This window comes from Bubalus kerabau, chromosome 1 (assembly GCF_029407905.1).
Source record: "Bubalus kerabau isolate K-KA32 ecotype Philippines breed swamp buffalo chromosome 1, PCC_UOA_SB_1v2, whole genome shotgun sequence".
Classification (NCBI taxonomy): domain Eukaryota; kingdom Metazoa; phylum Chordata; class Mammalia; order Artiodactyla; family Bovidae; genus Bubalus; species Bubalus kerabau.
In genome coordinates, this window is record NC_073624.1 from 7512148 (window position 1) to 7615077 (window position 102930).

The 102930-nt window shown below is 53.5% G+C and overlaps 2 protein-coding genes and 1 non-coding gene across 8 annotated transcripts; 1 reads left to right on the plus strand and 2 right to left on the minus strand.

Moving 5' to 3' along the window:
* Positions 1-6965: 6965 nt before the first annotated feature.
* TEF (TEF transcription factor, PAR bZIP family member) lies at positions 6966-30489 on the minus strand. Of its 2 annotated transcripts, none has more exons than XM_055566396.1 (4): positions 30340-30489; positions 16477-16794; positions 11889-12109; positions 6966-10539 (listed from the first exon to the last, which is right to left on the minus strand). In XM_055566396.1, exons 1-4 carry the CDS (start codon positions 30440-30442, stop codon positions 10324-10326), a joined length of 858 nt encoding a protein of 285 aa, XP_055422371.1. In that variant the 5' UTR covers positions 30443-30489; the 3' UTR covers positions 6966-10323. The 2 variants fall into 2 exon arrangements, with proteins under 2 accessions (XP_055422371.1, XP_055422369.1); XM_055566394.1 differs by lacking the exon at positions 30340-30489 and adding an exon at positions 20201-20476.
* Positions 30490-37180: 6691 nt separating this feature from the next.
* Positions 37181-93134, minus strand: ZC3H7B (zinc finger CCCH-type containing 7B). 5 transcript variants are annotated; one of them, XM_055566399.1, is made up of 23 exons: positions 92903-93134; positions 71548-71606; positions 67840-67873; positions 67504-67701; positions 66517-66675; positions 63581-63661; positions 62418-62474; positions 59475-59517; positions 58693-58886; positions 58091-58412; positions 57211-57299; positions 56316-56415; positions 54407-54568; positions 52180-52385; positions 51087-51187; positions 49861-50042; positions 44972-45057; positions 39965-40101; positions 39754-39859; positions 39514-39622; positions 39167-39300; positions 38876-39039; positions 37181-38534 (listed from the first exon to the last, which is right to left on the minus strand). In XM_055566399.1, exons 2-23 carry the CDS (start codon positions 71598-71600, stop codon positions 38288-38290), a joined length of 2964 nt encoding a protein of 987 aa, XP_055422374.1. In that variant the 5' UTR covers positions 71601-71606; positions 92903-93134; the 3' UTR covers positions 37181-38287. The 5 variants fall into 5 exon arrangements, with proteins under 5 accessions (XP_055422374.1, XP_055422384.1, XP_055422381.1 ...); XM_055566409.1 differs by having other exon boundaries at positions 39965-40098; positions 57211-57269; positions 92903-93133; XM_055566406.1 differs by having other exon boundaries at positions 57211-57269; positions 92903-93133.
* Positions 85099-85171, plus strand: TRNAG-UCC (transfer RNA glycine (anticodon UCC)). Its single transcript has one exon. It is a non-coding gene; the product is annotated as a tRNA-Gly (tRNA).
* Positions 93135-102930: the final 9796 nt, after the last annotated feature.

Genomic DNA, 102930 nt, shown 5'->3' on the forward strand with positions numbered 1-102930 from the left:
CTGCTAGCTTCCAGTTCTGGAGCTGCCAAATCCCTCAAAGGAAGGGGCCTCAGGCAAGACACAAGTTCCCTGGGCCTCAGTTTTCTCAAATGCAAAATGAAATACTCCTGAGTGTTGGGGGAGGAGGGGCCCCGGGCAGCCCCTCTGGACGGTGACAACCTAGGCTGGCTCTCCCCAAACGCAAACAGCACCCAGGTGCAGAAAGGGCAGATGAGGACCCCTCCGCCCTGCTGTGTCCCCACCTCCAGCCCTGGCAGGGACATCCTGTGCCCCGGTGATGTCACCAGGGCCTGGGAGCCGTGGCCGGCTGTGGCTGACAGCACTCAGGGTTTATTTTTAAACTCTCAGGGCTTAGTCAGCTCCTGCCCCCTCCGACCCCACCCCACCTCACCCTGCCTACCCTGTCTCCCACAGCCCTGCTGAGTCCCCAGCCCTTCCTTGAAAGTTCTCTCCACATATGTTCTGCTGTCTGACTGCATCCACCAGGCTTCTGAGGGCCACAGGGAGCCAGGCCATTGGCTAAATATCTCTGACCACCAAATCCAGACTTGCCAGAGTAAACAGATGGGCCCCTGGAGGTGGATCACAGCCCGCTGTGCCTCCTGGAGCCCAGAGAGGGTAAGGGGCTTGCCAGGGTCCCACTGCTAAGGCTGGAGGGTCATCAGGCTCTATAGACACCTGAAATCCTTGACTGGGCCTTAGGGTTGTCACTGAGGATTGATTTGGATTCATTTTTAGAAACAGCTTGTTGCCTGTGGACCTCAAGGCTTTCTGAATGCTGCTCAAACAAGCTGCAGAAATAAACTGGGTGCTGGGGCAGCTCCCAGAGGCACCACGGCCCTCACCCACACCCTGGGCAGGGTGCGTGTCCGTCAAACTTGTCACACACTTACCCTCTCAAGTGACTTTACACTGAGGACCTGTCAGCACCCTGAGCTTGGAAACATATGCTGATGAAACACCTCTTTTATATCAGTTTCATATGCTGGCCTTCTGGAGAAGACTGTGGCTGAAAACGAGACTCTACTTGAAAAGTCCATTTGAAAATGGCAGCCTTGATTCCTCACACTGTTCATGGGGTTCTCCAGGCAAGAATACTGAAGTGGTTTGCCATTCCCTTCACCAGTGGTGATAGACAGGGAAGCCTGGCATGCTGCAGTCCATGGGGTCCCAGAGTTGGACACAACTGAGTGACTGAACTGTACTGACTCCTTACAGCTGCCCTGGAAGGCTGGGCAAGGGCTGATGTCCTCTTTGGGGCTTGTCAAAGTCATACAGAAGACAGAGGAAGGTGGAATGCAAACCCCGGCTCGATGGGCAGACTCTCCAGAACTCCTCATCCCAGACGCCTTGCTCCCATTTGCTGAGCCACCCATTCTCCCCACCCCACTATCTCAGGCTTACATATCCACTCCCTCCCCAGAGAGAGCCTAGAAGTCCAGGCCCTCGGAGGCAGACAGCTTTCCCTTCCTTCCAAGGCTCTTTGGATGCCCCTAAACCGTGTCCGCCAGTAGCAGCTGGAGGGCAGGCTGGGCGGGGCCAAGGCAGCTGGTGCCTCTCAGCACCGCCTGGCACGGGAGGCCGTGCTAGGTTTGCTGAGAGGATGAATCTGGAGGCTGGACCAGAGGTCACTGCCCAGGGATGTGTCTGCAGCGCCACCTTGTGGTGGCAAAGGCACTCCTGCTACACTGTCCCTGGTGAGGTCATCCTTTCCCTTTAGGTTCAGCGAACGAACTTAGTGAGGTGGTACTATGATGTGGGGATGGCACCACCAACTCAATGGGCATGAGTCTGAGCAAACGCCAGGAGACAGTGAAGGACAGGGAAGCCTGGCGTGCTGCGGTCTGTGGGGTCACAAAGAGTTGGACACAACTTAGCAACAGAACAACTATGTACCAAGCACCAGGCAGGCCAGGCACAGAGAATGGGGTTGGGCTGAGAAGATCTCGGGGACAGCACTCCACGCAGACAGAATGGCAAGTGCAAAGGCTCTGAGATGGGAAGGGCTTGGCCGTGACCCAGGAGGAGCAAAAGGGTCCAGAGGAGTGGAGAGGGTGGGGAAGTGCATGGGGTAGGTGGCCAGGTCTCAAAGGGCCTTTTAGGCCGTGTTGACAAGTTTGAGTTTGTTTCTGAGCGTGCTGGGAACCACGGGATATGACGCAGTTGTAGGCAGCTGTGAGGAGGACAGGCTGCAGAGTAAAAACAGGCAAGCCGGAGGAGGCTACTGGAACCCAGGCAGGACATACGATGGCTCATTCACCATGGGGTGTGTTTGGGGGCAGGGAGACGTGGCTGGATTCTAGAACTGACAAGAACCGTGGACAGATTGGATGGGGCTGTAAGATAAAGCAGGTGATCTAGGATGACCCCAGGGCTCTGTTATGAGCACCCGAGGGACGGTGGGGCCCTTTCTTTTGAAGGGAAGACTGAGGAGGAGCAGGTGTAGGGAGACCAGGTGCCTCTGGGCAGGTCAAGGCAGAGCTGGTGAGGGAGCGGGAGGAGGCACTGAGTCTGCAGCTTGGGGCAGAGGGTGAGGCTGAAGACACCAGAAGAAGTTGCTGGGGTATGGATGGCGCTCCAGGCATGGAGCTGGCCACCTGCTGACCCTGGGGCTTCTGATATTTAGAGTTCAGAGGGACAGGAGGAACAGCCAGGGAGGAAGGTGAACCTGGAGCTGGTGGGGAAAGGGTCTCAAGGAGGCCGGAGTGGGCAGCTGGGCTGAACGCTGCTCAGAAGTCAAGAAAGATGAGCTTGAGACTGACCCAGGTTGATGTGGCTACACCAAGGGAGTCTCCAGGGTGACCCTGCGAAGGTGGCTTCAGTGGACGGTGGAAGTCTCAGGGGGCCTGTGGAAGTTCACTATACAGGGAGCAGATAGATGGAGGTAGCTGGGGAGCCGTGAGGACTCAGTTATTTAATTTTTAGGATGGAAGATCTTATAGTATGTTTTGGGCTGACAGAATGATCTTGTGGAGAGGGACTGATGACCCAGGAGAGAGAGAATCTCAGGGGCATTTCCCAGGTGCATGGAGACAGGATGGGTACCCTCGGGGAGGGATTGGGTTACTGGAGGCAGGGAGGCTGAGAGAGAGGGCCCTGGAGTTGGGCTGTCTGTGTCCAAATCTTGGCTCTACCACTGACAGGAAGTGGAATTAGAACAAGTCGTTTCTGCTCTCTGAACCTCGGCTTCCTCACCTGTCAAATACAGGTGGTGATGAGAGTAATAGCTGGCACCTACGGCGGCTTGCTTCCCTGGTGGCTCAGCTGGTAAAGAATCTGCCTGCAATGTGGGACTCCTGGGTTGCAAAGATCTCCTGGAGAAGGGAAAGGCTACCCACTCCAGTATTCTGGCCTGGAGAATTCCATGGACTATATAGTCCATGGGGTCGCAAAGAGTTGGACATGACTGAGCGACTTTCACTTCACTTTTCATGGCTGCTTGCTCCGTGCCAGGCACTGTTCTAAGCATTTCACAAGTTTTAACTCATAGTATCTTCACCTCAGGGTAAGGGAGGGACTGGGCCTAGCTGGGGGGACCTGCCAAAGAAGGTGTGGTGTGGGACCATGCAGGAGCAGCTACTGGTTCTCAGTAGTGCTGGTGAAGCCTTCCTGGTGGAAGTGACAGCTGACTGGGGCCTGGAGGAATGGAGAGGAGTTTGTGAGGCAGAGAAAAGAGGAAGGGTAAGGCTTGGCTTGCCCAAACACCCCATGCAAAGCCCTGGGGTGTTCCCCAGTCTAGATATCAGTACTGAGATCCACAAGTCTGGTGTTTGGGGCAGATGGGGAAACTGAGGCCCCAAGCAAGAAGGAGCCTAGCAAGTCTGGTGGGTTTGGCACTGGCTCCCAGCTCAAAACTCTGATCCCAGCTTTGGGCACCACCACTTGCTCTAGCCACACCCCAGAGGCCTTGGAAGGCTCTAGGGTGGGCTCCTAGGGCGATCTGAGCTTGGTCTAGCAGTTCTTCAGAGACCTGGACTTGGAGGCATGCTCCAGCCTTCAACAGGCCTGGGTCAGACCCCAGGAAAACAGTCACGCTCTTCAGACCCGAGCAACACGGCCCTGCTGACTTCCAGCCCATTCTGTTTCCCACAGCCCCCAAGCCCCCACCCCACTGGGACTTGGACTCAGCCTGGAGTATAGGCGGGAGTGGCTGCCCCCTCCACAGCCTGGAGGCCCCTGCAGCCTGGGAGCTGAAGGAGGCTGAGCCTGGTGCACCGCGCAGCAGCCCCTGCCCCTCTGGGTTCAGGCGTCGGCCAGCTTGACTGGCAGGCTTTGCCGAAGCGAGACGCTGAGGAGGGCACAGGGAGGGCTGGCTGGGGGGCTGTGGGCACCCGCCTTCAAACCTGTCTTCCATTTCCTCTGCTGCTCAGCCCCATCTCTGGCTGGCAGCTTTCCTGGATTAGGTGCTGACATCAGGAGCTGCCAACTGGGCTGCTGTGGTACGGCCGCTGGGAGGTGTGTGGAGCTGTATGGTCACTGGGTATAATCAAGGAAGGGGGCATGTGTCCAGCTTTGGGGGATTTGTCCTCCAGGGAGGTGGGCGGGAGGGAGCCCTGTGTCAGGTACTCGAACATTATCTATGCTGCACGTCCTTGCTGTACAGAGAGGGAAATAGCTCAGGGGGTGGGGCCTGGGAACCCTGGCTGGATCCCACATCATCCAGTGGACACCCCCTCACCCCCACCCTGCCCGCTGCGCCATGGCTGACGGCCACCAGGCCCTAAAGGCTCATGTCCCAGTCGGTCAGTACCCTCTGCAGCATTGCCACGGTGGCAGCTGCCACGTGGGGAGCACCCGCTCTGTGCGAGCTGCCTGTGAGGCTGGGGCCCATTCTATAGATAAAAAACCAGAAGCCCAGACAGGGGAAGTGACTTGCCCAAGGTCACACCCCAGATTGGTGATGGAGGCGGATTTGAACCTGGGACTAACTCCAAGCCTATATTCTTGCATGCCACATGCTCGCCAGGCCATAGCCCCTGTGCTTCCTGAGACCGCAAGAATCTCCACTCTGGGTGAGAGCATTTGCACCCAGAGCAGAAAACACAGTGATCACAACAGATCTTCTCCAGAGACCTCAAGGGCACAAATCTCAGGGAATGGCCTCATAGGCCCAGCTGGGTCACATGTTCATTCCTTGACCAATCAGCTGTGCCCAGGGCTGCATATGTACTAAGTTGCTAAGTTGTGTCTGACTCTTTGCAACCCTATGGGCTGTAGCCACCAGGCTCCTCTGTCCATGGGATTCTCCAGGCAAGAATACTGGAGTGGGTTGCCATGCTGTCCTCCAGGGAATCTTCTCCACCCGGAGATATGACCCGTGTCTCTTAGGTCTGTCTCCGGCACTGGCAGGTGGATTCTTTACCACTAGCGCCACCTGGGTCAGCTAACCATGTGGGCAGCCCCTGGAGGCCACAAGGTGGCTCAGGGGTGGGGCAGGCCTGTACAAGGATCTGTTTGCCTAAAGATGTGACCCCTGGGCCAAAGGATCTGTTTGAGTTACATCTGCCTCCCTGGGCCTCTTGGCATCTTATTCCCAACCTCAGTGACAGGAGGCTGGGGTGTCAGGCTTTCACGCACCCTGGGCCCTCTTGTAACTGCTTTCCTGTGTCCACTCCTTCGGCCAGCTGGTTGGGTCACATCTATCCGGGGAACTGAGGTGTGTGGATGGGGTCAGAAGCTGCCCGTGGACTTGGCTCTGTGACCAACTTGTGTGGCAGCCTTGGGGGCAGGTCACATCCCTTTATCCTCTGGTGTTAGCTTAAACGCCACCCACAAAGAGATCTTCCCTGCCCCTCCAATATAAATGGTCTCTCCCAGACTCCCCAGTCTCCTCAGCCGCACCACTTACTGCATCCATCATTCTTTTCTGTGTAATGTTTGTCTTTCCAAGCTGATTGTGGAGGCAGGGTTGACACAAAATAGACATTTAATAAATATTTGCTGAATGACGTCTCTCTAAACTTTGGTTTCCACATCTGTGTGGGGTTTTGAGTGGGGGGGACAACATTCCTGCTGTGAAGTTTAAATAAGATAGTGCCTCAAAGCACCCAGCCCAGGCTCACAGTCCTGGGAGCAGGGAGGAGGGGAAGGCTGAGCTGAAAGGCTCTGTAAGTCGTCAGGAATGGGAAGACCCGAGGGTGCAGCTGGTGGGAAGATGGGAGTAAGTGACACTGCCCTGAGCCCAAGGCCAAGGACAGTCTAGGAATGCTTTTCTGAGCTTCAGTGTTTCTTGTAAAATGGCCATTTAAAAAAAGTCCACCTTGCCGGCCCATCTCCAAACTCCAAACATAGGTTTTTTCCTCTTAGAAATGAAATGATTACCGGTCCCTTAAACCACAGGAGTACGAACGGCGTGCAGCATGGGAAGCAGGGAGAACGGCCATGGCCGCACACAGGCACCAGCTCCAGGCACGCACACGAGGACGGAGCAGATGCAGCATCAAGAGTGGGCGGAGATGTGGGAAGGGCGGTGGAGTTGGCAGTGAGCACGGCCAAGGGTGGGACACCCTGTTCTGCCCCCACCCCAGGAGCCTGGGCCTGTCCTGAGCAGGGGACCTGGGGACGCCAATGCTGAGTGGCTCGGCCCGACAGCTCCAGTGCCCAGCAGACAGCTGCACCGTGTTTAACCTTGTCTTTTAACTGTGACGGTCTCATGGTGTAGACAGAAAATGTGGCAAAAGTAAACAAGGAAAACCTCAAGAATCCCCCTCCGAGCACCGTTGAGGATTCTGTCTGGGGACACTTCTCATGAGCAGTTCCCTGGCCTTCCAAGCAGCCGTGCTGCACTTTCATTTGTTCTAACTGCTGAGGACGATTCCGGGGCCCGGCACTTATCCCTTCTCATGAACTGTGTGGCTAAGGGGGCAGGGATTACTTCCACCTGACACGTGAAGAAACAGGCACAGACTGGCTCGGGCGGCTCAGCCTTGACGTGGGAAGGAGGACAGAAAAGACAGCCCCGTGATTCTCGTCTCAAAATATTTAATTTTGTTTGAAAAGGATACATTCCCGGCTTCCCTCCCGCCGCGTCACTCGGGCCCACCAGCAGTGGCACACTCGCACGCACACACGCACATAAGGCCAGTGGGCTACGCTCCGCATCTGCCCCGCGCCGGCCGGGGAGAAGGGGTTTGCGCCGTGCCTCCTTCCCCGACACGGGTGAAGGAGAGAGGGGCCTGCTGGAATGCCAGCTCCCGGGGGAGGGCGCAGAGCCCCACACACTCTGTCACATCACATGCACTTAGAAAAATAAAACCAAGTGGTGCTCTGGCGTCCCCAACACTGTAAGACAGCAATATCCACCTGGAAGTCATCTTTGCCATTTTCTAGAAAAATTTATTGCACTTAATTAACAGATGTTAAAGGAGCTCTGGGGTGGTAGGGCTTTGCCATGAAAACCAGGGGGCTTTGAGCCCTTTGCTCCCAGGGTCACGGATGGAGAGCTGCCCAGCACAGAGCAGCCCTTGTCAGCTGGCCCCCTCGCCTGCTACCCTACCTCTGACTGGACGACTGCAGACGCTGCCTGCCAGGGCCACATCAGGTCCCCCCTGACCAGGGCGATGCTTACCCCGAGTCAAGGGTCACTGCTACGTGCCTTCCCCAACCTCAGGCCCCAGACAGGCAAACCCTTTGCCTTGGGCCAAGGTAAGAGTTACCCGGGTCCTCCACAAGACTGCTGGTCACTGTGAAAGCTCTCCCTAAATATATACGTATTCTATGTCTACAAATACATTTATTATATGCATATTCTTGCAACATTCCAGCTCATTCATGATTTGTCTGTTCGGAGGCTGCAACTGAGGTGAAAGGGGGTGCTTAGGAAGGGATGGCCCGTCCCAGCCCACTGCAAGCCCAGGGAAAGCCACTCACACTGGCGTCTCTCGTCTCTGGTGCTTTGCAGAGGGTGTCAAAGACATGAGGACAGGAGCCTCAGTTTTTGGCCGTTAGCCCTAAGATGGAGAGGGCCCAACAGGGAGTCAAGAAGACTCCCAACTCCACGATGGAAACTGAGGAGGCACCACCTCTCCTGCAAGGACTAAGAAGACACGCTTACCTGAGCACCCTTTTCCCCAGCATGTCAATCTCCACGGACCTCTCCTTCCTGTCCCCACCAGACTCCTGACTCGAAGGGGCTCTTCTAGAAGAGGCCAGCAGCCACGCTCTTTCCAAGTGAGCACTTTGGGAAGGAACCAGACACCCACTGCCTGGGGGGGCAGGGGAGGGTTGGGGGAGGTGCAAGGGGAGGGCACCCAGACAGGCAGAAAGTGGGACAGAGAGAAGAGACAGCAGGCCATCACCACACCTGCTGGGGTCGGAGAGTGGACGCCACCCAGAGACTAAATGTCCATCCCTTAGAGGGGGGGAAAAAACCGAGAAAACACAAACCATACACTTTCTGGCCAAAGAAAATGAAGAGCTTTTAAGCTGGTGGCTCTTCTCCCAATAACAAAATGAGAAGTGCCCTCTGGGTGGGTGGCCAGACCAGAGCGAGAGTGCCCGGGCGGGCGAGCTGCCCAGGGCAGGACACGGACATGCTGGATGCAACTGCCCTGCTGTGGTTATAAGAGTGGAAAGTGTTAACATGGTTTTCATAGAACCACGAAGTCAAAGTCGGGGGGAGGGGGGAGGGGCACCAACATCCCTCGGCCTCGGGGACCTTTGTCAAGTCCCCTGGAGAGGTGGGGGTGCAGGTCCCTGGAGGGCCGTGTGTTCCCCTGGGGTGTGGTCCACAGCCAGTGGATGGCTTCCCCTGCTCTTAACATCTGTTATAAAAAGTCTTTAGGGGTCAAGGCCCAGGACTCAGAGCCACCACTTTAAATAAAACCAGTGGTGAACGCGACAAAAGTGTGCCTGTCACCTCTGACCCCTCCTTACCACAGGCTGCCCGCCCTGAGCAAATAAATACACCCATCTCCAGGTGCCCGGCTGACCACAGCGAGCAGAGGGTTCTGCGGATGTCTGTAACGAGTCTTCCGGGCAGAACTGAAGGATGAGTCCAGCCGGACATGAGAGGAAGGAGCAGCTGCGAGGTTGGCCCCTCCACCCACGCCTTGGCCGGGCCTGCACAGCTGGCCGTCTCCTAGGACCCGGATGGAGGGGTTTCTAGCCTATGTCCAAGTCCCAGGAGCCTGTTCTTCCATATGAGCTGGGTGGGACCCGGTGACCGGGGCCCTGCCCGGGGACGCCCTCTAGGCTGCTCACACTTGGGTGGATCCTGAAGTGAGAACCAGGAAGCCCTCTTCTGCTTTTCGGGGAGAGCGGGCTCGGGCATGGCCCGCACGAGAAAGCAGAGCAAGAAAGAACGGGAGCTTCTAGAGAAACATGCCCGGCTCTCCACCCGCGGTGCTGGGGGAGGGTGGGAGGGGCCGTGGAGGCCAGGTATTTGAACACCATGCAGAAGGTGCGTCTCCGCTCCAGGAAGTTAAGCTTCCCAGATGAGGGGACTTTTCAGGTAAAATCCAAGATCTCAGCTTGATCACTGGGTGAGGAAAAACAGCAGGCCCAGAGGCCCAGTCTGGTGGGACAAAGGAGACTCAGGCAGCCTCCATGAGTGCCCCGGAGAAGAGTAGATGAGCACGGTGACCAGGGCGCAGAGACCACCACCCTGGGAGTCTCTCCCAGTAGTGGATGGAACGCACAGGGAGCCCCTCACCAGGGCCTCCTCCTCCCAAGCCTCGAGCCACAGAGAAACGGGGTCAGGGAACCAGGAACCGCTGGGTGACCTTCTGCTGTAGGCCCAGATGCAAAGGTCATCCCCGGCTGCGTACAGACCACGCCCCCATGGCCTGGTGCCCACACGGATGCTACAGAGGAGCTGGCATGTCTTTCTACCTCTGAGGAAGATGGGAACAGAGGCTTCTCTCTCTAAGACTTTCTGGGGAGGATGACAGACCCGCCCTGCCTAGAAATGCACCCAGCTACCTGAGAAGATGTAAGGGCGACAGTCATCACCACTCATTCTGCAGATACGGGCCTGGCTCGGCCCAGGCTGGAGAAGAGGAAGAGTCACGGAAGCCTGGGCCCCCTGGGAGAGGAAGGCCTGTGCTCCAGAGGTCCCCTCCTGGGCCAGCTGCGACAGCCAAGGACAGAGACGAAGGCTGATTCACCGCCTCGTAGATTCTCTCGAGTCCCGCCAGGGAGGAGGCTGGCCCCCAGGGAAGTCGCCGCACTGGTCGTGTGTGATAATGAAGCTTGAACGTGAAGGCTCCGGGGCAGGTGCGCCGCCATGCGCCCACGACGAGTCATAAGTCTCCACGCAGGGGTGGGTTTCAGGGGCCCCGGGCAGAGGTCTGAAGTGAGGCAGCGCCCCGGCGGGGGTGCGTGTTACAAGGGCCCATACTTGGTCTCATACTTGGACACGATGGTCTTGCACTTGCCCACCTCCTTGCGCAGCTCCGCCACCTCCGTCCGCAGGGCCGTGTTCTCCTTCTCCAGGAAGGCTGCCCGGATAGTGATCTGATTCTCCTTCAGGCGCCGGGCATCCCGGGACCGCTTGGCTGCCACATTGTTCTTCTTGCGTCTCGTCCAGTACTTCTCGTCCTGTGGGGAAGCGTCTTTGGTGGGTCTCTCCTCTTTCCCAAGAGAGAACCCACCCCTCCCCTCCTGCCAGCACTCCACCCCACCCACACCGATTCCTCTTTTAACCCACATGGTGCAGCTGGGACCTGGGGACTCCCAAGGGCCCAGCCCTTACACCCAGGGAGCATTATCCACAGACCCCACAGAATCCAAGTGGGACCACTGGTGGAAGGATGGGCCCTCCTCTTACCAGTGGTCTCTCTCTGCTGCTCCAACATACAGCACTGTCTGTATTCCTGCCTCACTTAGGCTGTGGCTGAGGGTCTGCACCCTGACTCCAGTTCCCGGAGTTCACATCTTGTTCTGCCACTTTCTAGCAGTGGAACCGAGCAAGTTCCTTAACCTCACAATGTCTCCCCACCTCGTCTTTACAATGGGGGGTAATTACAGTAACTACCTCAGAGTTGCCTGAGAATTAGAAGAGTTAATATGTACAAGGTGCTTATACCAATGCCTGGCTTATAGTAAGGACCCCATAAAGGTTTACCATTTTCATCGTTATTATTGTAATAGCCTCAGAAACCTCTCAAGAGGCAGGTATGGTTATTCCCATTTTACAGATGAGGAACCTGAGGTCTGCCTGACTCTATAAAGCTTAGGAGAAAAGTCCCTTTTCTGAGTTTTTCTCAGTGGGGAAGGGAAAAACTACAAAATCCTCCTCTCCTCCCAGTCCTGTTGCAAAGAGCCGACTCAATGGAAAAGACCCTGATTCTGGGAAAGGTCGAGGGCAAGAGGAGAAGGGGACAACAGAGGATGAGATGGTTGGATGGCATCATCAACTCAACAGACCTGAGTTTGAGTAAGCTCCGGGAGTTGGTGAAGGACAGGGAAGCCTGGTGTGCTGCAGTCCATGGGGTCGCAAAGAGTCGGACACAACTTAGTGACTGAACAACAACTCCCATCCCAGCTCCTATAAAACCATCAGCTTGAAGGCTGCTGGCTCATCCCTGTCATGGCAATGTACAGCTATCTTTTGTCCTTCAAAGTGAGGGCTTGTTCAATCCCGGTTTCTGTGGCCAACTGAGCTCTTGCCCAGGGGCTGGGCTGAAGCCAGGGAAGTGGGAGCACGGGCATAGCCGGCAACTAGAATGGAAAGAGATGTTGCAGGGAGTCAAGCTGGGGCCAAACGCCACCCAAATGCCTTTCTCTCAACTGCTGCGGGATGTGGCCCAAAGCTCTGAATGCACGCCTTTCTCGATGTGTCCCCAAGGAGGGCGGGTCCTCCCGGGGAAACTGAACAGCAGCTGGGGAAAGCCCCTTGACCCCTGAGCCCACGCTGCACCTTCACCACTGCAGATGCGCCAAGTTACCTTCTGCTCATCAGGGACAAAGACCTTCTTGGCCTTTTTGATCATGGGCTGGGGCTTCAGGTCTTCCTCAGCAAACTTGTGCTTCCGAGGGTTGAAGAGCTCCCCGCCGGGCACACTGGAGAGGACCAGGTCGGCAGGGTCGGGATTGAAGTTCACATCTACCTCCACGCAGTTGGGGTCGATGGGACTGGGGGTCTCCCTCTCCTTTTCCAGGGAGGATTCTGAAAGACAGAGAGGCAGGTGGTCCTGAAAAAGCCTAGACTCACTAAATAGCCAAGGCTCACGTCACATACCCAGACACCTACTTGAATCTCAAGGTCACAGAAGCGACTGCTGCTTGGAGGGAAGAAAATCTGTAAGAGCACCGGCCCCTCACAAGCCAGATTGGCATATGTGATTCAATTCAACAACGCAAACACGGAAAGAATTCTTCCCTTTAGGAACAAAATGCTCAAAAGGAAACAGGGGCCTTCGAAAAAGACAAGATTTTCCAATTGTATTTCCCCCCAGAAATGTTAAGCAAAACATTAAATCATTATACCCCCTTAACTTCCTGTGGTTTCAAGTTCTCAAGTAATGAGAAGCAGCTGAATCTCACCAGGAACTATAATGGTTTAGGGACACAGACTGAATAATGAAATGGCTTCCATTTCTGAATCCCCTTGAGACGAATCAGTGGCTGTGCTCATTCAGTCTCATGACAACTCTGAAAGGGAGACGGGTGTTAACCTAATTTTACAGATGAGGAAACCAAGGCTTGGAGAAATGACAAGGTTTTCCTAGGATCACATGGATGGTAAATAAACTAAAATTTAAGTCTGGCCAAAAAAACAAAAAGCAAAACCCTGTTCAAATCTTATGTGTTATTAGGGATAAGTTATTTTTTTAAAATCTATACCTTTGGCCTACTTGCTCAATGCTACTTATAAGAGGACACAAAATAATTATTCAGTCAATAGATACGTTGCTGCTGCTGCTGCTAAGTCACTTCAGTTGTGTCCAACTTTGTGTGACCCCATAGACGGCAGCCCACCAGGCTCCCCCGTTATTAAACATCTACTATATGCCAAGGACTGTCCTGGCAAAGACAAAGCAGTGAACAAAACAAAAATCCTTGCCTTCATGGAATGTTATCCTATGGGGAAGGATGACGTTACATAAGATAAATTACAAACGTCCATACAGAAGTGTTGGATGCCATGTGGATATTTGGGAGAACATTTCAGAAAGAGTGAACACCAAGGGCATGGTCTGTGCACAGGCAAGTACTGGGAGACTTGAGAAGGGCAGAGGCCATTGCGGCTGGGGTGACTAAGAGCGAGGAGTAACAGGATAGGGACAGAGAGCGTAGGACCTTTAATCCCAGTAAAGCAGTGGTTCTCAGTCAGGTTTGTTCTGCAGGGGACACGTGACCCTGTGAGGGTGGAGGGGTGTGTTCCACTGGCATCTGGCGAGTAGAGGCCACGGATGCTGCTACACAGGCTGCGGTGTGAGGACAGCCCTTCTCCACCCCCAGCAAAACCATCTGGTCCGGACGCCAACAGTGTTACTGATTTTGACTGTCCCCTGAGGTGAAAGAAGTCACTGGAGGGTTCTGAGCAGAGGTGTGACATGATCAGACATAGGTTTTAACTGGATTGTGCATATAAACTACTTGTATCCTATCAGACAGGTTAATTACAAACAGGGCTGAGTGTCAAGAGTGAGTGGCCAGGGACCAACATGGTAACTATAGGAATAAACAACCAACAGCCAAGGTACCAAAGCCTGGCCACTAGACCGCCCCTGTACTGCTGGTGGGAGTATAAATGGCAACAGCCACTTTGTATCCTATTTGGAAACATCTACAAAAAGCTGACTGGGTGCAACTCAGGCTTCCCTTCCAAGGAGTATTCTGAAAGACAGAGAGGCAGGTGGTCCTGAAACAATCTAGAGTGAGTCTAGGTGCAAGTCAGAATCCTTCCCATCGAACACTGGGTATCTGATGACTCAGCTGCTCTACTCCTCGGAAAATGCCCAACAGAAAATGCATACAAAGACTCACAAAATAAGAATTAAAAGCAAAAAAAGGACTCACACACAAATGTTCATGGCAGTGCTATTAGGCGTAACCCCGACCTGGAAACATCTCTTGTGTCCATCCACTAAAGAGTGGGTAAAAACTGTGGTGTGGCCATGCAATACAACTTGGAGGGACTTCCCTGGCTGTCCAGCGGTTAAGACTGTGCTTCCACTGCAGGGGGCACAGGTTCGATCCCTGGTGTGGGAACTAAGATCCCAAATGCCGCATAGTGAGGCAAAATAAAACACGGAATACCATTCAGCAACAAAAAATGAATACAGCTCTGCTACAGGCAACAACATGGATGATTCTCATACACGGAGTTGAGGAAAGGAGCTAGTCACGAAAGCATACAGACTACTTATTACAGAGGAACTGAAAAATGAACTGTTTCATTTCTACCACATGTATAACTTCAGTATAAATCTTACTTTATTTGTATCATGGTTTTTCTGTCACGGGAGTAGTCCATAAGTATGTTCTATAAATCTATTTTTAGTCACTGATGCCCACATGATTTGTATGTTACTATAAAGCTAGCTATAGGAAGCTATAAATGTGAACTTGTAAATGTAATTTACTTAAAGAAAAAGAGAACATAATATACAGTTCCATTTACAGAATGTTCATCTATAAACAAAATGAATCTCTGGTGATGGAAATAAGGATGGTGGTTACCCCTGGGGAGTGAGGACTGAGTGGGGTCAGGAGGAACTTCCAGAATACCGACTGTTCTCTGCCCTGAATGGGGGGTAGTTACATGGGCGGGCTCACTCTGAAGATTCATCGAGTGGTGCACCTATGATAGGGGCACCTCTGGATGCCACACTTCATTAAGGTCTACTTAAACACAAAATCAGAGGGAAATTCCACCTAGGTGGCCTCAGGTATAAGAAGAGGGCTCATTTCCAGCTCTGTCCCCTACCCACACACGGAACCAGCCTTTCAGGATAACCTGACCAGCACAAAAATGAGCTGCCTTCAAACAAGAATTCAGCTGGAATCAGCTGAAGCCTCTGAAGCTGAATGGTTTACAGCACAGAAAGGAGGGACAGAGGAGCATGTTAAAAGGCAGTAAAGGGATATAACCAGAAAATCCAGCATGTGTGAAACTCTACAGGCCAAACAATTCAGCTTCCTCAACAAACTGCAGAGAAATAAAAAGGAAAGGAGACCCCACAGACTACAAGAGATTTAAGACACATAACTAACTGAAATGTGTGGGTCTCATTTGGCTCCTGATTCAAGCAAACTGTAAAACAGTAACATTTATGAGACAACTTTTTGGAAATTTGAATGCTGGTGGATTTACTGTCCATTTCAGATGTAAAACTGGTATTTCTGTTCTTAAAAAAACTATACTTTATATATACATTTGATTGAAAATAATCAGGTTAGGGGAATGAAGGAGGTTATAGAAAACAAGACTGGTTATGAGCTAATTACTACAGAACCTGAGTGATGGTTACTGGAGGTTCATTATAGCAACCCTTCATTTTCATATTTGAACATTTTTCCATTATAAAAAGAAAAAAAATAGAGCATGAGAATTCCTTGGGTGCAGGTTTCCTGGGTTCCACACCAGCTCCTGGGGTCTTTTCCAGGAGACATCTGCCTATACACCTTGAACTGAGCCTGTGGAAAGCTTTGCAGAGCCCCTGAAACAGGGACCATGCCTGCTCTGATGGGTTCATGACCCAGGGGCATGAAAACCAACCAACTGGAGGTAAAACAGAAAAAGGACAAGAGGATGAAGCAGGAATCCCAAAGATGGTATTGGTCCTGGCAGTGGAAATGCCTTCTTCGTGGTAGTGCCTGAGAAGTACCTGGCTAAACAGTCAGACATCCTGGGTTCAAGTGCTGCCTCCACTTCCCATCAGCTGTGTTACCCTGGGCAAGTGACCTAACTTCTGAGTTTCCTCACCTAGAAAATGGGGGTAACAGCGGACTTCCCTGGTGGTCCAGTGGCTAAGACTCTACACTGCCAATGCCTGGGTTTGATCCCTGGTCAAGGAACTAGATCCCACATGCTGCAATTAAGAGTTCACGTGCCACAACCAAGACCCAGTGCAGCTAAATAAATAAAATAAAATGGGAATGAAAGTATCAATCTCATAAGGAGGTTTTGTGAGGATTATGTGTTAGTGCCTGGCACAGAATAAATGTTAAATAAATGTTTGCTGTTGTTATTATTATTGCCTGAGCTTCCTAAGAATCTGAGGCAAAGTGCACACGGCGGCAGAGAGCAGTACTGCGGAGAGGCAGGATGGCACTGCTAGCCTATGAAGCCTCCAACTGGGACTGCTCACTCCACTGGGCTGACCATCTGCAGCAACCAAAGACAGGAAGGCTCCGGCTGCCGCTGAGGGGATGGCTATTTTTATCTCCAGCCGTGGGGGACTGTGCTGAAGGGTGGGGGAGCAGAGGGCTTCTGCTCATGGTAGGTCCAATGGGACCACGCAGCCCCCTGGGAAGTGGATCTCCTTGGATGAGGCAGGTGGCCCTGCCCGAAGGCTCATCACCAACCTGTGCTGGACACGGTTTCCGAGGGCTGAAAGACGGCGGTGGAGGAGGATGGTGGGGACGCCGTGGAGGAGCTGGCTGACTCCTTCCCTTCTAGCTCAGCCACCGGCAGCAGCAGGTTCTGCACCAGGTGGGTGGGGCTGGCGGGGATGCCATTCTCCAGCAGGAACTCATCCAGGTCCATGTACTCCAGGTGGAAAGACTCGCCATCGTACGGGATGGTTTTGTCCCAGATGGGCGGCATGAGGGAGGCTGAGACGGCCATGGTGCTGGCTGCTGCAGCCTCGTCTTCCTCCAGCTTTTCCTTCCCCTTTTCCTTATCTGTAGACACAAAATCTGTGATGAGACATCTCTTGAGAGAGTAACTCAACCCCAGGAGGCACGTGGTGAGCCTCACAGGGCAGAGCCACCTCTCTCGGAGTCCTGATCCATCCATGCATGCATTTCAAGAGCCCACATTATTCTCCAGTTATAACCTGGTGCTTGAACCAGGACCACTGGTCTCCTTTAGAGATGGCAGCATACCCTCATGTGCTGCACATCCATGCCTGGGCTTCCTAGGATGCTCGCCATCAGCTCTGAGGCCTGATGTAGTCCCAGGGTTAATTCAGAACGGGCTGTGGGATTATCATCTGCTGGAGAGAGGCTATCGGCGGGGGTCAGGGGGCGGGGAATGGGGTTTCTGATCCTGCTATCTTAGGAAAGGGCTGACTCCTCAGGCCAAGAACTTGCTTGTTCTTCTGTCCTGTCCCACCCTGCCTGCCACCCACTGCAGTGATGTGTGACCTTAGCCATGTTATTTAACCTCTCTCAGCTTCAATGTCCTCCACTGTAAGTAAGGATAAAGCTCCTTCTTTGGTGAAGACTAGAGGTAACATTTGAAAGTGTCTTGTAGAGCTCCTGGCACACCCCAGGCATTCATTATTACAGTGAGCTTGCTCAGGGAAGGGATTGTGTTTGATTCATTTCTAGATTATGGGGACCAATACAGGAGCAGCCAAGACAGCAGACCCCAGGAAGATGAGTATACTGAATGAAGAAGGCTGGGTTTGTAAATAGAGAGGGCCTGGAGCTGTGTTTTCAGGACCTTTTTCAGAGCAACCATTTCCAGAGACCACTTGCTTATCCCTGAATGAGCAAAGACTTAAGGCAGGCTTTTTTTGGAAGAAAGAGACGCATGGAGCTGTAGAAGAAAGAATGCTCCCATTCAAAGCAAAACTAATCAATCAGTGGGGACATGAACCCACCTAACTGTCTCAGCCCGAAAGTTATACACGTGGATGGATATCCAAGAAAAGGCAAATTGAGAAAAAAAGAGGAAAATGTGACAAGGTTGGAAGAAAATCAGAGTGACAGGGAGGCAAATGAGGGAAGTGGGAGATAAGATCATGACAAGCTCATAATGGGTTTTCAAATTGAGGGCGACAAATTTGAACTCTGGTTTCTGAAATGAAACAGAAATCAAATACAATTATGTTGGAAGTAAACCAGTCATGCATGGATGCCTAGACCTCAGACAGCCAAAAAGCAGCTTGTTGGTTCAATAAAAATGGACACACCCAGTGAAAAGGTGGAGGTTTTGACAAACAGAATTTGGTCATGGCTACTAATACAAAGTAACTCGAATTCTTGCAACTGCCTTCTGTACCAGGCTTTGGTTTAAAACCAAACGGGAAGTAAGAAAGCCAAGCTTTGGTGGGCTGGGTGGGCCAGATGGCCTCCCTGTTCTCCTTCCCTGAGACACTGACTCTACATTCTGTTCAGAGATGACTGAGATTCCTGTTGGGTGGGGGTCGTGGGGATTAAAAGAGGAAGAAGGGAGGAGACAGACATACTGGAGAACTAGTACCAAGTTCCAGGGTTTGTCTGGCCTAAGCAATTAAGCACACTGTTAATGAGTGTTTTTATAAGATGGAATTTTAATTGCAGGAGATGTTCATCAGTGGTTACCAGTGATACAATGTAAGGACTGGTGACGTGACCTTAAGGAAACATCCTCACCGCTCTGAGCCTCTGCTTTCTTCATCTGAGAAGTGGGGTAATACCATATAGGACGGCTGCAGAAGACTGAATAAGATTATGTCAAGGGGCTCTGGAAGAATTCTGCAAATGTAAGGTGGAATTATTATTGTGGATGGTTATTAGTCGGTAATCTGACAGAACCTGACAGATTTGCACACCTGTCCCGGGGCAGCTTGCCTCAGCCCCAGATTTGGAACAAAGCATTGCCTTAAAAATAAACAAAAGGGTCTGTGCATATGAGGTCCTGAAGCGGAAGGAGAGAGCCTGGCCTCACCTAATGTGCTGAAGCTATTTATAACCCGACCGTGATAGCCATAGGGATGGGAGTCTCAGAACACACCCAAGAAAGGAAGAGAAATGGCATTTTTAAAAAGAAAATGAATTCCCCAAGACCGGTAATTCACAGAAGGCCCATTCCTTCCCAAATCTCTGAAAGACACCAGTGGTTCTTGGAAATTCAAATCTCAGAAGACGGAAAGCATACCTCAGTGCCCCCTGAAACTCCACTATAGGTGGTATTCCTGCTGCTCCCTGAACCCCATGCTCTCAGACCAAAAACAAGGCCAAACTTGCTTTCCACAAAAGCCCCAGGGACCTCTGTAGCCTAGGAAACAAGACAAGGGCTTCCCAGGTGGCCCAGTGGTAAGAATCTGCCTGCCAGTGCAGGAGACACTGGAGACCCGGTTCGATCCCTGGGTCGGGAAGATACTCTGGAGGAGGAAATGGCAACCCATTCCAGTATTCTTGCCTGGAAAATCCCATGGACAAAGGAGCCTCGTGGGCTACAGTCCATGTGGTTCCAAACAGTGGGGACTTGACTGAGCACACACAGCAGCAAACAGGACAAAGACCAACCCTGTGGCCTCCAAGTCCAGGGTCAGTCCCAAACAACCAGGTAAAGGGCCTCAGTGGCCTCTTTCTGACCCTCATCCCTCTACCTTCATCCCAATCTCCCCCTCAGAAGGCACCTCCTGTCTCTTCTCCTGACACCCCTCTCCACCTCGGCAGCAGCCCTGAAACTCATTTCCAAGACATCTCCAGTGAGGACCCAGAACCTGAGGATACTCACACGCAGTGAAGAAGGCAGGTCCTCCTCCCCGCTGGGAGGAGGACGGCCATAAACGAAAGCAGTTCGCTACAGTATATCAGGGCATCTCAAACTTTAGCGGACTGTGGAATCACAGAAGTGGGGTGGTGCCCCTTAAAATGCAGAGTCCTGTCTCTGAAGCCGCAGATCCAGTGAAGGGTGATGGGTGGGGCCCAGAAATGGGCATTTTAAACAAGCATCTCAAGTGATTCTGATGCAGGGGTCCCCAGGGCAGGCGCCCTGGAGTGTCACTGGAATAGCTGCTGCGACCCCCATCAGCCTCCTCGGTAATCCCTTCACGTCGCGCGTGCTCCGGACCCTCCCCAATGAACCTCCTCCCCGCGACCCCCACACGACTGCCTCCCTCCCCCACCCATCCCCACCAACCCCCATGTGACTCCGCCTCTCTCAGCTCATCCGCGACCCCTTCCTACCCCCTTTCGCCTCGCCCTCCCGTCCATGAATCCTTCCTGGCCCCATCCCCCAGGCTGGACCACTTCACCCGGATCTCCGACCTCCCCGGCCCCGCCCTCACAAGGCCCCGCCCTTGCAGAAACCCCGCCCCCAGAGGAGCGCGGAACCCCCTACCCCACCCCATCCACCGCCGCCTCCCCTCACCGAGGCGTGTCTCGCGTGGGGGGTTCTCCATCAGCTTCTTGAGGACCAGAGGGAAGGAGCCCGGCAGGCCCCTTTCCCCGGCTGCGCGCCCCGGCCCCGGGCCCGGCCCCGCCTGCGGCTCTACAGGCGGCTTCTTTCCACCGCCCGCGTCGGACATCGTGCCCCGCGCTCGGCTCGCGCGCGCCTCGCCTCGCCTCGCCTCCCCCGCCCGCCTGCCCGCCCCCCGAGATGGGACGGAGCCGTGCGACCCGCCGCAGCTGCCGACACAGGCAGCTACTGCGCAGGCGCGCAGAGGCCCCCCCACCTCCCCATCCATCCCTACCCCGCAGGCGGACAGGCTCTGGCTTATTAATTATTCATAAAGCCAGGCCAGCTTCCCCGGATGGCGACCTTGGATTGGCCCATCCCGCGAGAGGGGGCGGGGGCAGGCGCAGCCTTCCGGATCGTGATTGGCTAGGCCGCCCCTAGGGTAAACGCCACACGTGCGGGGCCAGGTGAGAAGCAGGGCCGCAGGCCCCGCCCCGTCCTCCTCGCTGTCACCTGATTGGCGCCTGCCGAGGCCTGGGTCTAGGGGGCCCTTTCCGGCGACAGCCCGTGCCCCTCAACCCACGCTTTCGCCTTCGCCGTAACCCCTGCCCTTCTCTCGGACCATTGTAACCGCTCTCCCCTCGCATCCCAGTCTCGCCACCTTCCGGAAGCGCCACCCAGAGGAGGCGGGGCTGGCAGCGGCCATGCCGGTGGGGAGGTAGCCTATCAGAGAGACCCCTAGGGCTCCCCGCGGCTGTTTACCCCTTCCTCTTCCCTCTCCCTTCCGCGGGTCACGTGGAGCTGCAGCCGAGTCCCGCCGCGTGGGGAGCGGGGGGACAGGAGGAAGGCGCGGAGCAGCCAATAGAGGGCGGGGGGCGGGGCCCGGGGCGGTGCACGAGGCGCAGCATGTGCGGGGCTGCGGCGGGGAGGGAAGGGGCGGGCCTTTCTGTTCTAGGGACTCTGCCCAGGGTCGTGGTACCGGGACTCACAGCGCAGCCTTTACCCAGCCTCTCCCCCACCCCACGACCTAGAGGTTGGCTGAGGGCAGGGTCGGGGACGGCGACCTGCCCGCCCGTAGGGACGTAATGACGGACGGAACAGGCTTGGCTGCCGCTGAAGATGGTGTCAGATTCTACCCCCTGATCCCGGGTTTCTGGTGCGGGCGTGGCGGCCAGATAAACACTAGCGTGGAGGGCGCATTCTTGAGGCCGCGGGTACAGAGAGAGGGCCTGGGCCCTGAGCCAGGGCGGGAGTACGCGCTTCCGTCCTCGCGCTTAACTAGCCTGTGACCTTGGGAAAATCCAGTTGCTTCACCCGAGCCTGTTTCCTCGTTCATAAAATGTAGGGCTTGGGCTGGATAAATCTCAAGTCCTAAACAGCTCTGAAATTCTGTTTCTCTCTAGGACATTCCCTTCTTTTTCCTAGGGAAAAACACACACACACACACACAATTCCTCCCTCTCAAAATATATGCAAATGTTTCCTAGGAGTTCATCAGGAAACGGCGGGTACAAATGTCAAACGTGAGGTTGGGTGGCGGACACATGCCGAGTCCTTCTAGGAACCTGCTCCTACAGGTCACCCAAACTTTGTACCTCTTGATAGCAGGAATCATACCCTGCTTTGAACCAAAACAATACTAGGTACTCCCTGCCTGAGAGGGCAGGGACTTTGGCTTACTTGTCCCTATGAGACCAGTGACTTGAGTTTATTTGTTCCTGTGAGACCAGTGACTCTTGCCTTCCAGGAGCGAGGCTGCGAGATGCAGGGCACAGTCCTTGATTCATAGAGTAGGTGTGTGATCGCGACACCCAGCTAGCTGAAAGTTGTCAGCCTGATACAATCAGTACTGGCAGTTGAAGAAAGAGGCTGGGCACCTGAGCAAGCCTGGAAATCAAAAGATTTGAAGGAACTCTGGATGGTCGTGGAGGACAGGTGACAGAGCCTGACTCCAAAATTCAAGTTCTCATAGCCTCATTACTTAGACTATAATCACTTTCTGAGTCTGATAGCTCCAGCCTATTGCTTCATCTCTCCAGGCCACGTTTCCTATTCTTTGTCTGAGAGAGATGGGGAAGGACTGACCTTGTGAGGCTAGCGTAAGCCAGTTCATGTAAAATACACAATTGTTTTTGTTTTGTTGTTTAGTGGCTAAGTGGTGTCCGACTTTTGTGACCCCATGGACTGTAGCAAGCCAGGCTCCTCTGTCCATGGGGTTTCCCAGGCAAGAATCCTTCTCCAGGGGATCTTCCCAGCCCAGGGATTGAACCCATGTCTCCTACATTGGCAGGTGGATTCTTTACCACTGAGCCACTAGGGAAGTCCTAAAATGCACAATTGCAAACATGCAGTAAACAAATGGTTTTCATAGCTTTGCTACCCTTGATGGGTACAAATCCACTGCTTGATGTATCCATTATCCTAGAGGAGGTACAGTGCCCATGTCACTCTCTAGTTAGTGAAAGTACTAAATTATGTACTGAACATCTGTTGTGTTGCAGAGTTGTTATTAGTGGGAATTCTTTATGTGGCTAAACTAAGATATCTTTAGGATAAACTGACCTAGAGGTTTTTAGAAACAAATTTCAAAGGACAGTCCAGGGAAATTGATTAAAACAAAGCATGAGGAAAAAAAGTATGAGTTTAAAAAAGACAATGGCTAGTTTGGCCAGGGAGAGACTTACTGGATTACTGTTAAATGTATATTTTCATAGCTAATATGACACTATTGAAGGGGAAAAAATTCTTAAGGTATTAGAGGAGGATTTATAGTAACAAAACAGTGGAAAGTTGTAACATTTGTTTATGACAAAGGTGGTATGTAGTATGAGATTTTAGATTTAGGGTTTTTTTTTTAAGATTAAAAAAAGTTAAACAAATTTTTTTAAATCTTCAGTTATTCAAAAGGGATAATACCCACTTCATTTACCACCCAGCCTGGAGCAACTGATCTAACAGGCAAGTGGCACTGGTAAGCAGGTTAAGAAGCTGGGTAAACAGGTTAGGGCTTTAAAACTTTGTTCTGATTTAGTCCTCTGTTCATGTACTGACACTCCCCAAAGAGGGTTTTTTCCCCTGGATAACCACAGGGTAAATGGTGTGTCACAAACACCGCAGGAACGTCATAAACATGTTCTCTCTCGTGCTTACTTGCAGGCTGGGGGGTTAGCCACGCTGCCGACTGGCAGCATTCAACAGCACCATCCAGGAGGCGGGCGCCATTATGTTCTTGTCTTCATTCTCCAGCGGATCTGAGAAGACCCACAGCGTCCTCTCTCTGCCTTTGTTTCTTATCAGTAAAGTGGGAGTAACATTGCAGCCCCTCCTCTTAGTGGAGGAAAACGTGTGAGAAGCAGTTAGCTAATTTCCACAGTGTTTCATAGTGTTCCATAGTGTAATTTCCATAGACAGCCCTGACAAAGAAGTAAACTCTATGAAAAGAACATGTTGTTACATGATTAAGATGTTAAAACTGTGAAGTAGCACCTTTGTATTCTAAAGTATTAGGGTTTCAATGCAGCAGCTTCTTGAGGAAGGTGGGGGTCCTGGGGCAGCAGTGACTTTGTGGGGATGAGATGCAGGCCTGGGTAGAGACCCTCCTCAGTGGCTGCCTGACCTCTTGTCCAAACAAGTGACTTCTGCTGCCTAAGTCTCATGTATTTTTCTCTTGGAAACAGAAATGGATCTGCCTACCTCACAGGGTGGTTATGAGAATTACGTGTGGGAAGCAATGTCAAGTGCCAGCCTGAATGGTGTATGGCATGGATTGTGTGGGCCTCCACCCTTCCGCTTCATTCAGGCTGTGTTGGGTGAGGAGCAGGATTCTTTGAGGTGGGGGGACAAGGTGGGTTCTAGAGTTGAGAAGGGATATGAAATGTCCATTTTCCAGAGCTGGTCTGGCTTTAAATTCTACTCTTCAGTGTTCCAGAAACTTGCTAACCAACCCAAGTTAAAAATTTAATTCAATTGAACATATGCAGAACAAGGGCCTTACATGAAACCATTATGCCAATTTGGGTAATTTAAACTTGAAGCTCAGAGGAGCTAAAACTCCAGCATGGGAGCCTTTGGCCAGATACCCCATAATGACTCTTTGGCCTCATAGTCAGCGTCTTGCAGGACAGTATGACCCTCTCTCCTGACTTACTGCAAAATGTGACATGAGCCTAGTGTCTGCAAGAGCAGGATGATGAGAAGGCTTCCACTGAGCACTAACAAAGGCCAGTTATCTGTGTGCTTTGCAATCCCAAATGCAGGAGAGCACAAAGCTTTGTTCAGGGTAGTCACCCACTAAATATTTGTTGGCTTACTTTGTTGTTGGTGCCAGTAGGAGGGCTAACAAAAACTTTCCAGAGCTAGGTCATACACATTTGGAACATTACTAACATTAAATAACACTTGTTGTGTTTAATTCACAATCAAACCTAGAATAGTAAATAAAAGCCACCCTTATGGCAAGTCCTCCACCACTGGCCTTGCCAATGACTGCCTCCTCTTGAGCCCACATACCTGTGGCTGCATAGTTCTGGGCCGCGGTTTGTACCATGGTCTCAGTGTATTCTAGGGGAGAGGTGGTGGGTGGAGGCCCTTCACCAACTCTTGCCCATCTCTCAGTACTCTTAAGAGTACTTAGTTTCCTGTTTGGCTTGCATTTTGTCCACTGCCCAGCTTAGAAATATAGAATGATATCCACCCTAAGAGTAGTATTTCCAAAGAGAAACTCTTACCTCCAGGCTCTGCCACGTCTCAACAGCCACTTTCTGAGAGCTAAGGGTTCTCCAGTGGAGGCAGTGTTGGTAGGGAGTGGACTCTGGAGCTGGAACGTGTAGGTCTGATTCTTGCTTAGACTACTTCCTGTGTGACCTTGGGCAAGTTACTTAACCTCTCTGAGCCTGAGACGGAAAGGAGCAGTTCAGGCACACTGCTGAGAATAGCACTTGGGAGCATAACACGCACTCACCTGAAGTTTATCTCTGACTACAATCCCATGTTGGGTTGCCCTGGCAACACCCCATTCCTCCCAACCGGCCACTTCCCCAAGAATAGTTGGGGGAGGGTGGGACCTTGTAGTCAGGGAGAAGATGGCCTCACTCTTCTTTATGACCTTCAAGGCCCTGCAGTCTTTCCCCTTGCGGGTCTCTCTAACCTCACTCTTCCTCCTTTCCCATGTATTCACCTTCTGCAGCCACAGTGGCCTTTTATTCCTCAGACACGTGTCGTTCTTGACCCAAACAGGGCCTTTGCAGGTGCTGTTCCCCCAGCCTGAAAGTTCTTGGTGTAACTGGCCCTTCCTCACTCTCCAGGCCTTGGCTCAAATGTCCCCCTGTCTCTCTCCCCACTGGAATGCAAACAGCAGGCGAGCAGGGCAGTGTTTGTCTCACTCGCTCCCGTGCCACACGTTAGCAAGCACTCAGCATGATGAATGTTTGGATGACTGGGGAGGTGCTGCCCTGAGACATGGTTCTGGAGACCTCGGGGAAGCCTGTGGGTAGGGAGGAGCCTAGAAGGAGGCCAAGCTGGGTTGGAGCCCCTTGACAACTGTGTGGCTTTCCCATCTCTGAGCGTCAGTCTCTTGGTCAGTGGAATGGATAATCACACCTCTCTTGCAAAGCCGTTTCACAGATGGTAATGTAAAAGCCAATGGCACTCCACTCCAGTACTCTTGCCTGGAAAATCCCATGGGCGGAGGAGCCTGGTAGGCTGCAGTCCATGGGGTCGCTAAGAGTCAGACACGGCTGAGCGACTTCACTTTCACTTTTCACTTTCATGCATTGGAGAAGGAAATGGCAACCCACTCCAGTGTTCTTGCCTGGAGAATCCCAGGGATGGGGGAGCCTGGTGGGCTGCCGTCTATGGGGTCGCACAGAGTCGGACACAACTGAAGTGACTTAGCAATAGCAATGTAAAAGCACTGAATATAGTTCCCAGCCACACCTGGGAAACGGGCCATTAGAACCAGGATTCATTCCCTTAACCTAGCCTTGGGACAGGCCCATTAGGATGCAAAAGTCATCTGGATTGCTGGACACTGCTGTCAGTGTCTGGCACTGGGTGAGAATGAGTTTCTCACATTTCTCTGATTGAGACAGGTAGAGAAGAAAGGTAAGCCCCTGACACAGGAGGTGGAGAAGAAGCTGGCCTGCATACTGGCCCTGAGGGTAGCCAGTCCTCTGAGTGTGTATCCTTACCATTAGGAGATGGTAGTGAGGGTTAGGGGCTTCCCAAGTGGTGTGGTGGTAAAGAATCTGCCTGCCAATGCAGAAGACACAAGGGACACAGGTTTGATCCCTGGGTTGGGAAGATCCCCTGGGGAAAGAAATGGCAACCCATTCTGGCATTCTTGCCTGGAAAATTCCACGGAAAGAGGAGCCTGTTGGGCCACAGTCCATCTAGTCTCCAAGAGTCAGACACAACTGAGTGACTGAGCACAGCACAGCACAACAAGGATTAGAGATAACACGTGCAGTACATGTAAGGCCACTTCTCCAGGCTCTTTTTCCATGGAAGCAAATTTCATGATTTCTTGCTCTGGTTCCCCCAGGCTGGGAGTGGAGGCGACCACATAGACCATCACTGAGGCCAAGCCCAGGACAGCCCAGGCTGCTCTGAGTCCACCCTCTCTCCTGCTCACCTCAGTTCCCCAACGGGAGGTTACCCAGACCCCTGCTTCTGCCCCACCAGGTCCCACCAAGCCAGCTCAGCTGGGCTGTCCTGCTTGGCACAGGGCTGATGGCACCGTGACCCTAGGAACCTCAGCACGTGTTTCTATGGAGACAGCCATGCTTGTGTGCCCACAGCCTTGCCACATCCACTTCTTTCCAGGAGAATATCCACGGAAAGGAGGGAGTGAGGGTCAGACGGCAGATGTGATGTCCGTGGAAGGAGCCTAACCAGGCCCAGCTGCTGCTTATCTTTTGCAGAGAAAACAGCGTGGCACTTCACAGTTTGCAAACGCTTTCATCTGGGATATGTCATTTAATCCTGGCCACAAGCCTGTGAAGCAGATATTCTTTTCACAGATTGGGGATGGAAAGAGGCATGTCAGGGATACCTGCTGGGTAGCCCACAGTGATTCCAGTTAGAGCTCCTGACCTGGGGACCCCGCCTGCCCAGCTCAAAGTGAAGGCCTTGTTCCACCTCCGGTGTGCTTTCACGCTCCGTGGTTCCCTGAGAAGGAGGCCTGAGTGGCCAAAGCTGGCAGAAAGATGAGGTGCCAGCCTCTGAGCACAGCCAAGGAGTTGGGGAGTAAAAGTGCTAACCATGTGGTTTGAGAAGCCGCGTCTTTCTGTAAACTGGAGAAGAAAGTGGAGGGTGAGCAGTCTGGAACGGAATGCCTCCTGGGAGAGGATCCACAGGAGAAAAGGCAGGCAGGGGAGCGGGAAGAACAGGGCCCACAGACAGAGGGGAAACTGAGTCAAGGCTTGGGGCACAGATCCACTCTCTTGCTGGGCAGAGATTTCTCTGCCCGCAAGAAAGCTGGTTGCCTGGGTGGCCCAGAGTGACAGGCCACTGGGTGGTGGTTGTAGCCTGAAGACAGGGAGTCTGGAGCCTGGTCAGCTCTGTTGGAGAAAGTCTGTACCCCAAGGAAGTTGGGGAGGGGGAAGGGAGGCCCAGGGGCAACAAGAGCCAGAGGCCCCACGGTCGGGGTTCAAGGAGCATCGTTGAACACAGTCTGCAGGGCGAGCAGGGTCTTGTGAGGGCATGGTTTCACCATCCCCAGGACTCTCCTTGGATGTCTCCTCCCTCTGGACCCCAGGTGTGCTCTGCACGTGACCCATGACCCCCACGTGAGCTGAAGCACAGGAGGCAACCAGACCTCTGTCATCCTCCTCCCGGGGGGATTGAAGCCAGCATGAGGAACGCACACGGGGAGAGAAGCCCCTTCGTCAAGAACTTTTAAAGCACAGGTTGTTCCTCGAACAACTCGGGTTTGAACTATGCGAGTTCCACTTATACGTGAATTTTTTTCACTAAACACATACAGTACTACCCAATCTGCGGTTGGTTGAATCTGAGGATGTGAAACCATGGATCTGGGGGTGGCCATAAAGTTACAGGCAGATTTTCAACTTGGGCCCTAACCCCTGAGTTGTGCCAGGGTCAAGTACACTTTTTCCCTGCTGGCTGGGAATTCCAGCTTTGATGGCCTGTGCCCTGTCTTCACCAAGGTACACTGCCTTCAGGTGGATACTTTCATGAAAGATTTGGAGATTCTGGGAGCTTTGGAAAGTGGCGACAGCAGATGGAGGGCAGTATTAAGAGTGAGGTCTTTGTGGGGTGTACTGGCTCCCTTAAGTCTCCAATCCTCACTCCGTCATTTTATCCACCTGTCGGCATCTCTCAGTCTGTCAGGGTCTCATGCCTCGGACCCTCAGTGAGAGGGCACATGGAGAAGAGACAGGAGGTGGCCTGAGATGGTCCGTCTCCCATGGACCAGCCCGGCTGTACCAGACCCACCGTCCTTTGTCAATTTCCCAGCTCTTGACAAAGCTCTGCCTGAGACCCTGGCGAGGGGGGCGGGTTTCTGGGCCTGGACTTTGCCATCCACAGTGACTGATGAGGACGTTCCACAGGGCTCTGGGGACCAGGTGGGATCCAGGAACCAGCAGCTGCTGCCACACTTCATAAGCCTTGTTGCCCTGGTCTGAGGAGCTGCACCCTGAGTCGCCCCCAAGAACTCTTCCCTGCCCAGGTGGGAGCTGTTCTCGCAGACCCACCAGCAGCCCAGCTGCCCCCTGTGCCTGCCCTGGGCCACAGGCCCACCCTGCCTTCTCTAGAGCTCAGACCAAGAAGGGAGCCCTTAACATCCAGACGTCCTGCCTCACCTCCCCACACAGGACATTCAGAGATGGTAAGAAAACATCAGCTGTGGTTCTTTTCCAGGCCAAGCTGTGAGTTTCAGGAGGGGATGGGCTTCTCCCAGCGAGCAGCCAGGACCCTGAGTGCCGGGAGGGCACAGACTGCCGATGGGTGAGGTCCGAGGGGCCCAGAGCTCCATGGGAGAGAGCCCACAGGGGACCCTGCCACAGGCTCTGGGCGCTGCCTCCCTCCCTCAGGCGGTGTCTCCGTGCTCAGAGCCTGCCACCCTCCCTTGCTGAGCCCGGTTCCCTGAGAGGCGTGTCCAGGCAAGGGGCTGTGGTGTGCGTCCTCGGGCCATAGAATTTGGGAGTGGGCTAAGGGTCCCGTGGAAGTGGGGCCTGCGGGCCCAGCCAGGGCTACCTGGTGATGGGGTGGATCAGGTACCTGCAGGGGAGGTGAGGTGTGGGGAGGGGAGGGAGAGGCCTGAGAAAGGTCCCCTGAAGGGCCACCTGGACTCAGGTCAGGCTCTGGCAGCCAGGGGGAGCTGGGCTCCATTAAAGGCACCCCTGGGGCTTGAGCAATGAAGACCTGACGTCTCAGAACAGAAGAGATGAGGGGAAATATTTGTCGGGAGGGAGCGCCCCGAGCAGCTGGCCCCCAGAGTTCTCGTGGCCCTGGGGTTTCTCAGGCGGGACTCGGGAGACACCTGGTGCCGGCTGCTGGCTCTGCCCCTAGTCCACACCCTCCTCCACAGGCTCCCTCGCCCCGTGTTTGCCTGTGGTATCCTAGGAACCGGGGCTTCCAGCCTGTGGTCCTGTTACATAACAGCCTCCATCCCATCGCCGGGTCCAGCACCTCCGGCGAGCAGGAGCTGAAGCAGGCGCCCGGAGGCCAGCCTCTCCTGCGGGACACAGGCGGCCGGCCGCCCGAAGCCACAGCTTCTGCTGGTCCCCTGCACCCCAACACGCAGAGGGGGGAACGTAATAAGCCGTCAGTGTCCGGAGCGTTCCTTCAGCAGGGGCCTCTGGTCCTGTCCTGGTCCCGCGTGAGCCCCGCACCTGTCAGTGGCCGCATGCTGGCCACAGCTTCCCAGGGCCAGCAAGCCTGGGGGTGCAGCCCCGGAGAGGCAGAGGCCCTCCCCACCGTGACCCTCTCTACACCCCAGCCCTTCCTCGCCCGGGGAAGAAGCCAAGGGAAGACCCCTGCTGAGGACCCTCCCTAGCCTGGAGATGCCTGTGGCCACAGTGCCCGCGGCGGCCCCCACCCCTCGGGCACCTGGGTGGCTGGCCATTGCAGGCCACCTCCGTTCCTACCTGTCCTCTTCTCTGGCCAAGGCAAAGAGTGCTCGAGCAGGGACTTGAGGACCTCCGGCATGTCCATGGCAGGGGCCACTCCGATCCGGTCACAGCTCGACATGGTCCGGCGGGAGGTGCTCGCTGGGGGAGTTTAGAAGCAGCTGGAGAGGCAGGCTCTGGCCCAGGAGAGCCGCAGGCTCTGGAGGCAGGCGGGGCGGGAGCCCGAGGCAGCCAATGGGCAGCACGGGCCCCGGCCCGCCCGTCCACCCCCGGCTCGGCCACCTGCCAGCTCCGGCTGCAGCCAGGCCTTCCCTTCCCGCTGCCTGGCAGGGCGGGCCTGGCCCGGCGCCAGCATCAGCACGTGGAGCCACAGCGCCAATCCTCTGACAGAGAGCCTGGTGTTATCTAACTTTGCAAAGGGAAGTTCTCCCCCAGGCTGGGAGCCAGAGCCGGGCCTGCCAGGTGAGAACAGTGAGCTGGCTGCCCGCCCACAGTGAGCGTGCACTGCATACTCAGGCCCACTCGGCAGAGAAGCTTCAGAGGCCAGGCCCTGCGGGACCCGCAACCCCGGCCGCAGGCAGCTGGGCACAGAGGATGTACTGTGTTGGCGAGCACAGGCCCACAAGTGGGCGTCACGCACTTACCTGCGAGCTTGTGAGTCTCGAGGGGGTGTTGGTGTGTTTTGATGCTGGTCTATAGGCTGTGTACATGCACACGTGCCCTGCAAGGCACACGGTGTGCGTGTGGCATGGGTAATTGGGGCACGCTATCTGCAGAGCCTGAAGCCTGCTCTTCTAAGGGGAGGGACAAACCTGCAGCCTGAGATCCCTTTGGCCTTCACGGACGGAGGGGAGGGGGAGATGAGGCAGGTGCCCAGCGGACAGGTACTGGCAGGCAGGCAGAGTAGGCACCACTGAAGGGGAGCGGCCCCGCAGATTGGCTGACTCTTTCTGGGACACCGTCCTGCTTCTCAGCCTCTGCCCCAGCCTGGGGGCCTGGGCAGCAATTGGCTGTTTGCAACAGTCCCCTCCCTGGCCCTCTCACTGGCCTCTGTGGTCCCTGGGCCACTTACTTGAACGTGAGGTTGAAGCCATAATTCCGTTTGGCAGTCTCTACAAAGACCGATGCCAGCCTTGCCCGAGCTGGGGAGGTGGCGGGGGCGGGGGGTCATCGGGCTCCTCCCCTCCACATGTAGCATCTTGAACAAGCTGTACTGCTCTTTGGAGTCTCAGCTCCAAAACCACCAAATGTGGTGAACTTCACGGCTCCTTTCAGCTCTGGTTCTGTCTCTGACACTCTGGTTTGGGTGCAATAAGCCTTTGGTTCCCCGTACTTGCAACTGATTTCTATGTCATCCTTCCCCACTTTCCAAAATCCCATTTTGCCCAAACAGCAGATACGTCAGGATGCCTTCAAGCCTCTCCTTTTCCCAACAGTCCCCAGCTTATTCCCCAGTTACCCTCTTTTCCACCCCAACGTGTGTGTGTATGCGTGGTACTCAGTTGTGTTCAACTCTCGTGACTCCATAGACTGTAGTGCACCAGGCTCCTCTGTCCATGGGATTTCCCAGGCAAGAATACTGGATTGGGTTGCCATTTCCTCCTCCAGGGGATCTTCCTGATCCAGAGATAGAACCCACATCTCCTGTGCTGGCGGATTTTTTACCGTTGAGCCACCTGGGAAGCCCCTTTCACCCTAATCAGTTCAGTTCAGTTCAGTTCAGTCGCTCAGTCGTGTCCGACTCTTTGCAACCCCATGAATCGCAGCACGCCAGGCCTCCCTGTCCATCACCAACTCCCGGAGTTCACTCAGACTCATGTCCATCGAGTCAGTGATGCCATCCAGCCGTCTCATCCTCTGTCGTCCCCTTCTCCTCCTGCCCCCAATCCCTCCCAGCATCAGAATCTTTTCCAATGAGTCAACTCTTCACACGAGGTGGCCAAAGTACTGGAGTTTCAGCTTCAACATCATTCCTTCCAAAGAAATCCCAGGGCTGATCTCCTTCAGAATGGACTGGTTGGATCTCCTTGCAGTCCAAGGGACTCTCAAGAGTCTTCTCCAACACCACAGTTCAAAAGCATCAATTCTATGGGGAGGGAGGAGGGAGGAGGGTTCAGGATGGGGAACACATGTAAACCTGTGGCGGATTCATTTTGATATTTGGCAAATCTAATACAGTTATGTAAAGTTTAAAAATAAAATAAAATTTTAAAAAAATAAAAAAAAATAAAATAAAAGCATCAATTCTTCGGCATTCAGCCTTCTTCACAGTCCAACTCTCACATCCATACATGATCACAGGAAAAACCATATCCTTGACTAGACGGACCTTTGTTGGCAAAGTAATGTCTCTGATTTTGAATAAGCTATCTAGGTTGGTCATAACTTTCCTTCCAAGGAGTAAGCGTCTTTTAATTTCATGGCTGCAGTCACCATCTGCAGTGATTTTGGAGCCCCCAAAAATCAAGTCTGACACTGTTTCCACTGTTTCTCCATCTATTTCCCATGAAGTGATCCACCCTAATAGCCCTCCCCAAACTATTTGTTCTTTCCCCAAATTAAAAATTAATTTCCATTATTGAATACAAAAAACAGTATGTGGCTCAAAGCTCAAAGCTTTTGATAAAGGTGCACTTCAGGAATCTCATTTCCCTCCCTGTTCCCCTTCCTCATAACAGATTCAGTTTATTTATCCTCCCAGTTCCCTTTGCCTCTGTGACCCTGGAGGGGTGGGGGCGGAGAGTATGGAGGACCTGGTGTGCAGGTTGCCTCAGTTTGACCTGTGACTCGCAGGCTGGGGCTGGGGCTAAGTCGGCGCATTAACCATCTCTTGGCCCACGAACACTTTCATGTGCCAGACTGGCTTTACCCCAGTGGTGAGTGGGCAGGTGCCCACAGAGTGTGATTTGGGAGGCAGCAGGAAGTTGTCTCAAATGTGCCTGCCTGCCGTGTGATATTTCATTCTCGGAAGTTCGCTCCTGTCAGACCCCTTCCAATGCACGAATGTACGAAGCCTCTAAGGCTGTGAATGATTGCTCACTGCATACCTGGCACCAGCCTAGACCTTGTAAGGAATTCAAAGCTAAATAACAGACCGGGCCAGGCAAGGCCCTGCCATTAGGGAATTTTCATGCCATGGAAAGTCAGTCTATGTGGCACCCCCACTCACAGTCAGTGTGTCCAGCTGGCAGCATCACCCATGGCTCACACAGGGGCCACATCAGCAGGACGCTGGGTCAGGCGGCTGGGGTGGGGGGGCAGAGGCAGGGGAGGGGCGGCACACGGAAACCTGGACTCGTCCAGAGGGCCCACATGACAGCCGTGCTGGGATCGTCCGCACGCACTGGGTCTCCTGGCTCAGAGGTCTGGTGGCTGTGCCAGTGGGGGCTGTATGTGCATGCAGTTTGGGCAGAGTCCCCTAGATGCCCAGGCAGCCTCTCACAAGCAGCTTCCCCGAAGGCAGGAAGGAGGAGCTGGGGAACCATGGTGATGGCGGTACGCACGGCGGCCCCTAATCACAGGACTAAAGGCCAGAAATGGGCCTATGTTCAATATCTGGGTTACTTAGCTCAAGCCAGCTCGGGCACCTTGATGGATGAAGCCACTGACCATAAATATCTAGGTTACATTGGGCATTTCTAGGTTACATGTCACACATGGAGATGCACATGTGAAATGCAACCAAGAAAAGGGAAGATGCAGAGTAATAAGTACACATTGATTACGATGATACAATCTTTTTAAGGCTCAAATCCAGGATCACCTCCCCCCAGGAAGCCCTCCCCAGCTCCCTAGCGTGGATGTGGTACCTTCCGTGGCACCTGGTGTCTCCCACCACTGTCTGTCACATCATCCTACACTCTTCCTTAGAGGCCCATCTCCACCCCACAGACTGGATTCCCGGAAGGCCACGTTTTGTCTATCATCTTGCATCTGTAAGATCTGAGATGGGACGAGTGTTCAGCTAATGCCTACCAACCTGAGCTAAGAGAAAACTGGATGAGAATTTAGGGGAATTTTTGAGAATTTAGTCCACTCGGTTCACTGAAGTATTGCTTATCTTATTCTTTGACTTTCTAAGTTTAAAGGAGGTTCTGATGCATGTTAACGATCTCTTTGGCCTGAGGACGGGTCTGCATTTTCTCCTGAGAGCTGGACCTTGACATACCCTGCTGGTTTTTCACAGTGCAGCCAGGGGTGCTGGGAACCCCAGAACACCAGTGCTGAAGGGACCCTGCTGATCACCCAGTTGCCACTGATCCTCCATCTTTTTTGTCTCTTTTCTGAGGGTCCTTGGAACCCTTCATGGAACCTCTGTGAGCTGAGATGTGGACTCCAAATGTTCAGGTTGCTATAGAGACAGACTTGCTATATCCACAGTGCCTGGCATGCAGAAGGTGCTCCATCAAGTCAGCTGCTCCTGTTATTCATCTGGTCATTTATCAAGCATCTGAGCCCCTACTGAGTACCCAGCCCAGATGATTCCCTGTCCTCAGAGGATTCACAGACCTTCAACCTCTGTCCCTGGAGCCACTGCACCATGTAGTTTGAAATTGTCTGGCAAGAGCTTACTCTCAATGATATTTGCTCCCGTCAGGACCCCTTCCGTCACCTGTAGCCACACATAATCCAGGAGATTTGCAAAAGGGCCTCCGGCAGATACAAGGATCCCCAACTGAGAATCCTTGATCCAGTTTGCTGTCTCTTAAAGATGAGGAAGCTGGTCCCATGTGACTCAGACCTCCCTCAGGCACCAAGGAGTCCAGGCTGCACAAAGGCTCACGTTCCAAAGCACGTCAGAGCCCCTTACCTTTCTTGAATAAGCCACCCCCAGAAAGGGCACAGAGATAGTACAGGGTAAAAGCAGGAAAGTGTGGGTACTGCTGAGTCCCCACACAGAGGCCATGAGCAGACAGGCTGCAGAAGAGCCAGCAAAGGGTGGCCCATGGGGCCACTTAAACCGAGAGTAGTTTGTCCCCGCCAGCGAGGCTCTGTGTGAGCCAGGGTCAGCGGGCTGCCTTGTTTGCGCAAGGACACAGACCTTCTGCCCCTCACCCCTCGGAATTTCTGCCTTGGGGCATGCCAGCCAGCCGGCCAGCTCGTCCCACAAGGGCCCCCTGGCACAAGTGCTAGGAAGGGAGGAACAGGAGTGACACCTCGGGGACAGAGGTCAAAGTGCACGTGTTTATTTTCTAGAACAAAGGCTAAAAGAAGCAAGTTTCTTTCATTTTATTTTAAGAAGGACAAAAATTGTTATTAAAACATCTACATTATTATCAAGATACTAGACCTTATGAATATTTAATATTAAAGTGTGGTATTCTTAAATTTTTAATACACAGACATTTTTAAAGGACCATTAAGTTGATTACTGCCCACCTGAGAAACGCAGCCTCCCTCCCAGCCCCATCCCTAAGGGACCCTCACATCAGGGGTGCCTGTCCCCGCTTTGCCGTATCTGCCGTGATGTCTAGTCCCTGCCTGCTGGCGGGGGGGGACACAGGCCCGCTCCAACTCTCTGAGCCTCTCGGTCGGGTTCACAACTGAAATAAACACACTCATCATTCAGAGTACACGCCTGTCTCCCACCCCCACCTCCTGCTCCCTGCCTGCCTGTGGCTCTCTTCCAACCCCACGGGGGAATCCAGCTCCGGCCAGGCCAGGGTGCCCCCAACATCCCAGGGGCCTCTGCATGGATAACAGGCTGGAGAAGAAGAAAAATCTGGATTCTAACCCTATTCCTTCAGGTGGGAGACAGACACCAAGCCCTTTTCTTTCCCTGAGCACACGTGCTCCCTCCCTACTCAGCAGGGGTGGTCTGGAAGCTCTGAGGCAGAGCTGAGCCCAGGCAGGGACCACTTCTGCCCCTGCTGCCCAAAGTACCTGCCCTCCCCACCCCACTTCAGTCCCTCAATCCTTGCAAAAGGCTTGCTGACCCCGAAAAGTCCTCCTCGTTATGCCAGGATGGCTGCATTTTCTGGCCAAATGCTTTATCTTTAGCCCTCATTCTTTATCATTAGATGTGATTCCTCGGATACCACACACATATATAATATTATATAGAGCGATATATTTAATACCTGTGTATATATGCATCACGGGGGCGACATATATACACACTAGAAACAAGGCTGGTGACGACAGACTGCAACGCACGGATCAGGGGAAACAAGCGTCATCAGCATTCACGGCCACGGCCCCCACCTCGGGTCTCTCCTCCGCCCCCAGCCACGCCACCAGCACCCAGACCCCTCAGTGCTGGCCTGCCGGGGGGAGGGGCGGGGAGAGGAACGATGCATGCCACAATTATCAGGAAGAGGTCGGGCAGCGGCGGCGAGAACGGGGTTCTCTGTGGCCCAGGGTGCCCGTCATCATATCATCGCACACTCGAAATTCTTGTTGGAGGGGAAATAAAGGGTATTCCATTCTCTCTGTCTCACCCCCCACCCCTCACCACTGACTCCAGCCTTGGTCCTCGGCTCCTTCCGGGGGACCCCACCTCTTGTGCCAATGGTGGGGCGTTCTGGAATGTCTAGGGAACCGGGGGAGGCTGGGTCTGCCCACAGTGGGTGGGATGGAGAGGAGGGGGTGCACGCAGACACATCAGACAGGTGGGATGGGAGAGGGCTTGGTTGGGGGGGGCGGGTGGGAGTTGGGGGTCAGCTGGGGTCCCAGGCAGCTGGTAGGGCCAGGATCAGGGAGGGGCTGGGATGGATGGTCCTAACTGTATGTCTGGGTTGAGGGGAGAAGGTGGAAGGACTCTGCTGAGTCCCTAAGAAAGAGGGGCTGTGTCTGATCCTGGAGCAGCCCATGGTGCCCACGGTCAAGTCTCCCTTCTCCCCACGTCCCATGACTGCCCACCCTCCCAGTCCCCTCCCCCCCAGGACCTTGTGCAGAACCTGAGCCCACAAGCGCCCTGCCAGGTAACCTCCTCTCTGGAGCAGGCCATAGGGAAGTGACCTTCACTGCTACACTCCTTCCGACCATCCTCAGAGGGAACTGTCCCTCTACAGGGTGTGGACATGACCCACCCCTGGGTGGGGCTGCCTGGGATCCCAGCTGCTGATTCAGAGACTGTCACATCCCTGCCGAGAGCCTGGAGGCTCCAGCTGGTAACTGGCCCTGAGTCTTGTGACCACATGTGCATCCCAGCTGAGCCATGCCGTGTGCTGGGGATGCTGGGCAGATCACTCCCCTCTCCTAGGCCTCAGTTTTTCTATCTGCAAAATGGTGGTTGGGGGTGTGTTATCTCTGAAGGCTCCGATGATCTACAATCTACATTCAGTGGCCCACAAAGAAGAAGGGCTGGGCAGATGGCCTCAGCAGAGAGCCAGGCTCCCCAGTCAGGCTGCAGAGACCATGAAGTCCAGCAGCTCCCATTCTTCCAACCAGAGGGGAAACTGAGGCCCCAGAGGGTTAAGTGACCTGTGCAGTGTCTCCAGTCCTGTCCTGGGGCTGTGTTTTAAAGCTAGTTGGGGGCCTCCTGCCCTTGTTGTGTCCTGATCTGCCCCCAGGGGCGGGGAGGGTGGGGTGGGAGTGGGGCAGGGAGAAGGACCCTCCTGCTGCAGATTCAAGTGGGGGACCCCAGGCTCCCCAGCCCTGAGCATTGGGCCCCCTTGAGGAGCAGACAGAAGTTAAAGCTATAGGCTGAAGCTGGAGGGGTCAGCCAGACCCCTCCCTCCACAACCAGGAGAGCTGGGGTCGGGGAGGGGAGGCACTGCCCAGGGCTTCGGTAGGATAAGAACCCTGGGACCAAGGGGTAAGGGGGAAGGCTGCAGTTCGTGCACCTGGGTATGCACGGGGGCGGTGGTGGGGGTGGGGGCAGAGAGGATGGATGGGGCCCCGGGGTGGGGGGCTGCCCAATGCCCCCTGCCCCCAGCCCTGGCTGGCCCCAGTCCTCCTAACAGCACTCTGTTTCCACCCCTGACCCCTGATCCTAGGACTTCACTTGTGGCCGAGAGCTGGCCTAGTCCCCGGTGCCGGCGGCAGTGGCAGGGGCCTCCGGGGCGGCACCAGGGGCGTTCCCATCCTCCTGTAGCAGGAAGTTGTATTTGCCGAAGTCGTCGTCCCGCGGGCACAGGAGCATGTCCTTGCGGGCCTTGGCCAGCTTCTGCTTCAGAACCTCACGCCGGTCCAGCCACTCGTTGAGCTCCTCCTGCCCGTGAGCGCAGCGGCACTTGTCGCCGTCCGGGCAGGTCTTGCCCTTCTGGAGCCTGCGGGCAGCAGGAGGCTCACTGCCCAAGCCCTGCGCCCTGGCCTCCACAGGCTGCCCGGCCTGGGGCTGGAAGTCCCCATTCCCCCCAACGACAAGGCTCTCCCCAGCAGCGTCAGCCCCAGGACAGCAGGCCTGGCCCAGCCTTCCCTGAGGATCTCACACATGGAGGAGCAGTCCCCGCCTCCAATGCCCCCATGGTCCTCATGCCAGGAGTGACTGTTTCTGGACACGCCACCCCCGTCTGCCACCTCCCGGCCAAACAGAACCAGAGCCAGCCGCCCCACAGCCCTCCAGGCCCTGCCACTCCGGCCCCCCGGCCCGGCCCTCCCCGGGGGGCACCTGTCACAGAGCCGGAACTCGCCCATGGGGAAGCGGTAGGCCCAGCCGCTGGCGTCGCTGTCGGACGTGAACACCTTCTCCTTATGTTTCTCTGACTGGATGTGCTGCTGCCACTGCTTCTTGCTGTTGCTATTCTTGCCACAGAGCCAGCAGTGGTACCCCATCTGGGGACACGGCCACCGTGGGTGCCCACTCCCCGCCCCTCTGCCCAGACCACTTCCCCCAGGAGACTAAGGCCCTCCCCTCGGCCCTGCCAGGTCAAGCTGGGACCAGCCTGCGGGTGGGCGTTACCATGATGTCGGCGTAGTCCGTGGGCATCTGGATCTGCTTCTCTCCTTCCCGTGAACCGACAGGCGTCCCTTCCCCTGGCTTCCCAGGGTTGTGTTTCTTCAGCCACATGTCATAGGTCTGCTGCATGTCCAGGACTGGTGGGCAAGAGGGGACGGAGGGCCTGGTGAGCATGGATCCTGCTTCCACTCTGTCCCACGACCCCTGCAGGACCCCAGCTGCGGGGCTGCCTGGTCCACTGGAGACCCAGAGAGGGCATGGCCCTGGCAGCAAAGTGAGGTTCAGCGGGTGCCCTGGGGCCTGCCAAGTGGGGCTGTCGGGGTCAGTTCTGCCCCACCCTGCCCACTCACTCTTGTTCTCCTTCATGAACGTCCACATGTCCCTCTCCTCTGGGCTGTGTGCGAAGGAGCAGTTCCCCACGTACTGGCACTTGCGGCCGTTCTGTGCGTGGATGCAGAGCTGCAGTGGGGGCGTAGGGAAAGTCTGCTGAGTCCTGCTGGACAGTGTAATGGCCCCAGCCAGCGGGCAAGCCCTCCTGGGCCCCATATCTGAAGCCCTGATGCCACCCTGCACCCCGCCCTGGCACTCACATCGTATTGCTGTGGGAAGTTGCGAATGGACGGCAGCGGCCGCACCGATACCCACTTCCTCTTGGCCTTGGACATCACCAGGAGGACCCGCCGCTCCTTGGTCCAGCTGCAGGACACAGCGGGCTGTGTGACCTCCTCAGAGAGCCCGGCTTTCTCACCCGTGGCGCTTGCCCCGTCCACCGCCCGTGCCCCTGCCTGGCGCCTGGCTCACCAGTGCCGCGCCTTGGCACTGCAGTACTTGAGGTCCTTGTCGGGCTCCACCACCTGCCCATTCCTCCAGCACTGGCCACACACAAACTTCATCTGCAGGTCAAAGGTGCTGGGCCCGTGAGTCCGTGGGGCACCCTGCTGGTGAGAGGGGCTGGTGAAGCCACAGGACCAGGCTGAGGCCCCGGGGTCTGACACACAAGCTGCCTGGAGCCTCGGAGTCAGCAGTTCCATTCCCACTTACTGGTGGGAAGTGAAAGAGCAGAAACATTAAAAAAATTAAGATAATGGCATCCAGTCCCATCACTTCATGGCAAATAGATGGGGAAACAATGGAAACAGTGACATTTATTTTTTGGGGCTCCAAAATCACTGCAGATGGTGACTGCAACCATGAGATTAAAAGACCCTTGCTCCTTGGAAGAAAAGCTGTGACCAACCTAGACAGCATATTAAAAAGCAGAGACATTACTCTGCTGACAAAGGTCCATCTATTCAAAGCTATGGTTTTTCCAGTAGTCATGTACGGTGTGAGAGTTGGACTGTAAGGAAAGCTGAGTGCCGAAGAATTGATGCTTTTGAACTGTGGTGTTGGAGAAGACTCTTGAGAGTCCCTTGGACTGCAAGGAGATCAAACCAATCAATCCTAAAGGAAATCAGTCCTGAATATTCGTTGGAAGGACTGATGCCGAACTGAAGCTCCAATACTTTGGTCACCTGATGTGAAGAGCTGACTCATTGGAAAAGACCCTGATGCTGGGAAAGATTGAGGGCAGGAGGAAAAGGGGACGACGGAGGATGAGATGGCTGGATGGCATCACTGACACGATGGACGTGAGTTTGAGCAAACTCCGGGAGTTGGTGATGGACCAGGAGGCCTGGAGTGCTGCAGTCCATGGGGTCGCCAAGAGTCAAACATGACTGAGCTACTGGACTGAACTGACCCCCTAACTCCAGGCCCCACGGCCTCTCAGCATGGGGGCCAGGCCTGGGACAGGGCTCTGGTCTCCTGAAGGAGTACTTGTCACCTTATCTGGCTAGTCCCCACGGGCCTGCTCTGTGGAGCTGCTGGAGTGTCCCTGGGCATGGCTTGTGACCTCGCAGCTCCCTGCTTTTGCACATGCCTGGAATGCCCCTCTCTATCAGGCTTGTTCTGGAAACTTCTGAAATTCAGCTTAAGCACCACCTTCAGGAAGCCTTCCCTGAAGTTCTCCTAGGTAGCAGCTGGCCATCCTGTGGGCTGCCATAGTACCTAAACCACCTCACGCTGACTGCCTCATCTAGTTATGAGGGCCAGGCCTGGTGGCGAGCAGGTCCTAGAGGGTGGGGCTGGAGGAGCCTGCCAGCCTATCTGTGGGACAGACTTCTGAGCAGCCCTGGACTCTCTCTTTTTTTTTTTAATATTTATTTTTATTTGTTTGTGTCAGGTCTCAGTTGCGGCATGCAGGATCATCAATCTTCGTTATGGCCTGCAAGATCTTTTAGTTACAGCGTATGGGATCAAGTTCCCTAAGCAGGGATTGAACCCGGGACCCCCTGAATTGGGAGCATGGAGTCTTAGCCACTGGCGCACTAGGGAAGTCCCAGCCTCTCTGAAGCCCTACCATGTTCCTTCCCATTCTCTGTCTCAGCCTTTCCTTTGCAGGCAGAGGGCCTGCTCTTCTGCACTCCTGCCTGGGGCAGGGTCGGGGGCTGGGCGAGAGATGGAAGGAGTGCCCATCAGCCTTGTCTCCTACCACTTGCAACCCCTCGCCCAACTGTGCTGGCCACCCTGCTGGCCCTCCTGTCAGCAAGACCTTCCCAAGCTCCCTGGGGCCTCAGATGTGGGGTCACCCCTCCAGGCAGCCCTCTCCTCTTCCTCTCCTGCCATGGGAGGATCCTCTGTCCCTGGCACTGCCTAGACCAGGGCCTCCCCTGAGCAGGAGGGGGCTCTCACTTTGTTGGATTTTTGTTTGTTTGTTTTGGCCGTGCCACCCAGCATTTGGGAGCCTAGTTCTCTGACCAGGGATTGAACCCGTGTCTCCTATGTCAGAAGCACAGAGTCTTAAGTGCTAGGTTGCCAGGAAAGTCCCTCCTGTGTGTTGAATGACCCTCTTGCTGGGATTCATGCAGCCTGGCTCAGCCCCAGGTTAACACACATCCCAACAGCAAGGTAAAATCCCGCCTTTGTAACCTGGCTAAAGCTACCTGGCAGGCCCCTATCCGCACCCTCTAGGCCCTGCTCTCTATTGGGCCTGGCCCTCACAACTAGACGAATCAGTCAACACGAGGTGGTTCAGATCCCACGGCCTGGCTAAAGCTGGCAGGAAGTTTACGTGTCACCAGTGATTTCGAGATGTCCCATTGATTCCTCACAGAAGTGTGAGAGGGCCCATTTCACAGGTGAGGTAAGTAGAGTCCAGGGAGTCCCAAGGCTTAGCCACTGCTCTAAGGAACAGCCACGCTGGCCCACAGAGTTTCCTTTTCAGAACTGCAGACTCAGCATCTTCTTGCAGCAGACCTGGGGGTAGGGGTCATTCCCACTGAACTGAGTGGAAGCAGAGGCTCAGAGCGGTCACTAACCCTGCCGCGGGTAAGTGGCCTGAGGACAGAGATCTGGTGTGAGGCAGGTGCTCCCGCTCCCCTGTACGGTGGCACAGCTGCACCGGGAGCACCAGGCCCGAGCAGCTTCTACCCTGGCATCCTGTCCTTGACCTCAAGCTGCCATTGGCCCCACCCTCTGATGGCAAGCGAGACACCTCATGCCCGGGCCACAGCCAGGCCTGGCACAGAAGGCCTGTTCCTGAGCCAGGCCCAAGAGTGGCATCTCAGGGGGGCAGGATGCAGGGGGGGTCAGAAGAATGGCGGTGGTTCAGACTTGGTGTTCTCTCTCTAGCAGACGACGTTGCAGGTCCAGCCTGAGTCCTGCATTGCTTCCCAGCTGGGCTCCTGGCCAGCAGCAAAAATAAACTGCATGGCGGGTGGGGAAGAGGACTGAGTAGGAGAGGGGCGGAGGACAAGAACCACTAGGAAGAGAAGAAAGAAAAAGGACCAGGAAGGAGCAGGTAGGCCAGGAAACTGAAGGCCGAGGTCAGCCAGACTGGCCCAGGCATACCCCACTGGCCAGCCTGCCTGCTCCCTGGCTCCCAGCCATACCCAGGCCGGCCTTAAGAGGGGCCTGAGGCCCAGGGTCCTCCCTAGGTGACCAGTGGGTGGGCCGGGCATGGTGGGAGTCATCCCCCACGTGACTGTCTCCTGGGCCCTAAGACCACCCCTCTCTCCCCTCTATCAGATAGAGTTATAATGACCCCTGCCTCTTGGGGAGAGTGTGAGCTTCAGGGGTGATGGGGTCCCTGCGTGGAGCAGGGACATGGTCAGCTCCTGTGAGCCTCACACTGGCCCTGGAGATGGCAGGCAAGATTCTGATCCGCGGTTTATGAATGAGGTGCCCTCAGGCTGACGGGGATGGAGCGGCTGGGTCGGGAGCAGAGTGGACTCTAGACGAGCCGTCAGAGAACCCAAGACCACCTCTGCTGCTCTCCCAGGCAAGTCTCTAGCGTGTCCTGAGCCTCAGTCTCCCCTCCCGAAAACACCACCACGCGCCAGCTCACGGCAGGGGACCCGGGTGAGGATCCAGAGGGATAGGAAGTGATATGAGCAGTGGGGGCAAAGGCTGAGGGACACCAGGACGTTTACAGAGTCTCAGAGGCCCTCCAGGAAGACAGTCATTCATTACAAAGGAGGAGAGATCAACTTCACAACAGAGAAAGCTTTCCAGTAGAGGCACCTTTAATCAAGTTACCGGGGAAGGGACAAATGGAGGTGACATGTCTCCAATCAGACAATCCCAAATAGACAGGCCTTTTACAAAGCATCTGGTTCTTCAAAAATGTCAATGTCAGGACTTCCTTGGTGGTCCAGTGGCTAAAGACCCTGTGCTCCCAATGCAGGGGCCCTGGACCCCTGGTCAGGGAACTAGAGCCTAAAGCTGTAACTAAAGATCCTAAAGCTATAACTAAAGCCGTAACTAAAGATCCTAAAGCTATAACTAAAGCCATAACTAAAGACCCAGGTGCCACAACTAAGTCCCAGCATAGCCAAATAGATAAAGAATAAATATTAAAAAAAAGTCAATGTCATGAAACACAAAGACTGAGTAACTGCTGTAGATTAAAGGCGATCAAAGACACACACACACACACACACACAAGACAATAAAGGAATACAATGTGTTGCTGGGATCTGGGGAGGAGTCACAAAAATTTGAATAATAGTACATCACTGGAGGAGGAAACAGCAAGCCACTCCAGTATTCTTGCCTGGAGCATCCCACGGACAGAGGAGCCTGGCGGGCTACGGTCCATGGGGTCACAATGAGTCGGACATGACTGAGCAACTAAACACGTGTGTACAGTACAGCACAATCCGGATAATCACCCCAGCGTGAATTTGGTGATGTTGGTAACTGTACTGTGGTTATTATGGAAGAGAGTGTCCTTATTTTTACACTGAAGTATTTTGGGGTAACGGGGCATCATGTCTCCATCTTACTCTCTAATGGTTCAGAAAAGTGTGTGTTTCTATAAATAAATGTATATGTGTGTATGCACACACACACACACACAGCACAAAGTGAGTGTGGACAGTTGTAAAATGTTAACATCAGGGGACTCTAGAAAAAGCTATACACAAATTCTTTGTGTTCTTCTTAAAATTTTCTGTTAAATAAATGACGACTAGGTAAAGAGATGGGGGCTTCCCTGGTGGCTCAGATGGTAAAGAATCTGCCTGCAATGCAGGAGACCTGGGTTTGATCCCTTGGTCAGGAAGATCCCCTGGAGAAGAGAATGGCAACCCACTCCAGTATTCTTGCCTGGAGAATCCCATGGACAGAGGAGCCTGGGGGGCTACAGTCCATGAGATTACAAAGAGCTGGACTCTCCATTACATAAAGATAAACCAAAGGGATGGGGAACGGGGGATGCCCCTTGTGGGGGCTGACCCCACCCCCTATGCCAGCCCAGGGTCTTACCAAGCTGCTGCTGGCTTTCCCTGTGTGAGCCTCCATCTGCTGCCAGTATTTCTTGGATTCCTGGACGATGTCTTCGTGGGTCATGCCTGGAAAGAGAGAGGGGGGAAAGACATGGCATCCCTGGAGCTCAGTGAGGAGAAAGGCGGGGGGTCCAAGAGGTGTTGATGCCACCCCAGGCCCAGGGAGGAGCCCCACTTCCCAGTTAGGCCAGGGAAAGACGAGGGGAGCAGGGATACCCTGCATGCTCTCTAGGCCCGTTGGTTCATCTGCTGCTGGAGACAGAGGCCTGATTCCAGGTCTTATTCCAGGTCCCACAGAGAATAAGATGCAGGAGCAAGATGTGGGCTCTGCAGGATGACAGGGGCCTCCCTGTACCCACGCCAGTGTCTCTGTCCCTCCCCTGTCCCCTGCCTCCCTCAGTGGGGACCTCAAGTCTGACCCCTGCTCGGTGGCCTCTAGCCCACAGGTTCTTAGGGTTTCATGTCTGGCCCAGCCCGGCTGCCCCGCTTACCAAGGGGCCAGGACTTCACTGCCATTTGGTAAAGGACAGATACCCAAGCCTGGTGGCCCAGACCCTCCCAATCTGACTGTGGACACTGAGCGCACCTCCAAGGGGCAGCTCACAGCCTCTTCCACGAGGCCTGCCCTCCTCCCAACCCAGCTCTGGTCTTCTAGATCCTTCTGCAGACCCACTTCATTTGCAGTCTGGCCCTGTGGATATCGCTCCCCCACGGCAGCTCCCCAGTAGGGCCTTACTCGGCCAGGCATCTGCTTGGCACCCACCTTCTTGCTGATGGATGCATCTCCAGCCCAGAGCTCTCCTGGGACCTTCCAGACCCCCATCTGGCTTGCCTGCTTGACCTTTCCACCTGAAGTCCAACAGGCAGCTCAGACCGCCCCACATCCCACACAAGCCTAGACGTGATCCCCTGACCTGCTCCTCCCTGTCTCAGCCCACAGAGTCCCCACTGGAGTCAACCTGATGCCCTTTCTCTGTCTCTTACATCATGTCTGGTTCATCAGCTCCCGCTGGCTCCACCATCAAAATACCCAGAATCCAATCACTTCTACAACCTCCACCGCTGCCACCAGGGCCTGAGCCACACCCCCGGACCCCCCTCCATCTGCCCTTGGCCCCTCTGTTCTCCACCCAGTAGCTAGAGCGAATTCTTAAAAACACTGATCAGGTCATACAACTCTACCCGCTCAACCCCCGACCCCCGAACCCTGCACATTGTATTTAGAACAATCTCAGCTGGCGCTAGTGGTAAAGAACCTGCCTGCCAATGCAGGAGACATAAGAGACTGGTGTTTAATCCCTGTCGGGGAAGATCCTCAGGAGAAAGGCATGAACACCCACTCCAATATCCATGCCTGGGAGAATCCCACGGACAGAGGAGCCTGGCGGGCTACAGTCCATAGGGTCACAGTCAGACGTGACTGAAGCGACTTAGCATGCACACATGCATGCAACTATTTCTATTTCTGTTATGATCTCGAGACTTTTTCACCTCTTAGGCCTCATCTCTGATACTGCCCCTCCCCCCAGCACGGAGCTGCTCTGCCCTCACAGACGTCCTTCCTTCTGTATCAAGCTTGCTCCTTGGCTGCCAGCCTTGCTGATCCCTCTGCCTGGAATGCTCTCTCTGCCCTTCCTTGCTCAAATGCCACCTACTCCGAGAAGCCCTCCCAGACTTCCTAATCCCAAATGCCCCATCCCGAGTCCCTCTCCGTCTTCCTGCTCTGCTTTCCTTTCCTCATGTTACTGATGTACGTCTGAAATTCTATCACCCTACTCCACCAACTCTCAGAAGACAAGGCTTGTTAGATGCACCGTTATTTTATGCTGCACACACAGAACAAAAATGCTGTTAAGTGAACGATGACAGGCAGCAGGGGACAGTGTGCCTCCTGGAGCAGAAGGATGGAGGGTCCCTTACCTCCCCGTCCGACTGTCTGCCTTGCTCTCATGTACATCCCAGGGCCCTGAGGCCAGGGGCCTCCACATGCTCACTCAGGACCCTGATGGAGTAGGTGCTCAAGGAATCCCGTCAGGTGAGCCAGCGAGCAAGTGAATGGCTTTTAACCTCCTCATTGCTGAGGCGGAGCTGACATCACTGCCTCACAGAGGAGCAGTGGGGCTCAGTGAGGGGCTGCTGGAGACCAGACCACCCAGATGGCCCATGGAGCTCTGCCTCCTGGCTCCTCTGCACTGGCTCCCCTAGCAGTGCCCACACAGGGATAAACCCAGGGTCTTCTGGGCCTGGAAGCCCCCTAATGCAGAGCCTTTGAGTCCTAGGATGTCCAGGAAGTACTGGTTTCTCTGCAGCCCCCATCACAACATCACTGCCCTCCTCTGAACCCTGCAGTCCTCTCACCCTCACCTGAGCCCCCACCCGAATCCTCACCTGAGCCCCCACCTCAATCCTCATCTGAGTCCCCACCTGAGACCTCACCTGAGTCCTCACCTGAGCCCCCACCTGAGTCCTCACCTGAACCCTCACCTGAGTCTTCACCTGAGCCCCCACCTGAGTCCTTGCCTGAGCCCCCACCTGAGCCCCCACCTCAATCCTCATCTGAGCCCCACCTGAGACCCCACCTGAGTCCTCACCTGAATCCTCACCTGAATCATCACCTGAGTCATCACCTGAGCCTCCACCTCAATCCTCACCTGAGCCCCCACCTGAGCCTCCACCTGAGTCCTCACCTGAGCCCCCACCTGAGCCCTCACCTGAATCCTCACCTGAGTCCTCACCTGAGCCCCCACATGAGCCCTCACCTGAGCCCCCACCTGAGCCCCCACCTGAGCCCCCACCAGAATCCTCACCTGAGCCCCCACCTGAGTCCTCACCTGAATCCTCACCTGAGTCCTCACCTGAGTCCCCACCTGAGTCCTCACCTGAGCCCACACCTGAGCCCCCACCTCAATCCTCATCAGAGCCCCACCTGAGCCCTCACCTGAATCCTCACCTGAGTCCTCACCTGAGTCCTCACCTGAACCCTCACCTGAGCCCCCACCTGAGCCCCCACCTGAGTCCTCAACTGAGCCCCCACCTGAGCCCTCACCCGAATCCTCACCTAAGTCCTCACCTGAGCCCCCACCTGAGTCCTCACCTGAGCCCCCACCTGAGCCCCCACCTGAATCATCACCTGAGCCCTCACCTGAATCCTCACCTGAGTCCTCACCTGAGCCCCCACCTGAGTCCTCACCTGAGCCCCCACCTGAGCCCCCACCTGAATCATCACCTGAGCCCTCACCTGAATCCTCACCTGAGTCCTCACCTGAGCCCCCACCTGAGTCCTCACCTGAGTCCCCACCTGAGTCCTCACCTGAGCCCACACCTGAGCCCCCACCTCAATCCTCATCAGAGCCCCACCTGAGCCCTCACCTGAATCCTCACCTGAGTCCCCACCTGAGTCCTCACCTGAGTCCTCACCTGAACCCTCACCTGAGCCCCCACCTGAGTCCTCAACTGAGCCCCCACCTGAGCCCTCACCTGAGTCCTCACCTGAGCCCCCACCTGAGCCCCCACCTCAATCCTCATCAGAGCCCCACCTGAGCCCTCACCTGAATCCTCACCTGAGTCCTCACCTGAGTCCTCACCTGAACCCTCACCTGAGCCCTCACCTGAGCCCCCACCTGAGTCCTCAACTGAGCCCCCACCTGAGCCCTCACCCGAATCCTCACCTAAGTCCTCACCTGAGCCCCCACCTGAGTCCTCAACTGAGCCCCCACCTGAGCCCTCACCCGAATCCTCACCTAAGTCCTCACCTGAGCCCCCACCTGAGTCCTCACCTGAGCCCCCACCTGAATCCTCACCTGAGCCCTCACCTGAATCCTCACCTGAGTCCTCACCTGAGCCCCCACCTGAGTCCTCACCTGAGCCCCCACCTGAGCCCCCACCTGAGTCCCCACCTGAGCCCCCACCTGAGTCCTCACCTGAGCCGCCACCTGAGCCCTCACCTGAATCCTCACCTGAGCCCTCACCTGAGCCCCCACCTGAGTCCTCACCTGAGCCCCCACCTGAATCCTCACCTGAGTCCTCACCTGAGCCCTCACCTGAGTCCCCACCTGAGCCCTCACCTGAGCCCTCACCTGAACCCCCACCTGAGCCCTCACCTGAATCCTCACCTGAGTCCTCACCTGAGGCCCCACCTGAATCCTCACCTGAGTCCTCACCTGAGCCCCCACCTGAGTCCTCACCTGAGCCCCCACCTGAATCCTCACCTGAGCCCTCACCTGAGCCCCCACCTGAGCCCCCACCTGAATCCTCACCTGAGTCCTCACCTGAGCCCCCACCTGAATCCTCACCTGAGCCCCCACCTGAGCCCCCACCTGAATCCTCACCTGAATCCTCACCTGAGTCCTCACCTGAGCCCCTACCTGAATCCTCACCTGAGCCCCCACCTGAGTCCTCACCTGAGCCCCCACCTGAATCCTCACCTGAGCCCCCACCTGAGCCCCCACCTGAGCCTCGATCCTGAGCCCCCACCTGAGTCCCCACCTGAGCCCTCACCTGAGCCCCCACCTGAGTCCTCACCTGAGCCCCCACCTCAATCCTCACCTGAGTCCTCACCTGAGCCCCCACCTGAATCCTCACCTGAGCCCCCACCTGAGTCCTCACCTGAGCCCCCACCTGAGCCCCCACCTGAGCCCTCACCTGAGTCCTCACCTGAGCCCCCACCTGAATCCTCACCTGAGTCCTCACCTGAGCCCCCACCTGAATCCTCACCTGAGCCCCCACCTGAGCCCCCACCTGAATCCTCACCTGAGCCCCCACCTGAGCCCTCACCTGAGCCCCCACCTGAGCCCCCACCTGAGCCCCCACCTGAATCCTCACCTGAGCCCTCATCTGAGCCCCCACCTGAGCCCCCACCTGAGTCCTCACCTGAGTACTGCTGCAGGAGCCAGACCTTGAGCTCGATGAAGCTGTGGGCGAAGTGGCAGCTGTCCTCGCGCAGGCAGCCGTATCGCACCTCGTGGCGGCACACGTCGAACTGGAAGTGCTCCTGGAACTGGCGAACCTTGGAGTACTTGAGGGAGGTGGAGCGGACGATGTGCACCAGGCACCTGGCGGGCGGGGGGTGGGGCATGAGCCAGTCTGCAGACCCCCATCCCTGGCCGAGGCCCCCTCCCTGTATCTGTGCCAGACACTTGATGAGGATCTCCTACCCGGCTGCCTCCCCCTATTCACCACTGGCACAGGAGGGAAGGGGCGGGGGTCCTATGCTCAGGCAGGTCTACTGCAAATCCCAGCAGTGTGCCCTTCTCCCAGCCTCACCCTGGAGATGGCTTAGGAAGGAGCTGCACCAGACCCCCAGAAAGGGCATCTCCCTTGGGTTCCCCAGCTTGATGCCCCAGAGTTGGTCTTGCACCCAGAGGGATGACGCCTGAGCATCTCCTCTGGGCTGGGAATTTTAACTACCTTCCCAGTAACCCTGGGAGATGGGGATTAACATCCACATTATAGAAGAGGAAACCAAGGGTCACAGAGGTCAGAGGATATAAAACAGACCAGTGTCTGAGCTGGGGTTTGGACCCAACTCTGATTCCATCAACTCAGGCTGGGGTACAGCCAAGAGAAATCAGAGGGACCATATGTGGGTGCTGGACCCCACCAGCCTCTCACACTCACTGTCCAATGCCTGTGTCAGGACAGTGGAGGGCGCTGGATGGGAGTCAGGGATGTGGCCCTCACCTGCTGTCTGAGTAAGCAGCTTCTGAGCCTCAGCTTTGTCAACCATGTATCAGAGACACTCACTCCTCCACACAGGAGGACTTTAATGACTGCTGCTGCTGCTGCTAAGTCACTTCAGTCGTGTCCAACTCTGTGTGACCCCATAGACGGCAGCCCACCAGGCTCCCCCGTCCCTGGGATTTGATTATTAAAATATGTAAGAAAATGCTTGGACTATAGTAGATGCTCAGTACATGTGGTTCTGTCCTTTCCAGGTGGATGCTGGATCTGAGTCTCAAATCCTGCCCCTTGCCTTGACACCCTAGGCCCACCCTATGGCCACAACTGCTCCCCAGGCATCTAAGCTGCCCCAGGGGGCTTCTCCACCTGCTCCCTCCCTGATCCAGGCCATGGGTCTGGCTGTGGGCCTCACTCACTTGTTGTTGTAGAAGCTGTGCTTGGCAGCCAGGTTGGAGCAGACAGACGGAGAGTCCTTGGTGCCTTTGCTGATGATTCGGGGTTTACTGTCAAAGCAGATCTGCCCAGGGAGGGGGTGGGCTGGGACCAGCATGGCCATCCCAGAGGGACAGACTGGGTCCCTGCAAGCCCTGCCCTGAGTCAGGGGGATGAGGAAGGGAACCCCAGGGTCTTTGGCCCCCACCTCTCTGATCCCACCACTCCAAATGCCTGGGGCAGGAGTTACTCCTTATCTCTGAGCCTTCATTTCCTCAGCTGTAACCCAGGGGAAAACCACACCTGCTCTGTCCCACGGATCCACTGTGAAACCGAAGAAGGATCTAACAGAACCGCAGGTGCTTTGTGACGTCTATGCACCCACTAGGCTGCAGGCTGTGGTCCCCTGAAGGGAGCGGGAGGCCCACCTGCTCTAAGTCAGAGGGAAGGGCTGGCTGTGTGAAGGATGGGGGCTGGCCGAGCAGCACCAAACCCTGCCGGCAACCCAGACCCAGTGCCCTCACTTCCCAGAGATGGAGCCTGTCCCTGCCCGCATCACGTGATGCCTGGTGGGGAGGCAGGGGCCAGCAGGGTCTCCTGTGACAGCTCTGGGGAGGAAATGAACAGCTTGGTGGGGCTGCTGGCATCACCCTTGAGACTCAGAGGGTCCAAGACGCAGAAACGTGGGGAGGGCACCCCGGGGAGAGGACCTGGCCTGGACACAGGCAGGGAAGTGGGCCGGAAGGTGCCATGGGCATTAAACCAGCACAGCTGAACAAGGAAGTGCGGGGGGCTTAGCATGAGTTCCTAGGGCACTGAGTCTGGCCTATGGTGGCCGGAAGTCAAGAGCCAGGTGTGGTTCCTTTTCTTTGTGGCCTCAGTTTCCACCTCCGCAAAATGAGGGGACTGGATGGGATCTGGGCTCTAGTGCCATAGGGTCCTATGGGCCTAACTTTATGACAGTCCCAGGAACCTACTCATTGGAAGGACAGGCCTCCAAAACCCTCAGGTCCCCGGGCTCATCGCCCACCGTGAAACCCACCCCAGTCTGTGCATGGACTGGGGAGGGGCTGGTACCTCACAGAGGAAAGTGAAGATGCCCTGGTGCTCCTTGAGGAGCTTGGCGATGGTGAGGCTGCCGCGCTTGACGCCCCCCAGCGGGTCGAAGAGCAGGTCGCGGTTAAGGGTGCCCTTCCGCTCCTCCGTCCACACGTCGATCTCCTCCTGATGGTAGGCGAAGGTGCAGTTATCCCCGTACTTACAGTCCTGCTTGTTAATCATGTCTGCAAAGAGGCAACAGGACACACTGTCCGCCAGGCGGACGGCACCGCAGCACCCTCACAGCCACTGCCGCGGCTGGAAGGACAGGCAGCCACCCAGCGGGGCTTGGGAGAGTATGCGGTCATCCCTGCTCCTCCCCTGCACAGACCTGCTGTGTATGGGCCAGGCAAGATGGCAGGCACAAATGGTCTTTGTAGACATATAGAAAGTGAAAGTGTTAATCGCTCAGTTGTGTCCGATTGTTTGCAACCCCATGGACTGTAGCCCACCAGGCTCCTCTATCCATGGAATTCTCCAGGCAAGAATACTGGCATGGGTTGCCATGCCCTTCCTCCAAGGGATCTTCCCACTCCAGGGATCAGGGTCTCTTTCATTGTGGGCAGATTCTTTACCATCTGAGCCATCAGGGAAGCCCAGACATATATAAGCCTCTAAATAAACATGGGAGGTTTTATTATTATTATTATATTATTATTAGTCACAAGGAAAATACCCCTGGTGATGGAAAGCATGGGCCTTGGGGTCTGGCAGACGTGGCCTGGGGATTCCTTGTTATTCCTGAGCCTCGGCTGTCCATGAAACGAGAACACGGTTGTTGTAGGAATTAAGTGAAATAATATATAAAATAAAAAATAATGATAGTAAATAGAATAATAATAAATAAACTCCTGGGGGCCAGGGAGCTGGGAAGGCAGCAGGTTTATAACCTGGAGACCAGCCATTTCCTGGCAGTGGGAACTGCTTTTCTTTCTTCGTCCCCCTCCCTTACACTCTAAGTCGCCCCTGGCCCCTGGCCAGGCACACAGGGATGAGCAGGCCGGTGGCCAAGTGACCCCACAGACAGTGGGCTCTGCATTGTGACCAACTCTGAGTCCATCGGGGAGCCCTGGGGGGGCTCCCAAGATCTGGGCACTGCTTGAAGGAGGAGCAGAGGACGATCAGGTTCCCAGGGCACAATGTGTGCAAGAGTCAGGGTTCAGTGTATGTGGCGACTGCTCAGGGCCGACGGGGGACTTGTAGGCCTCATGGAATCGGGATTTCATCCACACTGGCTGGGCACGACCGGAGGAGACCTTCAGGCTCAGAAACGACAAGTCTTTAAGATCCAGCTGAGGGACTTCCCTGGTGGTCCAGTGGTTAAGAATCCACCTTTCAATGCAGGAGGCACAGGTTCAATCCCTGGTCAGGGAACTTAAGATCCCACATGTGGTGGAGCAACTGAACCCGTGTGCTACAACTTGAAAGAAAAGCCCACATACTGCAAAGGAAGATCTCGCAACCAAGACCCGACACAGCCAAAAGTAAGTAAGTAAATATTAAACAAAATAAATCTAGCTCTTAGAACCAGCCGGGAAGACAACGAGCTGATCCAGAAAGCCTGAGTGGGCTACTGCCACGGGCTGGGTTGGGGGACAAAGGCGGAGTCTGGGGCGGGCTCCCAAAGCCTCAGTTTCCTCACTCAGAGTTGTCGTGAGGATGTGTGGCGGTGGCAACAAAAGGGTGACACTCTAAAGCTCTGAACACTATCAAGACTGTTCAGGTCTTGGACCCAGATGGCACCCAGACGCTTGGTTGGGAAGAGGAAGAAAGCAAATGAGGTACCTGCCGAATATCCACAACATGTCAACCCAACGTGAGCCAGAAGGGAGGATGATGACAACACACGAGTTTTTAAAAGCTAGTGTCTGTCAAGCCCTTACTATGGTCCAGTCTCCAGTGCTTTACATAGATTCTCTCCACATCCTTCCCATAGCCCTTTGGGGCCCAGCAGCAAGGATCAGAACTCTCTGATCCTCCCACCCAGGAGCCACCGAGGCCCCAGCTCGAGTGTAACACCCAGAGGCTCTCATCTGTCTGCAGAGCTGGTCAGGGCCGGGGTTGCTTGTTCTTACGTGGACTCCATCCTCTCCAGACCACCCCTGTCTTGTCTGCCTGTCTGCCTGCAGTGAGGCGCAGAGCCGCAGCCAGCTGTGGGCAGCTGGGCCCTCGGCCGTGCCGCCCGCTCCTGCGGCGGCCCACCCACCTTTGCACAGGTAGTAGGAGCCCACGAAGCTGGTCTTGGTGGGCCGGGGCCGGATCCGCTTCCACGTCTGGTCCTCAGCGCTCCGGAGCCGGCCGAGCAGCATGTCCCTCTTGCACTTGTGCTCGAGGCCCTCGCGGTAGGTGTAGTCGCCTGCCCGGGGGCCTGTGGGGGAAGGGAGGTCTGGGACTGTGGTTCCGGAGGCAGAACTGAAGGGGGATGGGGGACTGGCCACCCCAGTGCTGCCTAGAAGCCCACCTCCTTCCTCCGGGCCTCCCGCCTGTTCCTTGCCTGTGCTCCCTGTGGACAGGGTGTCGGGGCTGGCCGGAGATCCCCTCTGAGGAGCCCCTTCTCAGCATCCACCCCCTTTCCACCACCGCCCTGACTCTCCAGTCAGAGAGCCTGACCATGTCAGTGTCTGCTTGGAACAAATGATGAAGACAGAGCCCGGCAGAGAGCAGGCTCCGTCTCCTCCTTTTCCTGCCCACGGAGGCGGGGCCAGCTTTCCTTAGCCTCCCTCCCCTGCTTCTTTTCTTCTTTCCCCTGGTCCTCCTGAATCTTCTGACCAAGGGACTCCTCTCTCCCAACAATGGAGTGGGGTGAGTCTCCCCAAAAAGACCAGAAGGACCAAGGTCCCTCGTGGGGACCTACGTGACATGGCTGGCCAGCACCTGGTGGGCAAAAGCTCTGCTTCCCTAGCAGGGGACTGCGGATCAGGGAGGGGATGCACTCCGTACAAGGAAAAAAACCTCCTCGTGGGCACAGACACCCAGCTAGACGGCCTTCTGTCCCCTGGCCCTGTAGGGCCATGGGCTTCGCAGGATGACTCTGGCAGGCGTGACATGCATGTGATGGGGAGGGGGTGGATGACAGCAATAGATGATCTCTGAGGTCCTGTCAACTCCAGCCCCTCTGAGATGGAGAATTCCAGGCTGGGAAGATTTGTAACCCTGAGATACCCAGAGAATATTATTCTGAAACATCAGGACTGTGGAATTCTGGCAGATGAAATGAAGTTGAGTCTAGAAATCTGAAATTCTAGGTGTGTTGAAAATTGTTTACCAACACCAGGTACCTATCTGGAATTGCTCCTACAGTCTCCTTTGGGTTCGGGGGCGGGGAGCCCAGGAAATAACCTTTCTCAGGCTCCTCTGTCCTCTGGATTCTAGGCAAGGTTTGAATTCACCCAGTGAGAGCTGGATGGAGAGGTGAATGTGGACAGAGAGGCAGGCTGCACTTTCTCAGCAGATATGTTTGCAGCAGCTAGCTAGACCCTGCCTTCCACAGCCAGGAACCAGCCTCTGGGCTATGGGATAGCCGTGATACTGGCCAGCAACCCCCTGAGCTCTGTGTGAGCAGCATACCCCACTTCTGGGCCTCAGCTTGTGAAGAAGTAGCCTACAGGCTCGATGGTGTCTCCTGGCTTCCACCCCTCCAGCCTTTCTGGCAGTTTTGAAAGTCCCTGCCCTACCTGACATCCCTGTTGCTGCTGCTAAGTCGCTTCAGTCGTGTCCAGCTCTGTGCGACCCCATAGACGGCAGCCCACCAGGCTCCCCCGTCCCTGGGATTCTCCAGGCAAGAACACTGGAGTGTGTTGCCATTTCCCTCTCCAGTGCATGAAAGTGAAAAGTGAAAGTGAAGTCGCTCAGTCATGTCCAACTCTTAGTGACCCCATGGACTGCAGCCCACCAGGCTCCTCCATTCATGGGATTTTCCAGGCAAGAGTACTGGAGTGGGGTGCCATTGCCTTCTCCCCTGACATCCCTGGCTGCTCTAAATAGCCAGCAGGGCTTCTGTCTTCCCAGACTTCTCTCTGACGGGTGCACTGGGGTTCTGTCATTCTGGGATTCTATGCTCCTGAGACCCCTGCCATCTCTGGGCAGAGGGGTGGAGCATGGAGGTGTGGCCTTACCTGTTTTAGGGTAGCAGAGCTGACAGGCCTGCTTAAACTCGTGGGTGGCAGCCAAGGGGTTCTTGATGAGCAAGGCGGTGTTGGGCATGGAAGGCTCTGGCTGTAACAGGAGGAGGTTGGCCATTTTAGGTGCTGGACAGTGGCCGGAGCCACCAGGGCCAGCCCGGGCACCAGAAGTGTGACATCCCCCGCATCCCACCCAAGAGCCGAACCACAGCCTGGGACCCTCCTCCATCCCCCAGCCTCCCAGACGGGGAGGTCCTTATAACATGATCCAAGAATCCAACAGGGCTACTTCAGCCTAGTCAAGGTGCCTGGGTGACAGTGACCTTGGCCTAGAACCTTTACTTGAGTCAAAGTCCAACATAAAAGGAGTGAACAGGAGTGGCCCTGACTGGGGCCTAAGCACAGCCCGCCACCAGCCCCTCCAACCCATCCTCTCTCCCAAGCCCCCACAGCCTCATTAGATGGGAAGAAGGCAAAACTCAGAGAGGTTTAGTGGCTTCCCCAGGGCCACACAGCTACTGTCTTGGCTGAGGCCAGAGTCTAGGTCACTTGAGTCCTGGACAGATGCTCTCCTCAACTCAAAGCTGGCTGAATCCTGAGATATGGGATGTTAATGACCCTGGAGAGATCACTCAATCCTCTGAGCCTCGATGTCCTCTCTGGTCAGAAAAGCAAGGGCCAAGCCCTCTGCTTGCTCCCAGCATGCCACCAGGCCAGGAAGGGTCTGGAAGGGCCAGGAAGAGACCATCTCTAGCCCACCTGCTCTTGAGGGATGCTGGACCTCATCCCACGCTGAGGGCTCACCCCCACTCTGGAGCCCACAGGGCTTTGCCTCCACCCCCCGGAGAGCACGAGGTACCTGGGCACCCATCTTGGCCGAGTCACTCACCGAGGGGGCTGGTTTCTGAGTACCGCTCGAGGGACGATGGTCCTGCGTGTTGGTGTCCTCTGGGCGAGAAGACAGAGGGGTCACCTGCCCTGAAGGGTGTAAGGGGCCCTCTGTATTTCTGTATTTCTAAGTTGGAGAAGCCATCCAGGCCACACATGCTCTCCTATGTGAGCCATCGCCCGGGGACAGAGAAGCCTCCCAGCTCAGGCACGTCCACCCCGCGCTTACACCTTCTATGCCCTGACAGCCCCCGGGAGAAAGCCTGAGCTCCTCAGCTTGGCTCACGGTCCTCTGAGACCAGCCTCAGGCCTTCAAGGCCCCCCAACCCACCCACCCTGTGGGCAACGCCTCTGCTCATCCACCAGACCCTCCAACACCAGGCCTGCGTAGCATCGCTCCGTCGGCTGGCAGGCAATCCTGCTAGCTGTCACCTCCTCCAGGAAGTCTCCGTGAAGCCCATCTGTGCCCCCTGGGAATTCCCATCAACAGCGAGCACTCTAGGCTAGGTCTGTCGGAAAACTGGTCTCACAGAGGCCCAGGAAGGTCTGTTTCCTTGCAGGGTCCCAGGTCAGAGTGGTGCTGGAAGAGCCCATGGCCTTGCATTCTGCCCCCAGCCCCAGGATCATCCTCCCACCAGTCTGGAGATCCCAGGGTCCTGGGAGGCTGGGCAGAGAACACCAGACTACATCTCAGCCCTGCTCTTGATCTTAAGCAAGTCACCCAGCCCCTGAGGTCTTGGGCCCACGCTGTGGTGGGCATTACAGGAGACGCAAAGCCAGGGGCCCCAGACCAGGAAAGAGTTGTCATCCCAGCTGCACTCCCCAGAGACTAGAGACAGACGGCATTTTGCCAACTTTCAGGTGGTGGCGGAAGGCCTCACCCACGAAGGAGCTGGGCTTGTCCAGGGAACCACGGGATGACCCGAAGCTGTCAAGGGCATCCAACCGGGTCTCCGAATATGGCAGCAGGTCCAGGGAGTCTAGCCCTGAGCCCGGAGGCTCCAGGGCATCCAGCACAGAGGCTGCCAGCTTCTTGGAGGGGTCCACGACGAGGCCAAAGGAGGCAGGGGGCAGCGGGCTGGACACGGGGATGGAGCCCCCCACCACAGGGGGCAGCAGCGGGGTCCCGCCGGGGAACACGGGGATCAGCTGGGGCAGCTCGCTGGGCACACCGCCGCCAGGCAGGCCACCCTGCACCAGGGACTGCAAGATGGGAACAGAGGGAGGAGTTGGAGGAGAACACCAGCGAGATGCGAGTGCCCAGGCCCGTTCTGCGGGGTGGACCTCAGTCCCTCCTGTATGCGTGTTCTGTACTTTTCTTGTTTCATCCAGCGCAAGCAGCCTTCCCCTAGGCCTCAGTCTCCCCACTGCGACATGGATGCGGGCCTTCCCTCCACCTCACCTGGGATGTGAGGATGTGATGGGGTCCCAATGGGGAGGGGGGAGAGGGGTTCTGGGAACAGGAGGGGACAGCCCCGCTCACCAGCGAGTCCAGGAGGGTATCCAGCTCTGGACCGAAGACGTCCCCGTCGGAGAAGTCATCCAGGCTCTCAGTGCCAGGGAGGGCCCTGCTGCTGCTGTCCAGGGGGGCCAGCAGGTCCAGAACGTGAGGGAAGAGGGGCATCGTGGGGATGGAGGGGAGCAGGGCCGGGGAGCCTCGCAGGTCCACGTAGCAGTCTGTGGATGGGGGTGGGCTCAGTAGCTGCAGGGAGTCCCATCTGGTGGGAATGGGGGAGCTGGCCCGGGGCCCGGGGCTCCTCAGCCACCACCTGCCCTCCTCCCCTGCCTCCCCGGAGCCTGGAGCCCTGCCTCCCCTGTGGCCTGACCCCACGGGGAGGCTCAGCTGGCAGAGGGGACTTCAGTCTTGTAGCATCTCCCAGATGGGCCAGGTCAGTGCCCACCTCTGGGGTATGCAACACCCCCTCTCAAGAACACTTTGTAACTGTGACCTCTCCTGGAAGCCAGTGAGGAAGAGAAAGAAAGGAGGACTTCGAGAAAGGTAGACCCCCAGCTGGGTCCCACTGAGGTGACCCCATACCTCCCAGGCTGGAGACTCGCCCTGCAGGGGAGTCTGTTTTCCTGCACTCACTCTTTTCTTTCATACTTCAAGCAGTCCCCAGGGCAGGGAGCCCCCAGGAGCCCTGTCTGCAGGGCCAGGGATCTGCAGGGGCTTGACCAGGCTGACCTCCTGGAGTCGTGGGGGGGTAGGGGCTGAGTTCTCCCCAGGGCGCATCTCCACCCCGTCGTCTACATCAGGGACACTACCTGTCTCGATGTCATCTATGGACCCCAATCCATTGGAAGTTCCCTGTAGAGAAGGAGGATGGGGCAGGTCAGACAGACACGGGCTGCGAGGGCCCCCTCCCTGAGTGACCTGCTTGTGTTAACCACCAGGCCGGCTGGTCAGGGGCCTTGTGTCTGCCCCTCACCAGTGTCCTCAGAGGGACGGGACGCAACCTCTGAGCTGGTTCCTTGCCCGTCACAAGGGGGTGTTTTACTGAGCCCTCCATGTACATGCCAGGCGTGGACAGGTCACAGCTCAAAGCCTAAAACACCAGTCTCCTGATTGACCAGTGTCCCCTTGCCCAGTTATAGCCCCAGGCCCAACCGGCCCAGGTGGGGCTCCCCTGCCACCTGCGGACCTCCCACTGGAGGAAAAGCTGGGCCCAAGCCTGCGCTGTGGGCCTGGCCAAGTCCCCCACCCTCTCTGGGCCCCCTTCTTCATCTGTAAAATGAGGACAGCACAGTCACCTCCTCCCCGGGCTGCTAAAAGGATGAGATCACGTGACATTTGTACAGCGCTTAGAACAGCGCCCGACACACAGGGCATGCTACATGTGCCAGTCGAATGTGAAGCATCAACTTTTAAATCCAGGCCACCAGGAGGTTGGCCTGGGGAACCTGGCGTTCTCGTCCACCGGCCTCCACGCCTGGCCCGAGTGGACTCGCCTGGCTTGTGCCCAGCACTGGGCTGTGGCCTGCCTTTCCCCACCTGCCTCCAGGTGCTCAAGTGAGTGGCTCCCTCCTCTCCACCTGCCCGCATCCCGCAGCCTGGCTGCTCTGCGAAGTCCAAGGTGAGCAGGAGGCCAAGGCTGCCTCAGGGCTCTGTCTAGTCCTGGATCTCACAGTCCTCCTTGCGTCTGGCTCCCCAGGCTGCAAGAGTGCCCCGGGGCCTCACTGTCTCCAAACCATGGGGAGCGCCCTGTGGGCACAGCTCGTGCCATCTCTGCTCCCAGGCATGCGGGGAATGACTGCCTGGCTGGCACCTCCACACTGGAGAATCTGGTGGGGAGCCCAGCGGTCAGGCTCACATGCAGCATCTGAGTGAGACCTCTGGAAGGTCAGGGGATCCGGCTGGGCCCCTCCTGCCCTTCCGTCCCATGTGTGTCCGCAGGCCACTGTGTGTAGGGGGTGGTATGTGGGTGTGGGAGTGTGTGGTGGATGTGGGGGGGTGTGTGCACGTGTGCACATGTGTACGCACACATGGCACCATGCTAGCACAGGGAGGCAGGGTCCTCTCCACCGTGGAGTCCTCTCTGCCTGGGCTTCTTAAAGGCTCCCATCCCTGTGACCAACATGTAGTGGGGGATCCATAAGGTTGCAGGGATGGGTGGCTGGCTTGCCAGGGGCTGGGGTGCCCACTGCCATGCATGGCACCCCCCGGCTACAGACTCAGTGGACACCGAGGGTTGGCAATTGTGGAGCTGAGCATCCCACCGATATCTGCTGTGCCCCTGTGGCCATGATCATTCAGTCATTCAACAACTGTCTTCTCAGCAGCCACTGTGCCTGCCCAGCGCCACTCTGCCCGCTGTGATGAGCAGATACACCCCCTCATGGGCCCCAAGGACCTGCAGGGGCTCCCCAACACTGCCCTGGAAAGACCCGAAAGGCCCAGCCCTGCCTCGGGCACTGCACCCCCTTATGCCAGCCACACACCCACCCAGGGACTCGGGCACCAGTGTCCTCTCCATCCTACAGCGGGAACCTAAGGCCAGGACATGACGTCATTTCCTTTAGGCCATGCCACCAGTGACAGCAGGAGACCCTCCAGTCTCCAGAACTATGAGTAATAAATTTCTTATTTGTAAGTCACCCAGTACATGACTGGTTTTTTTTTTTTTTTTTTGGCCATACCACGTGGCCAAGATCTTAGTTCCCTGACCAGGGATGGAACCTGGGGCCCCAGCAATAAGTGCCAAGTCCTAGCCAGCGGACCACCAGGAAATTCCCCGCATTCTGTTACAGTGGCCAGAACAGACTAAGACATTCCCTTAATTTAAATTTTTTTTTGAAGACCCGGTATGCAGCAGACCTAGCAATTCTGGTTACAAACCATCCTGAATGCTACACAGGCAGGTCCACATGTGCCTCCCTTGCAGCCTGCCAGGCCCCCAAGGGCAAGGACACGCCTGTCTCAGCTCTGGCCCAGCGGCAGTCCAGAGCCAAGAAGGGGTTCCCTGGGAGTCTGTGGAATAAATGAGTGAATGAGCTGTCCTACTGTGTGGCGCTAGCCAAGTCCCCTTGTCACTCTTGTGCTCAGTTTCCCCCTACGTACAACAAGGAGGCAGGACACCAGCCATGGTCAGCTCTCACAGCCCGTCCCCCTCCCCAAGTCCTCCTGAGCAGTTCCTGTGTGGTGGGTGGTGGGGGATCTGATGTGTGCAGGGCCCTGCCCCGCCCCCTAGACAAGGCCTGGTGGTCCGATCTCAACCACCTTTCTCTCTCAGTCCTACTCCCACTCTTCCTGTTGCCATTGGCTTCTTTCTCGGGGTCCACGAGTGAGGGTACCCCCAACGGTCCCCCTGCAGTGACCTAACTCTGACTCTAATGTGTAGGGACCACTCCCAGCACCACAGACACACTCCATACCCCCACTCTGCCCCTGTGGTCCCAGAAGGCCCCTCCTGGGATGGGGGAGGTGCTCTGGGTCCCAGGGCTGCCCTCAAGAGCCTGGTGCAGGCCCAAGCTGTCATCACTCCTCTTCTCCAGGCAGGGACTGGCTGCAGTGGTGAGAATGGGGACAGATTGAGCCCAACCCTTCAGTGTGCTGCCTCTGGCTCTGCTGCTTGAGGTTGTTTATATCCGAGAACAAACCCAAAGCTCTCATGATGGATGAACCAAGATAGGCTAGTCCTGGGCAGGGGGTGGGGTGCGGGGCAGTGGTACAGATTGTGGGGATCGGCTCAGGGTCCTGCCCCATCCTACCTGATCTGCCACACCAGCTGCAGTGCCGTTGCTGAGCAGAGAAAAGGTTTCCAATTCCTGCCAGAGATTGGAGAGAGACAGGAAGAGATGGCAATTCTGCAAAGGTGCTCAGCTGCTCCCACCAGCTGGGGCTGCAAAGGAACCCCAACCAGGCGGGTGGGGTCTGCGGTGCCCCCCCAAGCTTCCTGCCCCCAGGCTTGCAGGGAGTCACCCACCCTGTCTCTCTGAGTTCCATTTGGATGTTTTCTTCCTGCAACCACGACCAGGGCAGAGGACTTCTAGGCACACACTTCCTGTGTGTGCCTGGCACAGTCTCAAACACTCTCTCCCTGTGATCCTCCCATGAGCCCTCTATTGTTGTTTACTTGCTAAGTGTGTCCGACTCTTTGTGACCCCATGGACCGCAGCACACCAGGCTTCCCTGTCCTTCACTGTCTCCTGGAGTTTGCTCAAACTTGAGTCCACTGAGTTGGTGACGCCATCCAACCATCTCATCCTCTGTCGCCCTCTTCTCCTCCTGCCCCCAATCTTTCCCAGCATCAGGGTCTTTCCCAAGGAGTTGGCACTTCTCATCAGGTGGCCAAAGTACTGGAACTTCAGCTTCAGCAATTCACTGAGCCCTCTGAGAGGGGACACGATTATCCCCACATCCCAGATGTGGAAAAGAAGGGGGAGAGAGAGGAACTAACTTGCTCCAGGTCACAGCAGAGACTCTAGAGCCATATCCTCTCCTGCATGTGGCTTCCTGGCCCAAAGTGGGAGCCAAATGAATACACGTGGATGTGAATGAGCCAAACAGATACCGACAATTCAAACATGCACCACACGGGGGTTATTTGAGAACAGGAGGCCGAAGGACACCAGTGTCAACTGAGGCCATCTCTGGGATGTTAAGGTCGGCCAGGACAGGGGACTGAGCAGGCTTTAACAGCTGGTGTCTAGGGTGAGCTGGGAGCTTTGGCTGTTCTTTCCTCTTCCGAGAGGCTCTGAAAGCCGTTCCAGGGCTTTCAGCCAACAGACAGGGAAGATTACCTGCTGTCACCCCTCTGTCCTGGCCTGGCCCCAGCCCCCCTCACCTATGTCTCTCAAAGGCGCCTGGTCCCCCTCTACACTTATTCCCACCCCCAGCCCCACCCAAGCCCCAGCGCCCAGGGCCCACCTACCTGGGGCCTCTTATATGCCTTCCGAACTCGAAGCCCAAGTTTCTGAGCCAGCTCCTGACCAAGCTGAGTTACACTTTCATCCTGAGAAGGCAAGACACAGGTTAAGGGGGGGTAAGTTTGCTCCGACTTGCGAAGCTGTGCTCCAAACACTTGTGCAGCCCAGCAAGGGGGGACAGGGTCCCCATTACCCCAGGTTATGGGTACGGAAGCGAGATCCTGGGAGGGGACGCTAGCTGCCCAGGTCACACGGCCAGTGCGTGGGGGGCTGGGGCCAGGAACCCGTGCTTCTGTTCCCTTTATTATGGGGAGTAGAAAGGAATACGTTTGGGGTTTCATTTTAATATTATCTTTTTGTTTCCACAATTCAAGTAACAGTCACTGCAGAAGGCAGAAATGTCAGAGACGGAGCAAGGACTCCCCTGGACCCTCACCCTAGACTCCCACCCCCATAGGAGGAGCTTAGCCAACAAGGGTGCTGTGTGTCCCTACAGGTCTCAGCTAGGGATGGATACACGTGGATAACAAAGGATGTTTAGCTTTGCTTTGTGGGGATTTTCTCTTTCTTTTTGTATATAAGTGAGATTATATTATGCCTGTTGCTTGTTCTACAATGGGTTTCTTTTATCAAACAGTGTCTTGGAGCTCTCTGCAGGTGAGGACGAGCAGATGGAGCACAGGCACCAAGGAACAAGGCCGGGTGAAGCCTAGAAGGAGCCTGGCCCACGGCTGTGCTCAATAATGGCACCCAGCACCCCTTCCACCCTCCAGGTCTGTACCACCGCCTGTGTGCCAGGCATAAGCTGGAGGCCAGGGACACCGCAGTCACAGAGCAGGCGGGGCCCAGGCCTCCCCGAGGCTCCAGTCCAGTGGGGAGACCAGTCAGCGAACAGAGCAACAGCGACTGCAGTCCTGGCTTCAGACAGGCACTGGGGACGCTGTTCGTTCATCCACCTCCCCACATCACGGACAACTCCTGGAGCCCAGGGTCTGGATCACCTCTGGTCCTGACGCCCAGCACAGAGCAGGGCCTGGTCAGCATTTGCCCGGGAAAACGGGGGAATTCTCTGACTCAAAGGCAGAAGTCCTTGTGTGGGTACGTCCCTCTAGGGAGTTACCAGCCCTCACAGGTCTGGCTCCCTGGCCTGTACAGCAAGGTGAGAGCCACCTCTCCTCCTATAAGAAGGCAGGCCCAGGACCCAGATGTGGACCTGCTGCAGATGCTGAAGAACTCGGTGGAGGTCGTTGACTAGGTCATAAGAGAGTTTCTCAATGGTAGAGTAAACTGAATTGGAGAAGCAAGAATAATAAACAGAAAGTATAAGAACAGTGAGTGTTCTGAACTCTTACTGTGTCCAGCCACTGTGCCCACTGCCCTGTATGATTTTCTGATTCCGCCCTCAGCACGGCCCTATGGTGCATGGTATACCATCACCCCCGCTTCATGTCATTGCCCCCACTTCAAAGGGGTGCAAACCAAGACTCAGAGGGGCTAAGCCCTGTGTCCAACGGCACAGAGCTTGTAGATAGCAGGCCCAAGATTAGAACCCAAACCCAGACCAGTTCTCTGGCACTGACATTCCTGATCACCCTGCCTCCAGCCTCGTCTCTGCTCTGCCCACTCAAATCTTTCTTGCTTCTTCCAGCTCCACTCAAGCCCTGCCTCCTCCTGGGAGCCCTCCAGGATCCTGACCACTCCTGAGAGCTCTCTTAGTCCTTCCTGGGCAGCATTTACCCTTCTCCAAGCCCTTTCACACCCACGATTCCAGAGACAAAGTGGGAAGGGCACTTTATAGACATGGAGCTGATCTGCAGAGAGGGGAGGAGGGGCTTTGCCAGGATCATGTCAGGCTCCGTGCAGCCCAGCCTAGACCTCAGGGCTATTTCCATGTGTCTCCCTCCAGAATGTGGGTCCCTGGAAGGCACAGATCTGGACACTCTGTGGGCGCTTCATAAATATTTGTTAAGTTGATGGATAAATGGGGAGGGGACATGTGCCCAGCTGTGCGTGAGCTGGGGCAAGCAAGACCTTTGACTGGATTTTCCCATTGACCTTCCCCACCTAATGACACCCTGGACATCAGGATCCCACACACACGACACCCCCATTAGGTGCTCACTGCAACCCTGGACTCTAGGAGATGGGTGGAGATTAAACAGTCAGATTGCTCAGGCTTCCCTGGGGGCTCAGTGCCAATGCAGGAGACGTGGGTTCAATCCCTGATTCAGGAAGATCCCACATGCCCTGGGGCAGCTGAGCCCGTGAGCCACAACAACTGAGCCTGTGTTCTAGAGCCCGTGCTCCCAACTTGAGTAGTCCCCACTCGCCGCAACTAGAGAAAGCCTACTCAGCAACGAAGACCCAGCGCAGACAAAAACAAATAAAAGTGAAAGTCGCTCAGTCGTGTCCAACTCTTCGCGACCCCACGGACTCTACAGTCCTTGGAATTCTCCAGGCCAGAATACTGGAGTGGGTAGCCGTGCCATCTTCCCAACCCAGGGATTGAACCCAGGTCTCTGGCGTTGCAGGCAGATTCTTTACCAGCTGAGCCACAACGGAAGCCCCCCAAAATTATATATATATATATATGTGTGTGTGTATGTATGTATGTATATAAAAGGAGTCAGACTACTGGGCTCAAGTCTCGATCCTGCCACCCCTCGCTGAGATCTTCAATAAGTTCCCTCCTCTCCATGCCTCTGTCTCCTCATCTTTAAAATGGGGATAATGAGAGCGTCTATCTCACAGGACTCTCTCAAGGGTTAAGTAAGTTAATATAGAACCTGAATATTAAGTAAGTTGATACACAAGTATATGTTCAGCAGTGCCTGGTGTTAATACCAGCATCTCAGCGGAGGACAGCAAGGCTCAGAGGGGTGAGGCGCTTGGGCCCAGGGAGGATGGGGAGCCTGGCCTCCGCGAGCGAGGCAGCACTCACGTGGGGCAGGGCCAGGGAGCAGCGGCTGCTGCACGCGTAGGCCTCCTTGTGGCGCCCCAGCTCGGTCAGGGCCCGCGCCTTGCGGAACAGCGCCCGGATGTTCTCGCTGTCCAAGCCCAGCGCCTTCTCGCTGTCCTCCAGCGCCTTCTCGTACAGGCCCTGCCAGAGAGGAGCAGGGGGCCGCCCGTCAGCCTGTTACCCGCCCTCCCTCAGCCTCAAGCCTCCACCGGGACCGAGGACCAACCTCCTCCCTTCCTCGCAGACGGGGCGGGGGTGAGGGCTCCAGGAGACAGCTCTGGTGTTCAGACCCGATCAAGGATGTTTGTTGTCCAGCCAAGGAGCCCTGGCAGGACATGAAGGGGAAGGGCCTTCGAATTCTACAGTCATGAGCCCGGCCACTCAAAAGACCACGGACTGGGAGTAACACAGGCATCTCCAGAGGAGGTGACATCAGGAAGGTGGCTCAGCACACAGAACACAACGTGAACGGGCATCTGGTAGACCCGTTCATCCAGCCCTGACTCCCCTAACCCTAACCCTCGGCAGAGCCCACTGCACAACCCGGTAGGATCTGGGGAATGACTGAGGCCCTGAGCGAGGACAGGCAAGAGGAGAAGGCTGGAGCTGCAAGAATGAGGGAAAGGCAGAACCTGAAGTCTGGAGAAAGGAGGAAGGTGGTGGAGGATGAGGAGGGGGTTTGCAGAAAGAGATGGTGATAAGGGCGCCGGTCCTCAACTCTGATGGTCCACAGACTCCTGCCAGGGCCCAGGCCTTCCGGAGAACCTAACTTAACTCATCTGGGGCAGGGCTTGGGCTCCATATCATGACAACACTTCTTATTATGTATTAGTCCTTTAAAAGCTCTCCAGGTGAGTCCATTGTGTGCTGGGGTTGAGAGCCCTGGGAGCAGAGGGCGGGGGCGAGGGGCATGGTGGCGGAGCAGCCATGGCGGCGTGTGGGTGGGACCAGTGGGTGGGGGGAGCTCACCATGGTGAAGTAGCAGGCGGCCCGGTTGACGTGGAGCTTACACAGCAGTTCCCGGGGCAAGGCTACCTGGTCGGAGGCGGCGTAGTCGGCCACGTTCAGCCCCTCCATGTACTGCACCAGGGCTTGCTTGTAGTCCTTCTCCCGGAACAGGTCATTGCCCTCAGCGAACAGGTTCTGCACCAGCTTGAGCAGAAAGGCCTGCCGGGGCAGGGCATGGGGATGAGGGTGCTCAGGGGGTCTTCTGCACCCAGCTCTGGCCCTGTCACCCAAGACCCATGTCCCCCACCAGGGACACCCTGCCCTTTGCCTTCCCCCAGCCCAGCCCCTGATGCTCACCTCATATTCTTCTTGCTTTAAGGGTAGGGTTGACCTATGGGAAAAGGACACAAGGTCTGGACGGGCCCAGGGTTCTCAGCCTCCCAGAGACCCAGGAGCCAGAGCCACAGGTTACAGACCATGCCTGGGAGCTGGTTCCCCCAGCTCAGACCTCAGACATCACCTTGTGGATTGAGATGAGGGGACAGCAGTTTGTTTTTTTCTCCCTAAATCAACACCACGCTGCCCGTCTCTTTCCTACAAAACAATGGTGGAAGGTCCTGCTTCTGCCCCAGGCCTGGCAGCCAGGCTTTCCCAGGTGCTGCTGTGGTTGTTCAGTCGCTAAGTCATGTCCGACTCTTTGGTGACCCCATGGACTGTAGCATGCCAGGCTCCTTTATCCTCCACTATCTCCCAGCATTCGCTCAAATTCATGTCCATTGAGTCGATGATGCTATCTAACCATCTCATCCTCTGACACCCTCTTCTCCTGTTGCCTTCAATCTTTCTCAGGATCAGGGGCTTTTCCAATGAGTTGGCTCTTCGTATCAGGTGGCCAGACTATTGGAGCTTCAGCTTCAGCATCCATCCTTCCAATGAGTATTCAGGGCTGATTTCCTTTACGATTGACTGGTTTGATCTCCTTGCAGTCCAAGGGACTCGCTAGAGTCTTCTCCAGCACCACAATTCGAAAGCATCAATTCTTCAGCGCTCAGCCTTCTTTATGGTCCAATTCTCACATCCATACATGACCACTGGAATAATCATAGCTTTGACTGTATAGACCTTTCCAGGTGCACATTGCTGAGAAGGAGCTCTGGCTGGCTGTCCTCTGCCTAAGAAACCAGTCCCTGGGTACGACCATGTCCCCGCAAACCAAACTTGCAACTTCAGATTCGCAGGCAGCACCCAAAGTCTACCTTGGGGGCCATTCATTTGGGAGTCTCTGCACTTTTTCTGTCCCTGCCCACAAGACACACACAACCCCAGCCAATGTCCAGCACATAGAACCTAACCCTTCCTGCCAAACTCAGCAAAGTAGGTGGGTCCTTAGGCACCCTCTCCTGTCTGTGAGCTGCCAAAACAATGCCAGCTCAGAACAGCTGAGCCCAGGAGAAAGTGTGAAAGAAAGGAAGGGAGGGGAAGGGCCTTCAGGGAGAAAGGAGAAAGCAAGCATGAGCCCAAGGCACGTTTGTGAGGCTACAAGGCAGCACTGGAAGGGAAGCTGGGGTTTGTCTTCTGGTCTCTCATGTCACAGAGGGGAAACCAGACATTCAGAGAGGGGCAGTGACAGGCCCAAGGTCACACAGCAGGTCCAAGCCAGGGCCAGAGAGCAGGGCTGGGGCTCCTTCTACTGCCTGGAGCCACTGTGAATACCTGTGCAAAAAAGAACAGCTTAGGGACTTTCCTGGTGGCTCAGACGGTAAAGAATTCGCCTGCCCATGCAGGAGATATGGGTTCGAACCCTGGGTTGGGAAGATCCTCTGGAGAAAGAAATGGCAACCCACTCCAGTATTCTTGTCTAGAGAAATCCATGGACAGAGAAGCCTGGCAGTCTACAGTCCATGGGGTGGCAAGGAGTAAGACACGACTGAGAGACTAACACAGGGACTTCCCTGGTGGTCCAGTGGTTAAGACTCTGTGTTTCCAATGCAGGGGGCATGGGTTCAATTCCTGGTTGGTCAGGTAAGATCTCATTAAAGGCAGCCTAAGCTGGTGAGTGACAAGTGGTGAGTGGAGACCCCGGAGGCCCCCTGTGGGCAGGGGGAGGCGTCCCTGACTGTCACAGTGGGGCCGCCCACCATCAGAAACCGGGGCCTGTCCCCCCTCGCTCAGCCATGGCTGCCCGCCGCTCTCCTCCTAACTCATCTGCCACCTCCAGCCTCTCTTCCTCCAGCCTCAGCTTCATCTTCAGTAGGTCACACTCTGTCCTTAAGGTCACCTTATTCTGGTGTTTAAGGCTCTACACAAGCCTGTCACCCACCTGTCCGCATCACTTTATGGTTCCTATGGTGTTTGGTGGCCAGCGAAGCACACGAGGAAACAGCCATTTTTAAAGGAGCAGGCCTGACTGTATAACCTGTAGTCCCTCAGGAGACCAACGTGTGGGCTCCTGGGAGGGTGACCCACTGCTATACCTCCTCAGAGTTCCCCTTTGGGAAGGGGAAGGAGGACACGGAGCTAACACTGACCCCAAGCGCAATGATCTGGAGAAGGAAGGGGCATTCTCTCTGTTTCGCAGACGCCGAGACCACAGAAAGCAGGGGCACCAGGATGGGGGCTGAAGACTGGGGCTTGGAGGTCCAGTTAGGCAGAAATCAGTGACTTGAAGATAGAATTTTTATGACAGACAGGATTCCCAAGGCCTGCCTTGTTCTCCAGAATGGCCTCTGAGCAAAACTTGGGCATTTGACCAAGATCAACACTCTCCCCCAGATGGAAGACGAGCCCCCTGTGAAGAAGGGTGAGGCCACAGCTCTGAGCTGGCAGAAGCCAGGAAAAGTGGCCGTTTTGCAAGCTGAGGAAGGAGAACGTGTTGTGAGAATATAAACACACAGTAGATCATGTGTGTGTGTGTCTGTGTGTGGAAAAGGACCGAGCTGGTGCTGAAAAGGCAGGTTGCATTTTGCAGGTCTGCATGAGCACAAAATCAGGGAGTATATGAGGGTTTGTGGGGCTTTTCCGGTGGCTCAGCGGTAAAGAATCTGCCTTCAGTGCAGGAGACACAGGAGATGTGGGTTTGATCCCTGGGTCAGGAAGACCCTCTGGAAGAGGAAATGGCAACTCATTCCGGTATTCTTGCCTGGAAAATTCCATGGACAGAGGAGCCTGGCAGGCTAACAGTCCATGGGGTCGCAAGAGTTGGACACAACTGAGCTACTGAACAACAACAACGAGGGTTCGCATATGCAAACCCCAGTTTTGTAGGCAGTCATATTTAAGATAAAGACACAAAATGAGAAACGAAGAATTGCTAGGCAGTCTTTCAGGGCTTTGGAAAGAACTCTTGCAAATGAGGAGCTGGGAGCTTACACTTCATCAGAGTCACGATAAACGTGCCTCTGAGGGTCCATTTCAGAGAGAGAAAAGAGTTAATAAAAATATTTTGTGTGTAAATAAAAAGATGAAAAAAACCAACACGGCATATTGGTACCAGGGGCAAATAATGGAAAGAAATTTGGGTTTTGGAGTCCGCAAGACCCAGGTTAGAGTTCCGTCGCTTAGTAGCTGTGTGACTGTAAACCAGTTTCTTAACCTCTCTGAGCCTCAGCTTTCTCATCTGCAAAATGGAGATAAAACCACCTGCTTAACTGAGCCGTTGTGAAGATGAGAGAGACGACGGATGTGAAGGGCCCAGCATGGAATAGAAAGACGTGCTCAGTAAGCAAAGACTACTGACTTATTATGGGATGTGCACAGACAAGCAAGAGAATTAACAGGGAACATAGGAGCATGCGTGGACAGGGAGGGTAAAATGATATGCTGGACAAGGCCACAGGGTGGCCAGGGTCAGGTCAGGAAGCATGTGCGCGCATGGAGATCATGGCTCAGGGTTAGGAGCACCCCCGGCCCCCGCCCCGCCAGCCCCTTCCCAACCTGTCCCACCTCCTCACTCCCCAACACACAGGGCAGCCAGAACAGCGAAAGCTCAGTAAGCAAGAAAAGGGAGCCGTGGAGAAGAGGTGCCGCCCTCCGACCCCCGCCCCCCCGCCCCCAACACACACTCACTGAATGAACTGCAGCCCCTTCTCGATGTCCGCCTTCCGTCTCTGCCTCTCCATCAGTCTCTGCGGAGAGAACGCCGTCCATCAGGAAGTCAGCGGGGCTGGTCGCCATCTACCCCCGCCTCCCCACTGTGTGTTCCCTTACTCCCTGCTCACCCCATCTCACAGGGTGTCAGGGTGTCCCTGAGGGCGGAGACCCATCTCGGGGGCCACACAGACCTCCAGCACACGGCTCTCCATCCACACCTGCACCCGCCCTGGACCCGGAGTTTGTACAGCACCTTCGATGGACAGGGGGGTTCGTGAAGGCCACCACCCCTTCCCCATACATGGCTGGGGCTGCCAAACTGCACAGGACACCCTCAAGTTCAAGGGGAAAGTCTTGCTTTACCAGCAAGCACAGTTTAGAGAGAAGAAACACAGAAAATGCCAGCATGGCCATGATTACAGCTACAGTCTAGCATCACATGTGGGCCAGGCACTCTGTATCAGGCTCACTGAATCTGCCAGGAGGTGGGTATCTTTTTTTTTTTTTTTTTGTGGTATTATGTGGCATATGGGATCTTAGTTCCCTGACCAGGGATTGAACTCATGCCCCCTGCATTGGAAGTATGGAGTCTTAACCACCAGACCACTAGGGAAGTCTTGAGGTGGGTGTCACTTTGTTCCCATTTTACCAGGAAACTAAAGCTCAGGGAGCCCCCGTCATAAGCTGGCTGGCCTCCACCACACCAGGCCGCGGTGGCCTGGTACCCGCACCGTTTCAGTGAGGTGGTGTGAATTCCCCATGTTATGGATGAGGGGAGACCGAGGCTCAGAGAGGCTGAGGGGTGGCCCAAGGCTGCAGAGCAAATGAATGGCATTGAACTCGTGCAGGGATCTGCTCCAGAGATGAAGGGAGTGAAAATGGAAGGCAGGGGTGCTTCAGGAGAAGGAGGCGCAGGCAGAGCAGCTAGGGGTCTGGTACCCCCAGGGTGAGGGCCCCCCTCTTCCCCGGGAGCTGGAAGCTCCTGGCCAGATCCAAACAGCCTGCTGGGCTCCTCCTCCATGCCACCATGGAGCTCAGCTGATCCCGCCCAGTGACAGCCCCGAGGGGGCCAGGCCTACCCCAGGGGAGAAACTGAGTCTGGGGCACTCACTGCACAACTGCCCAGCACTTTCTATCCCAGCCACTCCCAGGCTTTTTCCAGGCTCTGCCCATCAAACCATTACTGTGAGAGGATTCAGGCAAGGCTGGGGGATGGGACAGCCGGGGAGTGCAGGACCCCTCCGGCTTCATATCTCTGCCCCACACAACATCTTCAGAGGGCTGATACGCAGACACAGGGAGAGGATCCCCACTGCCTCACTGGCAAAGAGGTCTAAAAAAGTATAAAAAACACCTAACTGCTTTAGAGAGGCAGCAAGTGTACCAAATCGATACTTTCTAAAAATTCTCTGCTTCCTTGTTCTTTATTCCCCACCCCGGGTTCGACCACCTTGTCCTCACATAAGGTAAGCGGGCAGGGGGTCACTATCCCCATTTTCCAGATGAGAAGAGTGAGACACAAAGAAATCAAGTCTCTTTCCCAAGGTCACTTAACCCGTGGCTGGAACCCAGCTCGTCAGAGGCCACAGCCCTACCCATGCTTCAAGCTGTGAGATGCCGTGCGGCCCAGGTTGGGCAGGGTGCCCCTGAGGCTCTAAGGAGACATGAGAGCGTTAAGAGCGAGGGGCTCAGGCCACGGGAACCTCGCTCCTCCCGCCGGTCCATCCCAGGAGGGCTGGAGCCATGCCACATCTTCAGGCTCCCAGAGCAGCGCTGCTCACACCCGTTCCCACTCCAGGCAGGACTGGGGCCACTGGCAAGCACTCACTATGCGTCTGCCGGCCCAGCCAGGGCCTTGGGCCAGCACTCTGGACTCAGACCCGGGTGTGAGGGCCAGCATTTGCACACCACGTGACTCTGGATCTTGGTCATGTGCCTGACGGACAGGGAAAGTGGGGCTGATGGCACTCCCGATGTGCTGGCTGTCATGGGTTCAGAAGATGACACGTGCGGAAGGCCTGGCTCAGAGCGACAGTCCAACAACCGTGCGAGTGTGTGTCATCCACTCCCTCTTCCAAAGACGCTGCAAGTGTTTCCTGGGAGGACCCAACCGCTGAGACCCTGTTCTCCTGCAGGAGGCGGGCAGCAGTGGCCCCAGGCTGCCTGCGCCTCCCCGAGCGGGTCTCTTGGTCGGTCTCCTGGCCCTCCGTGTCCCTGTCTATGATACAAGCGCTCATCATCCTTACACCCACGCCCCACATCAGGGCTCCAGCCAGACGGCCTGGGGGGTTTCCCGCCTCCAGGCTTTTCCCTTTGCCGTTCCTTCCGCCTATGCTGCCATGCTCCTCCATCCGCCTTGTTAATGAAACTCCATCCATCCTTTCAAGCCCAGTTCCTCCATGGAGCTGCTCCTACTGTCTTCAACAGCACTATCACACACTCAGTTATCCCATTTCCTGGGAGCCTGGGGTCAGACCCAACCCTTGCCCTGGAAGACAGGCTCATTGGGTGGAAAGACAACAGGGCAGCCCAGCACTGGCCAAGAAGCTGGGGGAGAGTCGGGGGTGGAGGGAAGAAGGACCATGCAGGCCTGGACCACCAGCAGCCCAGGGCGTGGCCAGAGTGTCTACCCCCAAAGCTGCCATGCCCGTGGCCACCACACTCATGGTCTCCCCATCCGTCCTTCCCCACCACCTGGGGTGTTGCCTGCCCCCACTTCCTCAATGCCATCACAGGGGTCTTTCAAACCACAGATCAGACCCCGTCCTCCTCAGCCAGAGCCTCTCTTGACCTTTGCTGGTCAATTTCCCCACACCAGCACACACCTCGTGGGAACACGTGCCCTATTGTTCCCCCACTCCGACCCCCCTGGGCCCCATTCAGCCCACGGTCTTCTCAGAAAACCTCAGGGGTCACAGATGCGTTTCTGAGTCAGCTCTCTAGGTCCTGAGGTCTGAACAGACTTAACAGAAACAAATGCTGCCTGTAACCATCCTAGTGGTAATTCCTGACAAATCTGAACCTCATGCCAGGGAATAAACATTCTCTTTATTCTCTGCCCCAGGCAGTATGAAGGCTCCGCAGCCGGAGGGCGTGAATGCGTTTCTCTGACCAGCAAACTCCCAAGGCAGCAGCGCAGCCATGCACGTGGGCTATGCAGAGGGGTTCCGATCCCCTCTGAGTGGCAGTTTCCTGCTGTGTAAATCAGAGATTACAACTAGTGCCCACCAACAGGATTAAATCACAGAAGGCACTCCTGGTACACAGGGCCTGGTACACAGCAGACAATAAATGACGGCTGTTATCAGAGTTCCTATGCTGAATATTCAAGTCAACACTTGCAGTATGTCCATTACATGCAGATGAGAAGAGGAGCCTTAGAAGAGCCCCCAGCCACCCGCGATTCCCTGGAGAAATGCCGCCCCGTTGTGGGCCTATTGAGGATTCAGCAATGAGCAAAGGTGACAAAGTCTCCCCTTGTTTATAGAGCACATGTTCTGGGGGAGGAGGGACACCACATTTAGATTTAGGGGACTTAGGTGGTCCAGTGGCTAAGATTTCCAACACAGGGAGCCTGGTTCAATCCCTGGCCAGGGAACTAGATCCCACATGCTACAGTGAAGATCAAAGATCCTGCATGCCATATGCAATGAAAGACTCGGTGCACCCAAATACATTAATAAACAAATATTTTTTAAAAATCAAAGGAACAAATAGATTTAAATCATAATAATGAAGGAGAAAATAAGGAGATAGAGTGACAGGGTGCTATAATTATATAGGGGACTTGGGAACAGAGACCTCAACGACCAGAGGGTACAAGTCATTGTGAATGTTTGGGGGAAAGGAACAGTGGGTGCAAAGGTCCTGAGGTAGAAATCGGTTGGCGTATTTGAGGAGGAGCAGGGAGGCCAGTGTGGATGGACTGGGGTGGGTACTGGGGAGCATGGTGAGTAGGAAGCTCTGCCCTACATGAAAACGTGTTGTCATTAAACAAATGAGATTTACTTAAATTTCACTACGACCCCATCAGGCAGGAAAATAGCGCTTCCAAGAGGCTAGGGAAGTTGTTCATGGCCATGTAGGGATGGTGGGGCCTGGGTCAAAAGGCCTGGAGAGATGGGCCTCAGACAGCTGCCTTAACAAATGCCAGATGAGCAAAGACAGCCCCCCCCCGCCTCCAGCCCCAGGATGCACCGAACGCCCCACATGCCTCCCCTTTCCTCAGTTTCCCTCCCCTGGGAAGAACATTTTTACAGGTGGTTGTTATGAATTAAATGTTTGTGTCCCCAGCCAAATGCATATGTTGAAGCCCTAAGTGTGACTGACTGTACTTGGAGACACAGCCTCTGAGGAAGGAATTCAGGTTTCATGGTCACGAGCAGAGGGTTCTGATCCAGTGTTTTGTTCTGGCAGACTGTCTAGACGAATATAGATTTTGGTACTGAGAAGTGGGGTGCTGCTATAACAAACACTAAACATATGGAAGCGGCTTTGGAGCTGGATGATGAGTAGAGACTGAAAAGGTTTTGAGGTGCATACTACCAAAACCCCCTAGACTGCCATGGGAGGACTGCTGGTAAAAATGTGTGTGTGCTCAGTCGCGTCCGACTCTTTACAACCCCATGGACTGCAGCCTGCCAGGCTCCTCTGTCCATGGGATTCTCCACGCAAGAATATTGGAGTGGGTTGCCATGCCCTCTTCCAGGGGATCTTCCCGACCCAGGGATCAAACCATAATCTCCTGCCTCTCCATTGGTAAAAACATGGACACAAAAGGCAATTCTGGTAAGAACTCAGATGAAAATGAAGGATAGGTTACCTGAAACTGAAGGAAAGGTGATCCTTGTTAAAAAGTGACAAAGTAATGCAAGTGATGAAACTGGGTATTTAGCAGAGGAGTATAGAAGCAGCGGCACGGGTCTAAACCAAGTCTAAGCCAAGTATAGAAGTGTTGGCACGGGTCCTCCTTATTGCTTATGCTAAAATGCAGAGAAGAGAGATGAATTGAAGGAGGGATTGTTTAACAAAAGGAACCAGAACTATCCATATCTATAGCCATAATGTATCCATATTGCAAAAAAAATGAGGAGTGTTCTGAAAAGCACACCAGAACAACTGTTTGGTGTGTGGCTGAACAACTGTTTGGTAAGGAGATTAGTACGGATCAAACCAGCCATCAGCAGAAATCAGAAACAGAGATGGGATTATAGCAGCAGAAATAATGCCAGTCTGAACTGAAGGGGACAGAGAAAACGGAATGGCAGAATGAAGGCAGACTGTCATTAAAAAGAATGAAATAATTCCATCTGCAGCAACATGGATGGACCTAGAGATTGTCATACTGAGTGGAGTAAGTCAGACAGAGAAGGAGAAACATTGTATGGCATCCCTTATATGTGGAATCTAAAAAGAAATGATACAAAATGAATTTACAAAACAGGAAGAGACTCACAGACTTAGAAAACAAACTTAGGGCTGCCAGATATTTAGGGACTTCGGGAAGGTCATGTACACACTGCTATATTTAAAATGGATCACCCACAAGGACCTACTGTAGAGCTCACAGAACTGTGCTCAATGTTAGGTGCCAGCCTGGATGGGAGCGGGGTTTGGGGGAGGATGGATATGTGTGTGTGTGGTTGAGTGGCTTCACTGTTCACCAGAAACTACCACAACCCTGTTCAAAGGCTATACCCCAGTACAAAATAAAAGCTTAAAGTCTGGGGGGAAAAGAGATCATTTTTCTTCTTGACCTTAAAAGAAAAAAAAAGAGTCCAGAGAAGGCTGGAGGACTTCTGAAATTCTACAGGACAGGACAACAGAGCTATGAGGCTACAAACATGCTCTATCCTTTAAGAAAAAGGAAATATAACCCTAAAGGTGATTCAGGGATCATCAGCGCCGCCTGCTCCATTTCAAAGGGTGGGGCCACTGTTTCCTTTTCTACAAGCCCAGAGTCTTGTTGGGGGCGGGCAAAGTGCTGGCAGAGCTGTGGGGGTGATGCTGTGCCCCAGGGGCCCAGGAAGGAGGAATATCAAACCAAAGAAGATGCTTCTCAAGCCTTAAAATCAAATGGAATTTGCCCCCCTGGGCTTTGTACATACTCGGAACCTGTGACCTCTTTCTTCTTTCCCATGAATCCCTTTGAGAAGGAGAATGTGTCCCATGCCCGTTCCACCACTGTGCTTTGAAAGCTTGTGACTTGCCTGGTTTCACAGGTTCACAGCCAGAGAGGAATTCTGCTTCAGGATGAATCATCCCTCTTGTCTCAACCATATCTGATTCAGATGAGACTCGGGACTTGAAAGTTGATGCAGGAACGAGTTGATAATTTGGGGGTTAATGTGATGGAATGAATCCATTTTGCATGTGATGAGACCATGAATTTTGGGGAAGTGGGAAGAGTAGAATCTACAGACAATGTTTGTGTCCCCCGCAAACCACATGTTGGCAGCCCTAACCACAAATGTGACTGTTAGGAAACAGGGCCTCGAAGGAGGTGATTAGGGTTAAATGAGACTATAAGGGTAGGGTCCTGGTCTGATAGGATTGATTCCTTTATTAGAAGAGACACCACACAGTTCTCCCTCCCTCTCCCTACAGGCAGGCATCACCAAGAAAAGGCCAGACGAGGCCAGTGAGAAGGCAGTTAGCCGTCTGTAAGAAGGAAGAGAGTGCTCAGTAGAAACCAAATCTGCCAGCACCTTGATCTGGGACATCTATGCTCCAGAACTGTGAGAAAATAAATGTCTGCTGTTTAAGCCACCTAGTCTATAAGATTTTGTTATAGCAGCCACAGCAGACGAAGACAGTGGTTAAAACATCACCGGTTCTCAGCCAAAGAGGGAGGTGAGTTCCTCCAGGGTGAGGGTCAGGCACGGCTTGGAGAGGGCACTTGGTGAAAGAGCAAGGAGCACGTAAGCCAAATAAATCTTGTTTCCCTCTAAAGAAAAAAGTCCAAGGAGAAAACCAAGGCCCCAATCTCCCCAGAATTCCACCACCAGACTGGGCGGTCCCCTCCCCCCAGCTCTGGGTCCAGATTCTGGTAATTTAGGAATTCTAAGTGGGACCTGACTCAAAAGAGCTCGTCTCAGAAATACAGCCGTGAATTAAAAGAGCCAACAGAAAATGACTCCCTCAATATGTCAGCATGGTATGTGACCTCACACCCAGGGGCATGCTGGTTCTAATCCAAGATCTGGCTCCCTATTAACTGCATATGAGCTGCTTAATTTCTCAGTGTCTCACTTCCCTCGCCTCTAAAACAGGAATAGTAGCTACTGTCAGGGGTTGTGAAAGTTCAATGACATGTTTGACACAAGATACGCATTCTGAAGGAGATCAGCCCTGGGATTTCTTTGGAAGGAATGATGCTAAAGCTGAAACTCCAGTACTTTGGCCACCTCATTGGAAGAGTTGACTCATTGGAAAAGACTCTGATGCTGGGAGGGATTGGGGGCAGGAGGAAAAGGGGACGACAAAGGATGAGATGGCTGGATGGCATCACTGACTCGATGGACGTGAGTCTGAGTGAACTCCGGGAGTTGGTAATGGACAGGGAGGCCTGGCGTGCTGCGATTCATGGGGTCGCAAACAGTCGGACACAACTGAGCGACTAAACTGAACTGAACTGATTTTTATTCTATAATTATTATGATTACTTAAAAAGAGGAGCAAAGAACATAAAACAGGAAATTCACAGGAAACACACTGCAACTACAGAGTCACGACTAGAGAAAAGCCCTCGCAGCAACAAAGACCCAGCACAATAAAAAATAAATAAAATTATTATAAGATAATTAAAAAAATAAGTCGGGCAAAGAATGTAAACAGGAAATTCACAGGAACACAACTCATTAAGAAAAGATACTCAGAGGACTTCCCTAGTGCTTCAGTGGTTAAGAATCCACCTGCCAATGCAGAGGACGCGGGTTCTATCCCTGGTCTGAGAAGATCCCACATGCTCCAGGGCAACTAAGCCCATGCACCATAATTATTGAGCCCTATAGCCCTGCGCTCCACAACAGAGAAGCCACTGCAATGAGAAGCCTGTTCTCTGCAACTAGAGAAAGCTCATGCACTGCAGTGAAGACTCAGCACAGTCAAAATGAATAAATATAATTTAAAGAAAAAAAAACACATTAAAACAACAGACAACTCTTTTCACCTATGAGGCTAATGAAAGAAGAGAGCCTGGTCAATGAGGTGAAGAAAAGAGCAGTCTCCAACACTGTCAACGCACTCAGCCTGTGAACTGGTGAGGTCTCTGTGAAGCAACACCTACCAAAATGAGCAAGCTGCCTACCCAGCAGCCAGCATTACTTTCTCTGTCTGCACACAGCTGGGCAGGTGAACCTGCACTGGGCTAAACCGATCATAATGGTTCTTTTCCTTACCAGTGATTGGCTTGTGCAAGGGCATGTGACATCATCCTGGCCAATAGGAAGGAGGGGAAATCAGCCAAGGGGCTTCTGGGAAAGATTTCCTTCACACTTATAATGGGACTGTACCTAGAGGGGTCGGATGGGGAGGGAAATGGCGGGGTGGGGGGTTCAAAAAGGAGGGGATATATGTATACCTATGGCTGATTCATGTTGAGATTTGACAGAAAACAACACAATTCTGTAAAGCAATTCACCTTCAATAAAAATTAAAAAAACCTTAAGAATAATAAATAAAATGGGAGTGCAGTGATTATCCCTTTTTCTGGTACTGTATAACTAGAAGCAACCTTAATGTCCATCAGTAAAGAACTGGCTTAATCAAACTACTACATTATGGAATACAACCAGCTATTTAATCTATAGGTACTGTCATGGCAATGCCTCTGTACATGGTTGAGAAAGGAAAAAAAGAAACAGATTTCAGAACATTTGGGTTTGTATGATTACATCTGTGTGTAATGTGTGTTTATATAAAGAAGGCGTTTGAGAGAATATTCTCCAGTTTCACTGGTTCTTTCTGGGAACTAGGATCTGCCAAGAGGCAAGAGCACACAGACCACGTTCCCTTCTGCTTTAAATGCCTCAGCAGGGTTTGGACATTTTGCAGGGAGAAAGTATTTGCCTTGTAATCTAAAATACAAAATGAGATGACTGACTTGACGCCAACAGCAGGACAAGGGCCAAACGGGAACCAGGAGCCTGATTTTAAACCCAGTGCTCTGGGACTGCCAAAGTATCTGTGGACTGTCCTTCCTAAGAAAAAGACCAAACCACTGACCTGGGAGCCACAAAGGAAACCCGATGTTTTTCCCACTTTGGAGAAGGGTTTGAAGATGACAGAATTTTAGAGACTCAGATCTTCCTCAGACCAGGCAGGGACTATGCTAGGTTCTCCAAAATCTCAACATCTGGCCCATGTTTGACATAGAGCAAGTGTTCAGGAAATGGTGGTTTGGATGAAAAAGAAATGGATGAATGAGTATCAATTCATTCAACCCAAGCATTACATAGATAAGAATGAATGAGTGTTGAATAAATGAATGAAAAAACTGATACCAAGATAAATTCACAATCAGGTAATAATATTTCCTCAGTGATTATGATGTTCTAGGGACTGTCATGATCCCTATACACATAGTACCTTTCTTTTTTTTTTAATATTTATTTTTAATTGGAGGATAATTGCTTTACAATATTGTGTTGGTTTCTGCCATCTATCGGCATGAATCAGTCATAAGTATACATATGTCCCCTCCCTTTTGAGCCTCCCTCTCACCCTCCCTTGTAGCTTAGTTGGTAAAGAATCTGCCTGCAGTGCAGGAGACCTGGGTTCGATCCCTGGGTTGGGAAGATCCCCTGGAGAAGGAAATGGCAACCCACTCCAGTATCCTTGCCTGGAAAATCTCATGAACAGAGGAGCCTGGTGGGCTGCAGTCCATGGAGTCACAAAGAGTCAGCACAACTAAGTGACTAACACTTACTTACCCACCTCCCACCCCACATAATACCTTTCTTAAGACTTGCATAATCATATGACATCGGGACTACTATCATTCCCAATTTGTGGAGAAGCAGAGGGCACAGAGAAGTTAAGTGACTTACCCAAGGTCACACAGCTGGAACTAGGCAGAGCTGGGATTCAAACCCTAGCAGCCTGGCCCTCAAGCCCACGCACATGGCCGTTACCTTTAGTGTTGCCCGTTAAACAAAGAGACCTAGCCCCAGGAACCTCCATCTGTCATTGCACTCAAGTCTTCCTCACCCCTCAAAATAATTCCCTCCTCAGATCCCGAATCCCCTTCTGGCGAGCACAAACTTGATTCCCTCTCTTGGTCACATTCTGTGAAAGAGTTGTCTATTCTGTCTCCACATCTACACTTCCCACTCCACTCCCCAACTCACGACAAGCCCACGCTCACTCCACTGAGGGTGCTTGCCAAGGGTCCTCCCTGTCCCAGGGACCTCCTACCTGCTGAGTCCAGGAGGGGCCAGTTTTTCACTGGCCTTTTCTGGGACTGCTGGCTGCATCTGTGGGTCCTTGTCCTTGTCCGCCCAGGTCTTCAGCTTCAGGGACAGTGCTCTTGGTCTCCTCACTCCACCTGCTCCCCCTAGATGAGCTCTTGCATTTCATGATCTCATGAGTCATGTCGATGACTCACAAATCTATTCCTCCCACCAGGCTCACCCCCTCCCCAATATTTCAGATTCGCATCTTTTACCTTGTGGGAAATGCTACCCAGATGCCCAATACCCAGGCTGCTTATGACCTCTGTGCCTTTCCTAATCCTGAACCCTCTACCTGGAATGCCCTCCCCCTCCCCACCCACACCCCCAGCCAACTCCTACTCATCCTTTAAGACCCAGCATGGATGCCTCTGTGTTCAGAAAGTCCTCCTTGGTGTCCATTCCAGTTGAGCTGAGTGTTCTTCCGACTCAATACATTCCAGACTTAACTCAGCAGCTTCTCCCCTAATCCTGCTCCTCCTCCGTCATTCTGCAACTCTAGTCATAGATCCAACCATCATCCTTCTCTCAGTCAATCTCCAATTCCAGCTTTACCTCTGAAACGCTTGTCCACGCTTCTCCCACCACCTCCACAAGCAGGCCTTCCATCACCTCTGACCATTGTGCTCCCTGCAATCTGCTGCCATTTGCTGGTCAGGGATCTCTATCTAATTTACATATCAGCATCACTCCCTTGCTCAAAACCCTTCCAGATGCGTGCACATACCCACATGGATGTAGGTTTAAAAAAATGTGAGGACTTCCCTGGTGATCCAGTGGCTAGGATTCGACCCTCCCAATGCAGGGGGCCCAGGTTCAATCCTTGGTCAGGGAACTAGATCCCACAGGCCACAACTAAGAGTCTGCATGTCACAGTGAAGTTCCTGAGCACCGAGCACCATACAACTAAGACCCAGTGCAGCCAAATAAATAATAAATCAATTAAAAAAAAAAAGGTGAAAAGTGAATAAGCTCTGTGGTCCAGTAATGTACCAATGTCATTTTTCTGGTTTTGATATTGGCTATATATCACCATCAAGGGAAGCATAGTAAAGGGAACCCTTTGTTACCATTTTCGCGACTTCCTGTGAATAAAAAGTTAAAAACAAACAAAACCTTCCATGACACCCACTACCAGGAGGACAAAGGCCAGGCTGTTCATCCAGAGCACACAGAGCCCGTGGCCCGGTCTGGAATGTGACATTCCAGCAACTTTGGACCACGCAGTTTCCTGTTCAAGCTGCCCGCTCTTTCTAGAACAACCCTGATTAATGCCTGTTTCTTAAAGCTCAGCTGAAGTGGCTTTTCTACCAGGAAGGCTGTCTGCCCCAAAGTCCACCCTAGCACAGCTCCCCAAGCTCACAAGCACGGCGGCAATCCTAGTTAACTGAAAGTATGTGTTCATATTCCCATTCTCTCCCTAAACTAGGTGCTCCTTGAAGGAAGAAGCTGTATCTGCTTTATCTCTCAGCAGCACAGAAAAATACACTCTGAGTAAGTACAGTCTCATGAAAGCTGGAATAAAAGTGAAGATGCAGAGTTCAGTCACCATTTATTGAGCACTTTCTCTTACCGGATATTATTCTGAGTTGTTTGTTCAGTTGTTAAGTCTTGTCTGACTCTTCGGAAACCCCATGGGCTGGAGCCAGCCAGGCTCCTCTGTCCATGGGATTTCCCAGGCAAGAACACTGGAGTGGGTTGCCATTTCCTTCTCCATGGAATCTTCCTGACCCAGGGATCGAAACTGCATCTCCTGTATTGGCAGGGGGATTCTTTACCACTGAGCCACCAGGGAAGCCCTGGTGAGCTTTAACTATAATGCTATACTAAGATACTATCCAATAAAATAAATTAATTTTAAAAAGATACTATATACCAATAGAGTAAGATACTATATATAACATACTATAAGATACTATATATAACAAGATACTATATATAACATTAAGTATACCGCTTAATCCTTATAACACTCCTTAGGAAAGTACCACTATCACCCTCATTTTACAGGTGAGGAAACCAAGGCACAAAGAGATGTAAGTGACCTGCCAGGGTTAGTTACTAAGTGACGAAACTGGGCTTTGAACTCTGGCAGTGGGTTCTGGGGCTCAGTGTCACATCCCAACTCAAAAGTGCTCCCCCACCCCCAGAGGCTGTCTTCAGCCTGGACCTGCACTCCACCTCCCCCCGCAACCCCCGGCACTCACCGCCCCACCGCAGTGTGCAGACAGGTTACACACCGCACGAACACTATCTGAGCTTACGTCATCTCCATGCCTGGCACTTCTCCCGACTCACCAGGCCCTCAACGGCTACCCAGAGAGACCAGGAAGGCTTTAATTCCATGGTCTCTGACCTCACTCATCAGCTCGCCGGGTCTGCATTTATCCCTTCCCCTCATCCTCATCCATCCCCCATCTGTCCACTGGACTTCCCTCTGCTCCAGGGAAGTCATTTCTGGAGGTCACCTGCTGGGTGTCCAGCCACTTCTATGGCAGGAGTTTTGAACCTGGGTCCCAAGGAGAGAACTCAGGAGTCTGTGATCTTTTTTCAGGGGTCTGGGAAAACACAACTTTTTTCACAAACTTCTACCACATACTGACCATTCCCCTCCAATTAGGAACACAGGCAAAACACCCCAAGACGCCAGGCACAGAAATCACAGCTTTTTCCCTGTCACATTTCAGCTGCTGCAGACACAACAGAATCTTGGTTCACGCTCACCCCAACTTTGAAATTATGGTAGTTACATAGACTCACTGCTAGTTCTTATTTTTTAGTGCAATGATTTAAAAAAGATCCAAACTGTAGTTCAAGAGCATTGATTTCCTTGGTAATCCTATGTGTTTTTACCATATGCATCTAGAAAGAGTATTCTGAGAAGGCATTCATGGATGCCCCAGGCTGCCTGACAGGTCTGCAGTACAGAGGGTGTTGAGAAGCCCTGCTCTTAGGATCAGGTTATTTATCCCTACAGTAATCTCAAAAATAGGTGCTCTTATCCCCACTTTCCACCCAAAAGCGAGGCCTGCAAAAGTAAAGTCTTTTTATTAAAAAATAAAGAGACCTGGGGACTTCCCTGGTGGTCCAGTGGTTAAGACTCTGTACTTCCAATGCAGGGGGCACAGGTTCGATCCTTGGCTGGGGAACTAAGATCCCACATGCAGCGTGGAGCGGCCAAAAAAAACAAAAAACGAGGCTTGGAGGACTCTGTGACTTGTCCAAGGCCACACTGCTCCCAGGGAAGCGGGCTGCAGGTATGTTCAGGAATGGACATGCAATGGATACCCACAGGCCTCAGCAACCTGTAATTTGTTTCTTTTAATTGGCCACCTTGAACAGAAACCAAGGTTCAAGAAACTTGCCCCAGGCCTCCTCCGGCGCCCCACCATAAGCCAAAGTAAAAGCAAGCATCAGCAGCAAGGCCTAATCCCCACCCTTCCGCAGCACCCTGGCTCCAAAGGGCTTTGATTCAATACTTTCTTCACCTTGTCTTTCTCCTTCCCAGCAACCTAAGGGCCCAATTGCACAGAAGGGTTCAAACCTACATCTCTCTCCAGGGGACCAACGCTCTGCTCCTGCTTCTCCATCAAGACCCACCTGCTATGCTGCTAAAGTGAGACATTTGAACAATAACTCTTTTGTTGTTGTTTTTTTTTAATAGAAAAGTAACAGAAGCTTACTCTTGGGAGTTATGGGCATGCACACATTAAAAAAAAACAACAGAACTCACCCAGGGTCCCAGAGCTCCTACTGACTGCTTACTATTCTTTTTTTTTATTTTTTTGAGCAATTTGAAGTCACTGCTCCTGTTCATGGGAGAAGAAATCCTTGTGGTCCTAACACCTGAGCACCAAGAGTTTCATGAGCTGCTCTGCCTGCATCATGGGCTGAAGAGAGGCCAGAGCAGTGCAAAGGGCCCCGAGCTGGGTTCCCATCATAGCCCTGACCCATGCTAACTTTCACGGCATCAGTCTGAGCCTCTGTTTTGTCCTTTATAGGATGGAGCTAATGATATCCACCTTGCAAGACTAATGATGACACCTGTGTGCTCAGTCGTGTCCAACTCCTAGAGCCTATGGACTGAGTCTACCAGGCTCCTCTGTCCATGGGATTCTCCAGGCAAGAATACTGGAGTGGGTTGCCATTTCCTCCTCCAGGGGATCTTCCCAACCCACAGATGGAACTCGCGTCTCCTGCATTGGCAGGCGGGTTCTTTACCGCTGAGCCACCACGGAAGCCCTGCTTTCTGTCTAGGCCACTCTTTCTGGGCACGGGCTGTTCTGGACCACTCTGCTACTACTGTTCATTTACTCAACAAATAACCACAGAACACCTTTGTGTGCAGTGGGCTCTGCCGGAGCCGAGGGAATGAGATTAATGAAGTCCCTGGCCTTGGGGAGCTTGTGGTTCAGGCGTGGAAAAACAAATAAAAAGGTCAGTGTTAAATGCACAAGACAAGCAGAGATACAGATAAGAGCTACACAGAAACTAAAATAGGGAATGTGGCAGGGAATGACGGGGGTGGGGGCAGCTGGGAGCTTAGGGAAGGCCTGTCCTGAGAGGTGGCATTTAAGAGACAAGGAGCCAGTCACGGGGACACGGGAGGTGGGTAAGGGCGCACCTGGCACCGGGTGCAGCTTGGGGAATGGCCCTGAGGTGGGAACAAGCTTAGAGTGTTTAAGGAAGAGACAGAAGGCCAGTTGAGGCTGCAGGACTGGAACGAGAGCAGGTCAAGCAGGAAGCAAAAGGGGCAGGGGACAGGCTGGGGCTGGTCAGAGAGCTACACGCAGGTCACTCTGTGCGAGAGCCAGCTCTGTGCTCCACGTGTGCTGGGAAACCACCGGAAGGTTTTCAGCAGAGGACTGACAATCTCATCTATTTTTTAAAATATTTATTATTATTATTATATATTGGCTGTGTGGCATGCAGGATCTTAGTTCCCTGACTAGGGATCGAACCCATGCCCCCTGCAGTGGAAGTGCAAGTCTTAACTATTGGGCCACGAGGGAAGTCCTGACAGGGTCTCCTTTAAATTTTGAGAAGACTCCTTGGCTGCTGCCTTGGGAGTGGGTCCTAAGAGGCGAAGGTAGAAGGTTAGTTAGGAGGCTGCCTGGTGGTCAAGGCCCAGATCAAGGTGGGCAGTGGAGAAGATTCAGGAACATTCTGGAGGTTATTCAGTATACATAGCCATCACACTGGGTGGTCTTCATAACTTTCAAAGTTCCTTCATTTAAGTTTCAGAGCCAACCTGAGGCAGATGGGACTGAATCAGCAAGGCCATTTCACAGACCAGAAGACTGAGGCCAAGACTGAGGAGGTACTGGTGCCCCGCTCATGCAGCTAGTGTGTGCTGGAGCAGGGAACGAAAGCCAGGACTTTGGACCCCTCTGCCTGCAGAGGGACAGGGTTTGACACAGAATGCTCCAGAGCTTAGAAGAGCCTCTGAAAAGGGTCACAGTCTCGACCTTTGCCTGCAGCCCTCAGGGAAGTGCTTGATAGACACTCGCTGGCTGACCCCAGCTCTAGGTCTCAGGGTATCTGACACCCGGTTGGTCCCTTCTCTGAGTCACGCTGTGGACAGAGCAGGAAGAATTGGAGGGTGGGTGGGTCGCCCTTTGGTTTCTTTTGACTAACAGATTTCTCTTATCATGAAGGATTATCATGAGGATGAATGAGAGACTAGACACACATGTTAGATAACTAGGGTTTCCAGGCAGGTAAGAAAAGAGCTCAAGGGACTTTACTGGTGGTCCAGTGGTTGAGAGTCCACTGTGCAATGCAAGGGACACAGGTTCGATCCCTGGTTAGGGAACTAAGATCCCAGGTGCTGCGGGACAACCAAGACCGCACGCTCAGGAGCCTGTGTGCCACAACTAGAGAGTCCGCGTGCCGCAAGGAAAGATTCCACATGACACAATGAAGATCTTGCAACTAAAACCCCATACAGCCACATCGATAAATAAATATTTTAAAAAGAAAAAGCAAAAGAGCTCCCTGGAAACTGAAATAGCTTGACAGCATCTCTCTGGCAGGGCAGCTAAGACCTCCGACTCGGGCTTGGGCTCCCCCTGACCCTCCTGCTCTACCTCAGTCGTATGATCTGGGAACCTTAGTCTTCTCATCTGCAAAATGGGGCTGCTAGCAGGTTTGGTAACAGAAGGCACACAGAAAGCGCAAGTACAGGGTGGGCACACAGCTGCGTCCAGCTGTGGTGGTTGCTGGCACTGTAGCTGCTGTGCCCATCAAGCTTGAATCTCAGGCTTTGATCCAGAGCTCAGGAAATGCTACTGAACTGAAGTCAACTCTAGACAGCTCCTGGATGCAGAAAGGCTGCCTCCCCTTCCCTCTGGGCCTCCAAGGCCTGATGGTGAAATGGCGTTAACACACCTGCAGAAGCCATCAGGGCGCTTGCAAAGAAACAGACTTACTAGGAGAAATAAATAAGGTGGGAAGGAGCCCCATAGCTGGTGTTGACAGAGAAAAGGAAAACGAGCCCGTTTTCTATGGACCATTAAATGTGATGAAAGGAGCTGGCTTCCGTGGAGGCTCCAGGGAGCTGACACATAGCCGTCACTTCATCAACCCCAGCTGAAGTTGCAGTCAGACTTCCTCAGAGGACACCTCCACCCTCTGCTGTCTCAACTGTACCACCACCAGCCCCACGAGTCTCCTGCCTCCCTCCTGCCTAGCCTCACCTGGTCCCCCAGTGGGCCAACTCAAGAGCTAGACTGCCCCGGTTTGACCTCCAGCTCTGCCACTTACAGGATGACATTTAACCTTTCTGTGCCACAATTTCTCCATCTGTAAAATGGGGATAATTGTAGCACCCACCTGTATATGGCTATCATAAAGATTCAATAAGCTTATCCAGGAGAAAGCACTCATAACAGCTGGCCACTAGCTAATCGCTGGATTGGTGTTTGTGAAGTTACTAAAAAATTTTAAACTCCCCTAGTTCCTCTCATAAAGAAAGCTGAGCACTGAAGAATTGATGCTTTCAAACTATGGTGCTAGAGAAGACTCTTGAGAGTCCCTTGGACAGCAAGGAGATCAAACCAGTCCATCCTAAAGGAAATCAGTCCTGAATATTCATTGGAAGGACTGATGCTGAAGCTCCAATACTTTGGCCACCTAATGTGAAGAATCAACTCACTGGAGAAGACCCTGATGCTGGGAAAGACTGAGGGCAGGGGGAGAAGGGGGCGACAGAGGACGAGATGGTTGGATGGCATCACCGACTCAATGGACATGAGTTTGAGCAAACTCCAGGAGATGGTGAAGGATGGGGAAGCCTGGCGTGCTGCAGTCCATGGGGTTGCAAAGAGTCAGACACAACTGGGCCACTGAACAACAAAGTTCCTCTCATATGAGTCTCCTGTCCCAATCCCCGGGCACTGGGCTTCTCCTAGAGGTTACCATAAAACATCATCAACTCTCAGAGTTCCTTTTCAGAAAAGGAAACTTGGGCCCAGAGAACCCAAGGGACCACGGTGGCAGAGCCTGACTTGAACCTGAACTCACACCTGCCACCCGCACTATGGACTGTTCCAGACAACCTGCCCGGTCTGACTGTACACAGCCCTGCCTTTGTCCAGCTCAGCGCCTCTCCTTAGAATGCCCTTTCTCAACCCATCTTTCTAACACGTTATTCTTTTTTTTCCTTTCCAATGTTTTAAGTGGCACTTCTTGGAAGACCTTCCAACCCCCAGGGCAAAATAAATCTTCTTCCTCTACACGGGGACATTATTCAATTTGACAAGACAATAGTTGATCGTGTCTTCCTGGCACTTCCACGGGGGCTTGGGACACAGAGGGTGAATCAGAACCAGTTTCTGTCCTTGGGAGACTCGGGTTAATCATCCGTATCCTTCTCCTTTCCAAGCACAAGCTCCTCGGCAGTATCAAATCAGGCGCTGGCAGGCAATGGGAACTGAGCTCGGATCTCCATGCTCGGGACCCAGTCTCCTTCCACCACCAGTCTGCCTTCTAAAATCAGGCTTCCAGTAGCTGCCTGAGAGGACTTGCACTGGGCCAGCCCCATAAGATCATGGGACACAAGGCTGGTTCAGTGAAACTCTGGCCCTGGGGAGCCTGCCGACCTTTCAGCCTGGGTCCCCACCCCTAGAGCATTTGCCAGTTCAGACTGTCTGGGTCCCTGTTGTTGCTCTCCATATTTGGGATGGAGGTGGTCCAATTCTGACACCATGTAGCCCACTCAACTGTCACACAGGACTGGCTTCAAATCCAGCCAGGTGACCTTGGGTGACCAGCCACATAAATCCTGTGTTCCTCAGTTTCTTCATCTGTGAAATGGAGATAATAGTGCCTACCCCTCACGGAGCCGCTGGAAGAATCAGAGAAAAGGTACATCAACCTTCCAGCGCAGAAGCAGTGGTGCGGAGCCCAGAATTCCCTACTTTTTCTCCACCCCAGCCACACCTCCTCATCCTTTCAAGCTCAAGATCCACCTGCTGGAGGAAACCTTCCCTAACTTTTCCAGGTTACCCTGAGAGCTCTCTCTTCTCTCCGCTCTCACCGCCTGGACCCCAGTATTGATCATCTTCTTGTTCTCTCATTGCTTCACTAGAGTTAACTTTTCTCTTTCCAGCCAGCCTTTAAGTGGCAAATTCAACCCAAGCCGACTCCACAGCATCACACTGTACACCATAAGAGGCTCTTGAAGACTAATTTGCTAAGGTAGGCAGGGCTCTGGGAGAGGGTGAAGATTTGCAGGCAGAAAACGAGGCAGGAATCCTAACTCTGTTGTGTGACTTTCCAGGAAGACCTTCAACTCTCTAAGCTTCAGATCTCTCATCTGGAAAATTAAGATTGAAAAATATCTAGCTGACATGGTTGCTATGGAGGACAGATGAGAGAACATATGTGGAAGCCCTTTTGTTATAAACTAAAAAGTGCTATTTAAGGGATTATTATGTTTGGATTCTCAAATCCAAACCTACTGATGCCTCAACTGTCCTATACTTAAGATTCAAGAGCCCAGATCATCCCACAGAGCTTCTTAGCCCCAAATAGTCCACCAAAACCCACATTCTTAATTGTTCATCCTAAACAAAAAGTCAGCAGTCATTCACAGTATTCATGGAACCTCATCCCAGTACGAACGTGCATGCATGTTCAGTCGTGTCCGACTCTTTGTGACCCTGTGGATTGCAGCCCACCAGGCTCCTCTTTCCATGGGCTTCTCCAGGCAAGAATACTGGGATGGGTTGCCATGCCCTCCTCCAGATCTTTCTGATCCAGGGATTGAACCCAAGACTCCTGCATTGCAGGCAGATTCTTTACTGCTGAGACACTGGGGAAGCCGTCATCCCAGCTCAGGGATCACAAAAGTTCTCTCCCATCCTCAGATCTCAACCCTTCTGGAACAGGTTTCTTCTTCCCAGCTTAAGGAAGCCCACACCTCAGACCTGCTCTAATTGTGATCTGCTGGGCATCATTTCTAGCTTGCAGTCCAATTTCCAAGGGAAGTAAAAATGGGGAAAGACAACCAAGGTGGGTATGCTTGTATTTGCAGAGAGGAGAAGAGGAAGACTTGGTAACAGAATGAAAGATTCTGCTGGAATTTTGTGTCCAGCAGTTGCTAAACGTACTATAATTATCCCATTTGTGTGAGGATTCAAGGATCTGCATTCTGCTATTTTCATGGAACTTGATGAACTGCAAGCTCTGAGGGAAAATGCTAAGAAGTTGGGGTTCAAAGTCTTGTACCCAGGACCAAAGTCCCAGTAAGCAGCCCCAGGGAAATGAAATCCCTGACAAAGCTGCTGGGGGCCCCCAGTCCCCCACTCTGGGCTCAGCCCCCTTCTCCAGCCCCTACTTTTCCCCACAGATAGCATGTAGGCATCACACCTATCAGAGTCCATCAGAGTGAATCCTGATTTTTTTTTTCTCCTGGGAATACTGCTTTGTCTCTGTTAAAGACCCCCAAATCAGGCACCTATAAACGTCCTAGTCGGTCCGATTTTAGGGGGAAATCAGGGAAAGAAAGGGGCAGGCCGGGAAGGGTCCTGAGGCCCGCGGAGGGTAGTAGAGGGGTCCGAGGCCGCCGTGGTGGGTGGCTCTCGGGGACCCATATTCAGGGGGCGCCCCGCAGGCACTGGAGCTGTCCCCCGCAGCCCCTGCGCGCACCTGGTCAGACGACGGAATCCTCGCAGGCCTAGGAGTCCTGGGACCGATACCACGACCGGAAATGCCCCCCACCCAGACCGCGCCCCCCTTTCCTGCCGCCCTCTCCCCCGGGCCGGGCCGCAGGCCCCGGATCCCCGGGCTCGCGTGGCCGCCGCAGCCCGCAGGGGCGGCCCGTTGGCGGCCGCTGTCCTCCGCCCGCGCTGCGGTCCCTCCAACTCCCGGCGCTGCGGGGCCAAGGCGCACACAAAAGGAAGGGGAGCGCTGCCAGCGACGCCCCCGCCAATCGCCAATCCCCTCGAACCCCATCGCGGGGGCCCGCAAAGCCTCCGCGCACCCCAAAGCTCCGGACGCCCAAGAGAGAGCCCCCCACGCAAGAAATTCCGAGACACCTCCCGGGGGCTTGCAGAGGCGGTCAAATCACCCAGCGGCAGGTGCCCCCGGCCGCACAATAACTTTGAAACTTTGGGGCTGGGCGCGGGGGCCGGGAGGGGGAGCCCCAAAAAGAAGGAAAGGGGGATTGAGGAGGGGGAGGAAGCTGTGTCTTTATTTTTGCAACATGCACTCTCCGGGCGTCCCCAGCGCAGCTCCGGCCGGGCCAGGGGTCCCCGCGCCTCCGCCCGGCCCGGCGCGGCCCCCAGGTACCCCGAGCCCTTCCCGCGCCGGGCGCCCGTCCGCGGTCGGGCCCCCGGCCTCTGCCCCGCGGGGCTCGGGCCGCGCGCTGCACTCACCTCGGCCGGGCTGCGCTCCCCGCGGGCCTGCGCCGAGCCCGATAAATGGTATGCTATGACTAGAGGTATGATTACGTTATTATTATTAGTAATAATAAGAGTAAATGCTATTTAATTACGGGCAGCCGCATCCTGCTCCCGGCGCCGCGGCCCCGGCAGCTCCGTCCATGTGGCTCCGGAGCGCTTTACTTTCATTTCCAGCCCCCCCGGCCGGCCGCTCGCGGCAGCACCCGCTGGAGGCTCGGTCTCCCTGCAGTCCCTCCTCCTCGGGTCCTAGAGCGCGGCTTCCCTCGCCGGGTGCCGGGGGTGGGCGGCGCGGGCCGCGCACCTGGGGGCGGAGGGGGCGGGGAGGTCCCCCTTCCTCGCCGACAGCTCATGCCTGGAATTCACCTTTATTTTCTTTGCAAGTGTCCTGCCCTCTTAGGGCTTTTCTCTTGGCGATTCTGCATTTCTGGGAGGGTGCTGGTCTCCCTGAGCGCCTCCGCCCTTCCTCATGCATGTAAAGAGCACCCCCTCCGCCCCCGCCCCAGAGTTTCTAGCTGCTTTCAGTGTAGGCTCCCCCAAAACCCTAGGAGCCTTGTGCCCTTTTCAAGAGTGGGGACCCAAGGTTGTTGTTTGTCTAGGATCTTTCCCTAACGGATGTGAGGCCGCTTAGAAGACCCAGTGAATAGGGTGGCAAAGAGTGGGACACGACTTGACGACTGAACAAAGAAGACCCAAAAGTTAAGGGGAGATCACCCGGAGGAGAAACCAGCTGTCGGAGGCTCTGGCACTGCCTCAGAGCTGGCCAGGTCCAGGTTGGATTTGAATCCAGAGCTTCAGATCCAAACACCGTGTCATCCATCCCACCCTACCATTGATTCCTAGAGTTCTTTTCCCTCTTCATTTTACACACATGTATGTATATGCACATAACTTTCTTTATTGAGGGGGGACTTCCTTGGCGATCCAGTGGTTAAGATTCTGCACTTCCAATGCTGGGAGTGCAGGTTTGATCCTTGGTTAGGGAACTAAGGGGCTTCCTCTGTGACTCAGGGGAAGAATCCACCTGCAGTGCAGGAGATACAGATTCAATCCCTGCGGCAGGAAGATCTCCTGGAGGAGGAAATGGCACCCCACTCCAGTATTCTTGCCTGGAAAATCCCATAGACCGAGGAGCCTAGCGGGCTACAGTCTTCCTGGTCACAAAGAGTCGGACACGACTGAGCACTTGTCCCAACAGATTAGTGGTAAAGAATCTCCCTGCAATGCAGGAGACACAGGAGATGAGGGTTCTATCTCTTAGTTGGGAAGATCCCCTAGAGAAGGAAATAGCAACCCACTCCAATATTCCTGCGGGAAGATCCCATGCACGGATGAGCCTGGTGTGCTACAGTCCATGGGGTCTCAGAGAGTCAGATACCACTGAGATCCAGGCACGCAGGAAACTAAGCTCTCACACGCTGTGCAGTGAGGTCAAAAAAAGAAAATTATTTAGTGAGGATCAACTGTGAGATTTGTGAAGATTTTATCTTTATAAATGTTATCATTTCCACATTTGTGCCGTACAGTCTTAGGAACTGGAGGTACATCACTGAGATGAATTTTAAACATGTGGCAAATGTTGGGAGGCACAAGAAACTTAAACAGTTTACCTAATTCTCACCATAATCTTGGAAGATGGGGTTTATCATGCTCATTTTACAAATAGAAAACTGAGTCAGTTCAGTCACTCAGTCGTGTCTGACTCTTTGAGACCCCATGAACCGCAGCACACCAGGCCTCCCTGTCCATCACCAACTCCCAAAGTTTACCCAAACTCATGTCCATTGAGTCGGTGATGCCATCCAACCATCTCATCCTCTGTCATCCCCTTCTCCTCCTGCCCTCAATCTTCCCCAGCATCAGGGTCTTTTCCAATGAGTCAGTTCTTCACATCAGGTGGCCAAAGTACTGGAGTTTCAGCCCTTCCAATGAACACCCAGGACTGAGCTCCTTTAGGATGGACTGGTTGGATCTCCTTGCAGTCCAAGGGACTCTCAAGAGTCTTCTCCAACACAACAGTTCAAAAGCATCGATTCTTTGGCACTCAGCTTTCTTTATAGTCCAACTCTCACATCCATACATGACTACTGGAAAAACCATACCCTTGACTAGATGGACCTTTGTTGGCAAAGTAATGTCTCTGCTTTTGAATATGCTGTCTAGGTTGGTCATAACTTTCCTACCAAGGAGCAAGCGTCTTTTAATTTCATGGTTGCAATCACCATCTGCAGTGATTTGGGAGCCCAGAAAAATAAAGTCAGCTGCTGTTTCCACTGTTTCCCCATCTATTTGCCATGAAGTGATGGGACCAGATGCCATGATGTTCGTTTTCTGAATGTTGAGCTTTAAGCCAACTTTTTCCACTCTCCTCTTTCACTTTCATCAAGAGGCTCTTTAGTTCCTCTTCACTTTCTGCCATAAGGGTGGTGTCATCTGCATATCTGAGGTTATTGATATTTCTCCCTGCAATCTTGATTCCAGCTTGTGCTTCATCCAGCCCAGCATTTCTCATGATGTACTCTGCATATAAGTTAAATAAGCAGGGTGACAATATACAGCCTTGATGTACTCCTTTTCCTATTTGGAACCAGTCTGTTGTTCCATGTCCAGTTCTAACTGTTGCTTCTTGACCTGCATACAGGTTTCTCAAGAGGGAGGTGGGTGGTCTGGTATTCGCATCTCTTTCTGAATTTTCCACAGTTTATTGTAATCCACACAGTCAAAGACTTTGGCATAATCAATAAAGCAGAAATAGATGTTTTTCTGGAACTCTCTTGCTTTTTCAATGATCCAGTGGATGTTGGCAATTTGATCTCTGGTTCCTCTGCCTTTTCTAAAACCAGCTTGAACATCAGGAAGTTCACAGTTCACATATTGCTGAAGCCTGGCTTGGAGAATTTTGAGCATTAGTTTACTAGCGTGTGAGATGAGTGCAACTGTGCGATAGTTTGAGCATTCTTTGGCATTGCCTTTCTTTGGGATTGGATTGAAAACTGACCTTTTACAATCCCATGGCCACTGGTGAGTTTTCCAAATTTGCTTATATATTGAGTGCAGCACTTTCACAGCATCATCTTTCAGGATTTGAAATAGCTCAACTGGAATTCCATCACCTCCGCTAGCTTTGTTCATAGTGATGCTTCCTAAGGCCCACTTGACTTCACATTCCAGGATGTCTGGCTCTAGGTGAGTGATCACACCATTGTGGTTATCTGGGTCATGAAGATCTTTTTTGTGCAGTTCTTCTGTATATTCTTGCCACCTCTTCTTAATATCTTCTGCTTCTGTTAGGTCCCTACCATTTTTGTCCTTTATTGAGCCCATCTTTGCGTGAAATGTTCCCTTGGTATTTCTGATTTTCTTGAAGAGATCTCTAGTTTTTCCCATTCTATTATTTTCCTCTATTTCTTTGCATTGATCGCTGAGGAAGGCTTGCTTATCTCTCCTTGCTATTCTTTGGAACTGCATTCAAATGGGTGTATCTTTCCTTTTCTCCTTTGCTTTTCACTTCTCTTCTTTTCACAGCTATTTGTAAGGCCCCCTCAGGCAGCCATTTTGCTTTTTTGCATTTCTTTTTCTTGGGGGTGGTCTTGATCCCTGTCCCCTATACAATGTCACAAACCTCCGTCCATAGTTCATCAGGCACTCTGTTTATCAGATCTAGTCCCTTAAGGATTAAGTGACTTGTCCAAGGCGGCAAGTCTGACTGCAGAGTCTGTACGCTTTAGATGGCCTCCTGTGCTTTTCACTATCCACCTCAAGGAAGCCTTGGAAAGGGATGGGGGACAGCACACCTGCACCATCAGCATTTCTCCAGCCCTTCCTTCCGTGGGTGCCATCGCTCCCCTCACTCCTCTGAGGTTAACAACAACAATAGAAAGGCAGTCTCGGGCATGAGGGGGACGTCCAGAAAGGAAAAGCCACGTCCACGCAGGCTCACTGTGGTGGGGTAGAGGAGGGTTGTGGCTTGTTTAAAATGAAGACTTCTAGGGAATTCCCTGGTCGTCCAGTGGTTAAGACTCCGCACTTTCGCTGCAGGAGGCTCGAGTTTATTCCCACAAGCTTCATGGCCAAAAATAAAAAATTAAATGAAATAAAATGGAGACCTCTAATCACCCCCACCTCACCGCTATCTCAGAGATTCTTTTTTTGGAGGAGGAGGGGCGTGCTACATGGCTTACGGGATCTCAGTTCCCCAACCCGGGCCATAGTTAGTGAAAGCCCAGAATCCTAAACACTAGGCCACCAGGGAGCTCTCAGAGATTTTGATTTAGTATTTCTGACAAGCACTGCTGGGTCACCTGTAAGAAATCCAAGATCATGGGTTAAAGGCATCCATAGGCCGAGCCTGGCAATTTAGGGAGGCTGAGTGGAAGCATGGAGCTGTCACTGAGGCAACCTTAGGTAGACAAAGGTTGGTCGGAGTTCTAGCTCCAGGGCTTGCTAGTTATGTGACCCCAGGCAATCTTGAAGCATCAGGCTCCTCAATGGTAATATAAAGATAAGAAAACCCAATCAACATAAAGTTTGTTTCAAGCACTACATTTAAATAATACATGTAAAATATTTAGAACAGTGCCCAGCCCACGGGGGTGAATCCATGTTAGTTCCCATATCCCCTGTACAATGTATGGTGAAACACTCTTGACAGATTTATCAGATTAGGTTCCACTGTTACTATCAGTCCGGTTTTATGACTGAAGCTGTTGAGGTCAGCTGGACTACTGCAGCTTGCCTCAAATGAACTAGCTGGTAAATGACGTGGTGATTCCACCATCCCAGGCTGCCAGTGGAAAAACACATATCCTTATAAGAGGACTATTCATCATTCAGGTTGCAATTCAACTGGACATCAGACCTCCTCTCAGCTGCCGCCATCTCTAGAATTTGGTATCAAGCAGTCGTTGCCTGTTTCACAGTAAAGAAATGGACACAAAGCAGTTAATTGACTTGGTTAAGGTCACACAGGCTTCCCTTGTGGTTCAGCTGGTAAAGAATCTACCTGCAACGTGGGAGACCTGGGTTCGATCCCTGGGTTGGGAAGATCACCTGGAGAAGGGAAAGGCTACCCACTCCAGTATTCTGGCCTGGAGAATTGCATGGAGTGTATAGTCATGGAGTCACAAAGAGCTGGACACAACTGAGCGACTTTCACTTTCACTTTCACTTCACTAAGGTTACACAGCTAAGAAAGAGGTAGAAACAGAATTTAATGTCAGTCCTGTCTACCTGTAAGATGTGAATGTGAAAATCATGATGTGACTATCTTAAATCTGAATGCATATCACTGATTACCTCCAAGGGCCTGTCATGGGAGTGGGTAGCTGGAGAATAGGAAGTGGACACTTGACCTTTGAGGAACTGACAAGGTACATCACTCAGTTATCCCTTCTCCATTGAGCACCTTCTGCTCCAAACTTAGGCATGCCATGGGCTGGACCTCAGGGATGCCTTCTTATCACCTGAGAAGAGCCTGACTGCATGGCAGTCTTTTTCTTTTTTTCCACGCTGTGCTGGATCTTTGCAGTCGCCCACTGGCTTCTCTGGGGGCTTCACTTGTAGCTCAGTTGCTAAAGAATCTGCCTATAATGCAGGAGACCCGGGTTCAATTCCTGGGTTGGGAAGATCCCCTGCAGAAGGAAATGGCAACCCACTCCAATATTCTTGCCTGGAGAATCCCATGGACTGTAGCCTGCCAGGCTCCTCTGTCCATGGGGTTGCAAGAGTCGGACACGACTTAGCGACTAAACCACCACCACCACTGGCTTCTCTAGTTGTGGCACACGGGCTTAGTTGCCCTGTGGCATGTGGGATCTTAGTTCTCCAAACAGGGATTAAGCCCGCATCCCCTGCAATGGAAGGCAGATTCTTAACCACTAGGTCACCAGAGAAGGGCAGCCTTAATTGCAACCATGTATACACTGTTCATTTACTCACTCAGAAACATTCATTGCCAGGCCTCACTCCTGGGACTGTAAGTAAACCCCTTTCCCCACAGCTCCAGCACAGTCCCCGGTCCCAGCCCTCCAGAAAGGGATCTTAACTTGGGGTTTAGGGAAAGACCGTGAAGATAAAGTGCACAATTTTAGGCTTAGGTTGAGGGTAATGAGAACATTCCCCATAGGGTTACTATGAAGATTGAGTTCCTGCATGCAAAGTACTGTGTGATTAAATAAATAACACATTCTTCTGGGAAACAGTCCATAGAATTCCAATTCTCAGAAGTGAAGATGGACCCATGAACCTAGAAGCTGAGATAGGTTATAACACAGTGGATGAAATTCAGGTGATAAAACATGCTCACATTTGTCCCTAGTATGCTTGAAAATGATCAAGCATATGGAAAACTGGAAGAACTATAGAGCCCTCTGTTATGCTATTCGTGCGCAGTTGCTTCAGTTGCTCAGCCGTTTCCGACTCGGCGACCCCTTAGGCTGTAACCTTCCAGGCCCCTCTGTCCATGGGATTTTCCCAGCAAGAATACTGGAGTGGGTTTCCATGCTCTCCTCCAGGGAATCTTCCCAACTCAGGGATACAACCCGAGTCTCCTGAATTGCAGGCAGATTCTTTACTGCTGAGCCACCAGGGAAGCCCATATTATGCTCTGACTATTAAACTTTTTCTGTATTTGCTTTATCATATATTCATCCCTCCATCAGTCTATGTAATATTTTTGTTAAAAACAAAATAGGTAATTTTTAACTTTCTTCTCTGTGCTCTTTTACATTTATACTAATTTTTAAAATTGCTGTCAGTTTTCATTTTAAAAATGAAATAATTTCCATTTTGAAACAAAAGAACTATTAAAAGGGGATATAATCTACTAAAAGAATTTGATACCAGGAAACCCTTCATACACATTAGACCCAAATTTAAGCTCCTCCCCAGGCACTGTTTTCCATCTTACTCAACAATGGATTCTGGAATAATGCCTTGCACATAGTAGATAACTATTTGTGGAGTGAATGAGTTCTTTTGAGTATCGTTTTTTTATTGAGGTTAAAAAGAAATCATTAAGGGAGCTCTGGGCTTGAACCTGGAGGGAGCCTGGTTTGAGTTATCTTTAACAAATAATGTAGTAATCCCCTCCCACTGGGGGAGGGGGCAGACTCTCCAGCAATGTGGGTAAGCCAGGCCCCCTTGCCTCTCTCCAGGAGGAACCCAAGGCCAGCACCCAGTTGGTTCTTGGGACTTTCTCTCCGCATTCCTCACGTGTCTGACATAGTTCAGGCGTTTGTTTTTGATCTGACTAAATGGCAAGTTTGCAGCCTTGGTAGCTCTTCAGGAAACCAGAATAAATATTGTTATTTATTCCATTCAAAATTGGCAATTAAGTTTGTTTTCAGGCACCAGAATGGAATTTAAAACATTCAGTTCAAGTAAACCAAACTAATCAGAGGCAGTCTGCTTTTCTCTTCAAAACATTAAAAAAAGAAAGAAAGAAAGCAGACAATAAAAGCTGCTGCACAATGGAGAAAGGGGTCTGGAACATCCACTCTCCTCTTATTCCCAACTCACACTCAAAAGGTGACTTATTTTGCATGGGTAATGAAAAAGAACCCCAGAGATCTGGCTTCCACTATTTCTTGTCTAAATTACTGTGTAATTTAGGTTATTTGACCTCTGGGCTTTAGTTCTCCATTTGCTGAAAAGAGAACAGGGGCTTCCCTGGTTGTCCAGTTGCTAAGACTTGGTGCTCCCAATTCAGGGGGCCCAGGTTCAACCTTGGTCAACGAACTGAGAGTTTGCATGTAGAAACTAAAAGTTCGCATTGCCACAACTAAAGATCTTGCATGCTGCAATTAAGACCCGGTGCCTCCAAATAAATATTTAAAAAAAAGAAGAAGAAGAAGAACAAAAGAAAAGAGGCAAGGGATGGCCTAAGATGGTTCCATCTGTCCATTCCATTTCTTTTCTCAGGGTCAGGCAAACAGACTAGTCTCTCTGAAAGAGAGAGTTGGAGAAAGTGAGGGGGAGAAAGAAAGAAGATGACAAATGAGTTGCTTGGAAACACTGATGTTTCAGGACTCTGTGTTGCAGGAAGTGGGACCCTTTCCAGGGCCTGAGAATGGGCTTTTGTCTAACACTCGGAAATGAATTGTCCAAGGAGACACATGCGCTGACAAAGCAAGAGATTTTATTGGGAAGGGGCACCCAGGCAGAGAGCAATAGGGTAAGGTCACTTAGGAGGACTGTTCTGCCATGTTCTTGCAGTCTCGGGTTTTATGGTGATAGGATTAGTTTTCAGGTTGTTTTTAGCCAATGATTCTGACTCAGAGTCCTTCCTGAGGGCACACTCATCTCATCGCTCAGCCAAGATGGATGCCAGTGAGAAGGATTCTGGGAGGTGGTCGAACACGTGGTGTCTCCTTTTGACCTTTCCCAAACTCTTCCCATTGGTGGTGGCCTGTTAGTTCCGTGTTCCTTACCAGGACCTCCTGTCTTAAAACAACTCATGCAAATGGTTACTCAGGTACTTGGCCAGGGTGGGCGATTTCAGTCAGTGTGCTTCCCCTAACATTTGGACTCAGTGTGCAAACCCCCTCCTCCCTTTTAAACTGTAGTCTCCCCATTTTAAAGGGGTTTGGGATAGAATCTAGATTCAGGAGTAACAAACAGAATCTGTGTTGCTAAGGGCCTGGATTTGTGATTTTTAGCTTTGAACGTGAACACCTTCAAGCAGAACACCTACCCATTGGTTCTCCACAGGCCCCGTGAGACCCCATTACTACCCTGGGCTTTGAAGGCCATTAAGTTTCTGCTAAGAAACTTGCAGTGGTAAAAACCCTGTGATCCATCACCCAGACAAGGAGGCAGGGAAGATTACCTCAGATGTTCTGCCACCCACTTCCCTCTTCCCTTCGGGAGGTCCCCATCAGAAGAGTCTCAGAAAGTAAAACTAGAAGAGGGAGGCTTAGGGTCACCCTAAGGAAAATTTAGACTGATTTGATCAGTCCTACCCAGAATCTGGAGAAGGCAATGGCAACCCACTCCAGTACTCTTGCCTGGAAAATCCCATGGACAAAGGAGCCTGGTAGGCTGCAGTCCATGGGGTCATTAAGTCAGACACGACTGAGCGACTTCACTTTCACTTTTCACTTTCATACATTGGAGAAGGAAATGGCACCCCACTCCAGTGTTCTTGCCTGGAGAATCCTAGGGACGGGGGAGCCTGGTGGGTTGCTGTCTATGGGGTCGCACAGAGTTGGACATGACTGAAGTAACTTAGCAGCAGCAGCAGCAGCAGCCAGAATCAGCTCAGGAATAACATCAGGCCTAGTTGGAAGCTTCTCAGCCTTTTCAGATGATGATTCATTTTAAGGAAACATCCTGTGACCCTGACTGAAATCCAGTTCAAATAAGGAAACCTGTGGGCTGGAAGAAGCACAAGCTGGAATCAAGATTGCAGGGAGAAATATCAATAACCTCAGATATGCAGAAGATACCACTCTTATGGCAGAAAGTGAAGAAAAACTAAAGAGCCTCTTGATGAAAGTGAAAGAGGAGAGTGGAAAAAGTTGGCTTAAAGCTCAACATTCAGAAAACGAAGATCATGGCATCTGGTCCCATCACTTCATGGCAAATAGATGGGGAAACAGTGGAAACAGCAGCTGACTTTATTTTTCTGGGCTCCCAAATCACTGCAGATGGTGATTGCAGCCATGAAATTAAAAGACGCTTGCTCCTTGGTAGGAAAGTTATGACCAACCTAGACAGCATATTCAAAAGCAGAGACATTACTTTGCCAACAAAGGTCCATCTAGTCAAGGGTATGGTTTTTCCAGTGGTCACTTATGGATGTGAGAGTTGGACTATAAAGAAAGCTGAGCACTGAAGAATTGATGATTTTGAACTGTGGTGTTGGAGAAGACTCTTGAGAGTCCCTTGGACTGCAAGGAGATCCAACCAGTCCATCCTAAAGGAGATCAGTCCTGGGTGTTCACTGGAAGGACTGATGTTGAAGCTGAAACTCCAATACTTTGGCTACCTGATGTGAAGAACTG

Bases quoted from the DNA above. Each gene is read 5' to 3' on its own strand.
- TEF (XM_055566394.1), bottom strand. From the start codon at position 20,357: ATGTCCGACGCGGGCGGTGGAAAGAAGCCGCCTGTAGAGCCGCAGGCG. The intron at 16,795-20,200 runs GTGAGGGGAGGC...TTGTGTCTACAG, and splicing joins CCCACGCGAGACACGCCTCG to ATAAGGAAAAGGGGAAGGAA. The intron at 10,540-11,888 runs GTAACTTGGCGC...GCTTCCCCACAG, and splicing joins TTGTCCCTGATGAGCAGAAG to GACGAGAAGTACTGGACGAG.
- ZC3H7B (XM_055566399.1), bottom strand. From the start codon at position 71,600: ATGGAGAGGCAGAGACGGAAGGCGGACATCGAGAAGGGGCTGCAGTTC. The intron at 66,676-67,503 runs GTGAGCTCCCCC...CCTCTCTGGCAG, and splicing joins CCGCCTGCTACTTCACCATG to GGCCTGTACGAGAAGGCGCT. The intron at 58,887-59,474 runs GTAGTGTCCCTG...CCCCATCCACAG, and splicing joins CATAGATGACATCGAGACAG to ACTGCTACGTGGACCTGCGA.